General features: G+C 42.6%; 3 protein-coding genes, 1 non-coding gene and 1 pseudogene across 6 annotated transcripts in view; all 5 read left to right on the top strand.

Annotated features, from left to right (window-relative positions):
- LOC135548670 (branched-chain alpha-ketoacid dehydrogenase kinase-like) overlaps positions 1–6,583 on the top strand; it is a 20,787-nt gene extending 14,204 nt beyond the window's left edge. Inside the window, exons 9-11 of the mRNA XM_064978501.1 lie at positions 354–443; positions 4,420–4,575; positions 5,024–6,583. Coding sequence (XP_064834573.1) covers positions 354–443; positions 4,420–4,575; positions 5,024–5,168 — 391 coding nt within the window. The 3' untranslated portion in view covers positions 5,169–6,583. The remainder of the gene's footprint in view (positions 1–353; positions 444–4,419; positions 4,576–5,023) is intronic.
- A 9,501-nt stretch (positions 6,584–16,084) lies between these two features.
- On the top strand, positions 16,085–20,351 carry LOC135548668 (protein orai-2-like). Of its 2 annotated transcripts, none has more exons than XM_064978500.1 (3): positions 16,085–16,231; positions 17,541–17,776; positions 18,056–20,351. In XM_064978500.1, the coding sequence occupies exons 2-3, from the start codon at positions 17,546–17,548 to the stop codon at positions 18,653–18,655; spliced, it is 831 nt and encodes a 276-aa protein (XP_064834572.1). In that variant the 5' UTR covers positions 16,085–16,231; positions 17,541–17,545; the 3' UTR covers positions 18,656–20,351. The 2 variants fall into 2 exon arrangements, with proteins under 2 accessions (XP_064834572.1, XP_064834571.1); XM_064978499.1 differs by having other exon boundaries at positions 16,090–16,275.
- A 1,049-nt stretch (positions 20,352–21,400) lies between these two features.
- On the top strand, positions 21,401–21,495 carry LOC135548965 (Z30 small nucleolar RNA). Its single transcript, XR_010456916.1, has one exon. It is a non-coding gene; the product is annotated as a Z30 small nucleolar RNA (small nucleolar RNA).
- Positions 21,496–33,912: 12,417 nt separating this feature from the next.
- On the top strand, positions 33,913–103,214 carry LOC135548667 (AP-2 complex subunit beta). Of its 2 annotated transcripts, XM_064978497.1 has the most exons (22): positions 33,913–34,064; positions 34,631–34,682; positions 34,969–35,074; positions 35,570–35,705; positions 35,980–36,225; positions 37,951–38,141; positions 46,553–46,774; positions 49,659–49,779; positions 50,940–51,035; positions 51,241–51,356; positions 51,533–51,698; positions 52,273–52,371; positions 56,003–56,262; positions 56,933–57,128; positions 73,411–73,452; positions 74,006–74,152; positions 74,923–75,068; positions 77,847–77,976; positions 87,672–87,756; positions 87,934–88,020; positions 95,944–96,098; positions 101,219–103,214. In XM_064978497.1, exons 2-22 carry the CDS (start codon positions 34,646–34,648, stop codon positions 101,291–101,293), a joined length of 2,859 nt encoding a protein of 952 aa, XP_064834569.1. In that variant the 5' UTR covers positions 33,913–34,064; positions 34,631–34,645; the 3' UTR covers positions 101,294–103,214. The 2 variants fall into 2 exon arrangements, with proteins under 2 accessions (XP_064834569.1, XP_064834570.1); XM_064978498.1 differs by lacking the exon at positions 73,411–73,452.
- Positions 103,215–114,598: 11,384 nt separating this feature from the next.
- LOC135547976 (ras-like protein family member 10B) lies at positions 114,599–130,519 on the top strand (annotated as a pseudogene).
- The last annotated feature ends 13,660 nt before the right edge of the window (positions 130,520–144,179 follow it).

Genomic DNA, 144,179 nt, shown 5'->3' with positions numbered 1-144,179 from the left:
CACAATTAGCAGACAGACCATTCACTGACTCATGTTCCTCCTTCCTACACGGCAGTGTATTTAGGGTGTGTCATCTACCAGTGAGTCAAACTCATTCCATGAAAGGCTGAGTGTGTGTTTTCGCTCCACCCTTGCACTTGATTGATGAAATAAGGTCACTCATTGGTAAGGAACTCCCCTCACATGATTGTCTAGGTCTTAATTGAAAGGACAAACCTGCAGACACTCGCTCCTACGTGGAATGAGTTTGACACCCCTGCTCTAAACAATCCTGCGTCGGGTTACGTTGAAGGACTCCACAGGCTAATGTCCTCACTGCCTGCCCTTGATCTCTTCTCAACCTGTTCCCACAGGGCCACCATGGAAAGCCATCTCGACACGCCTTACAACTTGCCTGATGTCATAGTCACCATTGCTAACAACGACGTGGACTTTGTCATCAGGTGAGTGGGTTACCTTCGGCACCTTGATTATCTTTACCTCAATCTACTCAAGACTTCTTTAACAAGGTTAAAGAATTACGCAGTTGCTAGCTAATTTGTTCTGGGATATAAACGTGGAGTTATTTTACTTGAAATGCACAAGGTCCCCTACTCTGACAACTAATCCACACCTAAAACGGTCAACCGACGCGTTTCTAGTCATCTCTCGTCCCAGGCTTTTTCTTCTTTGGACTTTATGGCGATTGGCATCTAACTTTCATAGGTGTATTACCATGACTAACCGACCGACCTCAGTTAATATTTCAATCACCCATGTGGGTAATACCAAGGAGGAGATGGCACGTGGGTATCTGCTTCTATAAACCAATGAAGAGATGGGAGAGGCAGGACTTGCACCGTGTTCAGCATCACAAATAGAACTGACTCCTATTTTAGCGCTTGGCAACGCAGACGCTCGTTGGAACACACGTGTGGGTGCAATGATTGAATAACATGTATGTGTACATTTATTTTGCAGTGAACGCAACACGTTCAACATGTTAGGAGTCCCTGACTCTGGGTTTAGCTGTTTGAATGGGAAACCTGACGCCTCAGGGTGAGTTCCCTTTAAGCTGCAGGCTTATCATGCCCAGTGTGGTTGCCATGGAAACAGCAGTTCAGGACCACAAGGAACGCACCGTCAGCAGACTTGCTCACGTGCAGTATTTAAGAATAGTAAATCAATGTTGACACTGAACGAATGTACTGATACTAAATTGTTTTACCAGCACAGATTGCAGAACAGGTCGGTGTATTAAGTGCTTTTGTACTCCAGTCATTCCCAAATGCATTTACATAGTGCATTTGTAAAGTATTCAGACCCCTTGACTTTTTCCACATTCGTTTACATTACAGCTGACACACAATACCCCATAATGACAAAGCAAAAACAGTTTTTTAGAAATGTTTTCCAATGTATACAAAATAAGAAATTTAAACATCAAATTTACATAAGTGTTCAGACCATTTACTCAGTACTTTGTTGAAGCACCTTTGGCAGTGACTACAGCCTCAGGTCTTCTTGGATATGACGCTACAAGTTTGGCACACCTGTATTTGGGGAGTTTCTACCATTCTTCTCTGCAGATCCTCTAAAGCTCTGTCAGGTTGGATGGGGAGCGTCCGCTGCACAGCTGTTTTCAAGTCTCTCTAGAGATGTTCGATTGGGTTAAAGTCCGGGCTCTGGCTGGACCACTCCATACAGAGACTTGTCCAAAACCACTCCTGCATTGTATTGGCTGTGTGCTTAGGGCCATTGTCCTATTGGACGTTGAACCTTCGCCTCAGTTGAGTTTCAGTGCGCTCTGGAGCAGGTTTTCATCAAGGATCGCTCTGTACTTTGCTCCGTTCATCTTTCCCTCGATCCTTACTTGTCTTCCAGTCCCTGCCACTGAAAAACATCCCCACAGCATGATGCTGCCACCACCATGCTTCACTGTAGGGATGGTGCCAGCTTTCCTCCAGACATGCATCTTGGCATTCAGGCCAAAGGTTTCAATCTTGGTTTCATCAGACCAGAGAATTTTGTTTCTCAGTGTCAGTCCTTTAGCCCCAGACCATTATTTCTCCTCCACCAAACTTTACAGTTGGCACTATGCATTGGGGCATGTAGCGTTCTCCTGGCATCCGCCAAATCCAGATTCGTCCATGAAACTGCCAGATGGTGGCATTGCCTTAAATAAAGGTAAATTAAAAAAATGTTGAAGTGTGATTCATCCCTCTAGAAAACATGTTTCCACTGCTCCAGAATCAAATGGCGGGGAGCTTTACACCACTCCAGCCACTGCTTGGTATTGCAAATGGTGATCTTAGGCTTGTGTGTGGCTACTCAGCAATGGAAACCAATTTCATGAAGCCAATGAACAGTCCCTTTGTGCTGACATTGCTTCGAGGTAGTTTGGAACTCGGTAGTGAGTGTTGCAACCCGAAGACAGACGATAGTTACACGTTGCACGCTTCAGCACTCAGTGGTCTCGTTCTGTGGGCTTGTTTGGCCTACCACTTTGCGGCTAAGCCGTTGTTGCGCCTAGACGTTTCCACTTAACAATAACAGCAATTTGACGAACTGACTTGTTGTAAAGGTGGCATCCTATGACGGTGCCACATTGAAAGTCAATGAGCTCTGCAGTAAGGCTATTCTTCTGCCAATGTTTGGTTATGGCGATTGCATGGCTGTGTGCTCAATTTGATACACCTGTCAGCAGCGGTTGTGGCTGAAATAGCCATATCCACTAATTTGAAGGGGTGTCCACACACACACACATGAAAAAACAGATGAAGTCGAAGTTTACATGCACCTTAGCCACAAACCTTTAAACTCAGTTTTTCATCATTCCTGACATTTAATCCTAGTAAAAATGCCAGGTCTTAGGTCAGTTAGGATCACCACTTTATTTTAATGTAAAATGTCAGAATAATAGTGAAGGGAATGATTGATTTCAGCTTTTTCTTTTAATCGCATTCCCAGTGGGTCAGAAGTTTACATGCACTCAATGAATATTTGGTGGCATTGCCTTAAACAATTTAAACTTGGGTCAAGTGTTTTGGGTAGCCTTTCATAAGCTTCACACAATAAGTTGGGTGAATTTTGGCCCATTCCTCCTGACAGAGCTGGTGTAACTGTCTGGTTTGTCGGCCTCCTTGCTCGAACATGCTTTATCAGTTCTGCCCACAAATTTTCTATAGGATTGAGGTCAGGGCTTTGTGATTCCCACTGCAATACCTTGACTTTGTTGTCCTTAAGCCATTTTGCCACATCTTTGGAAGTATGCTTGGGGTCATTGTCCATTTGGAAGACCCATTTGCGACCAAGCTTTAACTTCGTGACTGTCTTGATGTTGCTTCAATATATGCACATAATTTTCTTTCCTCATGAAGCCATCTATTTTGTGAAGTGCACCAGTCCCTCCTGCAGCAAAGCACCCCCACAACATGATGCTGCCACCCCCATCCTTCACGTTTGGGATGATGTTCTTCAGCTCTCTTCTGCTTTTTTTTTTTTTTTGCAAGCCTCTCCCTTTTTCCTCCAAACATAACAATGGTCATTATGGCCAAACAGTTCTATTTTTGTTTCCTCAGACCAGAGAACAGTTCTCCAAAAGTACGTAGTAAGTATCTTTGTCCCCATTTGCAGTTGTTGAGGTTCGGGATCAGTTATTCTGGGCTCTGGCACACGGATCAGAGTGCTCTGGAATCGGAGCAGATAGCCAGAGTGATTTTTACGAACGTACCCTTAAACGGAAGCTACGAAACCGAAACAACTGGGATAAATTGATTTTGTCTAACTTGTTTGCAGGCAAAGTATACAAGGTGATATTGAATGTGTCACTGTCAACTTGATTACAATTTTTCTTTTTTATCCTGCACCTATTGTAAACTTTATTCATAGGCTTGGTTGTAGCAACCTCGTGATGGGAATAGGGAAAATTTTGAGTCATGTAGTAGCCAAAACATATCACTGTTACATTGAACTGGGTGAATGGAATATGAATGACAGTCATCCAGTGTGCTGTAATAGAAAATAAGGCCATGCTCATAAAAAGTCTTAAACGTCATTGACCGCCACTGGTGGCCATATAGGGGAATAAGAAACCAAAGGATGGTACCGGCATTTGACAAAGTAGTCTTGATGTGGGCTAGCGTTAGGTTTAAGTGACTTGAGTTTGCCAAGCACAGGGATGAAAATAATTGGAATCGCCAGAAATGTAATCTTACAGAATATACTGTAAACGTCTGCCTTCTCTTTCTTTGGTTTCAGTTGTCTTAATTCAAACAAATGTTCAGTTTTGTACTGTGGCAGGTATTTTTAATACCAGCCCCCGTCCTGGCAGGAGACCTTTTGGTAGGCTGTCATTGTAAATAAGAATTTGTTAACATGAATACTATACCTTTTTTAATTTCTCTGGTGTAACCCTTGGGTATCCTCCATGTTCGTCAGGATCTCAGACCGTGGTGGCGGCATCCCCCACAGCATCCTGGACAAGGTGACGGACTACCATTACAGCACAGCTGAAGAGAGCTACCAAGACCCTCGCATGAACAACCTTTTCAACACCTTGACCAACAGTGGGCCTCAGTCCGGCCCAATGCACGGGTGAGTTAGACGGGCCTTATACTTTCTACTACATCGGTTCTTAATCTCATAATGCTGGGTTGAATTGACTGCCAGTGTGCCATGGTGATGCCACTTAAAGTAGAAAAATATCACACGCTTCCATTTCACTGAGTCACATGGGTTTACTTTATCCTATGAATTATTGAGACTTGAAGGGTGATGGATATGGAAGTTAAAAAGGTTGTCTTAACTGTTCTTTTCCATTAAGTGGTCATGTAGATGAAACCTACGAAATACTTAATTTGTGCAAAAATCTTAACTGTGAGCATAATGTTTACCTCTGCATTTAGCAGCCCCAAATTATTTATACACATTTTCTTTCTCTGGAAGGTGGTCCTCGCATGTTGCAATGCAAAATCTATCAATTTGTTAATGAGTGCCAGTTTACAAACCATATTATTAACGAATGAGAAACTGTGCCCGTCAGGTTTGGCTTTGGGCTCCCCACCTCTCGGGCATACGCTGAGTACCTGGGCGGTTCCCTATCCATCCAGTCCATGCAGGGCATCGGCACCGACATCTACCTGCGCCTGCGTCACATCGACGGCAAGGGAGAAAGCTTCCGCGTCTGAGACCACTTGCAGGGAGCACAGATATAGTTCCACCAAGGGGCTCAACCATTTCAGTGTAAGCCAGGGCTAGGCTGATATAGTTGACCAGTTGTCTCCTCAAAAACTGGCCTCTTAAAGTGTCCTATTTTTTTCCTCAACTTTAAATGGCTGCCCAGTTGGCGCTTTCACCTCCTTTTTGTTTTGCGTTTCCCTCTGTCACCGCTCTTCAGCGTTGAGGGTTTTTGAACTCTTGAGCGTACAGGTCATAAGCAGAGCGTGTTTAGTGTTGTTAGTTTGGTAGAAAGGAAACAAATCTGCCTTAAAGTTAATTTGGTCTGCCTTTACGTTACTTGTTGCATAGCTTTTGCAAATATAAAAAGACTAAAGAACAGAAGGGAGAGGTCTCTTTACACACTCCAGTAGCAACTACCTGAGCTTGGATGACGCTGCCCTTAAATGACTTCTCTTGAATGGCCTGTGGAGGACACCTCGGAGGACATTGCCAAAACACCAGTCAAAACACACTGCCAAAACAATGCTTGCGATTAAATTTGAATAAAACGAGCAGAAGGAACTGAGTGAACTCTTGGCTCAGCGCCATTTTGTCAAGCTCTTAAGCAAGGCCACGAGCAGAGATGTTCAGTTGCCTTACTGTGTGCGATGCTGGTCCTTACAAAAACATGCTAATGTAACTTGTTCAATTTCATCTTTGTAATGCAATTTCACACATACCACGTTAGTAAATCTAATAAAACATTTGCATAATACATTTGGGGGGGGGGGGGTTGGAAATGCTCATTACTTGCTGTGTCATTATAATATCTGAACTATAGTTTGTTTTTTGCTTTCAATACACTGGAAGAAGTATTGTTTATTCAAGTTTTCAAAATGTCTATTTGAGGTTGCTAATTTCCTTTTGTTTTGACGTAGGCTTGGCGTCGAAAGCATTTTTTACTGAACACATTCCGAGGAAGGTCAAGTTTTCATACTTTTGAAACTGTATTTTCAGTATGGCGGACGTTTAAGGTGCATGATGAATTATCAGAATATAGAACTGTAGGTATGTGGGTCTGGCTTGCTGGGAATTTGCATGCAAATCCTTCAGTGTATTCAAATCAGTGAGGAGCATTTGCAAGGTTTCACCTCAATGAATATACCTCTGGTTATTAATAATGTTCCCTGTGATTTAAACATTTTGGGATGGGGCTAGGTAGAGAAGAATTAGTATCTTTCTAGCATGAGAATTCCTGTCGGCTAGACTGCAGTGACTTCATGAAGTATGTGCCCTGTCTAAATCTTCCCCCTGCTGGCAAGTGATGAAGCCTGACACAAAAAACAGCATAATAGTTTGAGTTATGACTTGTATACAGAACAAAAATATGAATGCAACATGTGAAGTGTTGATTTCATGAGCTGAAATAAAATATTCCAAAGATTTTCCAAAAGCTTCTTTCAAATGTTGTCGACAGATTTGTTTACATTCCTGTTGGTGAGCATTTCTCCTTTCCCAAAATAATCCATCCAGTGTGGCATATTGAAAAGCATGATCATAACACAGGTGTGCCTTGTGCTATGCACAATAAAAGGCCACTCTAAAATGTGTAGTTTTGTCACAACACAATGCCACATATGTCTCAAATTTTGAGGGAGTGTGCAATTGGCAAGCTGACTGCAGCAATGTCCACCAGAGCTGGTGCCAGAGAATTGAATGTTACTTTCGCTACCATAAAATGCCTCCAATGTCATTGTAGATTATTTGGCAGTACATCCAACTGGCCTCATAACCACAGACCATGTGTTACCACACCAGTCAAGGACCTCCATCTGCCTCTTCACCTGCAGGATCGTCTGAGACCAGCCACACGGACAGCTGATGAAACTGGAGTATTTCTGTCTGTAATTAAAGGCCTTTTGTGGTGAAAAAACATTCTGATTCTATTTCAATTGACTGACTTTTGAACTGTAATTTTGTAAAAGCATTGAAATAGTTTTTTTTCAGTATAACAATTACATTTTATTGTGAGTTTATTTTTGGTATTATGACATACCTAAAACTCAAGTTGTCTACCCCCATCTAGTTTTAAGTTTTATGAAAACATGGTTTTATTGTCATGAAAATATTTGTTTAATTTCCTTCTCCTTTAACACATGTCCAAAAGGAGTGGTGGTGGTGTCTTTAGCACTGGCATGGATTACTCTTGGGCATGAAACATTTTAATGGGTGGAATTGAATGTTACTTAATTTTTTATAATGCATACATGTGTGTGAGAAAGAGATGATTGGATTGAAAGTGTGACTGACAGGTTGAGTTATTTTTTTACAGTGTCATTTAGGTTGCGAAGGCAGCCAAATTCTGTTATTTTCCAGTAATTGTTCTTTTGTGACCAATCAGACCAACTATGAAAAAAATCGCATTGGTCCAAAGACTAATTAGGAGAAAGAAATATCAGATTTGGGTTGACTAGGAGGATGTTTCCCAACCCTGGTCCTCAAGTACCTCCAACAGTAGACATTTTTATTGTAACCCTGGACAAGCACACCTGATTAAACTAAACTAATCATCAAGCCCTCAATGAGTTGAATGGGGTGTGTTTGTCCAGGGTTACAATAAAAAAGTATACTGTTGGAGGTACTCAATGACCAGGGTTAGGAAACACGGGCCTCGTCAGCCTCCTGTCAGAGAACTATTTGAATATAATCAAATTGGCGACTGCTTCCAAACTGAAGGACAGAGAACCAGAGCCAAGCCACACACTGAAGGTTGAGGCACATATCAGAAACTTTAATCCAGAGCAATTTACATATGTATTTGTCATTCATACATAGGTGTAGAAAGGACATATGTAAATGTGGATTATTATTGTCGATTGTGTGAGATCGCAATTTAGGTTATTGAGGTGATACAAATTATTTGTATCAAGGTGAATTTCCCAACTCCTTTAAGTAATTCATTGTGTTCATATGGCTCACTTTTGTGTTAGCCATCTCCTTTTGGAATGCAGTTTGATTAAATGTTTGCTACGTCGAGTTACTCCATGTGGTTTAACCTACGTCTCCTTTGTCTTGAGCTGACTTCGCTGTCAGACAAAACGGGGCACATGGCTCATGCGCGGGACTTGGCCTGGTTACAAAACTAATGCAATCAACACTAACCCTCTTCACCTGGAGCATTGATGCTGCGATTGTAACCAATTGGGAGGTGGAAATGTACAAGTTGTGAATTTGTTAATAGCAGTTGGATGCGTTCATGTGCTTTGAACTCATTGAGAAACGCTGATGGGCTAATGGCCAACAAGCTGAAAACCCATAAACTAAGCTTACAGCTATCATTCTTGTAAACAAATGATTGAGTTCAAAAACAATATTAATAGACTGCTTTCTATAAATGTTTTGTTACATTTAACTGCCTAAAATACTCTTATCGAGGTAATCTCCTTGGTGACATCCGAGGTCCATATGTGGGATAAGTTGGAGCTCAGGATGAAAGACAACTTTCCCACTAGTAATTACCAGTTGGAGAGCCATTCAAGTGGATTTTCATGTGGTAAATTCCCACTTGGTTACGGACACAGCATAATAGCACTTCCTTACAGTAATTGCACTATAACGGTGACAAACGGTGCCCACAAACTGTTATAGCCTACATAAAGCTGTCCCAACAGCAGTCCTAACACCTTACCACTGCTACACCTGGCCGTCAGCGGAGCCTCGTCTGGCAGCAAAACAGTCAATTCAGCTTAATTTACTGCCTTTAAAACAGCTGATGTGGCTAACTTGCTTAAACAAAGGTGGTTTCTACTAACAATTGAGATGTACAATTATGGCATAAGGGGACAACGAGCGGATAAGACATTAATGAGTGAGCTAGGACGGACATAGTCAACCATTTGTTCAGCACTTTGAAATGTATAGTGACAGAATTCAGAACAAGGGTCGCTCTTACAGTATTCTCCCTGTACACCAATTCAGAATCATAGGCTAATTAAAGGGGATATATAAGACAATGAAAGCTCTTACAATATTCGATGACTACATTTCTCTAAAACAGGCAATAGGCTACATGTGCACCACCAAGTCAGAACAGTAGGCTCAGTTATGAGGGGGAAAGGGACCAAATTATTAGGGTGAGTCACATTGGCTACTAACAGCTTACTACACAACATACACTTAGATTTACTACCCAAGGGGCTTGGATTTTTTATCTCTCCCTGTAGATTTTGCTTTGATGTAATGTCCCCATGAGTGACAGAATGCTGAGCCAATCACAGAGCAACTAGAGAACATTACCAACCCCTACGCTCCATATTGTCCGCTGGCTGCCCCACCACCACAGAAAGCACTAAACTAGGCTGAAACACCTGCATTTTGGAGCTGCCATACTCAAGAAAGCAAAAAAGAGACCTGTTTGAATGTGGCTTTATTAATTAACTCAATGATAAAAAAATATATATATATTTGCAAACTGATATGTGTCATGTTATTCATGTCAAAATAACATGCAAAACAGACAGCAAAAAAAGACGGGTCATCACTGGTGAAATTTAAGGATGAGGGTGGAGTCACTGCAGTGAATACGATAGTATTGACTAGAGATTTGGAGAGTAAAGTAGGAGAGGTTTTCTGCTGAAGTTCTTTGTGATGGAAGTTTGGTTGTGTATCAATGCTAAACAGTATGAGAAAGCGCTCAAACTCAAGCAGTTATGTAAACGTGTGGTTGATGGTAGCATGCCAGATCAAACTGGATAGCAGTGGATGAAGGGAGTTATTACATGAGTTCCGGAAATTGTTAACATGAAAGAAATAAAGGACCATTTGAAGGGAGGCTCTCTTATTGAGGCAAAGTGCCTCCAGATAACACAAGATGGGAAGGTGGATAGCTTGTCAGCACTACTAAAGTTTGAGGATCTGGTACTGCCAGAAAAGGTTAGGATTGGGTATATGAGTTACTATGTGTGAGCATATGTTCCAAAACCATTGTATTGCTATAACTGTTAAAGGTTTGGGCAAAGGCAAAAAGAGATGTGCGAAATGTAAGGGAGAACATGCATATGCCCAGCTGGGCCCTGGACACCATATGTGAATTGATTGCCCCCCCCCCCCCCCCCATCTATCTTCAGAGTTCGTACTGTTAGGTGACCTAAACTGGGACATGCTTAACACCCCGGCCGTACTACAATCTAAGCTAGATACCCTCAATCTCACACAAATTATCAAGGAACCTACCAGGTACAACCCTAAATCCGTAACCATGGGCACCCTCTTAGATATCATCCGGACCAACTTGCCCTCTAAATACACCTCTGCTGTCTTCAACCTCATTCCTTACGTGTGTAATGGGTCCGCGGTCAAACGACCACCCCTCATCACTGTTGAACGCTCCCTAAAACACTTCAGCGAGCAGGCCTTTCTAATCGACCTGGCCCGGGTATCCTGGAAGGATATTGACCTCATTCCGTCAGTAGAGGATGCCTGGTTTCTCATTTAAAGTACTTTTCTCATATCTTAAATAAGCATGCCCCATTCAAAAAATGTGGAACTAAGAACAGATATAGCCCTTGGTTCACCACAGACTTGACCTGCCCTTGACCAGCACAAAAGCATCCTGTGGCGTTCTGCATTAGCATCGAATAACCCCCGTGATATGCAACATTTCAGGGAAGTAAGGAATGAATATACTCAGTCAGTTAGGAAAGCTAAGGCTAGCTTTTTCAAACAGAAATTTGCATCCTATAGCACTATTTCCAAAAGGTTTTGGGACACTATAATTACCATAGAGAATAAGAGCACCTCCTCCCTGACACTGCACTGAGGATAGGAAACATTGTCACCACCGATAAATCTACGATAATCGATCATTTCAATAAGCATTTTTCTACGGCTGGCCATGCTTTCCACCTGGCTACCTCTACCCCGACCAACATGTCAGCACACCCTGCAGCAACTTGCCCAGCTCTCCCCCTGCCTCTCCTTCACCCAAATCCAGACAGCTGATGTTCTGAAAGAGCGGCAAAATCTGGATCCCTACAAATCAGCTGGGCTAGACAATCTGGACCCTCTCTTTCTAAAATTATCTCCCGAAATTGTTGCAACCTCTATTACTAGCCTATTCAATCTCTCTTTCGTATCGTCTGAGATCCTCAAAGATTGGAAAGCTGCTATGGTCATCCCCCTCTGCAAAGGGGGAGACACTCTAGACCCAAACTGTTATAGACCTATATCCATCCTGCCCTGCCTTTCTAAAATCTTCGAAAGCCAAGTTAATAAACAGATCACCGACCATTTCGAATCCCACCAATCTGGTTTCCAAGTTGGTCATGGGTGCACCTCAATCTAGGTCCTAAACGATATCATAACCGCCATCGATAAAAGACCTGGCCAAGGCTTTCGACTCTGTCAATCAGCGCATTCTTATCGGCAGACTCAATAGCCTTGGCTTCTCAAATGACTGCCTCACCTGGTTCACCAACTACTTCTCAGATATAGTTCAGTGTGTCAAATCGGAGGGCCTGTTGTCCAGACCTCTGACAGTCTCTATGGGGGTGCCACAAGGTTCAATTCTCGGGCAGACTCTTTTCTCTGTATATATCAATGATGTCGATCTTGCTGCTGGTGATCCACCTCTACATAGACGACACCATTCTGTTTACATCTGGCCCTTCTTTGGACACTGTGCTAACAAACCTCCAAACGAGCTTCAACGCCATACAACACTCCTTCCGTGACCTCCAACTGCTTTTAAATGCAAGTAAAACTAAATGCATGCTCTTCAACCGATTGCTGCCCGCACCCTCCCGCCCGACTAGCATCACTGCTCTGGATGTGGTCTATCACAGTGCCATCCGTTTTGTCACCAAAGCCCCATATACTACCCACCACTGCGACCTGTATGCTCTCGTTGGCTAGTCCTCACTAGATATTCGTCGCCAAACCCACTGGCTCCAGGTCATCTATAAGTCTATGCTAGGTAAAGCCTTGCCTTATCTCAGCTCACTGGGCACCATAGCACCGTAGCACGTGCTCCAGCAGGTATAAGCCAACACTTCCTTTGGCCGCCTTTCCTTCCAGTTCTCTGCTGGCAATGACTGGAACAAATTGCAAAAATCTTTGAAGCTGGAGTCTTATATCTCTCTCTCTAACTTTAAGCATCAGCTGTCAGAGCAGCTTACCGATCACTGTTCCTTTTACACAGCCAATCTGTAAATAGCCCACCCGACTACCTCATCCCCATATTGTTACTTATCCTCTTGCACCCCAGTATCGCTACTTGCACATCATCATCTGCACATCTATCACTCCAGTGTTAATGCTAAATTTGTATTATTTCGCCACAATTATTTCGCCTCTATTTATTGCCTTACCTCCCTACTCTTCTACATTTGCACACAATGTAGATCAATTTTTTATTGTGTTATTGACTGTACGTTTGTTTATGTGTAACTCTGTGTTGTTGTTTTTGTCGCACTTGTTTTGCTTTATCTTGTCCAGGTGGCAGTTCTAAATGAGAACTTGTTCTCAACTGGCCTACCTGTTTAAATAAAGGTGGAATTGTAAAAAATTATAAAAATATGGGGAATGTGGAGACAGGGTTCAGTTAAACTGCTGTAACGTTGGGGGTGCCCATAGTGTGGCATATGGGGGTTGTGCCATGATGAGAAGACAGGTGGAAGTGCAGCAGGTGCGGAGTGGGTGTAAAATCTCGTATGCAGAAGCAGTGAAGGTAGTTCACGCAGAAATGAGGGGGGCACCTAGAAAAGCATGTATTCTAGGGCCGGTCGGGATTCAGGTTGGGGGAGAACACAAGATTGGTAGTAGACATAAGGAAGGTTATTACATTTGTGACAGCAGCAATCATTTGCACAGAAAAAGAGAGTTCAAACAGTTTCTTGATGTGATATGTCTCCAGGAGACATGGTTTAACTCTACATTTTTTAATAGAAGGGTATGTTGCATTCTGTAGAGATAGAGGGGGGACTCGAGAGGCTAGAATTGATGGCCCTTGGGAATTTAGTAGGTCAAGATAGGAGATGGGTAATGTGGTGTGGGGATTTTGAATGCTCATAGTACGCTCTGGGGAGGGTTACAGACTGATGTAAAATTACATGTGTTGGAAGAACTACTGGATGAGAAAGGGCTTGTGAGTCTTAATGACGGCCGGGGAACCAAGATTGACCCAATAACTGGAAATGAATCTGCTCTGGATCTTACTCTGATCTCAAGTTAAATGCCCGGCGGATGTAGTTGGGAGGTATTGAAGGAATCTACAGAGGGTAGTGATCACTATCATATCATTTGTACTGTAGGAATGAGGGTGGAAGTTTCAGTAGGAAATGGATTGTGGAGATGGATATTTGGGAAAGCAGAGTGGGGTCAGTTTCGAGAGTTGAGTGAACAGGAGCTGTCTCAGGTCGATCGCAATTCAGATATAGAAACAGTGAATGATGGAGTAGAGGAGCATTAGTAGGGGCCACAAGGCAGGGGAGAAAGAGTAAACGCAGTTCCCTGGTGAACTGAGGAGTGTAGAGAAGCTGTGAAGTGTAGGAACAGGGCTTTCAGAATGTTGAAAAGGTCCAATAATTACCAGCACCTGATTCAGTATAAACAAGCACAAGCAGTATTAAGGAGGATCATTAGGACAGCTAAGAGGGAGTATTGGCACCGGTTCTGTGGAAACACAGGCAGGATCACTCCTGTGGTATGGGGGATTATTAAGAGGATGTGTGGGGTCAGAAGAGATTGGGATCTCCCTGTGCTGAAAAGTGGGGAGATAGTTGCAGTGAGAGATTCTGAGAAGGCAGCGATGTTAACCCAGGTATTTGTGAAGGTGCACAGCTCAACTAATCTGACAGAAGAGGGGCAGCGTGGGAGAGAGGGTCAGAGGAGATCCACCGGGGGTCGTGGATCAGAGAAAGATGGTCGGGGATACATTGAATGGCCCTTTTACTTTGGCTGAGATGAAGAGAGCATTAGCTAAAGCTGGGGTAGCATCTCCTCGGGAAGGATGAGATGTGTTACATCATGATGGCTCATCTCAGTGACACTGCAATGGGGAAAGTATTGGGCCTTTACAATAAGGTGTGGCAGGAACTGCCTGGAAGTTGGAAGCAGGCTGTCGTTGTGCCAATACGGAAACTAGGGAAAGACCCTAATAGTCCTTCAAGCTATAGTCTGATAGCGTTGACATCTCATGTATGTAAATTTATGGAAAGGATGATAACGGAAAGGCTGACTTACTTTCTGGAGAGGAGAGGACTAATTAAAATGGAGGACTCATTGCACTATCAACGCTGCAGGAGATGTAATACTTCCGGGGTGAACAGGGTGAAGTACAGGTTGTTCTGAAATCTCAAATGATCTGACTTGTACCGAAACTCTGTGTGATTTTAAATGCAGAAAAGGTTTGACATTTTTACATCTTAACGTTCGTAGTTTACTACTTAAAATGGATCATGTCAAGATCTTGGCCACAAATAATCTTCTTAGTGTCTCTGTTAAAGGTTACCTCCAGTCATAAACAATTAAACATTTTGGGAGAGATGCTGTTAAAGTTAAGACAAAAGCTAACCATGACATATTGGGTCAACCTACAAGGACATAAGGTTACACATCCTACGAAAAAGGTGCCTCTGTGGTTCTTTAGTCCCTCTGTGGTTCTTCCTGCTATCCCACCTTGGTTGCTCCCTTAGCCAGCGATAGATCTAGGGTTGCTAGAGAGGGTAAGAACTGTTGAGGAAGGAGTAGATTCAGTTGTAAGTGAACATTTAAGAACCCAATATAATGCTTTCTTGACAATGTCTGCGGTCCAAACACTTAAGACACACCCTATACCCTCAGCCCTCAAATTAAGTGGACACTTCTGATGATGTATCATGATGTCTTACAAGTATACACTTGCAAGGCAAGGGGCGAGAGAGGAAGGAATTATTTTTTCAATTGACCACCCTTGGCTGGAAATTCATCACCCGTTCATCCCGCAATGATTGTGTTTTCAGCCACTAGAAACTTGTGGGTGCTTTATGTGCGCTACAGTTAATTATGAGTGCATGTCTACTTATTAAATATCTCATGATTAATATTTATGGTGGCAGTGACAAAAATAGCAATGGATCATTTATGTTTACACAATGGAGTTGATGGCCATACTCTTGGCTGCAGAGTGGGTGGAGGTGGTGAGCCAGACAAGGTAGTCATCTGCTCTGACTACTGTGCAGCACTGATGAGCTGAAATTAATGTCTCAGAGCAGACAGAATGTATTTATTGTTTGAGGTTTTACAGTGCTTTTATAGGGTGAGACAGATGGGGGTATTTGTGATGTTCCTCTGTGCACCAGCTCATGTGGGAGTAGAGGGGAACAAGGAGGTGGATGTTATCGCCAAGCAGGCTCTTAAAAATCCTAAGGTTGAGATGGAATTGTCAATCAGTAAAGTAGAAGCCTTACCAGTTGATTAAAAAGGGGCTAGAAACAAATTAGATGAGTTGTGGAAGAGGAGGGAAAGGGAAGACGCCTGTAGAAAATTCAGGAAAAGGTGGGGGCAGGGAGGTCATCAGCCCGAGAGAAGGGATGAAAGCGTAATCACGAGGCTGAGACACACAAGACTCAATCGTATATTGAAATTGGTGGGGAAACATCAACTGGGAGGTGTGATCATTGTCAGCAGGAAATGGAGACAGAACGTGTTCCACTATTTCAGTGCCAGAAATATGAAAGGGAGAGATTGTTATTAGATTTGAGGAGTAATGGGGTTGAAGAGCCCAGATTAAGTGAACCACGGGGGAAATCTTCAAAGGGATGTACGATTTAATGATGTATTTCGTTTCCGTAGGGTGACGAGAATATTGTGTAGATTTTTTTTTAGACCTCCCCTGTCTCTGGTCCACCCTCCAATACAGCTGGTGTCAGTAATGCACCTTAGTTGGTTGCCAACCGCCAAAAAACATCCACGGAGGAAGTTTTTGTACTCTGCCCTGGATCACGTGACCAGAATGCTCCGGACTAAAATAACAGTGAGTGCGAAGGAAAGATTGTAGTCAACTCACTCACAGCAAGTATTTTAACCATCCTCTCATTCATCGAAGTTCGCTAAGGTTTGTGGATGAATTAATAGGTCAAAGGACGTCTTGGCAAAAAGGTAAAACTATATCAAGAATCGTGTAGCAGCCTACCGAGCTTGTTAATAACTTAGCCAACGCGATGCTAGCCAGAGTGCTAGGAAGTCACATCGTCAACATTTTATGAGTAACGTTAACGTTAGCCGTACTAGCAACACCGCGGAGCAGTTGGACGCGGGAATGACTGAAATAAACATTTTATGACATGGCTAGCTAGGTTGCACCTGTTATTTTTCCTGGTGGTTTATTTGCTACTTAGTTGATATTCCACGCACTGCTGATTCTAGCCAGAGCAAGGTTGAAGCTGTCTAGAAAGAAATAAAACAGTTGGCTAGCGTGAGCGCGATATATTAATTTGGTGGGTACTTAGCTTATAGATATTAACCCACTGGTTCTCAGCTATAAGCACCTCTTACCGGTGGAACCATGTGAACTACAATCCCGACGCTCTGCTGTAACGTTTAGAAAAGTCAATCATCGCGTTTGATATGGTTTTCAAAACATAACTTCCATATCGGCGAGAAAGCATCTTTCAAATAAAATATATATACTTACTGTAGCAGTTTTGCACAGATCCATACATCTGTGTGCCTCCAGCCAACGAACTACACTTCCTCCACAGTTACGTTTACACACAGGTGTTCGAGCAAGCTAACTGGCACAGGTGGTCGTCTGTCTTCGTGAACAAGTGCAGTAACATGGAACTATGTCTGTGTGGGAACAATACCCGTAATACAGGCTTCAGGAATGTCATGCACAAAATTAATTGTTCAGCTACAAATAATTTTACCAAGTTGTAAATGATTTACCTATCTACTAGACATCATGGTCGTATCAGGTTGAACTTTCCTGACAAGGATGTAGCCATATGACTAAAAAGAGAAGACGTTTTACTATGAGTTGTCTTAATCTCTAGTATATGTGTCAAACACAAGTTAAATTCTTAGCCAACATTGACAAGGATGTAAACCTGGTACTTTTTTTGTTGCTGCAGCTGGCATTAAGGCACAACCCATACTTTCAAGCACTCGCTGCTCAAGATTTTGTGTAGCTGGCAATAGCCATGTTTTTTTGGGCTTAACTATAGACGAGTGATGCAAACCAGTCATAAAACAATGGAATCCCAGCAAAGTGAGCAGTCTAGTTTTGGATATGTCTCAAGAATTCAGCCATAGTGTCTCAAGTGTATTGGACCATACTGTAAAATTGTCACACTGACAAACATGAACTCTAAATGTATTTTATTTTATTTCCTTTTATTAATGTTGCCATTCTTGTCTGCTAGTTGCCATGAGCAGTGAGCTGAATGTGCCCATGGGCTCCCCGGCCCCAGGGGGCTCAGAGCAGATGCCGGAGGGTGGAGGGATGGACTACAGGGACTGGGTGCGCCGCAGCTACCTGGAGCTGGTCACCTCCAATCACCACTCTGTACAGGCCCTGTCTTGGAGGAAGCTCTACCTGAGCCGGGCCAAGCTGAAAGCCTCCAGCCGCACCTCTGCCCTGCTCTCAGGCTTTGCTATGGTGAGTTACCCCACTATTTTCCAGGGATAATAATCCCTCAAGTTGTTTTCAAGATCAATTTCCCTGTCAGCCTGTACGTTGTATCACTAGAGACTGAGACATTTTTCAGATAAACCTCTTGAGAGAAAAAAAGCACACTCACTCCCAGGCTGCTATTAATAGCATGTGAACCAATCTGAAAAGTAGGCCGTTTTGACATTTATGCTAGTAGCTATCCCGCTCACTGTGGTGGTGAACTGTGATAATGATAATGGTGATGTTGTTGTTGTGCCATGCTAGGTGGCCATGGTGGAGGTCCAGCTGGAGATGCAGTACAACTACCCGCGTATGCTCCTCATCGCCTTTAGTGTGTGCACCACGGTGCTGGTGGCTGTACACTTATTTGCGTTGCTCATCAGCACCTGCATCCTTCCGCACGTGGAGGCGGTCAGCAACATCCACAACCTCAACTCGGTCAGTGAGTCACCTCACGAGCGCATGCACCACTACATTGAGTTGGCCTGGGGCTTCTCCACCGCCCTGGGCATCCTGCTCTTCCTGGCTGAGGTGGTGCTGCTCTGCTGGATCAAGTTCCTGCCCGTGGACTCTGGTGCTGCCAACCAGGTGGCTGTGGCGGCCGCCGAACTGGCACTATCTAAGGTGAACTGTAGTGGCCCCGCTGTGCCGTCCGCCGCTCCGCCAGGGCACAGCGGCTGGCAGGCGGCCTTGGCCTCCACCATCATCATGGTGCCGGTGGGGGTGATCTTTGTGGTATTCACCATCCACTTCTACCGCTCTCTGGTGAGCCACAAGACAGAGCGCCACCACCAGGAGATTGAGGAACTGCACAAGATTAAGGTGCAGCTGGATGGGTGCGAGAGAGGCCTACAGGCAGTGTGAGCTCTTTAGCTCCTCTTTCTTTCTTTCTCTTCTGTCCACTCTCAATGGTATTGAGAAGCACCACAATTCCACTGAAGTAAGTGGGAGGATTAAGGATTTTGCCCACGCTACTAATTTATTGAGGTCAAAGGTTAGAGTATGTTTGTTTTGGAAAATAGTATCTTGTCTCTGAGAGAAGTAAGATCTGATGTATTGAGGCAAATTAAAAGATGACTTATATTCTAATGTCTTGAGGGCAATTTTGTTAGTTGTTCATTTGTGCCATCTCTCCACAATTCATAAAGGAAGTGGTGAAAATCAAAATAAGATGTCAAACTTCACTGCGTGCTTGTTCTCAGAAGGCAATGTTATTGTGGTCATACCAGGCTATGATTTACATAGATCATGGCAGTAAGCAGACACAGAAGCTGGTGGAAAAAAACACTCCATTGACTTTTTGAAGTTGTTCATGTTGCACCAAACAGTGTAATGTTTTTCAGTAGGTGACAGGAATAGGAGCACACACATGCTGTGTGTAGACATGCTTTGGGGGGTATGTTCATTTAATCTGCATTATAATCCATATTTTATATAGAACTCCCTCCCAAGCCTATAAACTGTCCTTTGGTTCATAGGCTACTCTGGTGTCAAAGATAGTGAATAGCTACGGTGCCTCGACGTTAAGACTTGTAATCTCCTCATATTAGTGAAGGACTGCTTATTTATTTTAAGTTACTGTTAATTATTGTTAAAATAAGAGATACTACCTGCTCACACAGCAAATTAATATTGAAGTTACAATGTATATGCTCACCAAAGTATAGTTTAGTGAACTTCCATTGGCTTATATAACAAAACAGTATTAACATTGACAAATAATAGAATGACTACATGAAATTCATATCCACTGTTATGCATTATATTTCTTTATGACAAAACATGTTTTATGTGCCAAAAATGGTGAGGTAATTCCTCCTGTTCTATTCAAAACAACATTGCCATGTTAATACTTGTCTGAACATGTTTACAATAGTATTATTGCAGCAGAGAGGATGCTTACTGTATGATAAGTAACCAGTGTCAAATGTCATTGGCACCATTACTTTTTATGGAAGTGTGTCGGCTATGATTTAAAATGAAGAGGGTTACTGAATATATCACTGATGCAATGAACCAGGCACGATGATCATAACTCAATGCTTATTGAATACTTTAATTCTTAACGCTTTATTGTTGTGTTTGAGTGGTGAGCTATGAATGAGGAATGTAAATACAGTCAATGGTGCCAGTTCTCTTGAATAAATATTTTTTTCTATGCTTAAAAAAGTAAACATTCCAAACAAAGATTGTTCTGACCAAGAATCTCCTTTCTTTCAATGTGGTGGAAAAAGACGAAAGTGCACTTGTAGTTTAGTTCGAAAGTTAGTGTTAATACTAGAATGTCACATTGTTTTCTTCTTCAGGTCATAATTAATTGTTGTAAATGTCCCCTCTGCAAAAAGTTTATTTGACCAAACAAAATGATTATATGTTGATGGGAAAACAATGCTGTCAATTTGTTAAAACCTGACTTATTTTGCATTTAACAACAAATGGGGTATTGTGGTACATTTACTGCTTTATGTGCACTATGTAGTCTATTAAAGGTTCTGTGGAATAGCATGTCTTTTCATATCTTGTTAATGAATGTTAAATAAAGACTCGTCTTATTTTGTTATTTCCATGCCTTACTCTGCGTACTCGTGTCTATCTTGTGAAGACCGAGGTCGTGTTACCCTGCTAAGACGTTGCATGCATCAACCAATGGTTCCGTGCCACGTCATCGACAGTGCCATTGGGCGCCAGGTTGCTGTAACATTTGGTTAGTTTATACGTAAAATACTTATCCGGCATTGTAAGAGCTGACACACGCCAGCAACGTTTGAGCAGAGGAACACAACCAAAGTATACCAAAGATATTCAGATGATCCCATTCCCATATCCTTCAAGTTAAGGCAGGCCGTGCCCCATCTAATTTGGCAATCTTCCCTTTCATAAAATAAATGTTTCTGATTAGCTGCGAACATTCCACCTTGTTAATTCCAGAATTACTGATAATGCTCCAGACGGCTTGGATGTATTAATGAGAATCAGACTATTTTATTGTCTGGCTTCTCTCTGTAATGTGCATCAATTGAAAAGCCTATCGTTCCACGTCTCAGGAGGGCCAGATGCTACACACCTGCGATATATAGAAACAGCCAAATTGCTATTCTGATGATGCGCTACACCAAAGATGCGACCATAGTGATTCTGGTTGTCCAATCCTGTCCCTGGTTCGTTCAATTACACAACATTTACAGCTGTGTAATCATTACACTAATTTGACATGTAATTATTGTCCCAAGTGATAGCCAATAGAACACCCCAAGCACACACTATCCAATCAAGTTAGTTTACTTAAAAGGATGGCTCACACAACTTCACTTTATGCATTCTCTTATTATAGAAGGGAAAAAGCACCAAACCACTACATCTTCGAGTTGATTACAATGCCTCTAAGTCTTTGATAAATTGAAGAGGATGAGCCTAAACCGGTATGTGTGTTAATATAAAAAAAAAAAACTTTTGTTCACTACCAGTAGTTCTTACTTCAATGGTTAGATCTTGTAAAACGCGTTTAGAAACTGGCTTGATTTCTTTTGGAGTGATGTTTAAGTTCCTTGTTTTTAACCTAATGAGTACCAACCAAATGGTGTATATAGTATGGTCTTCTGACATTTTTGCAGCTATGATGAAATTAAGAATTTCCTGACTTGGTATTGACACTCAAGGGTGTTGTTGACCAAGGAGTGATTGATTTTAATCTTCTCTCTGAGCTGTTGTATCCAAATGAGCTGTTTTGACTTTCTGCAAATACCCAAATGTTTAATGGCTAGTTTAATCACATCCTATTGAGTTATTCACTTGTTTTCTATTTATTAAAATCACAGGGGGCTTTTCAGGACTTAACCAGTTCACCAGTAACTTGGCAACTGACGGTATGTAGCCCACAAACTGGGTCCTTAGGCTGTGTTCACACTGGTAGGCCTATTTTTCTCAGTTATTGGTCTCTGAAAAACGTATTGGTCAAAAGGCCAGTACGTCAAGAAATATCCATGATTGTGCTACCTGTGTAAACGCAGCCTAATTTTCCTGACGTCACTCTGGCCAAGGGCCATGTATGCCCCATTTCAATCTGAAAATATTTCATTAGGTTTGTGGCAAGCTGAGGTGCAGCATTTCCTGACTGTATTGTCACTGACCAAGGTGTGATCGGTTGGAATCTTCTCTCTGAGCTATTAAGTCTAAATGCCCTCTGAACGCATCCTCTCCACTAATGTGGGCTGATACTGGTGGTCCAGCTTATAATTGAATTTCTACAATGTGGCTTTGATGGGTTGAACCCCCAACAATGTAATGTACTTAGAGCTTTTGAAAAACAGTTTATGCTCTGCAAGGTTTCCTTGGTTGATGCAAATCTTTCTTTTTTTGTCATTGGTGGCTCCTATTTGCGTAGATATTAATAACTTGCAGGAAATGGGTAACTTAACCATTCAAACTGCTTTAAAATGTGGTTGTTTCAGAAGTGGTTGACGTGCTTGATCATCTGTCAAGGTGCACCATTCTTAAGGACATGGCATTTGACTCTAAACAGTGGGCTGGACTCCAGCAAGATGAGTGAACTTTTTAGCTGATGTCATTTTAATCATGGGGCTGGATGGGAGGCACCCTAATCATATTAGCTGAACTCTCCAGCCAGACCGCAATAGATCACATTGACATAAATCTGCTTGAGGTTCTGACCTGTTTCTAAATACAATACATTGCAGAGACTTAAATGGAAAGTACTTGTTTGTCCACTTATTAGATTTGTGTACTAATATATCATGAATTAGCATTTTATTCATCAACTGGTTCATGTAATCAGGATGAGCTTGATGGGGTTAACTGTCCAGTTTTAACATCTTCCTGGGCTAACAGTGGATGTCTTTATTAATGATTCCAGCTAGATGTATAACTATAGCGGTATTAAATACTAACTCTTAACAGCTTTCTTCTTTTGACAATTTTCAGATGCCTTTGCTGGTTACTGAAGCAATCCACTAGGACCTTGCAAGCTTCAAATTGCTTTTGGCCTTTGGAGAAGATCATGTTAAAGAAGCTCTGACCAAGGCTTTGAGGCAGTGATACTAACGCGAGCGGTGTTATTGTTATTCAATTGGTAACATGCAACAAAGATGGCTCAAATGGGGAAGTGCCTTTCTGAATTTGGGAAAGATAATGTTCAAATTCATTGGATTGATCACATCTCACAATCTAAATTAAGGGAGTATATTGCGTTGGAAGCTTAATTTGAAGATTTCTTGTCATGTAGTAAACTGGACTTGTTCAAAACCGACATTACTGCATTGAAGAGGAACTGCCCCCTAAAAATCCAAATTCTTTTGAAAAATGGCCTGTGGCATCAAACATTTTATTCTAGTGTCAAAATTGACTTAAGTGGGATTACTTTGGTTATCGTAAACTGAGCTTGACAACCTCTGTCACAAGGAGTGAAGTTGGGGCTGGGTTTGTATTACATTTGTCAAATCATGCCCCCCCTTAGCCTCGCTGTGCAAATTGCCCATGTTACTTAGCTATGAGAAACTAGCCACAAAGATTACCGATGGTGGACTACCGTTTGGTAATGTAAAGTACTTAATTGAAAGTACAAATGGGAATGTGCCATATTTGAACTAGATGCAAAATAAGTTTGGACTGTTACACATTCAAGAGAACATTTGACAAAGTAAAAATCTTATCTCAGTGGGTATAGTTGACTTCAGAATTGCATTGGGGCATACTTTTCACTGTACAGCCTTACTAATGGATTGTGGATCAATAAAATGGGCGATCAGTCTACTCCGTGACACCCACAACTGTAGAATTTAAACAAGTTTCAGTGGAGGCTCATCAGGAAGGGGATGACCATCCTCTGTGAAATTCACGTTTGAAGTTACACTTAACTTTTTTTGGGATAAGTGGGACGGTAGCGTCCCATGTCGAACACAGCCAGTGAAATTGCAGAGCGCCAAATTCAGAAATAGTTATAATAAAACGTCCTTAAACATACAAGTGTTATACATCAGCTTAAAGAAACGTCTTGTAAATCCAACCGCTGTGTAAGATTTCAAAAAGGCTTTACGGCGAAAGCAAACCATGCGACTATCTGAGAACACCCAGCAGACAAATCATTACAAACAGTAACCAGCCAAGCAGATGAGTAACAAGTCAGAAATAGCAATAAAATGTATCACTTGCCTTTGATCTTATGGTTCCAGTCAAGACTCCATGTTAGTTTTGTTCGATTAAAGTCCCTGTTTATGTCCAAAAACCTGTTTTGTTCAGTAATCCATTGGCACAAAGCGCGGTCACAGCAGGCAGACGACAAATCAAAAGTACTGTAAGTTCGTAGATATGTCAAAAGATGTTCATAATCAATCCTCAGGTCTTTGTCGTAATTCGTTCATACTTCAACCGGACAATAGCTTCGTCAAAAGGAAAAACAAACATCTCTGGAAATTTCCACCTGGCCTCATTGAAAGTGATGTTTCTCCCTAATTTTTCAGAGTAAGCCTGAAACAATGCCACGTAGTGGAAGCGATAGGGATCGCGAACTGCGTCATAAGTCTTTGTATGGTGGTTAGGCTTTCAATGGAAAAGTGCTATTATTTTGAAATTACTTCCTGGATGGACTTTCCTCAGGTGTTTGCACTGCCATATCAGTTCTGTTATACTCACATTATTTTAACAGTTTTGCAAACTTTAGTTTCTTTCCAAATCTATTAATTATATGCATATCCTAGCTTCTAGGCCTGAGTAGCAGGCAGTTTACTTTAGGCACCTCAGTCATCCAATCTTCTGAATACTGCCCCCTTCCCCAAAAAGTTGCACTATAATCACGTGTCACCAAGTAATTGTCAAACACTTTTGCAAAAGTCTACAGTAGCCTCAACAGCACTCTGTAGGTTAGCACCATGGTATAGCCGGAGGACAGCTAGCTTCCATCCTCCTCTGGGTATGATTACTTCAATACAAACCGTAGAAGGCTGATGTTCTCACCCCTTTCCATGGACACACAGTAATTATGACTACTTCCGGAGGACATCCTCCAACCAGAGCGCTTGCAGCATGAGCTGACATGTCCACCCAGTCAAAGGAGCAAATGTTAATTCTCTGATCAAGTCTGAGTTCCTGAGCGCTCTGGAGCAGATCTTCAAGGATTGCTCTGTTAATCTTTCCCTTGATCCTCAGTAGTCTCCCAGTCCCTGCCCCTGAAACATCCCACAGCATGATGCTGCCACCACCATGCCTCACTGTAGGGATGATGCCAGGTTTCCTCCAGACATGATGCTTGGTATTCAGGCCAAAGAGTTCAATTTTGGTTTCATCAGACCAGAGAATCTGGGTGGTCGGAGTTCTTTAGGTGAGTGTGAAACTCCAAGCGGGTTGTCATGTGCCTTTTGCTGAGGAGTGGCTTCTGTCTGGCCACTCTACCGCAACGGCCTAATTTTTGGAGTGCTGCAGAGATGGTTGTCCTTCTGGAAGGTTCTCCCAGCTCCACAGAGGAACTCTGGAGCTCTGTCAGTGACCATCGGTACTTGGTCACCTCCCTAAGGCCCTTCTCCCCCGATTATTCAGTTTGGCTGGGCAGCCAGCTCTAGGAGGAGTCTTTGTGGTTCCAATTTAACAATGATGGAGGCCACTCACTGTTCTTGTGGACCTTCAATGCAGCAGAATTTATTTTGGTACCCTTCCCCAGATCTGTGCCTTGACACGATCCTGTCTTGGAGCTCCACGGACAATTCCTTCGACCTCATGGCTTGGTTTTTGCTCTGACATGCACTGTCAATTGTGGGACCTTATAGACGGGTGTGTGCTTTTCCAAATCATGCCCAATTTAATTTACCACCGGTGGACTCCAAGTTGTAGAAACATCTTCAGGATGATCAAAGGAGACAGAATACATCGGCGCTCAATTTTGAGTCTCATAGAAAAGGGTCTGAATACTTAGGTGTTTCTGTTTTTTAATATTTGCATGTGCTTTTGCTTTCATTATTTGGTGTGTGTAGATTACTGGGAAAAAATAATTTAATCAATTTTAGTATAAGGCTGTAACGTAACAAAAAGGGAAAGAGTCTGAATTATTTACGAATACACTAAATACTCTGCACCAGTATCTCTTGGCTAGAAGTTGATTTACTGCATCACTTTTTATTTGATTTTTGCAAGTTCTAAAAATTTTTTTTATAGTGAACTTACACACAGCTGACACACTTACCACACCAGAGGTCTTTTCACAGTCTCACAAATTCAAGAAAGAGTACAGTATTATATAGAGCCATTATTGCATGGAACTCCATATCATATTCCTCCAATGAACAGCAAACCTGGTTTATAAACAGATCATACAACATCCATGGCACAACACCTCTCCCTTATTTGACCTAGACGTTTTTAAGTGTATGTAGATCTGTGCTTGAGCAGTTGTCTATTAATGCTCTGTATTGTTTCGTATGAACCCCAGAAAGAGAAGCTGCTCCTTTCGCAACAGCTAATGGGGAGCCTAATAAAATGTCTCTTGCCTGCTCACCAATGGTCGTTGATGGGCAGAACAAAATTGGGTAGGTTCACACCCCTTGACTTTCTCTACATTTTGCTACAGCCTGAATTAAAAAAATAAATACATGTCTCTGGCCTATACACAATACCCCATGCCAAAGTGGAATTATGTTTTAGAAATGTAAAATAGACAATACATTGCTTTTAAGCATTCAACCCCTTTTACAGCAAGCCTAAACAAGTTCAGAAGTAAGAATGTGCTTAAGTCACATGTTGAATGGACTGTGTGCAATAATAGTGGTTAACATGATCGTTGAGGGTAGTCAATTTCATGTCTTTTTTTTAAATGATAACCTCATCTCTGTACTTCACACATGCAACTATCTGAATGGTTTCTCAGTCAAGGCAGTACATTTCAAACACAAAGACCAGGGAGTTATTCCAATGCCTTGCTTAAGGGCACCTTGCTTAAGGGTAAAAAAAGGAAGCAGACTTTGAATATCCCTTTGAGCATTGTCAAGTTAATTACACTTTGAATGGTGTATCAATAAACCCAATCACTGTAAAGTTACAGGCGTGCTTCCTAACTCGGTTGCCAGAGAGGAAGGAAACCACACAGGGATTTCACCCTGAGGCCAATGGTGACTTTGAAACAGTTAGAGTTGAATGGCTGTGATATGAAAACTGAAGATGGATCAACATCGTATACGGAACAAATATAAACGCAACATCAAGTTTTTTTTTAAAGGTTTTACTGCTAACCTACAAAGCATTACATGGGCTTACTCCTACCTATCTCTCTGATTTGGTCCTGCCGTACATAACTACACGTACGCTACGGTCACAAGACGCAGGCCTCCTAATTGTCCCTAGAATTTCTAAGCAAACAGCTGGAGGCAGGGCTTTCTCCAATAGAGCTCCATTTTTATGGAACGGTCTGCCTACCCATGTCAGAGACGCAAACTCGGTCTCAACCTTTAAGTCTTTACTGAAGACTCATCTCTTCAGTGGGTCATATGATTGAGTGTAGTCTGGCCCAGGAGTGGGAAGGTGAACGGAAAGGCTCTGGAGCAACGAACCACCCTTGCTGTCTCTGCCTGGCCGGTTCCCCTCTTTCCACTGGGATTCTCTGCCTCTAACCCTATTACAGGGGCTGAGTCACTGGCTTACTGGGGCTCTCTCATGCCGTCCCTGGAGGGGGTGCGTCACCTGAGTGGGTTGATTCACTGATGTGGTCATCATGTCTGGGTTGGCACCCCCCTTGGGTTGTGCCGTGGCGGAGATCTTTGCGGGCTATACTCAGCTTTGTCTCAGGATGGTAAGTTGGTGGTTGAAGATATCCCTCTAGTGGTGTGGGGGCTGTGCTTTGGCAAAGTGGGTGGGGTTATATCCTTCCTGTTTGGCCCTGTCCGGGGGTGTCCTCGGATGGGGCCACAGTGTCTCCTGACCCCTCCTGTCTCAGCCTCCAGTATTTATTCTGCAGTTGTTTGTGTCAGGGGGCTGGGGTCAGTTTGTTATATCTGGAGTACTTCTCCTGTCCAATTCGGTGTCCTGTGTGAATCTAAGTGTGCGTTCTCTAATTCTCTCTTCCTCTCTCTCGGAGGACCTGAGCCCTAGGACCATGCCCCAGGACTACCTGACATGATGACTCCTTGCTGTCCCCAGTCCACCTGGCCGTGCTGCTGCTCCAGTTTCAACTGTTCTGCCTTATTATTATTCGACCATGCTGGTCATTTATGAACATTTGAACATCTTGGCCATGTTCTGTTATAATCTCTACCCGGCACAGCCAGAAGAGGACTGGCCACCCCACATAGCCTGGTTCCTCTCTAGGTTTTTTCCTGACCACCGTGCTTCTACACCTGCATTGCTTGCTGTTTGGGGTTTTAAGCTGGGCTTCTGTACAGCACTTTGAGATATCAGCTCATGTACGAAGGGCTATATAAATACATTTGATTTGAACATGTAGTGTTGGTCCCATGTTTCATGAGCTAAAATATATTTTCCATACGGAGAAAAAGCTTTTCTCACATTGTGCACAAATTTGTTTCCATCCCTGTTAGTGAGCATTTCTCCTTTGCCAAGATAATTCATGCTCAGTTTTGGCACACAACACAATGCCACAAATGTCTCAGGTTTTGTGTGCAATTGGCATGCTGACTGCAGGAATGTCCACCAGAGTTGTTGCCTGAGAATTTTATGTTAATTTCGTGAATTTCGCTACCATAAGCCGGTATACTGCAAAATATGTGGCAAAGCAATTAACTTTGTGGTCGACTTAGTTTTGACTTAAATCTACTTGAAAATCTATGGCAAAACCTTAATGGTTGTCTAGCGATGATCAACAACCAATTTGATTGAGCTTGAATATAGAAAATAATAAATGGGCAAATTTTGCACAATCCAGGTGTGGAAAGCTCTTAAAGACTCTCAGCTGTAATCACTGCCAAACGTCCTCTCACTGTCAACTGTATTTCTTTTCAGAGAACTTAACATGTATGAACATAAGATTCAACAACTGAGACAAACTGAACAAGTTCCACAGACATGTGACTATGAGAAATGGAATAATGTGTCCGTGAACAAAGGGGGGTCAAAACCTTCGTAGGTGGTTGAAATCGGATACAAATCTGATCCCTGGCCATTCAACTTGTCTGAACGGTCAAGTCTGATTTATTGCCCTCGTGGTTTTTAGACTTATTTGGCATTTCTTGATGCTTGCTCTTGACAGTTTTGGCAAAAACATGTGGTAACAAAATATATATTTTTAAAACTTATTTAATTAGGCAGGTCAGTTAAGAAGAAATTGTTATTTACAATGACAGCCTAGGAACAGTGGGTTACCTGCCTTGTTCAGGGGCAGAACAACAGATTTTGACCTTGTCAGCGCAGGGATTCCATCTAGCAACTTTCGGTTAATGGCCCAACGCTCTAACCACTAGGCTACCTGCTTGTTAATTGTTTACAAACAAATTAGTGAACGTGCTAGAAAGCTAAACGGCTAGCTAGTTGGCTGCTGTGGCTTAAATCATTCTTACTCTATGATTTTGAACATTTGAAGCAACTGGGAAACATCCATGGCAGGAAATGTCACCTTAGCTTGCTACATAACTTCTGAGTGATAGGAAGCATCAACACCAATTGTCGTTACTACAACTGCTCAAAAGAATACGGGGAACACTAAAATAACACATCCTAGATCTGAATGAATGAAATATTCTTATTAAATTATTTTTTCTTAGTTGAATGTGCTGACAACAAAATCACACAAAAATGATCAATGGATATCAAATTTATCAACCCATGGAGGTCTGGATTTGGAGTCACACTCAACATTTCAAGTGGAAAACCACACTACAGGCTGATCCAACTTTGATGTCCTTTAAACAAGTCAAAATGAGGCTCAGTAGTGTGTGTGGCCTCCACGTGCCTGTATGACCTCCCTACAACGCCTGGGCATGCTCCTGATGAGGTGGCGGATGGTCTCCTGAGGGGTCTCGTCCCAGACCTGGACTAAAGCATCCGCCAACTCCTGGACAGTCTGTGGTGCAATGTGGCGTTGGTGGATGGAGCGAGACATGATGTCCCAGATGTGCTCAATTGGATTCAGGTCTGGGGAACGGGCGGGCCAGTCCATAGCATCAATGCCTTCCTATTGCAGGAACTGCTGACACACTCCAGCCACGTGAGGTCAAGCATTGTCTTGCATTAGCAGGAACCCAGGGCAAACCGCACCAGCATATGGTCTCACAAGGGGTCTAAGGATCTCATCTTGGTACCTAATGGCTGTCAGGCTACCTCTGGCGAGCACATGGAGGGCTGTGCGGCCCCCCAAAGAAATGCCACCCCACACCATGACTGACCCACCGCCAAACCGGTCATGCTGGAGGATGTTGCAGGCAGCAGAATGTTCTTCATGGCGTCTCCAGACTGTCACGTCTGTCACGTGCTCAGTGTGAACCTGCTTTCATATGTGAAGAGCACAGGGCGCCACTGGCGAATTTGCCAATCTTGGTGTTCTCTGGCAAATGAAAAACGTCCTGCATGGTGTTGGGCTGTAAGCACAACCCCCACCTGTGGATGTCGGGCCCTCATACCACCCTCATGGAGTCTGTTCCTGACCGATTGAGCAGACACGTGTACATTTGTGGCCTGCTGGAGGTCATTTTGCAGGGCTCTGGCAGTGCTCCTCCTGCTTCTCCTTGCACAGTGGCGGAGGTAGCGGTCCTGCTGCTGGGTTGTTGCTCTCCTACGGCCTCCACCACGTCTCCTGATGTACTGGCCTGTCTCCTGGTAGCGCCTCCATGCTCTGGACACTACGCCGACAGACACAGCAAACCTTATTGCCACATCTTGCATTGATGTGCCATCCTGGAAGAGCTGCACTACCTGAGCCACTTGTGTGGGTTGTAGACTCCGTCTCATGCTACCACTAGAGTGAAAGCACCGCCAGCATTCAAAAGTGACCAAAACATCAGCCAGGAAGCATAGGAACTGAGAAGTGGTCTGTGGTCCCCACCTGCAGAACCACTCCTTTATTGGGGGTGTCTTGCTAATTGCCTATAATTTCCACCTGTTTATTCCATTTGTACAACAGCATGTGAAATGTATTGTCAATCAGTGTTGCTTCCGAAGTGGACAGTTTGATTTCACAGAAGTGTGATTGACTTGGAGTTACATTGTGTTGTTTAAGTGTTCCCTTTATTTTTTTGAGCAGTGTATGACAACTAACATAGTCATGTCAGTAAATGACTGCTGTCTGAACATGCACAAATCTGATTTGGACACATGTAACTTGCTGTTTGGACAGTCAGTTTTCCAGAACAGATTTGAAAAACAAAACTGATTTAATCATTAAGGCCTGCAGTGTGAACATGGCTTCATTGTTCCTCCATGTACTGCAAAACAAGGATAGGCCCTAATTTTACATTTACTATTGATCGAAATGAGATCAATTACTAAGGTATGGTTTTGAGGAAGGTCAATGAATGTTCAAAACCGAACATGAGACGGACCTACTTCTGACCTTGCGTAATTAAATGTAGAGTTAATTACTAATGAATAAACCACCCGTGTTAAAGTATCATAAGTGCGAGAGATATGTTAGTTCTCCGAGGAGTACCATTACACGAGGACCTGCAGGAAGAACACGCCCAGGAGAGACTAGTGGAAATGGACAGAGCCACACCTCCACTGTCAGCCTACGCAGCCTCGCACCAACACTGGGAAGAAAGAACGACTCATTTGAGGGAAGTATACTTATGGGCTTAAATGATTTAAAAAGTGATTAAGCTCCTTGAACTCAAGAGTCCCTTGAGACCGGATGTCCCTAGGGCTGTTGCGTGACCATATTTCCGCCACACTGGCAGTCATTACCGCAGTAAAATTTCATGTGACCGAGTCACGGTAATCTCCTTTTATGCAATCTGAACACGCATTGGTAGTACGCAACTCACTAACGATCATCAGGTTGCTAATGCCCTGGTACTCAGGGCTCTATTTCTCCTCTAACCACTCTGCAAATGCAATTGAAAATCACATCAGACACTTATCATCAAAACTGTATTGTGATTTTTAAAACACCTCACTGTGATTGATCAATTTGAAGAAAGAAGTTCAACAACAGGTTGAAACAGTGTAAAACATGGTCGTTGTGGGTGTTGTTTCAAAGCCTAACGCAACAAAATTGTGTTTTCAAATCACCCTTACACATTAGAGCTTATGCATACACACAGGCCTACAGTGCCTTCAGAAAGTATTCATCCCTTGTCTTTTTCCACAATTTGCTGTTTTATAGTCTGAATTTTAAAATGGATTCCATTCAGATTTTTTGTCACTGGCCTACACACAATACCCCATAATGTCGAAGTGGAATTTTGTTCAGGAGTAAGAAAGTCACATCAAAAGTTGCATGAATGTTTTGTTCAATAAGTGTTTAACATGATTTTTTTTAATGACGACCTCATCTCTGTATCCCACACATACAATTATCTGTAAAGTCCCTCAGTCGAGCAGTGAATTTCAAACGCACATTCAACCACAAAGACTAGGGAGGTTTTCAAATGACTCACAAAGAAGGGACCCTATTGGTAGATGAGTAATAAAAAATATAAAAGCAGACATTGAATATCCCTTTAAGCATGGTGAAATTATTAATTCCACTTTGGATGGTGTATCAATACACCCAGTCACTACAAAGATACAGGCCTCCTTCATAACTCAGTTGCCGGAGAAGAATAAAACCGCCCAAGGATTTCACTGAGGCCAATGGTGACCTGAAAACAGTTACAGAGTTTATTGGCTGTAATAGGAGAGAACTGGGCATTGTAGTTACTCCACAATAATAACCTAATTGACAGAGTGAAAAGAAGTAAGCTTGTAAAAAATACAAATATTCCAAAACATGCATCCTGTTTGCAACAAGGCACTAAAGTAATACTCCAAAAAATGTGGTAAACCAATTATCTTTTTGTACTGAATACAAAGTGTTATGTTTGGGGCAAATCCAACACAACACATTATGGAGAACCACTCTCTATATTTTCAAGCTTAGTGGTGGCTGCATCATGTTATGGGTATGCTAGTAATCGTTAAGGACAGGGGAGTTATTCCAGATTTAAAAAATTACGGAATGGAGCTAAACACAGGCAAAATCCTAGAGGAAAACCCGGTTCAGTCTGCTTTCCACCAGACACTGGGAGATGAATTCACCTCTCAGCAGGACAATAACCTAACACACAAGGACAAATCTACACTGGCGTTGCTTACCAAGAAGACAGTGAATGATAATCTGTTGGAAAAATGTTTGGATGTTGCCACACACATACCTACTTGTTAACAAAATTAAGTTTCCTTTAAAATTATTCATAAATATTATCCTGCCATCCACTATATGAAGAAGTTTAAGGAAAACATCAACTCAAATTGCTCCTTTTGTAATGACCACCCAGAAACAGTTTTGCATTTTTTTTGGCATTGTATTCATGTAGGAACACTGTGGCAAGACATCAGTAGATTTATAATTGAACACATTTATGAAGATTTTACACTATTGTGGAGAGATGTACTGCTTGGATTCTTTACATACAATAGAAATAAGCTGAAACATTTTTATGTAATTAATATCATTATTCTTTTGGCCAAATTTCATATACACAAATGTAAATTTACAAAAAAACAAACAAACATGTTCTTACCCTACAAAAGGAAATGTAACTGTATTTTAAGACAGTTAAATACTCTACTAACAAAAAAGCTGTTAGAATTGTATGTCCCTTAAGGTCCTTGTGATATTGTACCCCCTAGCTCGATTGTCCATTGTATATAATCTATATATACTTGTGTACCCTCATGTACATTCTGTATTGATTTGTTGTTAATAAAATAAAACAATAACAAATATTTAAACATTAAATAAAAAAATAAAAAACCTGCCTCTCTCGCACTGGACAGTTCCGGTCCCCAGCAACGTGGGCATCCCTACAGTTGACACACAACTTTATCCACCGAAACTACACAGGCATAGCCAGCTTTCGCCAAGTATTTAATTAAAATATCTTTGTGAACTACTCCATGTCCCTCTGTAAACATAGTCCGGCTATTTCCGGTCGAAATTAACTGTTTTCCGGTGTTACGCCTTTCTGGCTCCGATACCCTTCACTCATTTTGTTTTTCCGGGAGTGCTCCATCTTTCTACGGCAAGCTATCTCTCTGCGGCAATCAAGGAGCAAAAACATCTTTCCATATCTGGAATAGCTTCACTCACCCTAGCGACGCAGTTTCTTATTGAAATTACCTCTCAAAACAAGTTTGTACCTTTCAATTTGTAATGATGATTTGTTGTGGTTTTAACGTTAATGTTATCTAGCTAGCGCTAGTTTGCTGGAAGTACAGAGGCCTTACAATCATCCCTAGCCAGCTAACGTTAGCTAGCTTAGTAGGACAGATATTTTCCACTACTCCACGGGCCTGGGGTCACACCCAAGACAATAATTGCCCTGTAATTGGAAACACTTGACTCTGTTGTGAGCTTTTAGCTAGCTAACTACATATATAATAATAACTAGTCTGTTTACAAACATGTTTTCCATATGTAATGTTATTATAAAGGGAAGTAAACTGCCTTACAGACTCGCAAACTAGCTAACGTTAACTACCGACATTAGCCAGTGAAAGTGCTGCTGTTGTGACGTACAACTGATGTCTCGTAGTGGATTGGGATGCTGTTATAGTTCTGCTTTGCGTGTTCCCTTGCATTCAACTATATAAAACATATTTAGAAGCCAAGAGTAAAGATATAGCTATAATTTTTTGTATCATAGGCAAATTATGTGTCTTTTCTATCCTCTAATGCTGGATGTTTCTCTGTAACAGATTTGAAGACCAACAATGACTGACTCAAAATATTTTACAACAAATAAAAAAGGTGAGTCTTAAAACGATTATTGGTATTGTCTTCTTCAATGACACATTGTCCCCTTGATCGTGAGTGCATGCCTACCATTAGGAAAGTGCAACATAACTCTTAATGGAAATAGATTGGCTCGTACTCTCCTCACAGAAACAGGATGCATGAAATTACCACTAAAGGCTGAACTGTTCATACCAAAGCTGACAACTGAGCTGACTGTTCAACCACTGTTGCTGAATGAGAGCATCATTCTGTTGTCACACTGGACTCTTGCTAATGCTGCATCTGTATCCTGTTACAGGGGAGATATTTGAGCTGAAGGCAGAACTTAACAATGAGAAGAAAGAGAAGAGGAAGGAGGCGGTGAAGAAGGTCATTGCGGCTATGACTGTGGGCAAGGATGTCAGGTACAGTACAGCTGATTGCTTCCTGTGACACTTCTGTGTGTTGACCATTCATCCCTCTGACATTATCTAATGACCTTGGAATTGTTAGATTACTTGTTAGATATTGCTGCACTGTTGGAACTAGAAGCACAAACATTCCGCTTCACTTGCAATAACATCTGCTAACCATCTGTATGTGACCAAACTATTTGATTTGACCTGCATGCAGCTTCTGCTCTCAACACTTCTCAGCAATAATTTTTACTTTAATGTAAACGGGATTTCCTACTTGTCTATTATTAGCAAGTTATGTATTATAATTTCTATTATTAACGGTATACTCCCTGATATGTCCTTAATGCACAACGTAAACAGCATTATGGGTCAATTTCTGCAATCATTGAAGCACAAAGCTAAACTTCTCCTCTGTTTTGGTCCCGTTGCTACCACATTGTAACTGCGTGAAGTGAACCCGTGCACATGCGCAGGTATGACCTAAAATTGTCTGTCCTATAGCTCCCTCTTCCCAGACGTGGTGAACTGCATGCAGACAGACAACCTGGAGCTGAAAAAGCTGGTCTACCTGTACCTGATGAACTATGCTAAGAGCCAGCCTGACATGGCCATCATGGCTGTCAACAGCTTTGTCAAGGCAAGGCCTTTTCTTTTTTAGATATGTTTTTAAAGGTATGAGAGAGAGATATCAAAGGGCAGTAGGTTGGACTCAAACCTACGCCGGCACTAGACGTGTGCCAGAGGCTGCAGCATTACCTACATACCAGCCGGGAGGCATGACCTTTTATTTGACATAAAAATACACATTTACATGGTTTTCCACTTACTTTTGCTGTTAACATATTACACAGCCTAGCCATTGCAATACTGCACTTCCCCATCCATAGATATCTCACCTCTCTCTCCCTCAGGACTGTGAGGACCCTAACCCCCTGATCCGGGCCCTGGCCGTGCGCACCATGGGCTGCATCCGCGTGGACAAGATCACAGAGTACCTGTGTGAGCCACTGAGGAAGTGTCTAAAGGACGAGGACCCATACGTGAGGAAGACTGCAGCGGTGTGTGTGGCAAAGCTCCATGACATCAATGCCCAGATGGTGGAGGACCAGGGTTTCCTGGATTCCCTCAGGGACCTCATCGCCGACTCCAACCCCATGGTAGGATAGGCTGGCAGTAGGCCCCTAGGCACAGCCCAGAATATGTACACTACTGGTCAAAAGTTTGAGAACACCTACTCATTCAAGGGTTTTTCTTTATTTGTACTATTTTCTTCGTTGTAGAATAATAGTGAAGATGTCAAAACTATGAAATCACACATGGAATCATGTAGTAACCAAAAACGTGTTAAACAAATCAAAATATATTTTATATTTGAGATTCTTCAAATAGTCACCCTTTGCCTTGATGACAACTTTGCACACTCTTGGCATTCTCTCAACCAGCTTCACCTGGAATGCTTTTCCAACAGTCTTGAAGTAGTTCCAACATATGCTAAGCATTTAGCTGCTTTTCCTTCGCTCTGCGGTCCGACTCATCCCAAACCATCTCAATTTGGTTGAGGTCGGGGGATTGTGGAGGCCAGATCATCTAAAGCAGAACTCCATCACTCTCATTCTTGGTAAAATAGCCCTTACACAGCCTGGCGGGGGGTGTTTGGTCATTGTCCTGTTGAAAAACAAATGATGGGATTGCGTATCACTGCAGAATGCTGTGGATGCTCTAAGTGTGCCTTGAATTCTAAATATCACACAGTGTCACCAGCAAAGCACCCCCACACCATAACACCACCACCTCCATGCTTTACGGTGGGAAATACAATTGCAGAGATCATCCGTTCACCCACACCGCATCTCACAAAGGGACGGCGGTTGGAACCAAACATCTCCGATTTGGATATCAGACCAAAAGACAAATTTCCTCCGACCGGTCGGATGTCCATTGCTTTTGTTTCTTGGCCCAAGCAAGTCTTTTCTTATTAGTGTCTTTTTTAGTAGTGGTTTCTTTGCCGCAACTTGACCATGACGGCCTGATTCACACAGTCTCTTCTCAACATCAACTGTTCAGCGGAGTCTGTTACTTGAACTCTGTGAAGCATTTATTTGGGCTGCTATTTCTGAGGCTGGTAACTCCAATGAACTTAACTCTCTGCAGCAGAGGTAACTCTGGGTCTTCCATTCATGTGAGCCAGTTTCATCATAGCGCTTGATGGTTTCTGTGACTGCACTTGAAGAAACGTTCAAAGTTCTTGAAATGTTCCGTATTGACCGACCTTCATGTCTTAAAGTAATGACGGACTGTCGGTTCTCTTTGCTTATTTGAGCTGTTCTTGTCATAATATGGACTTGTCATAGCCCTATTTGGTAAAAGACCAGTTATCTTCTGTATACTCCCCCTACCTTGTCACAGCACAACTGATTGGCTGAAACGCATTAAGAAAAAAAACATTTCCACAAATTAACTTATATGAAGGCACACCTGTTAATTAAAATGCATTCCAGGTGACTACCTCACAAAGCTGGCTGAGAGAATGCCAAGAGTGTGCAAAGCTGTTTTCAAGGCAAATGGTGGCTATTTGAAGGATCTCAAATATAAAATATATATTGATTTGTTTAACACTTTGGAAAATAGTCAAACATAAAGAAAAACCCTTGAATGAGTAGGTGTTCTATAACTTTTTACCGGTAGTGTAGATGTCAGGCGACATTCTCAGACTTTGTTTACTTTTCTTGTCTACTACTGGAGCCTGGGGTAATTTAAAAACAGCCTGTAAGGGTGTTGTTCCAGGACCTGTTTTAACAGTTTCTCTTGATTGACCCTATTTCACTGATGAAAGTACATTGGCATACAAGACAGACCACTGATCACTGTATCTGAACCTCCAGGTGGTGGCCAACGCAGTGGCAGCTCTGTCTGAGATCAGTGAGTCCCACCCCAACAGCAACCTGCTGGACCTCAACCCCCAGAACATCAACAAACTTCTGACGGCCCTCAATGAGTGCACTGAGTGGGGCCAGATATTCATCTTGGACTGCCTGTCCAACTACAACCCCAAAGACGAGCGCGAGGCCCAGAGGTACGCACACATCTTTAGTTGTCACCTCAAACAAAGTAGATTCATTCGAGTTCTGTTATCATTCTGAACTTTTTCCCCCAGGTTTATATAAAAACTGAACTAAAACCTGATTTAGTTGTCAGAGTGACATATAATACTCATCCAAGTTTTTTCTTGTGGGCCAGCTTTTGTATGTTAGTTTGCAAACTTCTCAATCCTGCTGCATGGTACTATGCTGCCCAAAAAGCTGTCTTGTGATATTTATATTTTCTTCTACTTTATACTTGCCAGCCAAGAAATGTCCCGTCTTGGACACACGAGTGACACTTACATACAAGGGAAACAAACAGACATTGCTCCACTGTTTATTTACCCTCGATGTGTATTTACATGTGGTTACAGAGTATCACATCAATCATTCCAAATAGGTTATAGAAATGCACCAAATTTCATATATTCATCCCGGTATGTTTATATGCATGCATACATACACCATATGACCAAATGTACAGTGGCTTGCGAAAGTATTCACCCCCTTGGCATTTTTCCTATTTTGTTGCCTTACAACCTGGAATTAAAATACATTATTGGGGGGTTTGTATCGTTTGATTTACCCAACATGCCTACCATTTTGAAGATGCTAAGTATTTTTTATTGTGAAACAAACAAGAAATGAGACAAAAAAAACAGAACTTGAACGTGCATAACTATTCACCCCAACAATGTCAATATGTTGAAGAGACACTTTTTGCAGCAATTACAGCTGCAAGTCTCTTGGGGTATGTCTCTATAAGCTTGGCACTTCTGGACATTTTCGCCCATTCTTCAAGGAAAAACTGCTCCAGCGCCTTCAAGTTGGATGGGTTCTGCTGGTGTACAGCAATCTTCAAGTCATACCACAGATTCTCAATTGGATTGAGGTCTGGGCATTGACAAGGCCATTCAAAGACATTTAAATGTTTCACCTTAAAGCACTCATGTTGCTTTAGCAGTATGCTTAGGGTCATTGTCCTGCTGGAAGGTGAACCTCCTTCCCAGTCTCAAATCTCTGGAAGACAAACAGGTTTCCCTCAAGAATGTCCCTGTATTTAGCACCATCCATCATTCCTTATGTTCTGACCAGTTTCAAAGTCCCTGCCGATGGGAAAAAATATCCCCACAGCATGATGTTTTTTGTTGTTGTTTAGAATTGTTTAGAAAAAATACTTTTTAATTTCGCTTCACCAATTTGGACTATTTTGTGTATGTCCATTACATGAAATCAAAATAAAAATCCATTTAAATTACAGGTTGTAATGCAACAAAAAAGGGAAAACGCCAAGGGGGGTGAATACTTTTGCAAGGCACTGTATGTGGACACCTGCTCGTCGAACATCTCATTCCAAAATCATGGGCATTAATTTGGAGTTGGTCCTGCCTTTGCTGTTATAACAGCCTCCACTCTTCTGGGAAGGCTTTCCACTAAATGTTGGAACATTGCTGCGGAGACTTGCTTCCATTCAGCAACGAGCATTAGTGATGTTGGGCGATTAGGCCAGGCTCGCAGTTGGCGTTCAATTCATCCCACAGGTGTTCGATGGGTTTGAGGTCAATGCTCTGTGCAGGCCAGTCAAGTTCTTCCATACCGATCTCGACAAACCATGTCTGTATGGACCTCACTTTGCGCACGGGTGTATTGTCATGCTGAAACAGGAAAGGGCCTTCCCCAAACTGTTGCCACAAATTTGGAAGCACAGAATCTTCTAGAATGTCACTGTATGCTGTAGCATTAAGATTTCCCTTCATTGGAACTAAGGGTCCTAGCCTGAACCATGAAAAACAGACCCAGGCCATTATTCCTCCTCCACCAAACTTTACAGTTGGCACTATGCATTCAGGCAGTTAGCGTTTTCTTGGCATCCACCAAACCTAGATTCGTCCGTCGGACTGCCAGATGGTGAAGAGTGATTCTTCACTCCAGAGAACGCATTTCCACTGCTCTAGAGTCCAATGGCATCGAGCTTAACACCACTCCAGCCGACACTTGGCATTGCGCACAGTGATCTTAGGCTTGTGTGGGGCTGCTCGGCCATGGAAACCCATTTCATGAACCTCCCGACAAACAGTTCTTGTGCTGACGTTGCTTCCAGAGGCAGTTTGGAACTCGGTAGTAAGTGTTGCAACCACGGACAGATTCTTTTTTTTACACGCTTCAGCACTTGACTGTCCCGTTCTGTGAGTTTATCAAATCAAATTTTATTGGTCACATACACATGGTTAGCAGATGTTAATGCAAGTGTAGTGAAATGCTTGTGCTATGCTTGTGCTTCTAGATCCGATCATGCAGTAATATCTAACAAATAATCTCACAACAACTACCTTATACACACAAGTGTGAAGGAATGAATATGTACATATAAATATATGGATGAGCGATGGCCGAACGGCATAGGCAAGATGCAGTAGATGGTATAGAGTACAGTATATACATATTAGATGAGTAATGTAGGGTATGGAAACATTATATAAAGTGGCATCGTTTAAAGTGACTAATGATACATTTATTACATACATTTTTTTATTATTAAAGTGGCTAGAGATTTGAGTCAGTATGTTGGCAGCAGCCACTCAATGTTAGTAATGACTGTTTAACAGTCTGATGGCCTTGAGATAGAAGCTGTTTTTCAGTCTCTCGGTCCCAGCTTTGCACCTGTACTGACCTCGCCTTCTGTATGATAGCGGGGTGAACAGGCAGTGGCTCGGGTGGTTGTTGTCCTTGATGATCTTTTTGGCCCTCCTGTGACATTGGGTGCTGTAGGTGTCCTGGAGGGAAGGTAGTTTGCCTCTCTGGAGAGCCTTGCGGTTGTGGGCGGAGCAGTTACAGCCCGACAGGATGCTCTTAATTGTGCATCTGTAAAATTTTGAGTGTTTTTGGTGACAAGCCAACTTTCTTCAGCCTCCTGAGGTTGAAGAGGCGCTGTTGCGCCTTCTTCACCACGCTGTCTGTGTTGGTGGACCATTTCAGTTTGTCCACGATGTGTACGCCGAGGAACTTAACTTTCCACCTTCTCCACTACTGTCCCATCGATGTGGTTCGGGGGGTGCTCCCTCTGCTGTTTCCTGAAGTCCACTATCATCACCTTTGTTTTGTTGACGTTGAGTGTGAGGTTATTTTCTGACACCACACTCCGAGGGCCCTCACCTCCTCCCTGTAGGCCGTCTCACCGTTGTTGGTAATCAAGCCTACCACTGTAGTGTCGTCTGCAAACTTGATGATTGAGTTGGAGGCGTGCATGGCCACACAGTCATGGGTGAACAGGGAGTACAGGAGAGGGCTGAGAACACACCCTTGAGGATCAGCAGGTGCAGATGTTGTTTCCTACCCTCACCACCTGGGGTCATCCTATCAGAAAGTCCAGGACCTAGTTGTACAGGGTGGGGTCGACACCCAGGGTCTCGAGCTTAATGACGAGTTTGGAGGGTACTATGGTGTTAAATGCTGAGCTGTAGTTGATGAATAGCATTCTTTTGTGGCCTACCACTTCGCAGCTGAGCTGTTGTTGCTACTAGACATTTCCACTTCATAATAACAGCACTTACAGTAGCTCTAGCAGGGCAGAAATTTGATGAACTGACTTGTTGGAAAGGTAATATCCTATGATGGGGCTGCAATTAAAAGTCACTGAGCTGTTCAGTAAGGCCATTCTACTGCTAATGTTTGTCCATGGAGATTGCATGGCTGTATGCTCGATTTTAATACACCTGTCAGCAACGGATGTGGCTGAAATAGACAAATCCACTAATTTGAATGGTTGTCCACATACTTTTGTTTATATATAGTGTACTACTACTGCAACAACACAATCCAAAACATAGCTTTGATTTTTGTTTGTGTTCTATGGTGTCGCAGATCCGGAGGCCATGAGAACAGAATTAGCAGAGGTCCTGCTTTGCTGAACAATGTGGTCTTGAGTTGTGCCTTAGCGGAGGGCAGAGACTTTGCAGCCCTAACAGTGTCTGGAAATGTGTTCCAGAGCCGCGCAACTGAAAGCCCTGTCGCGATAGATTTTAGTCTGAACCTGAAGGAACGAAGGGTGCGTGTGGGGCAGGAGAGTAAAATGAGGTCAGACAGGTTTCTTGGGTCCAGAGTTGTGGATAGCTTTGTAGGGTTGAACCAGGATTTTGTAGTCGATACGTGGGCATATTCGGAGCCAGTGGAGGTTGAACAGCACTGGAGTGAGGTGTTTGTCGGAGGTGGTGTGGGTGAGGACACGTGCATCACAGTTCTGGAAATATTGTCGCCTGATTAGGCACTTGGCATATTTACCAACAAAAAGGGCATTACAATAGTCGAGACGGGATGAAATAAAAGTGCTCCAGTTTGTGATGGCATAGGTCATAACCTGCCAATGTTCTGTTGATGGAAAAATGTGACTTTGATCATACTGTTGATGTGGGCCTCAAACGAGAGGTGACTGTTAAATATCACACCCAGGTTGTGAACCTCACTGGAGGAGGTGACCTTGACACCAACAATATTGAGGCTGTTAATGTTGTTTTTATTGTGCCAGTGCCAATCAGGACGTCCTCTGTGTTTTTGCAGTTTAACTGAAGGAAACTTCACTGCATCCACGCTTTGTTGTCCTGCAGGCAGCTGACCAGGAGTGCAGTGGCATTGTCAGTGATATTCTGCAAAAGGTACAGGGATTGGACTGCTGAGGACTGGGGTAAAGTCATTTTCTCTGATGAATCCCCTTTCCGATTGTTTGGGGCATCCGGAAAAACCTTGTCAGTAGAAGACAAGGTGAACGCTACCATCAGTTCTGTGTCATGCCAACAGTAAAGCATCCTGAGACCATTCATGTGTGGGGTTGCTTCTCAGCCAAGAGAGTGGGCTCACTCACAATTTTGCCTAAGAACACAGCCATGAATAAAGAATGGTACCAACACATCCTCTGAGAGCAACTTCTCCCAACCATCCAGGAACCGTTTGGTGACGAATAATGCCTTTTCCAGCACCTTGCCATAAGGCAAAAGTGCTAACGAAGTGGCTCGGGGAACAAAACATCAATATTTTGGGTCCATGGCCAGGAAACTCCCCAGACCTTAATCCCATTAAGAACTTGTGGTCAATCCTCAAGAGGCGGGCCCAGGAGCTTCTCCATGCGGTCCAGTAGGTTGGCATGGCTGACTGTGTAATGCTGCACAGAGGTCCAGCAGAATGAGGATGCTGGCAGCCCCAGAGTCGTTATTGGTGACTCTTATCAGGGCAGTCTTGGCACTGTGTCTAGCTCTGAAACCCGTCTGGAAGGGCTCAAGTAGGTTGTGAGTGGCCGGATGGTTTTGGAGTTAGAAACAGTACGTTCAAGGAGCTTGGAAATAGGCCTGTATTTCTTGAGGTTGTCAGGGTCAGATCCAGACTTTTTAGGTTCTGGTCTGACTGTGACCAGTTTGAGCTGAGTATGGACACATCCAGTGAGGAGGTACTTGTTGATCATTTCGGTGAAGAAAGGCTCCAGAGCAAGTAAGCATGGCATAGGGAGGTGGGCCTCATTGTCCTAACTGGCTTGGTTACATCAGCTGCAGTGACTGTGGTGAAGGTGGAGAACCTTGTCTCAGGGAGCGTAGGACTGGGTAGCTCAACTACCGGGGCTGGAGAGGACCGGATGGTATTATTGATGTTTTCAATTTTGCTTTGGAAGAAGCACAGGTGTTGATTGCACCTTCGGGAGGCTGAGGTAGCAGAATTGATTATAGGTTGGAGGAGCTTGTCCACAGTAGAGAACAGGGAGTTACCATTGGCGTTGCTGATCAGTTAGGACCAGTAGGATGTCCGAGGTGCATTTAAGGCTTGTTTGTATTCTTGCTGATGTTGCTCATACATCTGCGCATATACAGTTAGACCAAGTTTTCTTAAACTGTTGTTCTAGACGACGGCCAGTTGCTTTCAGAGAGCGTTGCTCTGCTCCTCTGTGTACCAGGGAGAAGATTTGGAGAAAGACACCATTCGGGTTTCCAAAGGAGCAACTTTATCCAGTATGGAGGCAAATGCAGTGTTGTGTTGAGCCACGAGTCAGTAACTTGCAGGTAGGAGATGGATTCAGTAAGCTGGCCAGTGTTTGTTTTTAGACTCCTAAACTGAATGGAGTGTTTGTTTGGCCGAGTGGGTAGAGGAATAGCTAGGGTGAAGGTGATGACTTTATGGTCGGACATCCCTGACACGTTTCCTTCCAATTTGGAGAATTCCACGTCTGAAGTACAGACCAGGTCTAGTGTATGGCCTTTGTTGTGGCAGGCAAAGTCCACGTGCTGTTGGAGTCCAAAGATGTCCAGGAAATCAGGCAGGCCGGTAGAGAGACTGCAGTCGACACGTATGTTGAAATGACCAAGCACTAGCATAGAAGGGCACAAAGGGCTCAGGAGTGTTAGTAGCTCAGATAGTTGCGCAAGAAAGTCAGAGTTGAGCTTTCGGGGGTCGATAAATCTGCACAGCCAGTACTGATTCAGAGCCATTTATTCAAAACATGAGATTGCTGGTACTGGAGTAGACTTCACAGTGCCGTCCGTCCTGCAGATTACATTCAATCCACCACCATGTCCAGATGTGCGAGAACAGTCCAGGTAGGTGTAACCAGATGGAGTGCATTGTTTGAGGGATATGTACTCATTGGGCTGAGGCAGAGAAAGTCTAGACCTCTATCAGTGTCATTAAGTAGTAACCCGTTGTTGTTTATGGATCCTGAATTTAAAAGGCCCAGTTGAATAACTTTGGAAGTTGCAAAAGGGGCAGCCTGCAGAACAGGCCAGTGTCCTTTATTATCCACCTCTGGTGTGCGTGATGTACTGCTCGCAGTGTGACTGCACACAATAGACATGCATTTTTCCCGCATTTTTTTCCTGAGTATTGTCGTGGAATATTTCTGAGAGACTTTTAGATTTCTTCAAAACAATCAAGCTTCATGATTAATTATTGCAATAACGGAGTGGTCAACGACCACCCTGAAGTGATTCCTGAGAGCCCAACGAAAAAGATTTGGGTTACAGATCTTTATAGCAAAGTACATCCTCCTGAATGTTCATGACAAACAACAGATGTGTTGAATTATACGAACGTACATTGTGATATCAAGCAGCAGACAGCAAGATTTACGTGGTGCCAAATGTCTGTCTCTAGGTCTTTTACTACTTGTTTATACAGAAATACTAATGCAACATAGGACACTCGGTCCTTCCCTCAAATTATGAAGTCGAGTGTTCATCTGCAATGTGGGAGAAATAAACTGGAAGGAGGGTTTGCCTGGCACTGGCAGACAGGCCAGCATTTCACAGACACTAATCATGGAATGGAATGCAATCTTTAGGTTTTATCACCAAGGCATTGTAAATCAACTGTCAGCGTTAAGCTTCAGAGGCTCCTCTCAGAACAACAGACAAAGTGTGAAAGTACTAATACAAGAATACATTCTAATATAAAGTCATGTGAATAACATAATGTTGTAATTTCCACCACAGGATTCTGTATTGCATAAAGCTGTTTTTCATCTCCCTGCACTTCTGAGGAATCTTTGGGTGTAGTGAGTGATAGTTGCTGCCATTTCTGTATCTTTTGGTCCAGCCTTTGATCCAATAAATTGGAGATGAGATAAGAAGAGATGAGGATCTCGGAGGATCGGAGCTGGTATTTGAATCTAAACAATTAGTTATTTGGTTGGAGAAGTAGTCAAATATGTTAACTAATTTAATGTTGTTGAGGGGGAAAAAATACACTACTTGATTAGCTATATAAAAAGTTAAGTTGAGAAAAACAATGCACATAAACACCCAAAACAAATAATTAAGGATACGTTTGCAGGAGTGAACTACCAAGGCAACCATGGAATTCAGTATAGCATTGAGATCGATACAGGAACTGCCAAAATAAAGGAAACACCTACATAAAGTGTCTTTATAGGGCATTGGGCCACCACAGCATCAATGTGCCTTGGCATAGATTCTACAAGTGCCTGGAACTCTATTGAAGGGTTGCGACACCATTCTTCCATGTGAAATTCCATAATTTGGTGTTTTGTTGATGGTGGTAGAAAACACTGTCTCAGGCTCCGCTCCAGAATCTCCCATAAATGTTCAATTGGGTTGAGATCTGGTGACACGCACATGCTTTAAACCCCCCATTCTCCTTTGAGACCCCTCTTTCAAAGTCACTGAGATCTCTTCTAGCCATGCTAGCCAAAATAAAAAATATCTGAGCTATTTGTTATGTACCAATTAGTTATGTCCTGTAAAGGGAGATTAATCTCCACAATAAGTCCTGTGTACTAAATCTCCACCAGACGTTTATTGCATCTAAAGTAAACTGCTGAGTTTGTGCACGAAAATCACTTATGGTGTTGTCAACTTTTAAATCCTTTGTAATATATATTGCACTAATAAACCCACCTGTCATTTTTTTCCAGCATCTGCGAGCGTGTCACTCCCCGTCTCTCCCATGCCAACTCGGCGGTGGTGCTGTCGGCCGTTAAGGTGCTGATGAAGTTCCTGGAGCTTCTGCCCAAGGAGTCGGACTACTACAACACCCTGCTGAAGAAGCTGTCCCCACCGCTGGTCACCCTGCTCTCTGGGGAGCCAGAGGTCCAGTATGTGGCCCTCAGGAACATCAACCTCATCGTCCAGAAAAGGTCAGTGGGAAATTTACACTCAACATTAATGCTAAGTTATTGCTAGCCTCCAAGGGATCAGGGCTGGAACAGAGCAATCCATTAAAATGTGTTTAGTTTATCACTTTCTAAATTAATCCTCAGTGATGTGGAATGTTTGGTGTTGGATAAGGCCCAGTGAAGTAAAAAATATGATTTTTCTGTGTTTTATATATACAGTGCAAGTATTCAGACCCCATGGACTTTTTCCACATTTTGTTAGGTGTCAGCCTTATTGTAAAATGAATTTACATTTTTTTTTCTCTCAATCTAATTTTTATTCCAACCTCATAGTGTGGAAATATTTGTATTTATTTATTTATTTAACCTTTATTTAAGTAGGCAAGTCAGTTAAGAACAAATTGGCCCAGCGTCATCCGGGTTAGGTTTTGGCTGGGGTAGGCCGTCATTGTAAATAAGAATTTGTACTTAACTGATTAGTTAAATAAATGTTAAATAAATAATTACAATATATATATATATATACACTACACAACAAACATGAGGGGAAAAAAATACGAACAATAAAAATTGAAAGATTAAAATGCACCCTAAAGAAAAGCAAAGCTTAAAAGATGTGTTTAAGATCTCTTTTAAATACAGTACCAGTCAAATGTTTGTTTTGGTTACTACATGATTCCATATGTGTTATTTCATAGTTTTCATGTCTTCACTATTATTCTACAATGTGGATAATAGTGCAAATGAAAGAAAACCGCAGGAATGAGTAGATGTGTCTAAACTTTTGACTGGTACTGTTTGTCCACAGTTTCTGGCCCCCCTCCGGTTCTCTGGCAGGCTGTTCCAGAGGCTGGGGGCATAATAACTAAATGCTGCCTCTCCATGCTTCTTGGTCCTAGACTTTGGGAAAGTTAAAAGACCAGTGCCAGAGGACCAGAGAGACCTACTGGGTGCATAACTTAAAAGCACGTCTGACATGTATCGGGGTGCACAATCGTAGATTGATTTAAAAACCAATAAAATACTTTTTAAAATTAATTATAAAAGTCACAGGCAGCCAGTGCAGAGACCTTTAAAAACCCGGTGTAAATGTGTGCTTTCCGTCTGGTCTTGGACAGTACCCGTGCTGCAGCATTCTGTATGTTTTGCAGAGAGAGAGTATTACAGTATCAGCCTGTGATCAGAAATTGCTTTGGCAGTGTTCCTCAGCTGGTAAAAAGCTATTTTGGTCACATTCCTAATGAATGATCCGAAGTTGAATTCAGATTCTAAAATGACACCCAGGTGTTTTATCTTTATTGCCAGTGAATTAAAATGTGCGACCAGATCCTCTCTGTGCTTTGGCTCCAACAGTAAGTACCTTGGTCTTGTATTGATTAATCTGGAGAAAGTTGTGAGCCATCCAAGTATTTAAGTTAGGAATACAGTCTAATAATTTATCAGTGGAGCTAAAAAATCCTCTGGTGACACAGAAATGTAAAGTTGTGTATCGTCTGCCGAGCAGTGAAAATCAATACTGTGCTTTCTGAAAAATGCTGCTAAGGGGTAACATGCTGTATATAAACTGAACAGTTCCGGACCTAAAATCTAACCTTGTGGAACGCCATGTGATATGTATTTTCTCTTGAGTTAATTTTTACCACGGGTGACAAACTCTCCACCAGTTAAATAGGTGTTAAACCAATTTTGAACTGGACCGGAGAGGCTAACCCACCTCTCCAGTCTGTCCAGAAGGACATCATGGTCACCAGTGTCAAATGCTGCACTTAAATCCAAGAGTACAAGGACAGAGAGTTGTTTGGCATATGTGTTGGCACAAAGATAATTTACCACTTTAACTGAAGCGGTCTCTGTGCTGTGGTGGGCACGAAAACCAGATTGGAATTTTTCCAAAATACAGTTTGCACTTAAAAAGAATTTTGCTTAAGAATGGAAGGTTGGAGATTGGTTGAACATTTCTAAGAGCTGAAGAAACTAGATTTATTTTCTTCAGAAGGGGTTTCACCATAGCAGTTTTCAGTGCAGTGGGGAAAGTGCCTGTGATCAGGGAGTGGTTAACAATAGCTTGCCCTTCTTCAGATATGCAATTAAAAACCGTTTTGAAGAAGGTGGTGGAGATGGGATCTACAAGGCTTGTGTTATCACTTTCCTGAGGATGTCGGTGTTAACCATGGAAAATAAATCCATAGTGCCTTTGTGTGGTAGGCTAAGGCACATATCAACAAACTTCTCATCAGGTCTTGCTTGACTGATACCCAGCCTGATGTTTGTTATCTTGTCTCTGAAATATGCTGCAAACTCATCACGTTTGGAAAGTTCACAGTTTGCGGGAGTAAGATTTATCAGGCCATCAATGGTCGAGAAGAGCACTTTTGAATTAATATGATTATTAGTGATCAATTTAGAAAAATGAGCCCGTCTGGCATTTCTAATTAACTTGTTATATATGCTAAGTTGCTCTCTCAGAACATCTTAATGGACCTGCAACTTTGACTTAATAGACCAATAACCAAGTTAGTTCCAAACTTCTCTGCCAATAACCGCTAGTTTTTGGTTTTCCCCTCCCACTCAGACCACTCCCAGACAGTTCTAGCAAAATTCTTGCTTGCTCTATGCTAAGAAGCATTTTGTATACCTTTTTTACCATTTTATTTAAGTCAGTCACAGTAAGTTCATTTTGACAGAGAAATGATTTGATGTTGAGATTAAAACGGCTGCATTGGACCATTTTATGTCTTGGCACTATGTTTTCGTTTTGTGTCCTCCTCACTTCCTAGCCACTAGATGACAGCATTTCTCTCCCTATGTACCTTTCCCATCTCTCAGCTCTGTGGGTTCAGATCAGGACCACATAGACACACAGAGTTGTTCTGTTCCCATTATAAATGTTATCTCTACTATTTAGGCCAGAGATTCTGAAGCAGGAGATCAAGGTGTTCTTTGTCAAGTACAACGACCCCATCTACGTCAAATTGGAGAAGCTGGATATCATGATTCGCCTGGCCTCCCAGGCCAACATAGCCCAGGTACTGCTCATGGAACCCCCATGCCTCACTGAATGGAAGTCTGTATTAGGGTGTTCATTTCTCATGATTTGCTGTTCATCATTTTATACTGAGTCACTCTATACAGAAAACCATCTTTGGGGATGATAGCTCCATACTGTATATGTTTTGTTTGTTTTTCATACGGTATCTGTTTGACTTAGAATAATGTTATTGGCCCACAAATATACACTTTTGTTAACATAAGAACATTGCCCTTAAAAAACAACAGGAGCTAGCCCAGATTTGCATTAATCTGTTCAGCTGCACCAAAACACTGCGTATACCAAACATTAGGTACACCTTCCTAATATTGAGTTCCCCCCGTTGGGGCATGGACTCCACAAGGTGTCAAAAGCGCTCCACAGGGATGCTGGACCATGTTGACTACAATGCTTCCCACAGTTGTGTCAAGTTGGCTGGATGTCCTTTGGGTGGTGGACAATTCTTGATACACCCAGGAAACCGTTAAGCGCGTAAAACCCAGCAGAGCTGCAGTTGTTGACACAAACCGGTGCGCCTGGCACCTACTACCATACCCTGTTTAAAGGCACTTGTATTTTTTTGTCTTGCCCATTCACCCTCTGAATGGCACACACATACAGTCCATGTCTCACTTGTCTCAAGGCTTAAAAATCCTTCTTTAACCTGTCTCCTCCATTTACACTGAAGTGGATTTAACAAGTGACATCAATAAGGGATCATAGCTTTCACCTCGATTCACCTGGTCAGTCTGTCATGGATAGAGCAGGTGTTCTTAATGTTTTGTATACTTAGTTTATATTGAAGACTTATTTCGACAGACATGTTCACCTCCCAATGCGTCACTCCTAATCTGTTTTAGCTGGTACTCTGACAGGCATGCTGTCAGATGATGCCTTAATGAACACATGTTTTGGACAGTGGATGTACTTGCTTCCTTTGCTGTTAAAAGACAAGCCTTGGCTTGGGTAGTTTAGCCTGGGATGCATACATAATTCACCAACCTTAACCATGTCTCCTCAAATCATTCTCTTACAATGTCAATACTTGCTTGTCCTCCCACTGCACCTGTGTGTGTAAATGTGTGTGTGTAAATGTGTGTGTGTAAATGTGTGTGTGTGTGTCAAGCTTTTCACTCATATGCCCTGCTCTCTCCCCAGGTGTTGGCTGAGCTGAAGGAGTACGCCACCGAGGTGGATGTTGACTTTGTGCGTAAGGCAGTGAGAGCCATCGGACGCTGTGCCATCAAAGTAGAGGTAGGAATCTGAGACCCCATCACAGATGGATGCAGAGAGGGTCTCTAATCAGATTTTATAGCTCTTCCATAAAAGTGCCATCCAATCCTATGAAGTTGTTTGAAGGAGTTTAAACGAGGTACTTTGGCCACTGATTACATTTATTTATTTATTGTTTATCTGTGTTGGGTCAGTGTTGACTTTGTTCATGTTGTCTCTCTGTTAGCAATCTGCTGAGCGCTGTGTGAGCACCCTGCTGGACCTCATCCAGACCAAAGTCAACTATGTGGTGCAGGAGGCCATCGTGGTCATCAGGGACATCTTCCGCAAATACCCCAACAAGTAGGTGTCCTTTTTCCTCCATCCCCGATAATTATCAATGACGATGGAGATTTATTTTCCTCAATAGGACCTATACCGCCCCTGTCTGTGTATATATAATACCTGTGTATATTCCAAGGCCCAGACAGACACTAGTATATACCCTGACCCTTTGTGTTCTCTCTCTATCTCTTCAGGTATGAGAGCATCATCGCCACGCTGTGTGAGAACCTGGACTCTCTGGACGAGCCGGATGCTCGCGCCGCCATGATCTGGATCGTGGGCGAGTACGCTGAGAGGATCGACAACGCTGACGAGTTGCTGGAGAGCTTCCTGGAGGGCTTCCACGACGAGAGCACCCAGGTCAGTTGTCCCAGAGCAGAGCACCCAGGTCAGTTGTCCCAGAGCAGACCACCCAGGTCAGTTGTCCCAGAGCAGAGCACCCAGGTCAGTTGTCCCAGAGCAGAGCACCCAGGTCAGTTGTCCCAGAGCAGAGCACCCAGGTCAGTTGTCCCAGAGCAGAGCACCCAGGTCAGTTGTCCCAGAGCAGAGCACCCAGGTCAGTTGAGGTCTGCAATTTATAATCTAATTCTACCCCGCAAGACCATTAATATAAATTTGAAAAGATTGGATCAATGTTTCACCTTGTTGGTTTCATTTGACTATCTTAATGCCAGATGGCCTCGTTGTTGCCTTTGGGACTATTGCGCCCTGCTTGGAAATTAATCTAGGGCAAAGACTGGATTGAATATGGTAAGAGCTCCACCTTGCCCTTGTCTTTAATTTCTGCTATATTGCTTTCATTAAAGCCATCCTTTCAGATCTACATGTGCCTTGTGGCTTGGAGTTGATTTGGCCCCGCCCTAACAATAATTACCTTTTATTATCTGGGTTGTGGGGTCAGACCATTCAGTCTTGGGGGTGTGTTGTGTTTCAGGTCCAGCTCACTCTTCTGACGGCCATCGTCAAACTATTCCTCAAGAAACCCTCTGAGACTCAGGAGCTGGTGCAGCAGGTCCTTAGTCTGGCCACACAGGTGACATATACACACAAATCAAATCAAATCAAATTTTATTTGTCACATACACATGTTTAGCAGATGTTAATGCGAGTGTAGCGAAATGCTTGTGCTTCTAGTTCCGACAATGCAGTAATAACCAACAAGTAATCTAACTAACAATTCCTAATCTACTGTCTTATACACAGTGTAAGGGGATAAAGAATATGTACATAAGGATATATGAATGAGTGATGGTACAGAGCAGCATAGGCAAGATACAGTAGATGGTATCGAGTACAGTATATACATGTGAGATGAGTATGTAAACAAAGTGGCATAGTTAAAGTGGCTAGTGATACATGTATTACATAAGGATGCAGTCGATGATATAGAGTACAGTATATACGTATGCATATGAGATGAATAATGTAGGGTAAGTAACATTATATAAGGTAGCATTGTTTAAAGTGGCTAGTGATATATTTACAACATTTCCCATCAATTTCCATTATTAAAGTGGCTGGAGTTGAGTCAGTGTCATTGTGTAGGCAGCAGCCACTCAATGTTAGTGGTGGCTGTTTAACAGTCTGATGGCCTTGAGATAGAAGCTGTTTTTCAGTCTCTCGGTCCCAGCTTTGATGCACCTGTACTGACCTCGCCTTCTGGATGATAGCGGGGTGAATAGGCAGTGGCTCGGGTGGTAGATGTCCTTGATGATCTTTATGGCCTTCCTGTAACATCGGGTGGTGTAGGTGTCCTGTAGGGCAGGTAGTTTGCCCCCGATGATGCGTTGTGCAGACCTCACTACCCTCTGGAGAGCCTTACGGTTGAGGGCGGAGCAGTTGCCGTACCAGGCGGTGATACAGCCCGCCAGGATGCTCTCGATTGTGCCTCTGTAGAAGTTTGTGAGTGCTTTTGGTGACAAGCCGAATTTCTTCAGCCTCCTGAGGTTGAAGAGGCGCTGCTGCGCCTTCTTCACGATGCTGTCTGTGTGAGTGGACCAATTCAGTTTGTCTGTGATGTGTATGCCGAGGAACTTAAAACTTGCTACTCTCTCCACTACTGTTCCATCGATGTGGATAGGGGGTGTTCCCTCTGCTGTTTCCTGAAGTCCACAATCATCTCCTTAGTTTTGTTGACGTTGAGTGTGAGGTTATTTTCTCTGACACCACACTCCGAGGGCCCTCACCTCCTCCCTGTAGGCCGTCTCGTCGTTGTTGGTAATCAAGCCTACCACTGTTGTGTCGTCCGCAAACTTGATGATTGAGTTGGAGGCGTGCGTGGCCACGCAGTCGTGGGTGAACAGGGAGTACAGGAGAGGGCTCAGAACGCACCCTTGTGGGGCCCCAGTGTTGAGGATCAGCGGGGAGGAGATGTTGTTACCTACCCTCACCACCTGGGGCGGCCCGTCAGGAAGTCCAGTACCCAGTTGCACAGGGCGGGGTCGAGACCCAGGGTCTCGAGCTTGATGACGAGCTTGGAGGGTACTATGGTGTTGAATGCCGAGCTGTAGTCGATGAACAGCATTCTCACATAGGTATTCCTCTTGTCCAGATGGGTTAGGGCAGTGTGCAGTGTGGTTGAGATTGCATCGTCTGTGGACCTATTTGAGCGGTAAGCAAATTGGAGTGGGTCTAGGGAGTCAGGTAGGGTGGAGGTGATATGGTCCTTGACTAGTCTCTCAAAGCACTTCATGATGACGGAAGTGAGTGCTACGGGGCGGTAGTCGTTTAGCTCAGTTACCTTAGCTTTCTTGGGAACAGGAACGATGGTGGCCCTCTTGAAGCATGTGGGAACAGCAGACTGGTATAGGGATTGATTGAATATGTCCGTAAACACACCAGCCAGCTGGTCTGCGCATGCTCTGAGGGCGCGGCTGGGGATGCCGTCTGGGCCTGCAGCCTTGCGAGGGTTAACACGTTTAAACGTTTTACTCACCTCGGCTGCAGTGAAGGAGAGACCGCATTTTTCCGTTGCAGGCAGTGTCAGTGGCACTGTATTGTCCTCAAAGCGGGCAAAAAAGTTATTTAGTCTGCCTGGGAGCAAGACATCCTGGTCCGTGACTGGCCTGGATTTCTTCCTGTAGTCCGTGATTGACTGTAGACCCTGCCACATGCCTCTTGTGTCTGAGCCGTTGAATTGGGATTCTACTTTGTCTCTGTACTGACGCTTAGCTTGTTTGATAGCCTTACGAAGGGAATAGCTGCATTGTTTGTATTCAGTCATGTTACCAGACACCTTGCCCTGATTGAAAGCAGTGGTTCGCGCTTTCAGTTTCACACGAATGCTGCCATCAATCCAAGGTTTCTGGTTAGGGAATGTTTTAATCGTTGCTATGGGAACGACATCTTCAACGCACGTTCTAATGAACTCGCACACCGAATCAGCGTATTCGTCAATGTTGTTATTTGACGCAATACGAAACATGTCCCAGTCCACGTGATGGAAGCAGTCTTGGAGTGTGGAGTCAGCTTGGTCGGACCAGCGTTGGACAAACCTCAGCGTGGGAGCTTCTTTTTTTAGCTTTTGTCTGTAGGCAGGTATCAGCAAAATGGAGTTGTGGTCAGCTTTTCCGAAAGGGGGGCGGGGCAGGGCCTTATATGCGTTGCGGAAGTTAGAGTAACAGTGATCCAAGGTTTTTCCACCCCTGGTTGCGCAATTGATATGCTGATAAAATTTAGGGAGTCTTGTTTTCAGATTAGCCTTGTTAAAATCCCCAACAACGATGAATGCAGCCTCCGGATAAATGGTTTCCAGTTTGCAAAGAGTTAAATAAAGTTCGTTCAGAGCCATCGATGTGTCTGCTTGGGGGGGGATATATACGGCTGTGATTATAATCGAAGAGAATTCTCTTGGTAGGTAAAGCGGTCTACATTTGATTGTGAGGAATTCTAAATCAGGTGAACAGAAGGATTTGAGTTCCTGTATGTTTCTTTCATCGCACCATGCCTCGTTAGCCATAAGGCATACACCCCCACCCCTCTTCTTACCAGAAAGGTGTTTGTTTCTGTCGGCGCGATGCGTGGAGAAACCCGTTGGCTGCACCGCATCGGATAGCGTCTCTCCAGTGAGCCATGTTTCCGTGAAGCACAGAACGTTACAGTCTCTGATGTCCCTCTGGAATGCTACCCTTGCTCGGATTTCATCAACCTTGTTGTCAAGAGACTGGACATTGGCAAGAAGAATGCTAGGAAGTGGGGCACGATGTGCCCGTCTCCGTAGTCTGACCAGAAGACCGCTACGTTTCCCTCTTTTTCGGAGTCGTTTTTTTGGGGTCGCTGCATGCGATCCATTCCGTTGTCCTGTTTGTAAGGCAGAACACAGGATCCGCGTCACGAAAAACATATTCTTGGTCATACTGATGGTGAGTTGACGCTGATCTTATATACAGTAGTTCTTCTCGGCTGTATGTAATGAAACCTAAGATGACCTGAGGTACTAATGTAAGAAATAACACGTAAAAAAACAAAAAACTGCATAGTTTCCTAGGAACGCGAAGCGAGGCGGCCATCTCTGTCGGCGCCGGAAGTAGATCACACACACACACAAACACACAGAGAGAGAGACACACACCAATATATCTCCATCTTTTGCCTCAAACTGTTTCAAACTTCAACCCAACACTGTCTATTCACCACTGTGATTCCTTCCCCTTGTGTCATCCTAGGACTCCGACAACCCTGACCTACGTGACAGGGGTTACATCTACTGGCGCCTGCTGTCCACCGACCCGGTGACTGCCAAGGAGGTGGTCTTGTCCGAGAAGCCCCTGATCTCGGAGGAGACGGACCTGATTGAGCCCACCCTGCTGGATGAACTCATCTGCCACATTGGCTCCCTGGCCTCCGTCTACCACAAGCCCCCAAACGCCTTTGTGGAGGGTAGCCATGGCATCCACCGCAAGCACCTGCCCATCCAGCACGGCAGGTAAGACACAGTTATGAGAAAGTTACTCAGTTACCAAGTCCCAGGAAGACAGACACTCACCTAACCCCCCAAATAAAGCTTTCCTCCCCCTCTAGCACAACACAAAGGCTATCATTGCTTACACACAAATACCAACATCTGTTTTCCCATAGTGGGCGTGGCAATAGCGCTGACTCCGACCTAAATTTAGAGGCCCTCTTCTTGGATGCAGATACAAAATGTTGCTTTTTTAAATCCAATTTCCTACAATTCTACACATTTTGCCATGGGGCAGAGAGAAGATTAGTTGTAAAGCTAGTTTCCTGCAATTCTACACATTTTGACGTAGGGCTGAAAGAATGCCGTCTTATGCTATCTGAGTGACTCAAACATTATAACAAAATCAATGGGGGGCCCATGCCATGACATTTTTTACATTTTAGATTCTCCCTGAAGGTCTAGTTTTTATTTTGGTGATTGTTAGTTCGAAAAAAATCTTATTTAAGCATGTATATCTCCAGTATATTTTCTCCTATACTTTATATCTGGTTTGAGTCGTTCCCCGGGGGGGTGGGGGGGTTGATCATATTTCTAGGAGTGGTGGCAACTATTTAGAAGTGTTGCTAAATGAATATAGGGGAAACACTGACATATTAGCATCTCTGTGTCCTCCTCTCTTTCCACCTCTCAGCATTGATACAGGCGAGAGCCCGGTGAGCGCAGGGCCAGCGCCCCCCATTGAACAGGCCCAGTCAGTCATCCCCTCCCAGGGTGACCTGCTGGGAGACCTGCTCAACCTGGACCTGGGTCCCCCCGTCAACGTGCCCCAGCAGTCCTCTATGCAGATGGGTGCTGTCGACCTGCTGGGCGGAGGCCTCGACAGCCTGGTGAGTGACGGACACTCACACGCAATTGCAAACAACTGAGTTTATTTATTTGGGTTGGAATGGTGGGGATTGTCAATGTATTCCATGAGGGATCAGTAGGACCGCACTCTCCAGATTGTTTCATTGTGCCATGAACAATAAAACATAGCATGATGTTGTGTGGAGATTGTGGTCTCATTGATGGTTTCCTAAGCAGGGTAGGCTTTTCTCGGGCTTTTCACCGGAGATGTTGTAGGGACGCAGAAGAATTCTAGAGGGCGTTTTCATTACATCTGCGTATTACTAGGATAACTGCAGCTTTTGGAATGCATCAGTGACAGTGGTACATGGTGTTCCTGTCAAATATTATGAAGTTGTAGGCCTAAGCTTTACTATATAGTGAAAAGGCATAGTTTTTTGCTGTGGTGGGGCAGTGTTGTCAGATGTCAATGCATTAGTCAGACTGTTGGAAGTTTCCTTGGCAACATCAAACTCATCGATGTACAGTGCCATGAAAGTGTTTCTCCTATTTTTGATTTTCTCTATTTTGCATATTTTTGATACTGAATGTTATCAGATCTTCAACCAAAACCTAATATTAGATTAAGGGAACCTGAGTTTACTAATAACGAAAACATTTATACTTATTTTATTAACAATATTATGCAACACATAATTCACCTGTGTGAAGAAGTAATTGCCCCCTTTACGCTCAATAACTGGTTGTGCCACCTTTTAGCTGCAATGACTGCAACCAACACATCCTGTAGTTGTTGATCAGTCTCTCACATCACCGTGGACTAATTTTGGCCCACTTTTGTATGCAGAACTGCTTCAACTCGGCGACATTTGTGGGTTTTCAAGCAGGAACTGCTCTTTTCACATCCTGCCACAACATCTCAATTTGGATTAGGTCTGGACTTTGACTCGGCCATTCCAAAACTTCAAATGTATATGTAAACTAGAGGTTGACCGATTATGATTTTTCAACGCCAATACCAATTATTGAAGGACCAAAAAAAGGCAATACCGATTAAATGGACGGTTTTAAATTTTTATTTGTAATAATGACAATTACAACAATACTGAATGAACACTTATTTTAACTTAATATAATACATCAATAAAATCAATTTAGCCTCAAATAAATAATGAAACATGTTCAAGTGCAATATGTGCCATGTAAGAAAGCTAACGTTTAAAGTTCCTTGCTCAGAACATGAGAACATATGAAAGCTGGTGGTTCCTTTTAACATGAGTCTTCAATATTCCCAGGTAAGAAGTTTTAGGTTGTAGTTATTATAGGAATTATAGGACTATTTCTCTCTATACGATTTGTGTTTCATATACCTTTGACTATTGGATGTTCTTATAGGCACTTTAGTATTGCCAGTGTAACAGTATAGCTTCCGTCCCTCTCCTCGCTCCTACCTGGGATCAAACCAGGAACACATCGACAACAGCCACCCTCGAGGCATCGTTACCCATCGCTCCACAAAAGCTGTGGCCCTTGCACAGCACGGGGAACAACTACTCCAAGTCTCAGAGCGAGTGACATTTGAAACGCTATTAGTGCGCACCCTGCTAACTAGCTAGCCATTTCACATCGGTTACAGCAGCCTTATCTCGGGAGTTCATAGGCTTGAAGTCATGAACAGCGCAATGCTTGAAGCATTGCAAAGAGCTGCTGGCAAAATGCACGAAAGTGCTGGTTGAATGAATACTTACGAGCCAGCTGGTGCCTACCATCGCTCAGTCAGACTGCTCTATCAAATCATAGACTTAATTATAACATAACACACAGAAATACGAGCCTTAGGTCATTAATATGGTCGAATCCGGAAACTATAATCTCGAAAACAAAACGTTTATTCTTTCAGTGAAATATGGAACCGTTCCGTATTTTATCGAACAGGTGGCATTTTTAAGTCTAAATATTTCTGTTACATTGCACAACCTTAAATGTTATGTTATAATTATGTAAAATTCTAGCAAATTAGTTCGCAACGAGCCAGGCGGCCCAAACTGTTGCATATACCTTGACTCTGCGTGCAATGAACACAAGAGAAGTGACACAATTTCACCTGGTTAATATTGCCTGCTAACCTAAATTAATTTTAGCTAAATATACAGGTTTAAAAATATCTACTTCTGTGTATTGATTTTAAGAAAGGCATTGATGTTTATGGTTAGGTACAGTCGTGCAACAATTGTGCTTTTTACGCAAATGCGCTTTTGTTTAATCATCTCCCGTTTGGCGAAGTTGGCTGTCTTTTTTAGGAAGAAATAGTCTTCACACAGTTAGTAACGAGCCAGGTGTCCCAAACTGCTGCATATACCCTGACTCTGTTGCAAGAGAAGTGACACATTTTCCTTAAATAAAAGAAATTCATGTTAGCAGGCAATATTAACTAAATATGCAGGTTTAAAAATATATACTTGTGTATTGATTTTAAGAAAGGCATTGATGTTTAGGGTTAGATACACGTTGGAGCAACAACATTCCTTTTTCGCGAATGCGCACCTCATCGATTATATGCAACGAAGGACACGCTAGATAAACTAGTAATATCATAAACCATGTGTAGTTATAACTAGTGATTATGATTGATTAATTGTTTTTATAAGATAAGTTTAATGCTAGCTAGCAACTTACCTTGTCTTCTTACTGCATTCGCGTAACAGGCGGGCTCCTCGTGAGGCAGGTGGGTAGAGCATTGGACTAGTTAACCGTAAGGTTGCAAGATTGAATCCCCGAGCTGACAAGGTAAAAATCTGTTGTTCTTCCCCTGAACAAGGCAGTTAACCCACCGTTCCTAGGCTGTCATTGAAAATAAGAATGTGTTCTTAACTGACTTGCCTAGTTAAATAAAGGTGTAAAACAATAAATAAATATAATCGGCCAAATCGGTGTCCAATAATACCGATTTCCAATTGTTGTGAGAACTTGAAATTGGCCCTAATTAATCGGCCAATCCGATTCGGTCGACCTCTAATATAAACTTGATTGTGTGTTTTGGATCATTGTCTTGCTGCATGACCCAGCTGCGCTTCAGCTCACAGACGGATGGCCTGACATTCCCCTGTAGAATTCTACAGAAGTGTAAGCGGGTGGACCTTTTCACACAGGGGCATTGGGTGTTGCATAACTTTGTTTATGAAATAAGTATGTAGTTGTTGTGTTACAGTTGAAGTCGGAAATTTACATACACCTTAGCCAAATACATTTAAACTCAGTTTTTCACAAATTCCCTGTCAGTTAGGATCACCACAGAATAATAGTGGAGAGAATTATTTATTTCATCACATTCCCAGTGCATCAGAAGTTTACATACACTCAATTAATATTTGTTAGCATAGCCTTTAAATGGTTTAACTTGGGTCAAATGTTTCAGGTAGCCTTCCACAACCTTCCCACAATTAGTTGGGTGAATTTAGGCCCATTCCTCCTGACAGAGCTGGTGTAACTGAGTTAGGTTTTTCGGCCTCCTTTCTCGCACAAGCTTTTTCAGTTCTGCCCACACATTTTCCATAGGATTGAGGTCAGGGCTTTGTAATGACCACTTCAATACCTTAACTTTATTGTCCTTAAGCCATTTTGTTTGGGGTCATGTTCCATTTGGAAGACCCATTTGTGACCAAGCTGTAACTTCCTGACTGATGTTGCTTCAAAATATCCACAGAATTTTCCTTCCTCATGATGCAATCTCTTTTGTGAAGTTCACCAGTCCCTCCTGCAGCAAAGCACCCCCACAACATGATGCTGCCACCCCCGTGCTTCATGGTTGGGATGATGTTCTTCAGCTTGCAAGCCTCCCCCTTTTCCCTCCAAACATATTGATGGTCATTCTGGCCAAACGGTTCTATTTTTGTTTCTTCAGACCAGAGGACATTTTTCCAAAAAGTACGATCTTTGTCCCCATGTGCAGTTGCAAACCGTAGTCTGGCTTTCTTTGGTGGTTTTGGAGCAGTGTCTTCTTCCTTGTTGAGCGGCCTTTCAGGTTATATCGATATAGGACTCGTATTACTGTGGATATAGATACTTTTGTACCTGTTTCCTCCAGCGTCTTCACAAGGTCCTTTGCTGTTGTTCTGGGATTGATTTGCACTTTTCGCGCCAAAGTATGTTCATCTCTCGGAGACAGAACGCGTCTCATTCATGAGCGGTGTGACGGCTCTGTGGTCCCATGGTATTTATACTTGCGTAGTATTGTTTGTACAGATGAACGTGGTACCTTCAGGTATTTGGAAATTGCTCCCAAGGATGAACCAGACTTGTGGAGGTCTACAAATTATTTTCTGAGGTCTTGGCTGACTTCCTTTGATTTTCCCGTTATGTCAAGCAAAGAGGCACTGAGTTTGAATGTAGGCCTTGAAATACATCCACAGGTACACCTCCAATTGACTCAAAGGATGTCAATGAGCCTATCAGAAGATTTAAGGAATTTTCTGGAATTTTCCAAGCTGTTTAAAGGCACAGTCAACTTAGTGTATGTAATCTTCTGACCCACTGGAATTGTGATACAGTGAATTATAATGATAAGTGAAATAATCTGTCTGTAAACAATTGTTGAAAAATGACTTGTCATGACACAAAGCAGATGTCCTAACCGACATGCCAAAACTATAGTTTGTTCACAAAAAATTTGTGGAGTGGTTGAAAAATTAGTGTAATGACTCCAACCTAAGTGTATGTAAACTTCCGACTTCAACTGTATGTTTACTCCGGTTACCTTGATCTAATATTAGGTTTTAGTTGAAGATCTGATTACATTCAGTATAAAAAATATGCAAAAGTAGAAGAAATTAGAAAGAGGGTAAATATGTTTTCACAGCACTGTATGACTGATTTAGTATCTTCATGTATGGTGCAAGGGAACTCTGATTAGCTTTTTGACAAAGTATCTGCTAAATTTGGAAGTTGAGTTTATTACATTATCAGGATAGCTATGTTATCATCATCCACATTAAACATAGTGAGGGAAACAATTATTTGATCCCTTGTTGATTTTGTACGTTTCCCCACTGGCAAAGAAATGATCAGTCTATCATTTTAATGGTAGGTTTATTTGAACAGTGAGGGACAGAATAACAACAACAAAATCCAGAAAAACACATGTCAAAAATGTTATAAATTGATTTGCATTTTAATGAGGGAAATACGTATTTGACCTCCTCTCAATCAGAAAGATTTCTGGCTCCCAGGTGTCTTTTTATAAAGGTAACAAGCTGAAATTAGGAGCACACTTAAAGGAAGTGCTCCTAATCTCAGCTTGTTACCTGTATAAAAGACACCTGTCCACAGAAGCAATCAATCAATCAGATTCCAAACTCTCCACCATGGCCAAGACCAAAGAGTTATCCACGGATGTCAGGGACAAGATTGTAGACCTACACAAGGCTGGAATGGGCTACAAGACCATCACCAAGCAGCTTGGTTAGAAGGTGACAACAGTTGGTGTGATTATTCGCAAATGGAAGAAACACAAAAAAACTGTCAATCTCCCTCTGCCTGGGGCTCCATGCAAGATCTCACCTCGTGGAGTTGCAATGATCATGAGAACGGTGAGGAATCAGCCCAGAACTACAAGGATCTTGTCAATGATCTCAAGGCAGCTGGGACCATAGTCACCAAGAAAACAATTGGGAACACACTACACCGTGAAGGACTGACATCCTGCAGCGTCCGCAAGGTCCCCCTGCTCAAGAAAGCACATATAAATGCCCGTCTGAAGTTTGCCAATGAACATCTGAATGATTCAGAGGACAACTGGGTGAAAGTGTTGTGGTCAGTTGAGACCAAAATGGAGCTCTTTGGCATCAACTCAACTCACCGTGTTTGGAGGAGGAGGAATGCTGCCTATAACCCCAAGAATCCCATCCCCGCCGTCAAACAAGGTGGAAACATTATGCTTTGGGGGTGTTTTTCTGCTAAGGGGACAGGACAACTTCACTGCATCAAAGGGACGATGGACGGGGCCATGTACTGTCAAATCTTGGGTAAGAACCTCCTTCCCTCAGCCAGAGCATTGAAAATGGTTCGTGGATGGGTATTCCAGCATGAGAACGACCCAAAACACACGGCCAAGGCAACAAAGAAGTGGCTCAAGAAGAAGCACATTAAGGTCCTGGAGTGGCCTAGCCAGTCTCCAAACCTTAATCCCATATAAAATCTTTAGAGGGAGCTGAAGGTTCGAGTTGCCAAACGTCAGCCTCGAAACCTTAAAGACTTGGAGAAGATCTGCAAAGAGGAGTGGGACCAAATCCCTCCTGAGATGTGTGCAAACCTGGTGGCCAACTTCAAGAAACGTCTGACCTCTGTGATTGCCAACAAGGGTTTTGCCACCAAGTACTAAGTCATGTTTTGCAGAGGGGTCAAATACTTATTTCCCTCATTAAAATGCAAATCAATTTATACAATTTTTGACATGTGTTTTTCTGGATTTTTTTGTTGTTATTCAATCTCTCACTGTTCAAATAAACCTACCATTACAATTATAGACTGATAATTTCTTTGTCAGCGGTCAAACGTACAAAATCAGCAGGGGATCAAATACTTTTTTTCCTTGTATGCATCAACAGTTCAAATAGTGTACGCACATTCTGGCTGACACGTCAAGGGTGATGTATGCTGGGCTGCAGCAACAGAGAGACACTCTGTCTGTCAGAAGCCTGCCTCGCTGTCCCTGATTGATCTGCCAGACACTAGTACAGAGAGGCATGCAGGCCAGGGATGTCACGGTGTGGCTTCACTCTGACATCTCAATACAGAAGAGATACGAGGCGGAGGCTTGGCACGACATGGTGGCTCTGGCACACACACAGGACCCCGAAGTTTGGTCCTAATGGTGGACGGTGGTTAGTGATAGCGTCTTATCAGGTTGTATGCTGCGAATATTATTGCACTGTCAAGATTGTTTTGGTCTTCATGCAGATGAGTTGTTTTGTTTGACAAGGCGGTGCATACTAATTAACATTTCAGTTTTGCATCTAATACGTTCTAACTAGCTAGCTATGCAGAGCACATTTGAATCTCTATTGTAACAATGTGATAATGAAGGCTCATTTGCTCATAGGTCATGTTGTTTTGTGGCTGCTCATCTGGATAACCATTATAGCCCGTGCTTAGCACGTGAAATGAGCAGCAGCTTTTTGGGAAGCTCTATTTATATATCTTATGTTTTAGGGAGACTTTCTCCTCTTGACAGACAGTAATAACAACTTTTTAATGATACAGTGCATTTGGAAAGTATTCAGACCCCTTGACTTTTTCCACATTTTGTTACATTACAGCCCTATTCTAAAATGGATTAAATAATTCCCCCCCCACCCAGTAATAGCAAGGTAAAAACAGGTTTAGACATTTTTGCAAATTTCTTACAATGAAAAATGGAAACACCGCATTTCCATAAGTATGCAGACCCTTTATTTAGTACTTTGTTGAAGTACCTTTGGCAGTGATTACATTCTTCTTGGGTATGACGCTACAAGCTTGGCACACCTGTATTTGGGAAGGTTCTCCCATTCTCTGCAGATAATTTTAAGCTCTGTCAGGTTGGATGGGGAGCGTGTCTGCACAGCTATTTTCAGGTCTTTCCAGAGATTTCCTATCAGGTTCAAGTCTGGGCCCTGGCTGGGCCACTCAAGGACATTCAGATACTTGTCCCGAAGCCGCTCCTGAGTTGTCTTGGCTGTGTGCTTAGGGTTGTTGTCCTGTTGGAAGGTGAACCTTCGCCCCAGTCTGATCGCTCTGGAGCAGGTTTTCATTATCAATCCTGACTAGTCTCCCAGTCCCTGCTGTTGAAAAACATCCCCACAGCTTGATGCTGCCACCACCGTGCTTCACCGTAAGGATGGTGCCATGTTTCCTCCAGTTGTGACGCTTGGCATTCAGGCCAAAGTGTTCAATCTTGGTTTCATCACACCAGAGAATCTTGTTTCTCATGTTCTGAAATTCCTTTAAGTGCCTTTTGGCAAACTCCAAGCAGGCTGTCATGTGCCTTTTACTGAGGAGTGGCTTCCGTCTGGCCACTCTACCATAAAGGCCTGATTAGTGGCGTGTTGTAGAGATGGTTGTCTTGGAACGTTCTCACATCTTCACAAAGTAACTCTGGAGCTCTGTCAGGGTGACCATTGGGTTCTTGGTCACCTCCCTGACCAAGGCCCTTCTCCCCCGATTGATCAGTTTGGCCTGGCGGCCAGCACTAGGAAGTCTTGGTAGTTCCAAACTTCTTTCATTTAAGAATGATGGAGGCCACTGTGTTCTTGGGGACCTTCAATGCTGCAGACATTTTTTGGTATCCTTCCCCAGATCTGTGCCTCGACACAATCCTGTCTTGGAGCTCTACGGACAATTCCTTAGACCTCTTGGCTTGGTTTTTGCTCTGACATGCACTGTCAGCAGTTGGACCTTATATAGACAGGTGTGTGCCTTTCCAAGTCATGTCCAATCAATGGAATTTACCACAGGTGGACTCCAATCAAGTTGTAGAAACATCTCAACGATGATCAATGGAAACAGGATGCACCTGAGCTCAATTGAGTCTCATAGCAAAGGGTCTGAATACTTGTGTAAATAAGGTATTTCTGTTTTTTATTTTTAACGCATTTGCAAACACAAAACCCTATTTCCACTTTGTCATTATGGGTTATTGTGTGTAGATTGATGAGGAAAAAATTTAATTCAATCCATTTTAGAATAAGGCTGTACTGTAACAAAATGTGGAACAAGGGAAGTGGTCTGAAGACTTTCCGAATGCGCTGTATTAGCTGGGGATTGTGTTCTGAACTCTAGCCTGAAGGGACAGCCACAGCTGTTGTTCTACTCTACTGAGAGTGTTGTAGCTTGTAGCGTTTTAACCACCATATGTGGTTAATAATATTAAGTAAATGGACTACATCTTCAAGTAAATGGAGAGCTTGTATAGAAGCACTTCATCTATTAGCTCATCCAACCCACCTTAGCCTATAATTAAATGTTCTGCTCTGCTTTAGTGAAGTGAAGACTTGGGAGGCAGACTATCGTATAGTTATCAACCAATAATAATAATCATTGATTCTTACCACTATATCCTTTCTGCTTAGCCAGTGAGATGGGAGAGGAGAGCACCAGGGGCTAACTGGGTCCAGTCCATGCCTGCTGCTGTTTACCGTTCCACTACCCTACTAGTCCAGACACTATGCCACAGGAGAGGGAGGGTTCAGAAAGGAGTGATTGGCACTGAGTTGGGAAGTCCCTGCCCCAGATGTTAATTTGATTTCATTTGTTAGTTGACATTATCAAGAGACTACACGTTCAACTGAGTTCAAATTAAGTGTAAGCTCAACCATGAGAAATCATATTGTCCTAGATACACCACCTCATTCCCTAGCTTTTTTCAATGAACAGCACATTTGTCAATTGGTATTCTCCAGGCCAGGGCAACTGTAGTTGGGGCGGGTAGTTCAGCGTAGCGAATTGGCGGTCGTGTCTTGTCGGCCGTGTAGAGCGTGACCTCGTTGTGATAAGTGTTATTACGATTATCTCTGTGCTCCTCGTCCCTTTTGGTTGGCCCTCCCAGATTATAAAATGCTTTAATCAAATCTTAATTGGGCGATCATTAAAACTACAGTGACTCCAATCCAAGTCGGAGAGTCCAATCGAGGACATCTTACCGTTGTGCTGCTACACAGAATGTTTAAACAGATCTGCTGAGTAATTAGTGGGGAGTGAAAGCTACTTTCTTACCAATTATGATCAGCCATTCTGCAAGCCTACTTACTCTAAGCACATTCGACCAATTAATGGAATCGATATGGGTTTTAATGAAAGGCAAAGAGCCGTGAGCTGAAACAGCCCTCAGTCGGAAGTTACAATTTAGCACTGATAAATTCTAAGGGTACCCTGACCTTATCGCAGTCTGGGTTCAAATACTGCTGATATTGTGGCTCCTCCAGATTGAACAAAGAGAGCAATGCTAGTTTTATTTGTTATATATTAGTCAAATTAAAATTAAAAGCAGGCCTAAGCTTAATGTTGGGCAATCAAGATTTAATGTTGTTATAGCCTTTGATGATAATTGAATATGACATTTGAGTGCAGAGTCTGTTTACAGTCTGCACTGAATTCTCCTCTGGGCTTGTTCCTCAAAATATACCATTTTTAAATCTACAGCAAGAGATTATGTGGAAATACTCCTCCAGAAATTATATTGCAATGTAAAATTAATCTTTCATTTCAACTCAGTTTCATCACACCAGAGAATCTTGTTTCTCATGGTCTGAAATTCCTTTAAGTGCCTTTTACTGAGGAGTGGCTTCCGTCTGGCAACTCTACCATAAAGGCCTGATTAGTGGCGTGTTGTGGAGATGGTTGTCTTGGAACGTTCTCACATCTTCACAGAGGAACTCTAGAGCTCTGTCAGTGACCATCGGGTTCTTGGTCACCTCCCTGACCTTGGTAGTTCCAAACTTCTTCCATTTAAGAATGATGGAGGCCACTGTGTTCTTGGGGACCTTCTATGCTGCAGACATTTTTTGGTATCCTTCCCCAGATCTGTGCCTAGACACAATCCTGTCTTGGAGCTCTACGGACAATTCCTTAGCCCTCATGGGTTGGTTTTTGCTCTGACATGCACTGTCAGCAGTGGGATCTTATATAGACGGGTGTGTGCCTTTCCAAGTCATGTCCAATCAATTGAATTTACCACAGGTGGACTCCAATCAAGTTGTAGAAACATCTCAACGATGATCAATGGAAACAGGATGCACCTGAGCTCAATTGAGTCTCATAGCAAAGGGTCTGAATACTTGTGTAAATAAGGTATTTCTGTTTTTTTATTTTTAACGCATTTGCAAACATATAAACCTATTTCCGCTTTTCATTATGGGGTATTGTGTGTAGATTGCTGAGGAAGCTACTTTTTAGTCTTTCATTTCGACTCTAATCGTTTCCCCTGTGTATTTACTACCCGGTTGTCATCCCACCTTTAGAAACTGGGAGAGTGAGTAAGATTCCGATATTCTGAAGTAATTGGATTTAGGATCCCACTGCTGGGCCCTTCTGGGGAATGGAAGGCTGCCCTCGTTGGGGAAGTAGAATGGTATCAGAGAACTGCCTCGGCTCCTGTTCACACCTGAACCCAGGAGGACTTCGTTAGTGAGAGACTCGAGAGTCATCATGGCTTTAGATATTTCTACTTGGACCCTTGAAGGGCTCTAAAAGTGTGACCAATTTGGTATTTATTTTGCGACCAGGAGTTTTGTGTTGGGAGCAGATAATTGTTCTAATGAAACGGCTTCTGATTGCCCCAGAGAAAAAGGTGAGTCAATAGTGGCTTGCTTCTAGCGCAACCAAGTCAACAGATCTCACCCATATTACCGCCGCAACATTTGTATCTTCCTATAGGGGATCACCTGACCACATTTTACATTCATAAATCATGTCGTGGGCAGTTTTAAAACTGCTCAGTGGTGTAAAGTACTTAAGTAAAAGTACTTGAAAGTACTACTTAAGTAGTTTTTTGGGGTATCTGGACCTTTCTATTTATATTTTTCACAACTTTTACTTATACTCCACTACATTCCTTAACAAAATAATGTACTTTTTACTCCTTACATTTTCCCTGACACCCAAAAGTACTACTTACATTTCCAATGCTTCGCTGTCTAATTCACACACTTATCAAGAGAACATCCCCGGTCTTCCCTACTGCCTCTGATCTGGCAGACTCACTGAACACAAATGCTTCGTATGTAATTGACGTCCGAGTGTTGAAGTGTGCCCCTGGCTATCCGTTAATTTAACAATCTAGAAAATTGTGCCATCTGGTTTGCTTAATTGTAAGGAATTTGAAATTATTTATACTTTTACTTTTACTTTTGATACTTAAGTATATATTAGCGATTACATTTACTTTTGAAACTTAAGTACATTTAAAACCAAATACTTTAAAACTTTTACTCAAGTAGTATTTTACTGAGTGACTTTTACTTTAGTAATTTTCTTTTAAATTATCTTTACTTTTACTCAAGTATGACAATTGGGTACTTTTTCCACCACAGAAACTGCTTGCGCGTGTCGTGGAAATTTCCTCTATTTCCCAAATCATGGGAGCAAACCACACACACAAGTCAGAGTTAGTTATCAAAGTCCATCTTTAATTATATGAGCTCTATCACAACCCTGTGACTCTCAGATCAATTCAGTGTCCATCAATGAATTCTCTGAGAGTCCCTTACACATTGCAATAGCATTTTGACTTTCAACAGTTCAGTATCTCTTATGAAAAGTTGAGAGTCCCAACATAATGGCAAATGGGATCCTTTATAGCGAAGATCCTCCCCCCCTAGACTACATGACAATCCACAGGTCCCAGGAACTTACACAAAGAAAGACTTTACTTCAGAGAGGAGTATCCCCTAGCCAGACAGAGTTGGCTATAAATTATCGTTCAGTTTGGTCTCCTAAACAAAGCTCTTATTTCGTCCTTGGTACAAAATGGTACCAAGACATTACCCCCACCCTATGATATATAACAAATTGTCATTTAGATACAACCAATTCTAAATACAACCAATCCTGGACAAGCTCACGGAGAGGTGAGTGAGGCTATAGGTTAAGATAGAGGGAGCATAGAATGATTCCAGACACTGCCATCCTCCTCTCCCCGATGGGAAAAGCAGGGAGTGACTGGCACACAGACACTGTGGCGCAAAAGATATGTTTACACATGATGACACCTTGACCTCTCCCCTCTCTGCGGCCCAAGCAACTTAGTCCTGACAGAGAACAGATAACTGCCAATGGCCACCACTAAAGTACAACAAAATACATTCTTATGAGAAATAACTCATAAGCATATCATGAAAATAAAACATCCTATCTATGTTACCCAACTAATTCTGACTATTCCCCAACACGCGTCATTAACCATTTGTTTACATTTGTTTGGTCATGTTACCTCATTGACTAGCTAGCTAACTTTACCAGTATATCCAAACATTTGAGGGCAGATAAATGAAATAATAGCTTCTTCGGGAGATCAATGATCATAGCATAGCAATGAATGACAGCTCGCTTGCACGTCATCATCATAAACTTCACATTTTTAAAGAGATGGTGTACAATTTTCAGTGTAATGCACCAGATAACTAGCCTGCTCATCCTCATGTCATTCCGAATTACAGCTTTCTGGGCCACTGTAAAAGGAGCTCTGCCAGTTGATTTAACATATAAGCCACTTCACAGGACATTGCCTTTGTCCACTGTCTTAACAGTGGACAAATGAAGTGAAGTGTAAACTTCTCAATTCACACTATCCAAGCAAGGGTTGGGATTATGCCAGGTAAAGGACCCTGCCTTTTAAGTGTACTTGCCCAATGCCCATAGAAATAGAATCGTATAGAACTAGAATCAATGTCCCATACCTTGGAACATGCTCCCAGACACCCTGCAGAGAGACAGTGTTGCTAGAGGTTTGAGGCTGCATCGCCAGACCAGATAGACAATGACCTGCTGTCATCAGAAGGGCAAAATCTGGGAATGATTAATGCAATATAAAGGGCTGAGTCAGCGCCCCAAAACTGAATATTAAAGCTGACCTTCTAGATGAGGAGGCCGAGCCAAGTTAACCTGACAAGCTGTCAAAGCTCCGTGCACTAGCCATTTTTCAATGCAAATAGACTGGGTTCTTCTCTTAAACCTGCCAATAGCAGACCCCTCTAAAACTGAATGACTTATTGGGTCAGGCTTTTCATGGACTTCATTGGTCATAGTCATTCACTCGTCTATATGGATGGATTTTTGAACACCCGCTGAAATTGCAAAGAACTCTACGTCTGTCTCCCAATAAAAATATAATGTGACCGTTAACTGCCCCATTAAGGTTTTATTATTGACGAGCCTGAAACTTCCCTCTCCAGCAGTATGTAAATGAGCTGTCCTGTTTATATTTTGCATTCCTAAAAGGCCCTTGTATCGTCAGTACAAAACTTTGGCAGTATTTCCAGACACTTCCCTCCCACTTTAAGACTTCTCCAACTTTGTGACTTGCATCTCTTGCCGCTGGTCAAAAGCTGGTACTTCAACCCTGTGTAAATGTCAAGAATATTCATATGCTAGAAGAAGAAAGAATTCAGTGTGAGGGTGAAGTGAGACAATATTGACTAGTCTGCCAGTTCCCCTTCGCATGTGTGGAAGTAAGGGTTAATTCGGCGTAGTTGGCAAAGACTCCCAGCGGTCTCTTAACATAATACTGCCACAGCATTCAGCCATTTTGTTCTGAGTGGTTCACCTTTACAATAAACCACTTCGTCAAGGGAGGGCTGAACACAATGCACTTTTGTGCAAGCTCGCAAAACTAGGTATATCTTGTGGTAAACACTTTCAAACAGTTCAATCAAAGTTTGTAAAACCTAAGCATTATCGACCTGTGGTACACGAGTGGCATAGCGGTCTAAGGCACTGCTTCTACAAGATGCGTCACGACAGTCCCTTGTTCGAATCCAGGCTGAATCACATCCGGCCGTGATTGGAGGTCCCATAGGGCAGCGCACAATTGGCCCAGGGTCGTCCGGGGTAGGCCGTCATTGTAAATAAGAATTTGTTCTTAAATGACTTGCCTAGTTTTAAATAAAGATAAAATAAAAAAATACATGTTGGGTACTAACATTAAAAGACAGCTAATTGATTACACTTCATTACAATGATGGATATACAGTGCCTTCAGAAAGTATTCAAACCTCTTGACCTTTTCCACATTTTGTTGTTTTAGATCGCAAATAAAAATGTATTAAATGTATATATTTTTTGTCACCGTCCTACACACAATAGCCCATAATCTCAAAGTTGTATTATGTTTTAATTTGTTTTATTACAAATTCATTTCAAATGAAAGGCTGACATGTCTTGAGTCAGTAAGTATTCAACCCCTTTGTTATGACAAACCTAAATACGTTCAGGAGTAAAAATGTGTTTAACAAGCCACATAATTAGTTGCATGGACTCTGTGTGCAATAATAGTGTATAATAATGTAACATTATTTTTAAATGAGTACCTTATCTATCTACCCTGTGCGATACATTCACCTTTCAGCAGGACCTTAACCTAAAACACAAGGCCAAATATACACTGGAGTTGCTTACCAAGATGACATTGAAAGTTTCTGAGTGGCCTAGTTACAGTTTTGACTAAAATCGTCTTGAAAATCTATGGCAAGATTTGAAAATGACGGTCTCGTAATGATCAACAACCAACTTCACAGAACTTGAAGAATTTAAAAAAGAATAATGGGCAAATATTGTACAATCCAAGTGTGCAAAGCTCTTAGACTTATCCAGAAAGACTCACAGCTGTAATCGCTGCCAAAGGTGATTCTAACATGTATTGACTCAGGGGTGTAAATACTTACGTAAATGAGATATTTCTGTTTTAAATTTTCAATAGATTAGCAAAAAAGTCTTAACATGTTTTCACTTTGTTATTGTGGGGTATTGTGTGTAGATGGTTGAGAGAACACAATGTGGAATACGGGTATGAATACCTTCTGAAGGCACCGTATGTTTGAAAGTAAAAGAATTTCGTACATTTAAATTCCCCAAGGTCAAATATCCTCAAGATGTCTTGAACATTGCTTCTAACGTTGCTTCTGCCAATGCTTTTCTATCTGCCTTTTAACAGCCAAATGCGAGCATGTGATTTGTGCCTTGCTGGATCTTAGGCTATAAAATAGTTTTATGTTGTTCCAGTCTCAAGTGTCTGTCAAGGTGACGTCACACTTCTCACAGTCACAATGCATTTAACTAAGAGTGCCAGGTCTCAAAGGAAGTTTTGTCCTGAATATCACAATGGTTTTCGTTACATACATAATTACATTTTTTCATCCAGCCTCTGAGATTAATATTTTGTGTAGACCTAGACTTGATTTCTTTAATTTATCTTCCCCTTACACCCCTGTAAAAATTAAACTGGAGAGATGAAAGGAGCCCAATACATATAAAGCTATTATAGTATCATTTTTTGTGAATTCTCAAATAGGTGTATCGAATGATTTTCGCAATCAGCTATTCTTCCAGCTTAATGTTCATGTTTTGGCAAGGTTTTCTGGTCTCCTGACTGACTGACGCTTCTTCCTGGTAACCATTTCACTGTGTCAAATTGACTATCTAGATAATAACCATTGCCATTTTCTAGGCAGTATATGGGTTCTATTGCTTTTGGGCGGGTTGGGGATGGGTTGCTATTGCTAAGTATCTCTCTTTCTCTGTCTATCTGTTGTTCGGATGCGGGTGCTGGATATGGGTCCTCTCTTCTCTCACCTGTAGTTGGGGGGAGACCTGGGAGGAGGTGTTGGGGGAAGTCCAGCAGTAAGTGAGCCTTTCCGTTTCTCCATTTGACTGCCCCCATCTGCATGCTGCATGCTCTTAGAGGTTCTAGCTGGGGTCAAAACTTAACTGCCACACAGTTCAAAGCTGAACAAGCTATTTTTTTCCCCGCACACTCACGCCTAACCTTTTGACCTTGCTTGCCACTGATGGGGAAAAAAGATCACGTATTCCAGTGGACGATTGCTCAAATTGCGAAATCATAGGCCGAAATTCTGACTGAAGATATACAAACTAGTTTCGACCTCTGCAAATCAGAGCATTGGAGAATGCATTTCTCGTGGCAGGATTTCAGCTTTAGTGAATGTACAAAATCACATTTGTCGATCATGACATTGTCTTTAAAAATAAATCATTAGAAGATGCCACCATTGTTATTTGAAACCCACTCTGAGCACTTGACAACAAAAATGAGTTTGGAACCTGTCTCTTCATTGAAGGTTGCTAGAGAACCGTTGAGGAGGTACGTTCTGGATTCATAGTTGTGCTGATGTCCTGTATGTTTTTTGTGTGTGTGCGTGTGTGTGTGACTCAGGTGGGACAGAACTTTATCCCCTCGTCAGTTCCCAACACATTCGCCCCATCGCCCACTCCTGCAGTGCTCAGCAGTGGCCTCAACGACCTGTTTGAGCTCTCCACAGGCATGGCCATCACCACAGGAGGCTATGTTACCCCAAAGTCTGTGAGTACCCACAGCTCGATACTTATGTTGATGTTCAATACTAATGCTATCCAGAGCTTAATGTTAATGTTAGCACTATGTTGGGATAAAGATTTTCATTGCTGAGTTAGCACACCAGCAATGGCAGAGAATAAAGCTCATCAGAATGCTAATGCTAACTCATTAGGACCTAGCAAGCAGAGGAATACATACAGAAAGGGGAAAGGGGGATACCTAGTCAGTTGTACAACTGAATGCCTTCAACTGAAATGTGTCTTCCGTATTTAACCCAAACCCCTCTGAATCAGAACCTTGAGCCCTGCCTCAGTCACTCTTCATGTAGGCCAGTATATAAATATAGTTATGACATTGTTTGGCAGGGGTGGAAGGAGGGGTGTGTTATAAGTCCATGTTGGCATCAACAGGCTCCACCCTAGATTCCTGTTCAAAATGGTTAATTTAGATATATCATACAGTTGAGTCATGCAGAAGAGGCTCACAAAGTCCTCGCTGTGTTATGTGCGCTGTTGCTTGGTACGTGTTGCAGCAGGACATAGCATCCTGTCCAAGGTATCCATCTTAATTTACAGGTTCCATTCTCCAGCTCCCTTCGTGTCTGACTCAATACAATGAGTGGGCTACACAGCACAGACACGTAGTTCAGCACTTGTTGTGCAAATCCTGTATGACTCCATTTTCAAATGACCTTGTGTGCTCTCTCTGCTCCCAGGTATTGCTGAAGCAGTTTGCATGTTCATATTTCTTTAATTATTGTCTATCCCTTCCCCCAGATATGGCTGCCTGCAGTGAAAGCTAAAGGGCTAGAGATCTCAGGCACATTCTCCCGCCGACAGGGCCAAATGTACATGGACATGACCTTCACCAACAAGGCCCTGCAGCACATGACTGACTTTGCTATCCAGTTCAACAAGAACAGGTGAGAGAGGGTGCGACTGGTATCAAAAAACTGAACACATTGTTCATAGATAATAGGTTAGTTCTCAAACTCTCCACTTTGTGAAAGGGATATGGCTATTTATTGTCATGTACTTCACAGAAATAGTACAATGAGTGTAAATGTGAGTCTTAGTCCCAGGGCATACATGGAAAGGTATGTACAGTTGAAGCCTGAAGTTTACATACACTTAGGTTGGAGTCATTAAAATGTGTTTTTCAACCACTCCACAAATGTCTTGTTAACAAACTATAGTTTTGGCAAGTCGGTTAGGACATCTACATTGTGCATGACACAAGTCATTTTTACGACAATTGTTCACAAACAGAATATTTCACTTATAATTCACTGTATCACAATTCTACTGGGTCAGAAGTTTACATACACTAAGTTGACTGTGCCGTTAAACAGCTTGGAACATTCCAGAAATGATGTCATGGCTTTAGAAGCTTCTGATAGGTTCATTGACATCATTTGAGTCAATTGGAGGTGTACCTGTGCCTACCTTCAAACTTTGCTTGACATCATGGGAAAATCAAAAGAAATCAGCCAAGACCTCAGAAAATGTTGTTGTAGACCTCCACAAGTCTTGTTCATCCTTGGGAGCAATTTCCAAACGCCCGAAGGTACCACGTTCATCTGTACAAACAATACTACGCAAGTATAAACACCATGGGACCACGCAGCCATTTACCGCTCAGGAATGAGATGCGTTCTGTCTCCTAGAGATGAACATACTTTGGTGCGAAAAGTGCAAATCAATCCCAGAACAACAGCAAAGGACCTTGTGAAAATGCTGGAGGAAACGGGTACAAAAGTATCTATATCCACAGTAAAACGAGTCCTATATCAACATAACCTGAAAGGCCGCTCAGCAAGGAACTTCATCCCAACCATTAAGCACGGGAGTGGCAGCATCATGTTGTGGGGGGGCTTTGCTGCAGAAGGGACTGGTGCACTTCACAAAATAGATTGCTCTTTGAGGAAGGAAAATTACGTGGATATATTGAAGCAACATCTCAAGACCTCCGTCAGGAAGTTACAGCTTGTTCGCAAATGGGTCTTCCAAATGGACAATGACCCCAAGCATACTTCCAAAGTTGTGGAAAATTTGCTTAAGGACAACAAGTCAAGGTATTGGAGTGGCCATCACAAAGCCCTGACCGCCATCCTATAGAAAATTTGTGGGCAGAACTGAAAAGTGTGTGCGAGCAAGGAGTCCTACAAACCTTACTCAGTTACACCAGCTCTGTCAGGAGGAATGGGCCAGAATTCACCCAACTTATTGTGGGAAGCTTGTGGAAGGCTACCCTAAACGTTTGACCCAAGTTAAACCATTTAAAAGCAATGCTACCAAATACTAATTGAGTCTATGTAAACTTTTGACCCACTGGGAATGTGATGAAAGAAATAAAAGCTCAAATAAATCATTCTCTCTACTATTATTCTGACATTTCACATTCTTAAAATTAAGTGGTGACCTGAGTTTAAATGTATTTGGCTAAGGTGTATGTGAACTTCCCACTTCAACTGTATATTATGTGCACTCTGCTCCTTATGTTGGTACAGTATGGGAGCATACTGTATGATAACTAAACACGACCACTACTCTGGAATACAAGGAATTGTGAAGAGCAGACCTATACACTGCATATACAAAAGTATGTGGACACCCCTTCAAATTAGTCAATTCTGCTATTTCAGCCAAACCCATTGTTGACAGGGCCATGCAATCTCCATAGACTAACGTTGGCAGTAGAATGGCCTTACTGAAGAGCTCAAACTTTCAACGTGGCACCGTCATAGAATGCTACCATTCCAACAAGTCAGTTCATCAAATTTCTGCCCTGCTAGCGCTGCTCCGGTCAAGTGCAAGTGCTGTTATTGTGAAATCGAAAACTGAAAGTTGGTAGGCCACACAAGCTCACAGAATGGGACCGCTGAAGCACTTAGCACGTTGTAAATCGTCTGTCCTCTGTTGTAACACTTACTACCGAGTTTCTAACTTCCTCTGGAAGCAACATCAGCACAAGGAACTGTTCGTCGGGAGCAAGATGAAATGGGTTTCCATGGCCAAGCGTCGGCTGGAGTTGTGTGTGTAAAGCTCGCCACCTTTGGACTCTAGAGCAGTGGAAACGCGTTCTCTGGAGTGATGAATCACGCTTAACCATCTGGCAGTCCCACGGATGAATCTGGGTTTTGCTGATGCTAGGAGAACGTTACCTGCCCCAATGCATAGTGCCAACTGTAAAGTTTGGTGGAGGAGGAATAATGGTCTGGGGCTGTTTATCATGGTTCGGGCTAGGCCCCTTAGTTCCAGTGAAGGGAAATCTTAATTTTGCTGCATACAATGACATTCTAGACCATTCTGTGCTTCCAACTTTGTGGCAACCGTTTGGGGAAGGCCCTTTCCCGTTTCAACATGGCAATACTCTTGTGCACAAAGTGAGGTCCATACAGAAATGGTTTGTTAAGATCGGTGTGGAGGAACTTGACTGGCCTGCACAGTGCCCTGACCACAACCCCATTGTGGCTGAAAGGAATCAAGTCCTTGCAGCAATATAACATCTTGTGGAAAGCATTCCCAGAAGAGTGGAGGCTGTTATAGCAGCAAACTCCATATACCAGCTTCATATTAATGCCCATGATTTTGGAATGAGATGTTTGATGAGCAGGTGTCCATACTTTTTCTCATGTAGTGTATTTACCTAAAGTCACCTGAAGCACTTAAGACCCTGTTATGCAATTTATGTTGTCTAGTTTCGGAGTGATCCCCACCACCCCTCTGCCCATCCACACTCCACTGATGCCCAGCCAGAGTATTGAAGTTTCCCTGCCTCTCAACACCATTGGGCCAGTCATGAAGATGGACCCACTGAACAACCTACAGGTAAACTCCTACATGTATTTTCTGGTTATGTAAAGCATGCTCGGCAAGAGCAGCCTACCTCTCAGGGATTTTTCTGCCATTTTTAATCCTTGGGCAGGCCGCCAAAGCATTTTTTTCGGATTACCGAAGTCTAAACAGTGTACATTTAATTTTTTTTTAAATGTGGGATTGGAAAAACGCTTTCAGTGTCAACTTAAACCAGATGTAAAGTAAGTAGAAAAGATAATGGGCCTACAGTGCCTTCAGAAAGTATTCATACCCCTTGACTTATTCCATATTTTGTTGTGTTCAGCCTGAATTCAAAATGGATTACATTTTTTTTCACCCATCTACTCACACTACCCCATAATGACAAAGTGAAAACATGTTTCTAGATTTTTTTTGCAAATGTATTTATATAAGGATTTACACCCGAGTCAATACTTTGTAGAAGTACCCCAGGTCATCTTAGGTTTCATTACATACAGTCGAGAAGAACTACTGAATATAAGATCAGCGTCAACTCACCATCAGTATGACCAAGAATATGACTTTCGCGAAGCGGATCCTGTGTTCTGCCATTCAACCTGGACAACAGAATGGATCCCAGCCGGCGACCCCAAAAAACGACTTTGTAAAAGAGGGAAACGAGGCGGTCTTCTGGTCAGACTACGTAGACGGGCACATCGTGCCCCACTTCCTAGCATTCTTCTCGCCAATGTCCAGTCTCTTGTCAACAAGGTTGAAATTCGAGCAAGGGTAGCATTCCAGAGGGACATCAGAGACTGTAACGTTCTTTGCTTCACGGAAACATGGCTCACTGGAGAGACGCTCTCGGTGGCGGTGCAGCCAGCGGGTTTCTCCACGCATCGCGCCGACAGAAACAAACATCTTTCTGGTAAGAAGAGGGGCGGTGGCGTATGCCTTATGGCTAACGAGACGTGGTGTGATTACAGGAACTCAAATCCTTCTGTTCACCTGATTTAGAATTCCTCACAATCAAATGCAGAACGCATTATCTACCAAGAGAATTCTCTTCGATTATAATCACAGCCGTATATTTTCCCCCCCAAGCAGACACATCGATGGCTCTGAACGAACTTTATTTGAGTCTTTGCAAACTGGAATCAATACATCCTGAGGCTGCATTCATTGTAGCTGGGGATTTTAACAAGGCTAATCTGAAAACAAAACTCCCTAAAATGTATCAGCATATCGATTGCGCCACCAGGGCTGGCAAAACCTTGGATCATTGCTATTCTAACTTCCGCGACGCAGATAAGGCCCTGCCCCGCCCCCCTTTCGGAAAAGCTGACCACGACTCCATTTTGCTGATCCCTGCCTACAGACAGAAACTGAAACAAGAAGCTCCCACGCTGAGGTCTGTCCAACGCTGGTCCGACCAAGCTGACTCCACACTCCAAGACTGCTTCCATCACGTGGACTGGGACATGTTTCGTATTGCGTCAGGCAACAACATTGACGAATACGCTGATTCGGTGTGCGAGTTCATTAGAACGTATGTTGGTGTCGTTCCAATAGCAACGATTAAAACATTCCCTAACCAGAAACCGTGGATTGATGGCAGCATTCGCGTGAAACTGAAAGCGCGAACCACTGCTTTTAATCAGGGCAAGGTGTCTGGTAATATGACTGAATACAAACAGTGCAGCTATTCCCTCCGTAAGGCTATCAAACAAGCTAAGCGTCAGTATAGGGACAAAGTAGAATCTCAATTCAACGGCTCAGACACGAGGTATGTGGCAGGGTCTACAGTCAATCACGGACTATAAGAATAAATCCAGCTCAGTCAGCTCATCCAGCTCAGTCACGGACCATGATGTCTTGCTCCCAGGCAGACTAAATAACTTTTTTTGCCCGCTTTGAGGACAATACAGTGCCACTGACACGGCCTGCAACGGAAACATGCGGTCTCTCCTTCACTGCAGCCGAGGTGAGAAAAACATTTAAACGTGTTAACCCTCGCAAGACCGCAGGCCCAGACGGCATCCCCAGCCGCGCCCTCAGAGCATGCGCAGACCAGCTGGCTGGTGTGTTTACGGACATATTCAATCAATCCCTATCCCAGTCTGCTGTTCCCACATGCTTCAAGAGGGCCACCATTGTTCCTGTTCCCAAGAAAGCTAAGGTAACTGAGCTAAACGACTACCGCCCCGTAGCACTCACTTCCGTCATCATGAAGTGCTTTGAGAGACTAGTCAAGGACCATATCACCTCCACCCTACCTGACACCCTAGACCCACTCCAATTTGCTTACCGCCCAAATAGGTCCACAGATGACGCAATCTCAACCACACTGCACACTGCCCTAACCCATCTGGACAAGAGGAATACCTATGTGAGAATGCTGTTCATCGACTACAGCTCGGCATTTAACACCATAGTACCCTCCAAGCTCGTCATCAAGCTCGAGACCCTGGGTCTCGACCCCGACCTGTGCAACTGGGTACTGGACTTCCTGACGGGCCGCCCCCAGGTGGTGAGGGTAGGCAACAACATCTCCACCCCGCTGATCCTCAACACTGGGGCCCCACAAGGGTGCGTTCTGAGCCCTCTCCTGTACTCCCTGTTCACCCACGACTGCGCGGCAATGCATGCCTCCAACTCAATCATCAAGTTTGCGGACGACACAACAGTGGTAGGCTTGATTACCAACAACGACGAGACGGCCTACAGGGAGGAGGTGATGGCCCTCGGAGTGTGGTGTCAGGACAATAACCTCACACTCAACGTCAACAAAACTAAGGAGATGATTGTGGACTTCAGGAAACAGCAGAGGGAACAACCCCTATCCACATCAATGGAACAGTAGTGGAGAGGGTAGTAAAACTCCACTACTGTTCCAAGTTCCTCGGCATACACATCACAGACAAACTGAATTGGTCCACTCACACAGACAGCATCGTGAAGAAGGCGCAGCAGCGTCTCTTCAACCTCAGGGGGCTGAAAAAATTTGGCTTGTCACCAAAAGCACTCACAAACTTCTACAGATGCACAATCGAAAGCATCCTGGCGGGCTGTATCATCGCCTGGTACGGCAACTGCTCCGCCCACAACCGTAAGGCTCTCCAGAGCGTAGTGAGGTCTGCATAACGTATCACCGGGGGCAAACTACCTGCCCTCCAGGACACCTACACCACCCGATGTTACAGGAAGGCCACAAAGATCATCAAGGACAACACCCACCCGAGCCACTGCCTGTTCACCCCGCTATCATCCAGAAGGCGAGGTCAGTACAGGTGCATCAAAGCTGGGACCGAGAGACTGAAAAACAGCTTCTATCTCAAGGCCATCAGACTGTTAAACAGCAACCACTAACATTGAGTGGCTGCTGCCAACACACTGACTCAACTCCAGCCACTTCAATAATGGGAATTGATGGGAAAGGATGTAAAATATATCACTAGCCACTTTAAACAATGCTACCTAATATAATGTTTACATACCCTACATTATTCATCTCATATGTATACGTATATACTGTACTCTATCATCTACTGCATCCTTATGTAATACATGTATCACTAGCCACTTTAACTATGCCACTTTGTTTACATACTCATCTCATATGTATATACTGTACTCGATACCATCTACTGTATCTTGCCTATGCTGCTCTGCACCATCACTCATTCATATCTTTATGTACATATTCTTTATCCCCTTACACTGTGTATAAGAAATTAGATTTGGAATTGTTAGTTAGATTACTTGTTGGTTATTACTGCATTGTCGGAACTGGAAGCACGAGCATTTGGCTACACTCGCATTAACATCTGCTAACCATGTGTATGTGACAAATAAAATTTGATTTGATTTGGCAGCGATACCAGCTGTGAGTTTTTCTGTGTAAGTCTCTAAGAGATTTCCACACCTGGATTGTGCACCATTTGCCAATTATTCTTTTCAAAATGCTTCAAGCTCTGTCAAGTTGATAATTGCTAGACAACCATTTTCAAGTCTTTCCGTAGATTAAAGTTAAAACTGTAACTCTGCCACTCAGGAACATTCACTGTTTTCTTGGGAACTCTTGGGAACTCCAGTGTTTTAGGTTATTGTCCTGTTGAAAAGTGAATTCGTCTCCCAGTGTCTGGTGGAAAGCAGACTGAACCAAATTTTCCTCTAGGATTTTGCCTGTGCTTAGCTCTATTCCGTACATGTTTTTTTTTATCCTGAAAAACTCCTTAACGATTACAGCCCTTAACGATTACACGCATACCCAAAACATGATGCAGCCACCACTATGCTTGAAAATATGGAGAGTGGTACTCCATAATGTGTTGTGTTGGATTTGCCCAAACATAACACTTTGTACTCAGGACAAAAAGTGAATTGCTTTGCCACATTTTCTTGCAGTATTATATTAGTGCCTTGTTGCAAGCAGGATGAATGTTTTGGAATATTTTTTTCCTTTTTGCTTATTTCCTTATACAGCTGACTGAGTGCGGTCTTAGTGCCAGCATCTGTTTGTGGTGGTAAATAAACAGCCACGAAAAGTATAGCTGAGAACTGTCTAGGCAAGTAGTGTGGCCTGCAATTTATCACAATATACTCTACTTCAGGCAAGCAAAATCTAGTGACTTCAATAGATTTCGTGCACCAGATGTTTACAAATATGCATAGACCGCCGCCCCTCGTCTTACCAGAGTGTGCTATTCTATCCTGCCGGTCCAGCGTATATCCCGCTAGTTGAATATCCATGTTGTCATTCAGCCACGATTCCGTGAAACATAGGATATTACAGTTTTTGATGTCCCGTTGGTAGGATATTCGTGATCGTACCTCGTCTAATTTATTGTCCAATGATTGCACGTTGGCGAGTAATATTGACCATAACGGCAGATTTTCCAATCTCCAACTGCGGGTCCTGACGGCTCTTCGTCCTCTACCTGCGTCGCTTCCTCTTGCGAATAACTGGGATGTCGGCGTTTTGGAGAATATCATGTGAGTCTTGCTTGTTGTTGAAAAAATCTTTATCTAATCCGAGTGATCGCTGTCCTGATATCCAGAAGCTCTTTTCTGCTGTAAGATACGGTTGCAGAAACATTATGTACAAAATAAGTTACAATTACAGCGAAAAACCCCTACATAATAGCACAATTGGTTGGGCGCCCGTAAAACTGCTGCCATTTCTTCCGGCGCCTTCCATGCCCGATTTCCCGATAACGATGGAGTTTAGGCTTAAGAGTGTTTTTAACGATGCATCTTTCCTACCACGTTACTAACGAAGGTTCTGGGAAACACCTCGGCTTCTAAAGATAGATTGTAGAAAGGTTATAATGATGATCTTAGCGCTACGAAGGTTCTGGGAAACGAGGCCCATCATCTTCGGTCTTTCTCTTGTATTTTAATGTTCCTGTTGACTCTGTAATCACCCTACTTTTTGCCTGAAGCTTGTTTAATAAAGAAGAAACTCCAGCAACGCCAGTGTGCCTGATTCTTTTTTTCTTTTTCTTTTTCTCAACTATAGTACCAGTCAAAAGTTTGGACACACTTACTCATTCAAGGGTTTTTCTTTATTTGACTATTTTCTACATTGTAGAATAGTAGTGAAGATATCACAACTATGACATCACACACGGAATCATGCAGTAACCAAAAAAGGGTTAAACAAATCAAAATATATTTTATATTTGAGATTCTTCAAAGTAGCCACCCTTTGTCTTGATGGCAGGTTTGGATACTCTTGGCATTCTCAGCCAGCTTCATGAGGTAGTCGCCTGTAATACATGTAATTTAACAGGTGTGTTTTGTTAAAAGTTAATTTGTGGAATTTCTTTCCTTTGTGAGTTTGAGCCAATCAGTTGTGTTGTGACAAGGTAGGGGTAGTATACAGAAGATATCCCTATTTGGTAAAAGACCAAGTCCATATTATGGCAAGAACAGCTCAAATAAGCAAAGGGAAACACAGTCCATCATTACTTTAAGTCATGAAGGTCAGTCAATTCGGAAAATTTCAAGAACTTTGAAAGTTTCTTCAAGCGCAAAAACCATCAATCATTATGATGAAGCTGGCTCTTGAGGACCGCGAGAGGAAAGGAAGACCCAGAGTTACTTCTGCTGCAGAGGATAAGTTCATTAGAGTTAACAGCCTCAGAAATTGCATCCCAAATAAATGCTTCACAGAGTTCAAGTAACAGACACATCTCAACATCAAATGTTCAGAGAAGACTGCGTGAATCAGGCCTTCATGTTCGAATTGCTGCAAAGAAACCACTACTAAAGGACACCAATAAAAATAAGAAACACGAGCAATGGACATTAGTCCGGTGGAAATCTGTCCTTTGGTCTGATGAGTCCAAATTAGAGATTTTTGGTTCCAACCACCGTGTCTTTGTGAGAAGCAGAGTAGGTGAACAGATGACCTCCACGTGTGGTTCTCATCGTGAAGAATAGAGGAGGTGTGATGGTGTGGGTCTGCTTTCTTGGTGACACTGTCTGTGATTTATTTAGAATTCAAGGTACACTTAACCAGCATGGCTACCACAGCATTCTGCAGGGATATGCCATCCCATCTGGTTTGCGCTTAGTGGGACTATCATTTGTTTTTCAACAGGACAATGACCTAAACACACCTCCAGGCTGTGTAAGGGCTATTTGACCAAGAAGGAGAATGATGGAGTGCTGCATCAGATGACCTGGCCTCCACAATCACCCAACGTCAACCCAATTGAGATGGTTTGGGATGAGTTGGACCGCAGAGTGAAGGAAAAGCAGCCAACAAGTGCTCAGCATATATGGGAACTCCGTCATGACTGTTGGAAAAGCATTGCAGGTAAAGCAGGTTGAGAGAATGCCAAGAGTGTGCAAAGCTGTCAAGGCATATGGTGGCTACTTTGAAGAATCTAAAATATATTTTGATTTGTTTAACTTTTTTTGGTTACTACATGATTCCATATGTGTCTCTTTCATTTATAGTTTTGATGTCTTTACTATTATTCTACAATGTAGAAAATAGTAAAAATAAAGAGTCTTGAATGAGTGGTACTGTAGTTTTTTCCCTCCTGGAACAACGTACGGTGTGCAAACTCCTCTTTCAAGCCCGAAACTTATTACAATGGACAACAAAAAATCAAGCTATGTGCATTTTATAATAGAAGTTAATTTCAAACTTCAAGATATCCTCAATGTATGGCATTTGTTTATATGCTTTTGATCCTGTCTTTTTTACAGCCTTGTTGAAGCATATGTAAAACTAGGTATTAAGTCCCCAGAGAGAGCAGGATTCTAAATGCTGTTTATCAAACTATAATCTACAGAATTAGGTGCTTCTGTCTTGCGTCCGAGAGATGAGCTGGAGGGTTCAGTTTTCAGCCCACACACATGGCCGTCAAGCTGAGGACAGTAAAGCCTGTTAGTAGTTTGAGCCCACAGTGTTGGCTCTAATGTGCTCCACCACCACAGGACAGCCACCAACTGGACAATGGACTCCAGCTTTCAGTGCCCCCGCACAAACTTTCATTTCATAAGCTCACATTTTTATGGAGGTAAGGCAATTCACTGGAATAGCTTTCTGTAAATCCAGTCTCAGAAATTGAATACATAGCCCTTTTTTAAAGCTCTGTAAATTCTTTGATAATATGCATAAGAGCACGTAGGCCGATATAAGGGCAATATTTAACAGCTACTCAGCTATCCTGGAAAGCAGCCCATCCATCAGCAGACTTTAGTAGTTCCAGTCATCTCATTTTCACTGTTCAGTGGCTGAGAGAGATGGCACTGGAAACCATTCAGCCAAAATAACACTACTTTACAGGGCTCTCCAGCTGAGACAGCTACTTTATTTGTTCTGATATCCCAGGCTAGCCTCCATCCTATAATGATTCCTCCTTTTCTGTTCTTGCCTTCCCGGCATGGGTATTGTGTGAGTGTGTGTGTGTGTGTGTGTGTGTGAAAATATCTGTCTCTCTGAAGGCCCGGTGGTAAGCAGACCACCCTTTAGAGTGTTTGAGCTCACCACACCACAGCTTTTCATCTGGGTTGGATCCACATACTGCTGAAATGAACACTGCTCATATAGTATCTACTTACTCATAAATGCAGAATGACATTCAATAGGGAATATTCAACCGCTTGTCCTTTTTTTCAGAAGACTTGCTCATGGAGCTCCCGAGTGGCGCAGCATCTCAGTGCTAGATGCGTCACTACAGACCCTGGTTCGCTTCCAGGCTGTATCACAACCGGCCGTGATTGGGAGTCCCGTAAGGCGGTGCAAAATTGGCACAGCGTCGTTAGGGTTTGGCCGGTAGGCCGTCATTGGAAATAAGAATTTGTTCTTAACTAACTTTCCTAGTTAAATTTAAAAAATGTTTGGCGCCTGTTGTGACACATTTTGCCAATCACACTTGTCCTTAGGCCATTCTACAAGAAAACAGCAGATTGAGTAATTGATAATAATGACCATAAATATCTACCAATCCCACCATTCAGCAGCTTCTATTCCTAGTTGCTGGAAGGGACACTACTGACCCTGATTCACCTCAGTGTTCATTCTAATAATTACCTCAGAGTCCCTAAGTTGTAATGAAGACTTCTAAGTACTAACAAAGATAATAGTTATTGTCAGCTTTGGTACTTAATCACAACACAGCCTAGGGATATTTACCATGTGATTCCGACACCTCAACCACACTCCCCATTGTGATGCGTCTTGTGTTTTGATATACTATATTAGTATGTCTATGACTCTGATCATGTGACACTAAACAAATCAAGGGCCTCTAATGAGCTTGGGTGTTTTTATCATGGGGATTTTTTGAAGCCCAGACAGGACATCAGTTTGGTTCAGATGTGTAGGTGGAGACGATTGTCCTTTTGTGGATTAATTTGATTTTCTGTCGGAGCTCTAATTCCACGTTGTGTCACGATGCGTGTTGCGTTGTGAGCTAATGTGGGAAGTTTTTTTCCATGGAATCGACAACTCCGTCATACTAGATGAGGTTTGTGTGTTTTGTATTTATGTCTCTTTCTCTTTGTGTGTGTGTCCTCGGTGCTTAGCAATGCACAACTTTCACACACTGTTCCTGTCAAGTACAGGTGAGGCCGGGCCAGGGTCTGGTCTTCTGATAATGTCTATTCATGAACAGAGTAAGGACTGCCTGCCGGAGGGTCACTCCATGAAGCCAGAAATATGAATCAAGTTCAGAGAGAGCTCAGAGTGCCCATGAGGGCTGTATACTGCATTAGTTGCAGAGCCCAACAGACCACACACTCAGCTTTAAGCCCTCGCCACCCACACTCACAAATAGACACCTCTCTAGTCTCCCAGTCTCACTCCTGTCTAGCCATGACAGACACTGCATGGACATTTCAAGAGCACTTTTTCTTATTTAGAGCAATTCTATATTTACAGTTGTCTGCCTCATCTTTCTCATGGGGCGGCAGTGTAGCCTAGTGGTTAGAGCGTTGTGCTAGTAACCAGAAGGTTGCAAGTTCCAATCCCTGAGCTGACAAGGTACAAATCTGTCGTTCTGCCCCTGAACAGGCAGTTAACCCACTGTTCCTAGGCCGTCATTGAAAATAAGAATTTGTTCTTAACTGACTTGCCTGGTTAAATAAAGGTAAAAAAAAAAAAAGTGCTCAGAAGTGTTTGAGGGCTTATTGGACTTCTATATGTCCAAATCAGCCACCTCTGGTGCATGGCACTAAGGCACTGACTGGTGTCATATTAATGTTGTGTTGTCTTCTGTTCACAGGTGGCAGTGAAGAACAACATTGATGTTTTCTACTTCAGCGGGCTTATCCCACTCAACATTTTCTTTGTGGAGGACGGTAAAATGGGTACGTGTGTCTGGAAGCAACACTCTCAAACACTCAATATCCAGCTCATTACCATAGCAGCAGAGCCATTATCACCAAAGAGTTTGAAGAGTTTTTTTTATACCAACACAAGGACCTTTTGTAGCTCCCCGCTCAGTTTAGGTGTCTTGTTTCCCCCCCCATCTTCATCTGCCTCAGAGCGACAGGTGTTCCTGGCAACCTGGAAAGACATCCCCAATGAGAACGAGCTGCAGTACCAGATCAAGGAGTGCCACTTAAACGCAGGTAGGCTTCTTTACCTCTGTGGATGAAAGCTATATGTACCTTTGAACACTAACTTAAGTTTTATGCACCATGTGAGGAAAAAATAAATTCTGACCATGATATGTACTCTAAGGGCTGTCACTATTTTATCTGTGGGGTTTTCCTCCTACTGCTCAATGGTATAAAAACACTAATACAGATCTAGAATGAAAATGTACACTGTGTTTGTGTTGGAGAGGGTCATCTTTCACCCTCCTAACTCTGACTGTTCAGAAACCCAGCCTATCGAGAAACACAAGGCTTTCAAGCAGTACGGCTCAAATGTCCATCATCGGAGCTGTTCACGCTATGCTTTAAAAATGTAACCTTGTGTGATTCAGTCTTAAAGCGTGAGGACATGAGTCGATCCACAATGCTGCTAATATTTGTGGATGACATACACACCACAGTCATCTACAGTAATCAGGCACAAACACAAATGATAAAAAGACAATTGAGTCTCATCAACAATCTAGCTTCCTGTATTCCTCTATCTTTTTTTATGTCAAAGGACATTTGTGAGGTGATGTTGAAATTGCAGCTTAGTGTGGTTTTGAACACTCCATTGTGTTTAAGGTACCAAGAGTACAATGGGATAAGATCTTTTGTCCTTTTTTTAACTGCTTCGAGCACAAGTGAAGGACAGTGTCGAGTTGGTGTTATTTCCTATCGATTGAGTGCTGGTGATTCAGTGGAAGGAGATGTCATTTGATGAGGAGAAAGCGTGCAGAGGAGGAAATGCATGAAGAGCGCTCTATGCATCTGCCTAGCTGTCAAAAGTTCAACTTATTTCAACTTTTGACGCATGTAAAATGGACAAATGACATCCATTAACCTATGAGGCCAATAGAAAAACCTTTTGCTCATCATATGCTCAGTCAGTTTTTGAAAGATATGACATCTCTGGGTGTGCTTGTGTTCGGTGACTTGTTGGTGTTTTTGTCATCCTAAAATATTATTTGGTAATATATCAGGCCTATTGTCCTCACGGAGCTCATGTCTGAATCACACTTCCTACTACTATCCTCTCCTTTCACAGATCTAACACGTTGAGCCAATTACCGGGCAGATAGAGGGCCGTCCTTGTTTTGGGAAAGTTATATTGGAGGGAAGTAGCTTTAGTTATTGTTTAGTCTATATGCAGGGTTTTATTTACCAACCTGGACAAATGGTACCGCGGGTGACCTTTTGGAACCATCAAACCACAAAGTCATCAAATCCTTTCCTCACTTGTGTTCACCAGACTGAAGCCAGTTAAGCACTGGGAGCTGAGGGCATTGGTTTTAAAGAGATGCTACAGATTGACTGGAGAACTAGATAACATGACTGGGGGTTTAAAGTGGTAACATTTAAATGGTGGAATTGGCCTTTTCCTCTAACCCTCTGGCTTTGTTGCAGTGACCACACCATCACAGCCTTAGGTTCCAGCGTTACACACCTGCCTGCAATTCATGTGCAGATGTCTTCCCACGCACACCTACAGGAACACACATGCACATACACAGTACAGATGCATACACACGAAGCTGTCATAGTCCATGTGGGGTCAAACGACATTAGGAGGGCTAGCTCGGGAACTGCTGAAAATGAGATTTTAAAGAACTCATTTTAGCTCTGGAAGATTCCAAAAAGCGGCCAATTATTTCAGGCACAGTACCTTCGCTGGGCCACGGCTGTGAAAGATTCATCAGGCTACTAGCATTACACACCTGGCTAAAAGACTACTGTAACTCTGTTGGCATACATTTTATAGATAACTTTTACACATTTTGGAAACCGAAGATGCTCTACCGGATTGACAAAGTCCATCCAAATCTTCTTTGCTCCTGATCCCTGTCCACGCATTTCGAGGCTGTGTTGAGACAATGATTTATCAGTGACTCAGAAAATCCCTACCATTGTCGCTGAGTTGTGATAGTGCTGTTGCAAATGTACAGTACCAGTCAAAAATTTGGACATACAGTTGAATTCGGAAATTCACATACACCTTAGCCAAATACATTTAAACACAGTTTTTCATAATTCCTGACATTTAATCCTAGTAAGAATTCCCTGTTTTAGGTCAGTTAGGATCACCATTTTATTTTTAGAATGTGAAATGTCAGAATAATAGTAGAGAGAAGGATTTATTTCATAATTTATTTTTTTCACATTCCCAGTGGGTCAGACGTTTACATACACTCAATTAGTATTTGGTAGAATTGCTTTTAAATTGTTTAACTTGGGTCAAATGTTTTGGGTAGCCATCCACAAGCTTCCCACAATAAGTTGGGAGAGTTTTGGCCCATTCCTCCTGACTGAGCTGGTGTAACTTAGTCAGGTTTGTAGGCCTCTTGCTCTCACACACTTTTTCAGTTCTGCCCACACATTTTCCATGGGATTGAGGTCAGGGCGTTGTGCCACGCCAATACCTTGACTTTGTTGTCCTTAATACATTTTGCCACAACTTTGGAAGTATGCTTGGGGTCATTGTCCATTTGGAAGACCCATTTGTTTCATCAGATCAGAGGACACAAAAAGTACGATCTTAGTCCCCATGTGCAGTTGCAAACCGTAGTCAGGCTTTTTTATGGTGGTTTTGGAGCAGTGGCTTCTTCCTAGCTGAGCGGCCTTTCAGGTTATGTCGGTATAGGACTCGTTTTACTGTGGCTATAGATACTTTTGTACCTGTTTCCCCCAGTCCCTTGCTGTTCTGGGATTGATTTGCACTTTTTAGTATGGACTTGGTCTTTTCCCAAATAGGGCTATCATATCGGCTCAAATGCATTAAGAAGGAAAGAAATTCCACAAGTTAACTTAAGAAGGAACACCTGTTAATTGAAATGCATTCCAAGATGACTACCTCATGAAGCTGGTTGAGAGAATGCCAAGAGTGTGCAAAGCTGTTTTCAAGGCAAAGGGTGGCTATTTTGAAGAATCTTAAATATTCTTTGATTTGTTTAACACTTTTTTGCTTACTACATGATTCCATATGTGTGATTTTATAGTTTTGATGTCTTCACTATTATTCTACAATGTAAAAAATAAAATAAAAACACCCCTGAATGAGTAGGTGTCCAAACCTTTAACTGGTACTCTATATATAGTGAGGGAAAAAAGTATTTGATCCCTTGCTGATTTTGTACGTTTGCCCACTGACAAAGAAATTATCCATCTATAATTTTAATTGTAGGTTTATTTGAACAGTGAGAGATTGAATAACAACAAAAAAATCCAGAAAAACACATGTCAAGAATGTTATAAATTGATTTGCATTTTAATGAGGGAAATAAGTATTTGACCCCTCTGCAAAACATGACTTAGGTGGCAAAACCCTTGTTGGCAATCAGAGGTCAGACGTTTCTTGTAGTTGGCCACCAGGTTTGCACACATCTCAGGAGGGATTTGATCCCACTCCTCTTTGCAGATCTTCTCCAAGTCATTAAGGTTTCGAGGCTGACTTTTGGCAGCTCGAACATTCAGCTCCCTCTAAAGATTTTATATGGGATTAAGGTTTGGAGACTGGCTAGGCCACTCCAGGACCTTAATGTGCTTCTTCTTGAGCCACTTCTTTGTTGCCTTGGCCGTGTGTTTTGGGTCGTTCTCATGCTGGAATACCCATCCACGAACCATTTTCAATGCTCTGGCTGAGGGAAGGAGGTTCTTACCCAAGATTTGACAGTACATGGCCCCGTCCATCGTCCCTTTGATGCAGTGAAGTTGTCCTGTCCCCTTAGCAGAAAAACACCCCCAAAGCATAATGTTTCCACCTCTATGTTTGACAGTGGGGATGGTGTTCTTGGGGTCGTAGGCACCATTCCTCCTCCTCCAAACACGGCGAGTTGAGTTGATGCCAAAGAACTCAATTTTGGTCTCATCTGACCACAACACTTTCACCCAGTTGTCCTCTGAATCATTCAGATGTTCATTGGCAAACTTCAGACGGGCATGTATATGTGCTTTCTTGAGCAGGGGACCTTGCGGGCGCTGCAGGATTTCAGTCCTTCACGGCTTAGTGTGTTACCAATTGTTTTCTTGGTGACTATGGTTCCAGCTGCCTTGAGATCATTGACAAGATCCTCCCGTGTAGTTCTGGGCTGATTCCTCACCGTTCTCATGATCATTGCAACTCCACGGGGTGAGATCTTGCATGGAGCACCTGGCAGAGGGAGATTAACAGTTCTTTTGTGTTTCTTCCATTTGCGAATAATCGCACAAACTGTTGTCACCTCACCAAGCTGCTTGGCGATTGTGTTGTAGCCCATTCCAGCCTTGTGTAGGTCTACAATCTTGTCCCTGACATATTCAGAGAGATCTTTGGTTATGTCCATGGTGGAGAGCTTGGAATCTGATTGATTGATTGCTTCTGTGGACAGGTGTCTTTTATACAGGTAGCAAACTGAGATTAGGAGCACTCCCTTTAAGAGTGTGCTCCTAATCTCAGCTCGTTACCTGTATAAAAGACACCTGGGAGCCAGAAATCTTTCTGATTGAGAGGGGGTCAAATACTTATTTCCCTCATTAAAATGCAAATCAATTTTATAACATTTTTGACATGCGTCTTTCTGTATTTTTTTGTTGTTATTCTGTCTCTCACTGTTCAAATAAACCTACCATTAAAATTATAGACTGATCATTTCTTTGTCAGTGGGCAAACGTACAAAATCAGCAGGAGATCAAATACTTTTTTCCCTCACTGTATATCTCTGGTTAAAGATTGACGTTTGACGTCTGTTTATGTACTCAATTACTCATGCCCATCCCTATGAAGCTCGCGGCCAAACTCCCACACTGTTTTGGGCTCTAGCAGCGTGAAGCAGATACTGTGTGGGAGTGAAGACTTGCATCGCGCACATCGCAATACCTGTAGTGCTGCTCAAGGCAACATAATTTCGCAGAGTCTACTTTTAATTGAAAATTATGACATTGTTGATTTTAGATGCTTTTTTCATTTATTAGACTATTTTCCTCTGTTCAGTGTCTGTTCTTTTGTCCATCTTAATCTTTTCTTTTTATTGGCCAGTCTGAGATTTGGCTTTTTCTTTGCAACTCTGCCTAGAAGACCAGCATCCCGGAGTCTCCTCTTCACTGTTAACGTTGAGACTGGTGTTTTGTGGGTACTATTTAATGAAGCTGCCAGTTGAGGACTTGTGAGGCGTCTGTTTCTCAAACTAGAGACACTAATGTACTTGTCCTCTTGCTCAGTTGTGCACCAGGGCCTCTCCCACTCCTCTTTCTTTTCAGGTTAGAGCCAGTTTGTGCTGTTCTGTGAAGGGAGTAGTTCACAGCGTTGTATGAGATCTTCAGTTTCTTGGCAATTTCTCACATGGAATAGCCTTCATTTTTCAGAACAAGAATAGACTGATGAGTTTCAGAAGAAAGTTCTTTGTTTCTGGCCATTTTGAGCCTGTAATTGAACCCACAAATGCTGATGCTCCAGATACTCAACTAGTAGAAAGAAGACTAGTTTTATTGCTTCTTTAATCAGCACAACTGTTTTCAGCTGTGCTAACATAATTACAAAAGGGTTTTCTAATGATCAATTAGCCTTTTCAAATTATAAACTTGAATAACTAACACAGGAGCAGGAACGCAGGAGTGATGGTTGCTGATAATGGGCCTCTGTACGCCTATATAGATATTCCATTAAAAATCAGCAGTTTCCAGCTACAATAGTCATTTACAACATTGACAACGACTACACTGTATTTCTGATCAAGTTATTTTAATGCACAAAAAATCAGCTTTTCTTTCAAAAACAAGGACATTTCTAAGTGACCCCAAACTTTTGAACGGTAGTGTACATTTTTTGGAAGATGATACCGCTGGAAGATGATTATGAAAATGTATTTTCTTTTGCTGCCTACATTTTTCCTCAGTCAAATATGGAGAGTCTTATTATGTTACCACCTCTGTTTTTAGATGCTTTCTGTGTAGCGTGACAAGCAATTCTCCAGTAGCCTAATTTAAAACAAGTCTCTTTCCACAGCCACAGTAGACCCATGAGTCATGCAAGTGAGAATAATAGCATAGCAAATACAAAATGTTTGCCACCAAGTAGGCAACATACTAGCTAGCTTTAAGGTAATTAAGGTAATCTTTCAACACATTAAATGGTATTGAATCATACTTTTCATTTTAATGGATATAACATTTTCCCAGTAATCAATGTTTATTTCCCTTGTTCATCTGAGGACATAGAATGTCATTGTGATAGTGGTTGGATGGTTTCAAAGGCTGTTATTAAAACACAACTGACATCCTTTCTGCCCTGAAAAAGACAAAAAGACATTTCACTTTTTGCCCTGAAAATTACAAGGCACTAATTGGCCACACAAAAAATACAAACACCACTTAAGTTGCATCTCACATTCAAACAAAGTAGGGTAACAAAAAGCAGCCATTTACCATCTATGACTGACAAGTGTTGCTCAAAGGTAAATGGATAAAGCAGTATGGAGTTGGGAGCCTTGACCACTAGAAGCTTCCCTGCCGACTGTAACATAATAGAGACTAGTCATACAGGAACCTTTTCCACTACGCTGTAGGAGAGATGAAATTCATTCCCCCACTGTCACTTGTCCTGCTTCTTTCTTTTTTGACACTTGTCTTTCTCCTTCTCTCCATCCACCACCTACCTCTCAGGACTCCTTTCAAGGCATTTCGCCTCACCCTTCCCCCCTTTCCCTGAAGGAGACTTCACACAAGCTCTTTAATGATAGCCCACACCATGCCTGGTTGCCCCAGACTACAGAGTGACTGAGGGCTGAGAGCAGTGGCACTGACGGTTGCTCAGGACAGGACCTACAATGGGACATGGGCCTCAGGGTCAGACTTTATGATAGTGGTAGTTTGTCCATTAACCTATGGTGTTAAGCCCATTAGACATAGTGTCTATAGTGACATCCCCACCTCTAGATGTGAGATCTGGAAGTTGTAGTAGCTACTCCCTATATTGACAGTCCACATAAGAGTACAGCTTACAGGCTAGGTTACATCCATGACATTCAATGTATTGCTTCAATGTTCACAGCACTGTTAAAAGTTACCCAAGCTCTGTTCCTCTTCCTCAAAGTCTGACTTGGATCAGGACACTTTGTTTCACTTAGAGGCACAAAGGAGGGACTAAGCTCCAGCAGTTGTTTCATGAAGCTAATGTAGATATAATAGTTGAGCTGCTCCCCACTGCCAGTCGTTAGCCAGGCTCACAGAGAAACCATTAGAGTTGCCTTAAGGGTACAGATTGACTGGGACAGAGGAATAGGCAGCTGATGTAGGTCATGGCAATGTGTGTAGTCTAATATGACTCAGAAAGCAGCTAATGGCCGAGTTGTTGGTTTTTCACATACTGTTATTATTATGAATTTTGTCTTACATGAAATCAATCACCTTCTCTCATTGTATTGAGTCCCTCAGTCCTTTTTTTAGATGACGCTGCAAAGCAACAATGGAAACTCTAGAAACCACTGCATATATAGCCCAATACCGAGTAATAAAGCAAAAACCTCATGTTCCTAGACTAGAGAATGCAGTTCCCAAAAATGATGCTACTACTGTACAATACAATGCCTTAGTCTATAGATAACTCTCCTCTCAGATGTGTATGTCTGAATGAGTACTGTCAGTAAAAAATATATTAATTACAACTGCTGAACTGCACTACAATGGAGAATGCACTTATCCAATGTGCACTTATCAGTAGTTGACTGTAGAATAGCCTACAGCCCATGAAGCTGAGCTTTGCCTGTGTGGCGCTGATCTCCACATAAAGTAGGGTTGGAAAATTCCTGCAATCTTCCCAAAATTCCCATTTTAAGTATTCCCCCGCAGCCTATTCCCTCATGACTCCAGAAATCCTGAAAAAACTGAGAATTTATATCCACACTTCTAGTATATACCTGACTCATGTGTAATGTGACCTTGCAGACACTGTGTCGGGGAAGCTGCAGAACGACAACATCTACACCATCGCCAAGAGGAACGTGGAGGGCCAGGACATGCTCTACCAGTCACTCAAGCTCACCAATGGCATCTGGATCCTGGCTGAGCTCCGCATCCAACCCGGCAACCCCAACTACACGGTAAAACACCCGCCTAACCTCAACTCTCCTAATTCTGAACTCAGAAGTCACTTACTGTTTTTGTCAGTAGAAGTCTGAAGTGCCAAGCAGAAGGCTCTTTATATTTCCATCCTTCCCTCACTAGAGTACCAGACAAATAAACACTTTTGTGTTTTGTAAATGCTGTAGTCATTGCGTGACCTTCATGAGTAGACTTAGTCTTTAATGGAATGTTTGAACCCAGGAAATAATTGATAGCCCTTCTCAATGAGACAGCACCTTCGCTACACTCCCCTGTAAAGAAGTGCATGTTACATCCAGGAAGTGGTACCTAGAGATGGTTTATGGAAGTAATACAAGTTATCAACCTTTGTTTTACACACACCCAGCTATATCCAGCTAGGTCCTGTTGAAGGAACCTGTTCATCATTGAGGACTCATTGGGAATGACATGTCCTCTGGCAGAGTAATGGATGACCTCGGCAGCAGACATGCTGCTTGGTTAACTTTTGCTCCTCTAGATTGGCTATGAACAAGGTCAAAAGACGCATATAGCACTGCAAAATAGCTCCTAAATACAGGCATGGTCAGGTCTAGGGCTGTTGCGTTGACCGTATTACCGCCACACTGGCGGTCACGAGTCATGAAGGCAGTAAAACTCAGAGTCACCATTTAGTCACGGTAAATGGTGACGGTGATGACCTCTAATAAAAATAGGAGAACCAGCTTTCTATTGCCTAGGCCTACTATATTTATTTCTCAACTTTCCTAATATTAAGCACATTGTTTATATTTACAACAAGAGTATATAGCCTACCTGGCTGGCATGAAAATAAACGGGGGAAAGCATCCTCCATTTGCTATTTAAGTGCATAGATGACGTGTTTTTTCCCGCTGGCCCTGTTTCGATACAGGTGCATGACAACGGTCCATTCAAAATCAAAACAAATTTCACCCAAGCTATTTAGGATATCTAAAGACAAGATTAAAGCAAGAATAGTCTGATGGGTGACAATATTAGCCTATATCTTGTGAATTATATATCACTTGTGATTATTTTTTTCTCACATTTATTTAACCAGGTAGGCTAGTTGAGAACAAGTTCTCATTTACAACTGCGACCTGGCCAAGATAAAGAATAGCAGTGTGAACAGACAACACAGAGTTACACATGGAGTAAACAATAAACAAGTCAATAACACAGTAGAAAGAAAAGAAGAGTCTAAATACATTGTGTGCAAAAGGCATGAGGAGGTAAGCAGATAATTACAATTTTGCAGATTAACACTGGAGTGATAAATGATCAGATGGTCATGTGCAGGTAGAGATACTGGTGTGCAAAAGAGCATGATGCCCAGCATAAGAAACAAATCATAGTTGTACTAGAGGTCGACCGATAATGATTTTTCAACACTGATACCGATTATTGGAGGACCAAAAAAAGCCAGTACCGATTAATTGGACACTTGTATTATTATTATTTATTTTTTAAATATATTTATTTGTAATAATGACAATTACAACAATACTGAATAAACTTTTATTTTAACTTAATATAATACATCAATTAAATCAATTTAGCCTCAAATAAATAATGAAACATTTTCAATTTGGTTTAAATAATGCAAAAACAAAGTGTTGGAGAAGAACGTGAAAGTACAATATGTGCCATGTAAAAAAGCTAACGTTTAAGTTCCTTGCTCAGAACATGAGAACATATGAAAGCTGGTGGTTCCTTTTAACATGAGTCTTCAATATTCCCAGGTAAGAAGTTTTAGGTTGAGGTTATTATAGGAATTATAGGACTTTTTCTCTCTATACCATTTGTATTTCATTAACCTTTGACTATTGGATGTTCTTATAGGCACTTTAGTATTGCCAGTGTAACAGTATAGCTTCCGTCCCTCTCCTCGCCCCTACCTGGGCTCGAACCAGGAACACATCGACAACAGCCACCCTCGAGGCATTGTTACCCATCGCTCCACAAAAGCCGCGGCCCTTGCAGAGCAAGGGGAACTACTCCAAGTCTCAGAGCGAGTGGCGTTTGAAACGCTATTAGCGCGCACCCCGCGAACTAGCTAGCCATTTCACATCGGTTACACCAGCCTAATCTCGGGACTTGAAGTCATAAACAGAGCAATGCTTGATGCTGTCCACATCACCGTCAAACTATCATGGTTCAAACACCCAAGACAGTTGTGAACAGGGCACAACCATGCCTATTCCCCCTCAGGAGATTGAAAAGATTGGGCATGGGTCCTCAGATCCTCAAAGGTTTGACAGCTGCACCACTGGTTGCATCACTGCCTGGTATGGCAACTGCACTGCCTCCGACCGCAAGGCATTACAGAGGGTAGTGCGTACGGCCCAGTACATCACTGGGGCCAACTTCCTGCCATCCATGACCTCTATACCAGGCAGTGTCAGAGGAAGGCTCTAAAAATTGCCAAAGACTCCAGCCACCCTAGTCACAGATTGTTCTCTCTGCTACTGCACGACAAGCGGTACCGGCGCGCCAAGTCTAGGTCAAAAAGACTTCTTAACAGCTTCTACCCCCAAGCCATAAGACTCCTGAACAGCTGATAAAATGGCTACCCAGACTATCTGCATTGCCCCCACCCCCATTTTTAAGCTGCTGCTACTCTGTTTATTATCCATGCCTAATCACTTTACCTCTACCTACATGTACATATTACCTCAATTACCTCGACTAACCGGTGCCCCCTCATATTGACTGTACAGGTAACCCTTGTATATAGTCTCACTACTGTTATTTTATTGTTGCTCCTTAATTATTTGTTATTTTTCTATTTGTTTTTATTTATTTATTAGTTGTCTTTTTTATTTATGTATTTTTTTTTTTGCTTCTGTTTATTTTATATGTTCCAGACGTTTGGTATATTTATTTCTCACAAAAATAGAATAGGTTGACCTTTGTACTCTGGGGGATAGTAGATTGACATAGGCTAATGCTTTTGCTGTTCGTTAGGTCTACTCATCTTGTTGGCTGACGAAAAGCAAATGTGAACATTTCTTCCAATATCTTTAATATACACCATGGAGTTGGGTAAAGATGCACGAAGTTGCGTCCCGAATGTGTCTATCTTCCCTTGTATCCTGTGAGAAAGACCCGATCACGTGATGGAGTGAGCAGCGCTCAGGGAGAATTGCACAACGGCCACGCAAAAGGCTTTTTTTAAGAGTGCATTACAGCCACACAGGGATTCCGGTGTGAAATTGCTTGTGCTTGTCAAATTGTGAATGAGTGACTGATGTAGTGTGTACAGCCTGAGCAAAAAAATAAGAATAATAATTCAAATCGGCATCATGCAGCCTTATCATGTATTACAAATCAAAACATATAGCCCAACGTTTGTAGAACTAAAGTTATATTATTAACTCTAGATTAAGCATATAGGAATACCTATTGCTTTGTTAACCGCTCAACACAGAATAATAATTTAAATTTTATTTAACTTTGTTCATTTTTATTCATCAAATCAAGGTTTATTTGTCACGTGTGCGGAATACAACAGGTGTAGACCTTACAGTGAAATGCTTACTTACAGGCTCTAATCAATAGTGCAAAAAAGGTATTAGGTGAACAATAGGTAAGTAAAGAAATAAAAACAACAGTAAAAAGACAGTGGAAAATCACAGTAGCGAGGCTATATACAGTAGCGAGGCTATATACAGTAGCGAGGCTACAGGTTAGTCAGGTTTATTGAGGTAGTATGTACATGTAGATATGGTTAAAGTGGCTATGCCTATATGATAAACAGAGAGTAGCAGAAGTGTAAAAGAGGGGTTGGCGGGGGGTTGATAATATAAAGTGAGCTATGGTGATGGCCATGGCTATTGTTTTTTTTGTGCTCCCCATACATAGATAATGCCCAGGGGTTATTTCATTTGACCCTTGCACAATAACTGCTGTCCAAGGTAGTAGAGTTCAGGTAACAGTTCATATCAACCTTTCAAAATGGTCAAGGGCAGCTGTGTCGGGGCCAATTTATTGGCAGAAGCATCTCAGGCAAATACCTTTTGGGCGACATCATGGAACAGGTTTAACATATGGACCAGGCCATAATAACAGGAGAGTGTACACAGTGGTCAGTTTATTAGGTACACCCATCTATTACCGGGTTGGAATCCCCTTTGACTCCAGAACAGCCTGAATTCATTGGGGCATGGAAACGTTGCTTAGTTGGTATCAAGGGACCTAACGTGTCAAGACAACATTCCCCACACCATTACACCATCTCCACCAGCCTGTACTGTTGACTCCAGGCAGGAAGTGGCCATGGTTTCATGCTGCTTTCGCCAAATCCTGACGCTACAGGAACAGCGATTCGTCGGACCAGACAATGTTTTTCCACTCCTCAATTGTCCAATGTTGGTGATTGCGTGCCACTGGAACCACTTCTTGTTGTTTTTAGCTAATAGGAGTGGAACTCGGTGTGGTCGTCTGCTGCAATTTCCCATTCATGACAAGAACCGACAAGATGTGCGTTCCGAGATGCTGTTCTGCACACCAATGTTGTACTGCGCCGTTATTGGCTATTTCTGGCCCACCTGATAGCTCGCATGATTAATGCCATTCTCCTTCGATCTCTCATCAACAAACTCATTTCACCCACAGGACTGCCCCCTACTGCATGTTTTTTGTTTGTCGCACCCATTCTCCGTAAACCCTAGATACTGTTGTCCATGAAAAGCCCAGGAGGCCGGCCATTTCTGAGGTACTGGAACCGGCACGCCTGGTACCGACGATCATACTACGCTCAAATTCGCTTAGGTCACTCGTTTTGCCCATTCCTAACGTTCAATTGAACAGTACCTGAATGCCTGTCTGCCTGCTTTATATAGCAAGCCACGTCCACATGACCACTGTCTGTGGGCGTGAACCCTTTTCATGAGAAAGGGTGGTCTGTCTAATAAACTGGTCACTGAGTGTACGTCTACATGCTAGTATGCATTAATGTTCTAGAGTTTTTAAAGCGGTAGTATGGATGTACCCCCGCACATTGACTCGGTACCGGTACCCCCTGTGGTGTAAACTGTTGTGCATTAGAGAAGGTGAAATGTACTCAGACTTATTGAGCTGAAATGTAACCTATAGTTTTTCCTATCCTCTCTTCCAGCTGTCCTTGAAGTGCCGGGCTCCTGAGGTGACCCAGTATGTCTACCAGGTGTACGACTCAGTCCTGAAGAACTGAACCTTCCGTCCGTCCACTCACCACCCTCCACTCCACACCTCGCCCCATGAACAAACAGCAGCTGTTAGCGTTTTAGTCATGTTTTATTCCTCTCCACCATCTTTACCTCCATGGGAGAATGTGACATCCCCACTCCATCCTAAACTAAATGTCTTAATGTCGTAAAACGTGGTTGATGGTGAAGCTCTCCAAAAAGAAGAAGAAATCTTTCATATTCACTAAGCCATCGGTCCCACCTCTTTGTACTGTATTGCCAATATTGGAAAGTGTAATATCATATATGTTTTGTGTCTATTTTTTATGCTTGTTCTGCTTCCATGGTACTTTTCCTACTTTTCAACCGTTCCACAAGAGATACTTGATTTGGTGCCAACTTCCAGGCCTTACTGGGGCGGACGTTTCCAGTTGAACCAGTTGCTACAGTATGTCTCCATGATGCAACAAGTACCATTCTGGGCCATGATGGCAGTAGTGAGAGGCAAGAGCAGGAACAGGGAACATGAAATTGTCAGGCTGCCATAATTTGAATGCATTAGTGGATGTCATTCTCTACTCATTTTAGTAACCACTATGCTGACCACTATTTATGATGGCTATTATTACTTGTTTGCTCCAGTCTGTGGACAGACTGTCTGCAGTCTGTGCCATTGTTCTTTTTTATTGATACTTGCAGGTAGCTGATAATTTCAAGCTTCTCAATGCTTTTCTGATTGCTCGACCTGCAGCAGCCATCAAACACAGTTATAGTCATTCCGAGATTTCCAATAATCCATGTCCCTGTGCTGATTTTGTGTTGCAGTATTAATTATTATGCCAATTGTGAGTGTGGCATGAGTTGTCCATTCTGTTATACTGTAATCATTTTATGTTGATTCCAATGAGATGATTTGTTATTCTTTATATGTAAGATAGTTATTGATATTCCATTTTCAGCTGTTCTTCCAAACAAAACTAAACCCTAAACCTTGGGTCAAACCCAAAGCCAGGGTCAATATCAGTTGCTATTTTCATAGTAGATAACAACCCCATACTGTCATCAATTACATACCTACTGTACGTGTTTGTGGTGTTCTGCAGTTAAAATCACCTCCCTGGCATTGCTTTATCCTAAACATGGAGGCTATGTAGTGCTTGCAGGCCACCTAATGACCAGGGTCCCCGTTCTATGATTATACTGTGCAGTGACGTGGTGTAGTTTGTAGACCTAAAGTTCTGTACGACTAATGAAATATGATTATTATATTACTACCTTGTAACCCAGAATTAGTGTGCTTGTATTCCATAACAGAAAAACGTTGGCGCTATATTCCAGTTATGTACCAAGTCCTTGTGGAAGTTGTATTAATAAATGTATACAAACTGATGTGATTTTAATATGCCATATCTCTATGACTAACCATGCTTGCTAGACCTCTGGTAGTTGAGCTCAAACATTGTTGATCATTTTATTAATTATTTTTATTGAAGTCAATGTAAAGTGCAGTCTGAAGGATACCAATTGTGTTTGTGACTTCAGCTTTCATATTTTATTGTTGCCACATGCTGATGTGCCTGTAAACCTGCATGGAAGCGGTGTCCATTGCTCCCCCAAAAAATCTTTGCTGTCTGTTTTTCTCATTCTCAAAACAACATTTGGCTACTGGGGATGGTCTTATCTTTGCCCAGAATTTGACTGCATGTATCCCAAGCAAGATGTTATACAGGTGTATTTGGGTGTAGCTTTCCCATTCAGAACTTGTTTGAGAAAAAATATTTAATGTACTTATAAGCCCAGCAACCAGGAATAAGCCTAAAGAACGGCTGTAGTAAGAAGTAATATGATTATTCTCCTCAAGCTAACCTATTGATACTGCATCACTCCTCATCGTCAAGGTGGCACTGTATCCTCTATTATTTCAATAAAATGTCCAGTATAAACGTATGCAGTGCCTGATTTTTCACTCATTTGTTCACAATCCATAATCACACCAGAGGTAATATGACCAGTGTATGACACACAGCCAAAGGCCAGCCATAGCAGTGTGTAGTCCACAGATGCTCAGAATACAGAGTGACTCGCTCAGAATCTAGGCTTATTTCCCTTGAGATGCTACTGATGTTTTAGGTGGGGGTTTTTTCCTTTGGAGGGTAGGCATTTGCACACTGACAATGTCAGTCTGAATCAGCATGTTGATTTTGTTACAGTTGTGTGTCTGGGAGAAATACAAGCACAATGGAAGTTACAGTCTAGAGACCAGCGATATCAGTGTTGGGAAAAGTGTTTCACACTGGATTTCCAACTCTTTACATCATCTGCATTGTGGGGATTGGGAAGAAGTCTGGCTTGAACTAAAGAAATTAGCAGAGCTATAGGCCTAGAGAATAGGGCTCTGGTAATTAGTTGCTCTAATTATCTTCAAAATAGACAATATAACTCCGTCAATAAGACCCCCCCCCCCCCACCCTCCTAGTTCTCTATTGACACGGCAAGCGGTCCTGCTGCATCAAGTCTGGAACCAACAGGAGCCTGAACAGTTTCTACCCCCAAGCCTCTATGTAGTACTTTGGGCCTCTCATAGGCTGTTCTGGACTTGGGGACTGTGGATAGACCTCTGGTGGCATGTCTTGTGGGGTATGCGTGCATTGGTGTCCGAGCTGTGTGCTAGTAGTTTAAACAGACAGCTAGGTGCAGTCAACATGTCAATACATGCGCTGCTGCTACTTTTTACCATGACACTTTATTCCTAGCTATATGTACATATCTACCTCAATTACCTCATACCCCTGCACATCGACTCAGTATTGGTACCCCCTGTATATAGCCAAGTTATCGTTACGCATTGTGTATTTATTACTTTTATTACGTGTTTTACTTTTAGATGATTTATCTTTTCTTTCACTCTGCATTGTTGGGTAGAGCAAGTACATAAGCATTTCACTGTTAGTCTACTCCTGTTGTTTATAAAGCATGTGACATAACATTTGATTTTATTAGAGGAAGAGGCGAAGCGAAAGGTTTAACTTCTTATGGCTGAGGGGCAGTATTGAGTAGCTAGGATGAATAAGGTGCCCAGAGTAATTCCACTAGATGTCAACCGTCTTTACAACCTGGTTTCAGGCTTTTAATGTGAAGGGGGAGTGAATAAGAGCTGTTTGACTAAGGGTCTGGCAGAATGCCATGAGCTCAGTCATGCACACGGCCGTGAGAGCGAGCTGCGTTCCTTTTCATTTCTAAAGATAGGAATTGTCCAGTTGAAACATTATTGAAGATTTATGTTAAAAACATCCTAAATATTGATTCTATACATCAATTGACATGTTTCTATGAACTGTAATATAACGTTTTTGACTTTTCGTCTGAACGCGCACTGCATTTGGATTACTGGGCTAAATGCGCAAACAAAAAGGAGGTATTTGGACATAAATGATGGACTTTATCGAACAAAACAAACATTTATTGTGGAACTGGGATTCCTGGGAGTGCATTTCGGGGAAGATCATCAAAGGTTAGTGAATATTTATAATGCTATTTCTGACTTCTGTTGACTCCACAACATGTCGGGTATCTGTATGGCTTGTTTTTGTGCCTTGAGCGCTGTACTCAGATTATTGCATTGTGTGCTTTTTCTGTAAAGCTTTTTTGAAATCTGACACAGCGGTTGCATTAAGAAGAAGTATATCTTTAATTCCATGTATAACACTTGTATTTTCATCAACATTTATGATGAGCATTTCTGTAAATTGATGTGGCTCTCTGCAAAATCACCGGATGTTTTGGAAGCAAAATATTACTGAACATAACACACCAATGTAAACTGAGATTTTTGGATATAAATATGAACTTTACCGAAAAAAACATGCATATATTGTGAAGTCCTATGAGTGTCATCTGATGAAGATCATCAAAGTTTAGTGATTAATTTTATCTCTATTTCTGCTTTTTGTGACTCCTCTCTTTGGCTGGAAAAATGGCTGTGTTTTCTGTGTCTAGACACTGACCTAACATAATCGCATGATATGCTTTCGTCGTAAAGCCTTTTTGAAATTGGACACTGTGGTGGGATTAACAACAAGTGTATCTTTAAAATGGTGTATAATACTTGTATGTTTGGGGAATTTTAATGATGAGATTTCTGTTGTTTGAATTTGGCGCCCTGCACCTTCACTGGCTGTTGTCAAATCGATCCCGTTAACGGGAATTCACACGTAAGAAGTTAACTCCGCCCAAAATCTGTCCAGGAAAATAAGCACACTAAGTGAGGAATTTTTGTATGGAGGTCGTTTGCTAAGTTTCTATCCAATTGGCGAAGGATTTTAATGTGAATATTCTAAAATCTTCATAACAACAATATGCACACTTTCCCACCAGAGATTTGTTTCCATCAAATGTACTTGTTGCGGATAAATGGCTATGCGTGATGAGGTAGTGCACACATACAAACAAATTGCTGTAAATTCCCATGTACAGGATAAAACAATGCAAGTTAAATGGGTTTCCATCGCATTTTCAACTCTACTGATGGTTTTGTCACAAAAAATATATAATTATATAGCGAATCTGCCCACTCTTGTACTGGCATATGCGCCTTAGCCAACAGCTTACAGATACAGTATAGAGTATAGGCATAACTGCGGAAAGTAAGTGTGTTAGCACCCACAGAAATTTTTGAAAAAGTATTAATATACAGTACCAGTCAAAGGTTTGGACACACCTACTCATTCAAAGTTTTTTTCTTTATTTTTACTATTTTCTACATTGTAGAATAATGTGAAAACATCAAACAAATTATATAACACATACAGAAGCATGTAGTAACAAAAAAAGTGTTAAACAAATCAAGTTGAGTCACAAAAACCATCAAGCGCTATGATGAAACTGGCTCTCACAAGGACCGCCACAGGAAAGGAAGACCCAAAGTTACCTCTGCTGCATAGATTACTGCACCTCAGATTGCATCCCAAATAAATGCTTCACAGAGTTAAAGTAACAGACACATCTCAACATCAACTGTTCAGAGGAGACTGCATGAATCAGGCTTTCATGGTCGAATTGCTGCAAAGAAACCATAACTAAAGGACACCAATAAGAAGAACAGACTTGCTTGTGTCAAGAAACACGAGCAATGGACATTAGACATGTGGAAGTCTGTCCTTTGGTCTCATGAGTCCAAATTTGAGATAGATTTTTGGTTCCAGCCAACGTGTCATTGTGAGACTCAGAGTAGGTGAACGGATGACCTCCGCATGTGTGGTTCCCAACATGAAGCATGGCGGAGGAGGTGTGATGGTGCTTTGCTGGTGACACTGTCTGTGCTTTATTTAGAATTTAAGGCACACTTAACCAGCATGGCTACCACAGCATTCTGCAGTCATATGCCATCCCATCTGGTTTGCTCTTACTGGTACTATGATTTGTTTTTCAACAGGACAACAACCCAAAACACACCTCCAGGCCATGTAAGGGCTATTTGACCAAGAAGGAGAGTGAAGAAGTGCTGCATCAGATGACCTGGCCTCCACAATCACCCAACCTCAACCCAATTGAGATGGTTTGGGATGAGTTGGACAGCAGAATGAAGGAAAAGCAGCCAACAAGTGCTCAGCATACGTGGGAACTCCAAGACTGCCGGAAAAACATTTCTCATGAAGCTGGTTGACAGAATGCCAAGAGTGTGCAAAGCTGTCATCAAGGCAAAGGGTGGCTACTTTGAAGAATCTAAAATCTAAAATATCTTTCAATTTGTTTAACCTTTTTTTGATTACTACATATTTAATAGTATTAAAGACCCAGTGCACTACTTTTGTTTAAAAAATGTATTTAAAAAAAAAATTAAAAAATATATATATAAATATATATATAAATATATATATATATATAAATATATATATTTTTAAAATATTTTCTACATTGTAGAATAATAGTGAAAACATCAAAATTATGAAATAACACATATGGAATCATGTAGTATATTAGCAGACCGATATAGCCGTCTGCAACACGGGCGAAAACGTTTTTTTGCAGGCACTCGGAGCTCCCGGGTGGCGCAGCGGTCTAAGCCACTGCATCTCAGTGCGAGAGACGTCACTACAGACCCTGGTTCGATTCCAAGCTGTATCACAACCGGCCGTGATAGGGAATCCCATAGGGCGGCGCACAATTGGCCCAGTGTTGTTAGGGTTTGGCCGGGGTAGGCCATCATTGTAAATAAGAATTTGTTCTTAACTGACTTTCCTAGTTAAATACACTTTCATAAAAAGTTTGGATGAAAACCTGATTTATAGCTAGGTTTCCATCGAATTGGTGACAGATTTTCATGCGAATATACAAAAATCTGCACAAAGATAATATATAAATTTTCCCACCAGTGGTGTGTTTCCATCCAATGGACTTGCTGCGGATAAAAATCAGTGTGTGATGAAAAGCACACAAAATGTACTTTTTCACATGTTTTCATGTACCGAATTAAAATCTAAAGTTCAACTCTACCGATAGTTTTGTCACAAAAACTGTTGCGTTGAATAACATATGTGCCTACTCTGGTCTTGGCACATGCACTCTAGCCTAGGGTTTCCCAAACGAGGTCCTGGTAGGCTGTGCTTGTAGGCTAGTTTACATTATGAGACAATTATGGATAAGCAAGATTATTTGTTTTGTCAAACGACAGTCAAGCATCGATCATCATGCCACCAGAATAAGACTCTTGATATTTACTGTGAAGATCATAATTTATTTCCTCTGTAGCCTAATAAACTGCATGGTTTGAAGAGTCATAGTGGGAGGACCACACTGTCAGGGGTGTGTATGGGAGGCGAAGTCAGATGCAGGAGAGCAGAGTGTAATAAACAGGCACTCTTTAATTCCGGTCCAAAAATGACAGCACATAAGAACAATAACGTGCCAAAAACACGGAACATAGCAAAAGTATAGTGCCTGACAAAATACACATAAAAATAAACAATTACACACAAAGACGTGGTGGGGAACAGAGGACTAAATACATGCAGTAATTATGGAATGAAAACCAGGTGTGTAATGGAACAAGACAAAACAAATGGATATATGAGAAATGGAGCGGCGATGGCTAGAAAGCCGGTGACGTCGACCGCTGAACGCCGCCCGAACAAGGAGAGGAGCCGACTTTGGTGGAAGTCGTGACACACACACCATATCAAGTCGAGTGAAAATTGACCTTTCAATGCACCAGAGATTTCTCATCACATCTCGACACGGTTTTATGGTCACACAAACTGAAACTGTTCAATGGAGTAGAGACTTAAAAAAACAATTATAACTAGTTTGACTTACTTGTTTACAGAAATGTAATATTGTTTTGAAGTCAACAGATTAATTTAAGGTTACTTGCGTAACCCCGGTTCTCTAATATTATCAGTGAGATATCTCACTGTGGTATTCACCAGAATCTCTCAGTAACTCGAAGAACCAATAATAGTGGCGAATGAGGGAGCCCTTCCCCTCATACTAAAGAGCCAATCTCCCACCCTCTGATCTTTCTCGAGCATGCCGAACTTCCTCATACTCTTGCGAGTAGAGGAATGATGTGAAATATCTCACTCATAATATCAGAGAACAGGGGTTACGCATGTAACCTTAAGTTCTCTTTCAATTATTAGTTTGATATCTCACAGTGTGATGTGGCCAACTCCCATATCGCACATGCTCTCCGAAGCCAGGCAGTCCCACATATCAATTCTCAGATGCCCCAACACTGAGGACAGTATGCGCTAATGAATGTGCAGTGACATCTAGTCGGTAGAACCTCATAAAAGTATGAGGACCACACCATATCACCCTCCTTCCTTGCTCCTGGCCTGCCCTGCCTCTTCCACCAATCCAATTGTTTCTTATGGACAGAAAAGAGCAGAGGCCCTGAGCTGTCCGATCAGGTCCATTGTCTACTACTTGAGTACATATCATTGTGTGACTCCAAGGTTACTTTGATATGATGGTTATTAATATCAATATTTGCACATTAAGGCATTTCCACCACCATCTCTTGCATAATTAATTTTGCTGACACAAAGATCCCACCATGTCGAAACAAACAAATGATATGTCTGCATTTCTAAAATTTTACTGAAACTACCTGTTTCCATCACAGCTGTCATGATTTATTTTAATAAGGTATGACCTTTTACTCGCATAAAAACTGTGGCTGGAAACGTGGTTAGTGAGTCGAATTTGATCAACATAAATGCTTATTAGCCCATCGTGGAACACACCCTCCACATCGTTCATTATTTTCCATATGAACGCATAGCCCCTTGTTGATTATCCGTTAGGGCCTACCTATGGTCTGTTACAAGTATATCTCCGCTCTCAGTAGCTAGAATGGTCCCATTTGATCTCGCCTCCTTCAGCCTGCTTTCCATCTTTGAGGACATGTAATTCAATTGTTACAGCGGCCACTTGACTATCTTGTCAATATAATAGACGATCTTTGGTTCACATTAACTGGCTGGCTACATCGCATGATGCGTTGTGTGGTGGAGAGTCGACTCCAAAATAATCGATTCCTTGAGTCCTTACCCGTGGACTCCAATTTCTGGGTGTCAAGCTTCGATTCCGCCAGGAATCGACTCCTACGGTTCAGTATTTCTGCAATTGAGGAAACTATTTTCCGTAGTCTACTTGGAGAACACAAACTGTCGCATTTTTCACAGCAAAGAAAGAGCGAGCTAGCGAGGGAGATAGATGGGAGGGGCACAGCAAGGCATGTCGGACACTCAGAACTGTGCATCGGTAATCAAAATATATAGGCTATAGGCTATCGCAATTTATTGGCTTGCAATGTCTAGTGCCAGTTCACTAAAGTAGGGGCTATCAGTGAGTAGGCTGAGCTATTCAACACAACAGACCGAAGACCAAACACACACAAGCGTTTTTCATAGCGAAGAGAAAGAGGAGCAGGCGAAGGAGAGAGGATCGGGGCAGGCAGAGAGACAGTCAACCGTGCATAGGTTATATATTGGTCATCTGTATCTAGCAATGCCTCGTACATTCACCAAAAGTATATTCAAGTATATATTAGGTTATCAATGAGTATAGCTAAGCTATTCTTCATAGTGCCAGTGAATTGAAGTTGAACATCGCAAAATGAATCAGTTTAATTAGGCCTAAATGTGCATTTACAAAGTATTGCCTATAGCATATTTAATGGGTGGCTGTTGATGTCCTAGGTCAGAACTCTCTTACCCTGTTCCTAGAGAGCTACCTTCCTGTAGGTTCTCTCTCCAACCCCAGTTGTAACTAACCTGATTCAGTTTATCAACCGGCTAATTGTTGAATCAGATACACTGGAGTGAAAACCTACATGATGGTTGATCTCCGCAAACAGGGTTGGAGAGACCTGTCCTAGGCAATAGATAATCCCCACTAAACGTTTTGGAAACGGCAAATCCACTTTCTCATCCATAAACACAGTCAAGTTCAGCAGGATGAGGGGCATTGTTATTAGGAATGACATCTAACATGGATGGATCGCTAAAATAATGATTAAGATCACTCTTCATCCATTGAACTAATATGGGGAGACCTAAGCTTTTGGCAGCCAAGCACAAGTTATCAGTGTAGCCTATTATTCTGTATACCTCTGGCCCTTCTTTGGACACTGTGTTAACTAACCTCCAGATGAGCTTCAATGCCATACAACTCTCCTTCATTCATTTGCACATGCTGTATTTAGATTTTTCTACTGTATTATTGATTGTATGTTTGTTTATTCCGTGTGTAACTCTGTGTTGTTGTATGTGTCGAACTGCTTTGCTTTTTCTTGGCCTGGTCGCAGTTGCAAATGAGAACTTGTTCTCAACTATCCTACCTGGTTAAATAAAGTTGAAATAAAAAATATACACTGCTCAAAAAAAAGGGAACACTTAAACAACACAATGTAACTCCAAGTCAATCACACTTCTGTGAAATCAAACTGTCCACTTAGGAAACAACACTGATTGACAATACATTTCGCATGCTGTTGTGCAAATGGAATAGACAACAGGTGGAAATTATAGGCATTTAGCAAGACACCCCCAATAAAGGAGTGGTTCTGCAGGTGGGGACCACAGACCACTTCTCAGTTCCTATGCTTCCTGGCTGATGTTTTGGTCACTTTTGAATGCTGGCGGTGCTTTCACTCTAGTGGTAGCATGAGACGGAGTCTACAACCCACACAAGAGGCTCAGGTAGTGCAGCTCATCCAGTGATTTTGTTGTCAGCACATTCAACTATGTAAAGACAAAAGTATTTAATAAGAATATTTCATTCATTCAGATCTAGGATGTGTTATTTTAGTGTTCCCTTTATTTTTTTGAGCAGTGTATAATCTAGATTTCACGTTGAAATATCTTCAGGCTTCAGTAATAAGAGTACATTTAATAAAACATTTTTTTTTAATAATTACAGGGGGCAGTTTGGAAAATCTAATCCTGTTTGAATCATCCTCTGGAATAATGAACATGCTTGATAATAGTTAGGCTACAAGACCCTAATACCCGTCGGAATAGGGCTAAAACATGGAAAAGAATAGGGTTATCAGCGTAGAGTGCTCGGCATCATCCCATGGAATCCGTCAAGGCTGCACACAGCAGAAATATCACTGAAATATTATAGTACCTACACATCATCTTCTATATTCAAACAAAGTAGACATTTTATAGACAAATGGGCAGCATCATGCGCATGTCAGTCCTCTAGAACGTAAATGTAGTCTTCCTAGTAGGACTGCAATAATGAGGTCGAGCAAGAGTCGACTCATATGACTCCAACCACAGGAGTCTGAGTCGAGCAAGAGTCGACTTTTTTCGACTCCAAAATCCAGGAGATGTGCACCACAAAGTAAAAGATTGTGAAAGGTGACTTGGGCCAGACAGGTATGTGGCACGTGGTTACTTAGCAACAGTGTCAAAATATACTGTTGCTAAGAAACAGCCTCCTTACTTCCCATCGGGTTCACATGTTTCTCAACACATTTGAGTTAATACTAAGGTAGCCTAGTGGTTAGAGCGTTGGGCCAGTAACCGAAAAGGTTGATAGATCGAATTCCGAGCTGACAAGGTAAAAATCTGTCGTTCTGCCCCCGAACAAGGCAGTTAAACCACTAGGCGGTCATTGTAAATAAGAATTTGTTCTTAACTGACTTGCCTAGTTAAATAAATAAAAATACTTTAGAAGAAAGTCGACGACCTAGGCTATTCAGATGGACAATCAATGCATGTCGGCTACTTCTGATGTAAGAACCCCAGGCACTGTGTAGAAACCACATGGATATTTTCAGTATTATTTGTAATAGTCAAAAAGCAAAGCACGCTGGTTTATGTGTCGCACACACAGGGTCACTAAAAATTCCTCAAAACTCCCAAGTGTTATGGAAATGTTAAAAATAGATAGGACTATAACTCACATTTCAGTTAACCTACCTTTATCTGACACATCTCTGACAGTGGCAAACCTTTTTATTCTCGTGCGACCGACCTTTCCCTAAAAGGCTAGATTATTCACAACATATCGGCTGTCGGTTGTTAACCTCTCATCTGACAATGAATCTACAGCAGGCGTGATGTGATAGCCCTACATTAGCCTACACACTTTAAGGTCTCACCCCTTTTTTCTGCCTGTAATATCTGACAGAGGTTTAGAATGCGTGCCGCCTCTCCACTATCGAGAGAGGATGTTTTATCTTTAGGACTCTTCACTGTATCCACCTGAGCCACTTATCTTTCAGTGGGGAGCCAACGAATGAGGTTATACACACATCAGCATCACCGCAGGTGTATCCGCAGCAGCACTTTGGAATCTACACATTTCACCGCATCGACACCATACTTGTGCGCACGGTAAGATTGTAGTAGCCTATTATTTCTAATCATGTTTACTGATATGGAGTTGTTTAGAGATGCAGCTAAGGTGGTCTATTTAGATTAATTTTATCCTTATTTTTTACAGATCTACCTGCTTTTATTCTCACAAAGTTGGGATGTAATTCTGATGCCTAAGTTTATTTTTGCATTTCATGAAAACCCATTAGCTAACCATAAAGCCTATCAAAAGATGGTGTCAACATTTTTTTGTTTTTTAAATATGTGATTGTGCTATTTTGCTTGATCAAATAGCATACTAGGCTACTGGAATTCTTTCACCCAATATTGATTCATTTTGTGCATTTAGTTTCTACGTTGGTGAGTATGTCTTTGCGCAGTTACTCATGTCGGTTCCGTGTAGTTTTTGGATGATATTAGATATTAGTCTACTAATTCGGGTAGGCCTATATATTTGGGTTCTGATGGTGTAAGACAGTTGAACTGAGCTCGTGAGGCATACAGTATACTAAGTGTTATTCTTCAAGAATCAATGGTTATATATCATCAATAAAAAAATCTAAGAATGGATGTAGCAACTGCAGATTTTCCATTTAATTTGTTGGAATGACAACTTGTTTGGATGGTGATTGTTGTCTTCTTAAAAAAATAAATGAATGATGATTATGCAGCTTCAGATATAGTATTGGTGGGAATTTTATGAAACATAGAGAGATTATTGTAGTTGTGCTCATTTCGAAGATTAGTCACTCAACATTTTTTCAAGTCATTAATGGGATCAGTGCATGTAGCTGTTCAAAAATAAATCTTAGTCTAGTCTCTTAATGCTCTACTGGCTCTAAAACGGCAAGGGAGAGTTGTAGCATCTCCAATAAACCATCTGGAAGACAATACACTGATTTAAGTGACTAAATAAATATTTTGTTACATTTCATTCGAGCTTACAATTTTGTCAATCTCATTCAGAGTGCACAGTGATGTCTTTGGTTTTCACAGAATATCTTATTTAATCTTCTCAGTGTCCTTGTGTATAGGATTTCTATTTTTAGTTGGTTGCTTAGCAGCATAGTGCTTTTGTTTCCCTTTTGTAGATGAATGAAAGGCATGCAGTGGTAAAAATAATGCACTTTCCAAAAGAACCTCTACTTTCATGTACAAGTACAGAGTGATCCAGGAATTGGTGGAGCGATTTCTGCATAGTGCATCTTTAAGCTCCAAATGAACTAAATAACCCATACCTGTTTGGTGTGTTCCCCTTTTCTTGTCTTCCTTCTACTCTCTTTCTCAAATCTCGCTCTTCCAATCTCTTCAATCCCGCTACCTCCCCCTCGCTCTCTTTACCTCTCACTCCCCAATTCCCTTTTCTACCCTCTCTCCTCCCCCAATCCTCTAGTGTGATGGGGGGTGTTGGTGGCCTATGAATGGGGCTGAGCTTGCACCCCACCACCACACCTGCCTCTGCACCCGTGGGGACTATGCGTTGCACAACCCTGAATGAACTAGCCGGTGGTTTGCGAGAACAGGGAAGGGGGCGGAACGTCGGCAGGGGGTCAAGGGGGGCTCAGCATGCCCCCTCCCTTCCGCATCGCTGTGCTGGGGGCGCAGGGTGTGGGCAAGACTGCCATCGTGCAGCGCTTCCTCCACGATGACTACAGCGAGGCGCCTGTCCCGGCAACCAGCCGTGCCCGCCAGGTCCACCTGTCGGCTGCCGTGCTCAATGGCCACGTGCACAACTTGCAGATCACCGACTATCCTGCAATCACCAGCTTCCCCTGCAGCTCACTGCAGGTACTGTCCCACTGAAGCACAATAGTGATGGGAACTGATGTGTGTGGCAGGTTAGACATTGTAGCAAGGTGAAAGGTCCAGTTTAATGTCAGGAGATGAGGAGAGGAAGCCACTGTCAGTGGGTTCATCTTAATAGAGTGGTTTCCTTCTGCTTTGATGCTATTTGTTCCCTGCTATCTAAATGTATCTACATTAGCATAACATACACACACACACATAGATCTGACAGGAGTAGATAAGAGGACAACCTGCTCTCTGTATTCAACTGGAATGTAATTTCTCCTCAAGTTCAAATACACTGTATATACAACAGTATGTGGACACTTTTAAATGAGTGGATTCGGCTATTTCAGCCACACCCGTTGCTGACATGTGTATAAAATCAACCACACAGCCATGAAATCTCCATAGACAAACATTGGCAGTAGAATGGCCTTACTGAAGAGCTCAGTGACTTTCAACGTGGCACTGTCATAGGATGCCACCTTTCCAACAAGTCAGTTCCTCAAATTTCTGCCCTGCTAGAGCTGCCCCGGTCAACTGTAAGTGCTGTTATTGGGAAGCGGAAATGTCTAGGAGCAACAACAGCTCAGCCACAAAGTGGTAGGCCACACAAGCTCACAGAATGGGATGGCCAAGTGCTGAAGAGCGTAGCGCATAAAAATCGTCTGTCCTTGGTTGCAACACTCACTACCGAGTTCCAAACTGCCTCTGGATGCAACTTCAGCACAATAACTGTTTGTTGGGAGCTTCATAAAATTAGTTTCCATGGCAAAACAGCCTTACATAAGCCTAAAATCACCATGCACAATGCCAAGCGTCGGCTGGAGTGGTATAATGGACATTGGACTTTGGAGCAGTGGAAATGCGTTCTCTGGAGTGATGAATCACGCTTCACCATCTGGCAGTCCCACGGATGAATCTGGTAGTTTGGTGACACACTGTACACAGAGGTTGGGCTAAAATCCAGCCCTGGAAGTTTCTCGTCCTCAGTAGGCCAAGAGGTACTGCTGAGATAGTGGATGCCATCAACCCCAGCACTCAGAGGCATGTCTTGAATGTGACCAAGCGCCTCCTGTTGAACAAGTAGAGGCACTATCAGAACGGCATGATGCAGTTCTCCGAGGGTGTCCGAGAGAGAATCTAGCATTACGCCTTGGTACTATCTGAGTTGGCACCAAATAGATCCTTTTCTGATTGATCTTGAACCATATGTGTTGTGTTTGGTACCACTTGCAAAGCAGGTAATCATCTGTATAGGACACCTCAGCCCCTTGATTCTCAGTGGTGTGAATGTTTCCTCTACACACTTTCTGAAAGTTCAGGGAGCTAACGCAATCCCAAATGGTATTCATAGACTGTGCCTTCAAAAGAAAACCTTAAAAACCTCCTGTCCTGCAGGTCGACTGAGGTGAACCAGTCACCTTGATGAAAAGACAGAGACAGCATGTTGAATGTAAGCATATGCAACTTTGTCAGATAGCTGTTTATCACCCATCGCCCCAGAACTGGGGAGAACTACTCCCATTTTTTTGTGAACAAGGAAGTACCGGGTGTAGAAGCCAAGGTGGCTCTCTGCCGCATGTATAGCCCGATCGTTTCTTTGCATAATCAAGAGGAGATTTTCTGCTTTAGTATGTGTGCCGAGTCGCCAGTCGCTGCTGAGTCCAAAATTCTGCTTGAACTTGAGCCGGGGGGAGAGCCGTGGCATAACGGGCACTCGGGGGTAGAGTAGATTCCCTCCATCTTCCTTGAGAGTGAACGCATTAGAATGGGTCGCAGCACAAAGTGAAGGGTTCTACCCAAGAGTCTGTGCTCCACTGGAGAGGTGGCAGTCCAGAACTTGGAGTGAACTGTTGGCTGCCCTTCTCTGCACCAGGGGGCGTACCCCTAGGTCGGGCACCCCTTCTTCCCTGCAGGGGAATCAAATGGGTGGGACCTCGATGCGGCTGCAGAAAATTACAGTTTTCCCTATTGGCGGTGCCTGTTTGGGAATCCGAACTGTGGGGTCAATGCATGCTGTGTCACTGGAAGCCTCCTGCGGAAAGCCCTGGTGCCAGCGAATTGGTCTGGGTTAGGCTTTTTGATAGCTAGGAGATTATGCACCTCTAGCATCAAATCGGTTTGATAAACCAGCAGTATGGTTGTAACATTCAACTGCCATATAGGACGTGCGGTAGACATGTAAACCTTCTGGTAGATGGACATGAAGAAGTGTTCCCTCTTACCAGGGAGAGAAGTGCCTGTTCGTGACGAGAAACTGTGTTTGAGGTGGTTGGCCAGTGATGGCTTGCCGAGGCCCAGCTCCAGCATGAAATTCATGCTGGCAAAAAGTCTGGTTTGGACCTTGTCGGTCGAGGGTTTGTCCCAATTGCGTTTGGCTTCCGCTATGCAAGCTGAGATACAGTGCCTTGCGAAAGTATTCGGCCCCCTTGAACTTTGCGACCTTTTGCCACATTTCAGGCTTCAAACATAAAGATATAAAACTGTATTTTTTGTGAAGAATCAACAACAAGTGGGACACAATCATGAAGTGGAACGACATTTATTGGATATTTCAAACTTTTTTAACAAATCAAAATCTGAAAAATTGGTCGTGCAAAATTATTCAGCCCCTTTACTTTCAGTGCAGCAAACTCTCTCCAGAAGTTCAGTGAGGATCTCTGAATGATCCAATGTTGACCTAAATGACTAATGATGATAAATGCAATCCACCTGTGTGTAATCAAGTCTCTGTATAAATGCACCTGCACTGTGATAGTCTCAGAGGTCCGTTAAAAGCGCAGAGAGCATCATGAAGAACAAGGAACACACCAGGCAGGTCCGAGATACTGCTGTGAAGAAGTTTAAAGCTGGATTTGGATACAAAAAGATTTCCCAAGCTTTAAACATCCCAAGGAGCACTGTGCAAGCGATAATATTGAAATGGAAGGAGTATCAGACCACTGCAAATCTACCAAGACCTGGCCTTCCCTCTAAACTTTCAGCTCATACAAGGAGAAGACTGATCAGAGATGCAGCCAAGAGGCCCATGATCACTCTGGATGAACTGCAGATATCTAAAGCTGAGGTGGGAGACTCTTTCCATAGGACAACAATCAATCTTATATTGCACAAATCTGGCCTTTATGGAAGAGTGGCAAGAAGAAAGCCATTTCTTAAAGATATCCATAAAAAGTGTCGTTTAAAGTTTGCCACAAGCCACCTGGGAAACACACCAAACATGTGGAAGAAGGTGCTCTGGTCAGATGAAACCAAAATTGAACTTTTTGGCAACAATGCAAAACATTATGTTTGGCGTAAAAGCAACACAGCTCATCACCCTGAACACACCATACCCACTGTCAAACATGGTGGTGGCAGCATCATGGTTTGGGCCTGCTTTTCTTCAGCAGGGACAGGGAAGATGGTTAAAATTGATGGGAAGATGGATGGAGCCAAATACAGGACCATTCTGGAAGAAAACCTGATGGAGTCTGCAAAAGACCTGAGACTGGGTTGGAGATTTGTCTCCCAACAAGACAATGATCCAAAACATAAAGCAAAATCTACAATGGAATGGTTCAAAAATAAACATATCCAGGTGTTAGAATGGCCAAGTCAAAGTCCAGACCTGAATCCAATCGAGAATCTGTGGAAAGAACTGAAAACTGCTGTTCACAAATGCTCTCCATCCAACCTCACTGAGCTCGAGCTGTTTTGCAAGGAGGAATGGGAAAAAATTTCAGTCTCTCAATGTGCAAAACTGATAGAGACATACCCCAAGCGACTTACAGCTGTAATCGCAGCAAAAGGTGGCGCTACAAAGTATTAACTTAAGGGGGCTGAATAATTTTGCACGCCCAATTTTTCAGTTTTTGATTTGTTAAAAAAGTTTGAAATATCCAATAAATGTCATTCCACTTCATGATTGTGTCCCACTTGTTGTTGATTCTTCACAAAAAAATACAGTTTTATATCTTTATGTTTGAAGCCTGAAATGTGGCAAAAGGTCGCAAAGTTCAAGGGGGCCGAATACTTTCGCAAGGCACTGTAGCTGGGAGGAGTTGCTTGCTTGGGGCGGTGCGAGAGGGGAGTTTCCGTCCATCGTACCAGTCCATCTCTGCGCTGCCACTCCCCATGAGTTTGGGGCACTCAATATTGAGTCTGGTTGCTGCCCGTTTGCAGACATCAAGGAGCGAATATCTATCATCCGCCAACGATGCTCTGCTAAGGGTGAAATAGGGACTAGAGGTAACAGCTTGCAACTCTTCGTGCTCTTCTTCCTCTGCTGTTTGGAGGAGGTTGGTCTCGCCATCGCCATGGGTCTGTGAAGTAGTCTCCCTACCCGAAGGCAGTGTGTGAGATGAGCCACATAGGGCTGCTCAGCACACTCTCTGGCAGCAAAAAAACTGCCGGAGAGTGTTAGTGGTAAAAAAACCACAATGGATGCATGACTGGGGATTATTGAACACTGCTTCTGCGTGTTCGAGACCTAGGCAGACTTCCTTGCCAGCTATGGTTGCTCCGTATGGGCACGGTTGTGCTGGGACAGGGGCCGGGGTCTTGCTCGGTACCCATTGGGCTGAGCTAGCAGGCTCCATGGCTCCAAAAAACGGCTATCAAAGGGAAATGTAGAACAAAGGGAAACTTAACTCACGTTCGCCACTTGGGCTAGTAGCATAGCTAATTACCATAGTGCTAACCAGATAACCTAATTATTTAAAGGGATACTTCAGGATTTTATCACTAAAGCCCTTGATCTACTTCCCCAGACAGATTAACTCGTGGATTCCATGTTTATGTCTCTGCATCCAGTATAAAGGAAGTTAGCGATAGTTTCACATGCCAATGCCAACTAGCATTAGCGTAATGATTGGAAGTCTACAGGAACAGCTAGTATTCCCACAAGCTTCCAGTTATTGTGCTAATGATAGTTAGCAACTTGCTCTAAACTGCACACAGACATACATTTTTTGATCCACGAGTTCATCTCACTCTGTGGAAGTAGATAAAATCATTGCCAAAATCACAAATTATTCCTTTTACAATGTGAATGTAGCTAGCTTTCGCCTCGTGTTAGCCAAAGAAAGCTAGCTCTATGTTGATCTTGAGATGAACAAAAGTGTGGCTCTCATTCGGTAAGCAGAGAGCGAGCTAGTAATCCTACCCTTCCAGGTAAAAAAGCTAGTCGGTAGACTAGCTATCCAGGTTAGCTAAGCCCTGCAGCTAAGTTAGCTAAGTCTCTGCAACTAGCTGTGTGATGCTACAGTAGCTACCTAAGGAGACAAAGGAATAAAAATCAACGAAGCTAATTGTTACCCGAAGTGAAAACTTTCCTTTATGTAAAGTCACCCAACACAGAAGAGGAGAGCTAGCTAGAGTATAACTCTTTTGTGAGAAGAGAATGATCAGAGGGCGGCCGAGTGGCTCTTTAGTATTAAGGGAGGAGCTACCTCATTTGCCACTCGACCTGTCTGGGTCAGACAGATGTGTATGATTGGTTCTTCGAACTACTTAGAGTTTCTGGTGAATCCCACTGTGAGATATTGAAACAAATAATTCAAAGAGAACCCCTGTTTGGGGTAAAACTTCAATCACTTCACATTTCACACTCTACTGATAATTTATACAACCTGGTCTCAGAGCATTTTGCATGATTCTGTACGTAAATCTGATACACTCCATTTACAGTGAACAAAAATATAAACGTAGTACATTCAACAAGCCTCACAAGCGCAGACCACGTGTAACTACGCCAGCCAGGTCCTCCACGTCCGGCTTCTTCACTTGCAGGAACGTCTGAGACAAGCCACCCAGACAGATGATGAAACTGCGGATTTGCACAACCAAAGAATATCTGCACAAACTGACTGCAGTTTGGCATCGTAACCGACTTCAGTGGGCAAATTCTCACCTTCGATGGCCACTGATATGCTGGCGAAGTATGCTCTTCACCGATGAATCCCGGTTTCAACTGTAACCGGGCAGATGGCAGACAGCGTGTATGGAGTTGTGTGGGCGAGCAAACAGAGTGCCCTCTGTTGGCGGTGGGGTTATGGTATGGGCAGACATAAGCTAGAACACAATTGCATTTTATCAATGGCAATTTGAATGCCCAGATATACCGTGATGAGATCATGAGGCCCACTGTCGTGCCATTCATCCACAACCACCACCTTTCAACATGATAATGCACGGCCGCATGAAAATAAAAGAAAACCGCACACTCTAGGAGCTCAGATGCAAAAATGTAATACCAATGTTTCGACAGCCAAGCTGTCTTCATCTGGGTATAATCACAAACGCTGCGGGATAACTCGTTTTTATAGTGTCAAAAGACACAGGTGTCTGTAATCATGGCCAAGAGTGGCCTAATATCATTGGTTAATAATCAAATATTAAAATGTCATACAAAGAACAGCATACAGACAAATGGATAGCATACGATCATAGATTAATTTAGCTACACAAGTTTACAAACAATTACAATGGCAAAATCACAATAATCACAAGAATGGCTTCAGATCAAAGTCTACGTTGAGACCGAAGGGCGCAAGGGTATTTAAATTAAAGATCCAGGCAGCCTCTCATTTTAACAATAAATTATCAAGGTCACCCCCTCTCCTAGGGAGGGTGACATGTTCGATGCCAATATAACACAGAGGTGAAATTGAGTGGCCTGCCTCCAAGAAGTGGGCCGCAACTGGATATGCAAAGTTTTTACACCTAATGGTGCTACGATGCTCTGAGATACGTACTTTTAATTTGCGCTTTGTTTTTCCTACATAATTTTTACCACTAGGACAAGGACAATGCACGGCCCCATGTCACAATGATCTATACACAATTCCTGAAAGCGGAAAATGTCTCAGTTCTTCCATGGCCTGCATACTCAGTAGACATGTCACCCATTGTGCATGTTTGGGATGCTCTGGATTGACATGTATGATGGCGTGTTCCAGTTCTTGCCAACATCCAGCATTTTTGCACAGCCATTGATGAGGTGTGGGACAACATTCCACAGGCCACAATCAACAGCCTGATCAACACGCACATACAGCTAACATTAGCAAGCTAGCTAACGTTAGTCACATAGCTATAATTTGTAACATAACATACGTTTAGCACATTTGTTACAGATTGTATGTTTCGCAAATTCGTCAAATTCGTAACTTATAACACATTTTGAAAATGTGTAACTTATTGTATGTTTTTCAGTTTCGTATCATATAATATGAATTGTAATTCGTAAACATATCATGTGAAATGGAATGTCTCGGATTTGCGTACAGAATAATTATACGAAATGCTCTGAGACCAGGCTGATTTATAAAGTAATCAGTGTTTCATTTGCACTGTGGAGGTGCTTGAGGTGTTTTTGAAAAGCTATCCAAGGCAAGCGCTAGCTTGCAAACAATATTTCTCACAGCGAGGAGCCAATTATAAAGCAGAAATTAAATTACAAAAAGTTTGATTTCAATAAGAGAGCAGATTGTGTTGTGGTCATATTGATCAGACAGTAAGCTATGTTGCAAGTCATTTAAACAAATTAACTAGACTAAAATCATTCTCAAAAGCTGTGTGTGTGTGTGTGCGTACATGAGTGTGTACAGAATATGTGACAACTATTGGTCTCCATGCATCTATTTAAAATAACATTCCCAGACAAATTAAACATTTTTAAAACAGTGCCATCAGATTTTACTAGACATAGGAAAGGTTCATTTGTGTTGCTTCGTAATGAGAGATCTCCCTATGTCTTCTCTCCTCCCTCCTGTCTCCTTTCCTCCCCTTTCTATTCTTGCTAAAATGTTATTCTAGCCATTTTTATTCTCCTTTCTTCACTTTTCTATCTTCTTCCCTCACTCCTCCAGGAGTGGACAGACACCTGCTGCAGAGGAATCCGCAGCGCTCACGTCTACATCCTGGTCTATGACATCTGCTGCTTCGACAGCTTCGAATACGTCAAGACTATGCGCCAGCAGATCCTAGAGACCAGGTGAGGACACGGCCTGCATGACAAATAGGGACCAGCTCCAGCTGGCACCGGTTCTTTGAACAGATGTAATTACGGCTCGCTATGCAATCAGGAGCCCCCACCGCCACACGCACAGAGAACATTTGTTTAACATTTGGACTGAAATCAACATGAGTGGCTCAGAGTGCCATGGTCAAGTGTCTTCATAATCACTTTGGCTTTTCTTCACAATTCCTCTATTGTATTTTTTTCTCTATTGTACAAAAGTTCTTTTGAATTCGGTATCCAATGGATGTTGCTGGAAGTGAAAGGCAGTGTGGAGTGGTGTGATGACACCCACTCTACAGAAACTCACTATATACACTAGACACTCAGCAGACATTCACTCACTTGTTACAACAATAGTCTTTCACAGTGGTTATCTTATCATAATAAAATAAGTTGAGTCACAGTCTGAAAGAACCATTTTATTTCACCTTTATTTAACCAGGTAGGCTAGTTGAGAACAAGTTCTCATTTACAACTGTGACCTAAAGCAAATTACAATATAGCAATTAAACACTGGAGTGATAGATGTGCAGAAGATGAGTGTGCAAGTAGAGATACTGAGGTGCAAAGGAGAAAAGTAAATCAAATAAATAACAATATGGGGATGAGGTAGTTGGATGGACAATTTACAGATGGGCTATGTACAGGTGCAGTGATCTGTGAGCTGCCCTGACAGCTGGTGCTTAAATCTAGTGAGGGAGATTTTTGCAGTTCGTTTCAGTCATTGGCAGCAGCGAACTGGAAGGAACGGCGGCCAAAGTAGGAATTGGCTTTGGGGGTGACCAGTGAAATATACCTGCTGGAGCGCTTGCTGCTGGTGGGTGCTGCTATGGTGACCAGTGAGCTGAGATAAGGCGGGGCTTTAACTAGCAAAGACTTATAGATGACCTGGAGCCAGTGGGTTTGGCAACGAATATGAAGCCAGGGCCAGCCAACGAAAGCATACAGGTCGCAGTGGTGCGTAGTATATGTGGCTTTGATGACAAAACGGATGGCACTGTGATAGACTGCATCCAATTTGTTGAGTAGGGTGTTGGAGGCTATTTTGTAAATGACATCGCCGAAGTCAAGGATCAGTAGGATAGCCAGTTTTACGAGGGTATGTTTGGCAGCATGAGTGAAGGATGCTTTGTTGCAAAATAAGAAGCCAATTCTAGATTTAATTTTGGATTGGAGATGCTTAATGTGAGTCTGGAAGGAGAGTTTACAGTCTAACCAGACCCCTAGGTATTTGTAGATGTTCTGGATAGCGTCGAACAACAACATTGATGTATACGCTGATTCGGTGAGCGAGTTTATTAGCAAGTGCATTGGTGATGTTGTGCCCACGGCAACAATTAAAACCTTCCCCAACCAGAAACTGTGGATTGATGGAAGCATTTGTGCAAAACTGAAAGCTCGAACCACTGCTTTTAATCAGGGCAAGGCGACCAGAAACATGACGGAATACAAACAGTGTAGCTATTCCCTCCGCAAGGCAATCAAACAAGTTAAGTGTCAGTATAGAGACAAAGTAGAGTCGCAATTCAACGGCTCAGACACGAGAGGTATGTGGCAGGGTCTACAGTCAATCATGGACTACAAAAAGAAAACCAGCCTCATTGCAAACCCCGATGTCTTGCTCCCAGACAAACTAAACAACTTCTTTGCTTGCTTTGAGGACAATACAGTGCAACCGACACGACCCGCTACCAAAACCTGCAATCTCTCCTTCACCGCAGCCAACGTGAGTAAAACATTTAAACGTGTTAACCCTCGTAAGGCTGCCGGCCCAGATGGCATCCCTAGCTACGTCCTCAGAGCATGCGCAGACCAGCTGGCTGGTGTGTTTACGGACATATTCAACCAATCCCTATCCCAGTCTGCTGTTCCCACATGCTTCAAGAGGGCCACCATTGTTCCTGTTCCCAAGAAAGCTAAGGTAACTGAGCTAAACGACTATCGCCCTGTAGCACTCACTTCTGTCATCATGAAGTGCTTTGAGAGACTAGTCAAGAATCATATCACCTCCATCCTATCTGACACCCTAGACCCGCTTCAATTTACGTACCGCACCAATAGGTCAACAGACGACGCAATCACATTGCACACTGCCCTAACCCATCTGGACAAGAGGAATACCTATATAAGAATGTTGTTCATTGACTACAGCTCAGCATTTAACACCATAGTACCCTCCAAACTCGTCATTAAGCTCGAGACCCTGGGTCTCGAACCCCGTCCAGTGCAACTGGGTCCTGGATTTTCTGATGGGCAGCCCCCAGGTGGTGAGGGTAGACAACAAGTATCAGATATTACTACATGGTCAGAACTAGAATCACAACCATTTCATTATTAACATCTGCTAACCATGTGTATGTAACTAATAAAATGTGATTTGATGTCCACATATTCTAAGTCAGAACCGTCCAGAGTAGTGATGCTGGATTGGCGGGCAGGTGCTGGTAGTGATCGGTTGAAGAGCATGCATTTAGTTTTACTTGCATTTAAGAGCAGTTGGAGGCCACGGAAGGAGAGTTGTATGGCATTGAAGCTCGCCTGGAGGTTAGTTAACACAGTGTCCAAAGAAGGGCCAGAAGTATACAGAATGGCATCGTCTGCTTAGAGGTAGATCAGAGAATCACCAGCAGCAAGAGCGACATCATTGATGTATACAGAGAAAAGAGTCAGCGCAAGAATTGAACCTTGTGGCACCCCCATAGAGACTGCCAGAGGACCAGACAACAGGCCCTCCAATTTGACACACTGACCTCTATCTGAGAAGTAGTTGGTGAACCAGGCGATGCAGCCAATTGAGAAACCAAGCCTGTTGAAACTGCCGATAAGAATGTGGTGATTGACAGATTCGAATGCCTTGGCCCGGTCTATGAATACAGCTGCACAGTATTGTCTCTTTATCGATGGAGGTTATGATATCATTTAGGACCTTGAGCATGGCTGAGGTGCACCCATGACCAGCTCGGAAACCAGATTGCATAGCGGAAAAGGTACGGTGGGATTTGAAATGGTTGGTGATCTGTTTGTTAACTTGGCTTTCGAAGACCTTAGAAAGGCAGGGTAGGATAGATATAGGTCTGTAGCAGTTTGGGTCTAGAGTGTCTCCCCCTTTGAAGAGGGGGATGACCGTGGCAGCTTTCCAATCTTTGGGCATCTCGAACGATATGAAAGAGAGGTTGAACAGGCTAGTAATAGGGGTTGCAACAATTTCGGCTGATAATTTTAGAAAGAGAGGGTCCAGATTGTCTTGCCCTGCTGATTTGTAGGGATCCAGATTTTGCAGCTCTTTCAAAACATCAGCTATTTGGATTTGGGTGATGGAAAAATGGTGGAGGCTTGGGCAAGTTGCTGTGGGGGTGTGCAGGGCTGTTGACCAGGGTAGGGGTGGACAGGTGAGAAGCTTGGGCAGCTGTAGAAAAATGCTTATTGACATTCTCAATTATAGTGGATTTAATCGGTGGTGACAGTGTTTCCTAGCCTCAGTGCAGTGGGCAGCTGGGAGGAGCTAATCTTATTCTCCATGGACTTTACAGTGTCCCAGAACTTTTGGAGTTTGTGCTGCGGGATGCAAATTTCTGTTTGAAAAAGCTAGCCTTTGCTTTCCTAACAGCCTGTGTACATTGGTTCCTAACTTCCCCGAAAAGTTGCATATCGTGGGGGCTATTTGATGCTAATGCAGTAAGCTACAGGATGTTTTATGCTGGTCAAGGGCAGTCAGATCTGGAGTGAACCACGGGCAATATCTATTCCTGGTTATACATTTTTTGAACAGGGCATGCTTATTTAAGATTGTGAGGAAAGCACTTTTAAAGAATAACCAGGCATCTTCTACTGACTGAATGAGGTAAATATCCTTCCAGGTTAACCGGGCCAGGTCTATTAGAAAGGCTTGCTCGCTGAAGTGTTTTAGGGAGCATTTGACAGTGATGATGGGTGGTCGTTTGACCGCAGACCAATTACGGACGCAAGCAATTAGGCAGTGATCACTGAGATCCTGGTTGAAGACAGAGGTGTATTTGGAGGGCAGGTTGGGTAGGATTATATCTATGAGGTTAGCTGTGTTTATGGATTTGGGGTTGTACTTGGTAGGTTCATTGATCATTTGTGTGAGATCGAGGGCATAAAGCTTAGATTGTTGGATGGCCGGGCTGTTAAGCATGTCCCAGTTTAGGTCACCTAACAGCACAAACTTTGAAGGTAGATGGGCGGCAATCAAGTCACATATGGTGTTGAGGGCACAGCTGGGGGCAGAAGGTGGTCTATAGCAAGCGGCAATGGTGAGAGACTTGTTTCTGGAAAGGTGGATTTTTAAAAGTAGAAGCTCAAATTGTTTGGGCACAGACCTGGATAATAAGACAGAACTCTGCAGGCTCGCTCTGCAGTAGATTGCAACTCCACCCACTTTGGCAGTTCTATCTTGTCGGAAAATGTTATAGTTAGGAATGGAAATTTCAGGGGTTTTGGTAGCCTTCCTAAACCAGGATTCAGACACGGCTAGGACACCAGGGTTGGCAGAGTGTGCTAAAGCAGTGAATAAAACAAACTTAGGGAGGAGGCTTGAAATGTTAACATGCATGAAACCAAGGATTTTACAATTACAGAAGTCAACAAATGAGAGCGCCTCGGGAATGGGAGTGGAGCTAGGCACTGCAGGGCCTGGATTAACCTCCACATCACCAGAGGAGCAGAGTAGGAGTAGGATAAGGGTACGGCTAAACGCTATAAGAACTGGTCGTCTAGTATGTTCGGAACAGAGAATAAAAAGAGCAGGTTTCTGGGCGCGGTAGAACAGATTCAATGCATAATATACAGACAAAGGTATGGTAGGATGTGAATACAGTGGAGGTTAACCTAGGCATTGAGTAACGATGAGAGGTATTGTCTCTAGAGACATCAATTAAACCAGGTGAGGTCACCGCATGTGCGGGAGGTGGGACAAGAGGGTTAGCTGAGGCATATTGAGCAGGGCTGGAGACTCTACAGTGAAATAAGACAATAATCACTGACCAAAACAGCAATGGACAAGGCATATTGACACTAGGGAAAGGCAAAGGTTGCTGATTGATCATAGGGTCCAGTGAGTAGCTGGGCGGGCTGGAGACATGGCGATTCAGACAGCTGGCGCACCGGGGCTAGCAGATGGGCATTCAGGGGACGTCGCAACGGAGGAGCCTGTTGAAAAAAAAAACTCAGGCGGATTACGTCGGTAGTCCAGTCGTGATGGATCGGCGGGGCTCTGTATCGGCAATAAAAGGGGTCCTGGCCAATTGGCAAAATAGGTATTGTAGCCTCATGAGTGGCTGATGGACCGCTTCAGCTAGCCGGGAGATGGGCCAAGCATAGGCTAGCTCCAGGCTAATTGGTGCTTGCTTCAGGACAGAGATGTTAGCCAGGAGAAGCCAATCGGATAGCAGCTAGCTAGCTGCGATGATCCAGGTGAAGAGGTTCAGAGCTTGCGGTAGGAATCTGGAGATATGGAGAAAAAGAAGTCCGATAAGCTCTGGGTTGAATCATGCTGTGCAGACTGGCAGGAGTTGGCCGGGCTAAAGGTTAGCTGAGGATTGCTAGCAGTGGCTAGCTGACTACTAGCTAGTAGCTAGTTAGCTGCTGTTGGGGGTTCTGGTTCTAAAGTAAAGAAAATTGCAGAACCATACCACATTGGGTCAGGCGGGTTGCAGGCGAGTGTGTTGAATTTGGGGTTAAGAAAAACATAAAAAAATGTATGCGAAGAAAAAAGATATATAAAGATGTATACACGGGACACGACAAGTCGAAAACAAAGAAGCCTGACTGCTACGCCATCTTGGATTTCAAACTGCTATTGTAATAAAGACCTTGTAATATCTAACGTAGAATAAATTAGTTGTAATTTTTCATAACACACCATGGTGAAAATGTATCAAGGCATATGAGTTATTGTAGATTTGGCCTAAACAATCCTCTCGGCCTCAGTTATTGGAAAGTCAATAACGCTTCCTTTTGAATTTGCAAATCGTATCACCTTCGTGGCACGGGGATGTCAAAGTGGACGTCACAGCTGTTCCAGAGGTGACCGTAGGGTCAGGGTGACGGTTACCTGTCATTGGCAGCAGTGATGGATGTGAGGTGTAGTTGGCCTTGTTGGCTGCCGTCACATGGTGTGTGAGCATGAGGCCTTCAGTTAGCGCCCACTCTGACAGCGCCACGTGGCCAAGGCTACACAGAGGCTAATGGTGTCAGTGACAGCTCCTTTCACAGCCATTCATCTCCCAGTCATCCATCTATGGCGTGGGCTCACCCAGTTATTATTATTATTATTATTATTACACACAAATTATTTAATTTGTTTGATTTCCATGCTAAAGGTTTTAGCAGTAAATTCTTGTAAAATCAATGTTTGGAGCAGTGGTCTACATTTAAAAAAAATCAATACGAGAAGCAGAGTGGACAATCTCCCTCCATTGTCCTTTGCACATATTGTTGTCCCACACCATCATGTTGTTCATACTGTTAAAATTGAGCCTTTTGCTTTTAAAGGAACTGACAGCTTAGGAAAAGGTATTTATTTCCTAGAAAAGAGGGAACTATCATCATATGGAAGAGACAAAAGCTGAATGCAGAGGCTTGAGGATGGGGAGAGGAGAGGAGAGTGACATCCTGGGTTTTACTCACGTTTATCTGACGAGGAGTCCCGGGATAGCAGGGAGAGCCCAGTGACAGCTTGTCAGTAAGATTCCAGACAAAGCCAGGCGCTGTAGACAGAACAAATGCATTAACCAAGCCTAGTGGAGCAGTGAAGGAGAGACGGGGAATTACAGTCAGCCACAACAGAGAATAGAGAAAAACACACAATGAACACTCACCTCAGAAACCCAAGGTTTCAAACTTCCTCTGTAGGAGCTACCAGCATATTACTTTGACAAGATGTGGATCTGTGGAATTTTAAAATTTCCCTCGACAATAACTCAAGGTTTCTGTCAAGGTGTACTTTCGTTCGTAAATTTGTTGAAAATGTCTGGGTTTTTGGTCATGAATATATCCAGAAACAGCCCTTTATTCTCTCCTTACGAAGAGTCAATTTTGGCCAGGGTTAACAGGGCAGGGGATGTGATAACCCTGCTTTAATAGCATCAACTATAACATCATAAAAACCCCTCAGGATATCTTTTTCAGATTTCTCTTGACTGGGAGTCAAGGTTCAAATCTTGGGGTACAAACCTGTCAGTCAAAGCTAAGCCTTGCTTTTATGTTATGCTGTGTTTCTGTTTAAATGGCTACAGAAAAGGAACCACTGTGTGTGCCTGGCTTTAGCTGACCACAGGTGTTTAACCTCTCATACTCACTGTTTTTGTCTCTCTTCTCCTTTTTCCAGGGTGGTGGGCACAGGCGACACGCCCATCCTGATTGTGGGAAACAAACGGGACCTGCAGTGGGGGCGTGTCTTCCCCCGCCATAACGTGTCCGACCTGGTTAGGAAGAACTGGAAGTGCGGCTACGTGGAGTGTTCAGCTAAGTACAACTGGCACGTGCTGCTGCTGTTCTGGGAGGCTATGCGCAGTGTGGTCTGTGCCCGCTGCAAACACATCCATGCCACCATTCGCTTTCAACGGGCACTGAGGAACGAACGCTGCGCCCTCATGTGATTTACTCAGTGACGAGGGACGGGCACCGGAGTGGCATTGAGGGCCATTGGTACAGAAAACCTCATTCGGAACAGCTGAGAATTATTGATGATCACTGTGACTGACTACCATGAGTGACCACATTTCTGCCCAATGTGAAACTACAGTATTAAACACCCCTCTGTTTTGCTGCTGATACATGACGACATACAGTGGGGCAAAAAAAGTATTTAGTCAGCCATCAATTGTGCAAGTTCTCACACTTAAAAATATGAGAGAGGCCTGTAATTTTCATCATAGGTACACTTCAACAATGACAGACAAAATGAGAAAAAAAAAAATCCAGAAGATCACATTGTAGGATTTTTTATGAATTTATTTGCAAATTATGGTGGGAAATAAGTATTTGGTCACCTACAAACAAGCAAGATTTCTGGCTCTCACAGACCTGTAACTTCTTCTTTAAGAGGCTCCTCTGTCCTCCACTCGTTACCTGTATTAATGGCACCTATTTGAACTTGAAATACTTTTTTTGCCCCACTGTACATGATCAGATGGAGAGTACTACCCTATCCATCTTTGTAAAGTGTCTTTGATCTTTTCTTGACTTGGAGGCAGTTAAACCAACCAAAATCCGTGGCTGTACAATTTTGAACTCATCCAAGTGCACTAAAAAAACTTTCCAGCATCTGTTGTTTGATTAACCCGGGCGTTGATCAATGTATGACATTGCTAATGTCAAAGCCCCCTTTGGAGTGGGACTGAGGCTGGCATCTGCTGATGCGGGGACAGACAGACGGATCCTTCCGTTCCTGGGGCTCAGTGCATTCTCTTTCTCTGCACTGATATGTCTTGAAGGTGCACACTTGAGTGTAAAATCCTTAAAAGGCAGCATTACGAATTCAATACCCAACCACTCAAACACTACAAGCATAAACAAAGAACCCAACTGTCATTCAATTTAAGCCAATCGCAAAGGACCCTCTCCTTCACGCCTTCAGAAACCAAAACAAACAACCGTAGGGACACAGTGTTTAATCTTCTAATAGCTTTCAAAACACCGACCGTCCTTACCAGAGAACTGTCTCTTTCATTTACTGAGGACACATCACTTTTTACATCAGGGTTTCCTTGGCGGAGGTTTAAACAAGCGTAGTGAACCTCAAAGAGGATGGTGATATGTTATTTGGAGTAATATCACCAAATCCAATCCAACTTTTACGCTCCAACTGCAAACACAACCTTGTACATCATAAATCTACAATTGTAGATGCACATGATAAGGGTTTTTAACACAATATAATGCGACAAAATACTTTTGCAAGGCACTGGATGTATTGTATATTAAAGTTGTGTTAATTGTTTTGTCAACAATCTACACAACATACTCTATTGTCAAAGTGGAAGAAGATAAAGATAAATACAAATTTAGAACAAAAATATAGTCATTGCATAAGTATTCAGCCCCTTTGTTTAGGCAAGCCTAAATTAGTTCAGGAGTAACATTTGGCTTAACAAATCACATAAGAAGTTACATGGACTCACTCTGTGTGAAATATTAGGGGTTGATGTGATTTTTTAATGACTAACCCTTCATCTGTCCTCCATATATACAACATCTGTAAGGTCCCTCAGTCAAATGGGTAACAATAACAAATCAGACATTGAATATCTCTTTAAGCATGGTCAAGTTAATAATTATACTGTGGATTATGTATTAAACCACCCAGACTCAAATACACAGTTATCCTTCTGAACTGAGCCACAGGACAGGAATGAAACTGCTCAGGGATGTCACCATAAGGCCATTGAGTATTTTAAAACAGCTACAGAGTTCAATGGCTGTCATGAGAGAACGCTGAGGATGGATCAACAACAATATGACAGTGAAATGACAGTGAAAAGAAGAATTCAAGTATACAGAATAAAATACTGGGGAGTTTTTCAGGATAAAAAGAAACAGGATGGAGTGTGTTTGCCCAGGCAAAATCCTAGACAAAAACCTGCTTCAGGGCCTCACGAGTGGCGCAACGGTCTAAGGCACTGCATTGCAGTGTTGCGGCATCACTACAGCCTGGGGTTCGATCCCAGGCTGTGTCACAACTGGCCGCGACCGGGAGTCCCATAGGGCGGCGCACAATTGGCCTAGTGCCGTTCGGGTTAGGGGAGGGTTTGGCTAGGAGGACTTTACTTGGCTCATCGTGCTCTAGCGACTCCTTGTTGGCGGCCCGGGCAGCTGCAGGCTGACTTCGTTTGGCTAGGAGGACTACTACTTGGCTCATCGTGCTCTAGCGACTCCTTGTTGGCGGCCCGGGCAGCTGCAGGCTGACTTCGGTCGTCAGTTGAACAGTGTTTCCTCCGACACATTGTTGCAGCTGGCATCCGGGTTAAGTGAGTGGGTGTTAAGTGTGGCTTGGCAGATCATGTTCCGGAGGACGCATGACTCGACCTTCGCCTCTCTTGACGCATTGAGACAAGATCGCAATCACGAAATTGGGGAGAAAAAGGTAGTAAAAATTACAACAACAAGAAAGTGATAACAAAAATTCTACCTGCTTCAGTCTGCTTTACACCAGACATTAGGAGAGGAATTCCCCTTCCAGTGGGACAATAACCTACAACACAGGGCCAAATCTACAATGGAGTTGCATACCAAGAAGACAGTGAATATTCCTGAGTGGCCAAGTTCCAGTTAACTTAGGGCCTAGATTCAATCAGATCAAGTGTTAACCGGTGATAGCAGACACCTGCATAGCGGATGTTTTGGCAATGTCAGAGGTGGAACTACTTTGGATCATTCAAATCTGAGTAGCTACTCTTGCAATCATTGTCACTGAAGTCACATCCTCCGAGAAAGTGTAGGCTATATAGACATTTTTATGCTCAAATTGAAAAATGGATTAAACAATTATCCTAATCTATTATCCTAATTGAGGTGGTGTAGATTACAGCTCACATACCAGTGTTCCAACTTGTAAACAAGGCTGCATGGGATTTCTGTTAATGCCACTCCATGCAGCCAATGACAATGTCCGCTTTAGGTACAATGCAGAGAGCCACTTGTGGATCTGACATCTCTAACGCAGTTCCACCACCAACACCGTCAAAACAACCGCTATGTGGATGTCGGCTAAAGCGGATCTGAATAGAGCCCTAAATAAGCTTGAAAATCTATGGCAAAACTTGAAAATTGTGGTCTAGACAGAATTTTGAAAAGAATAATGAGCAAATATTGCACAATCCAGGTGTGCAAAGCTCTTGTAGACTTACTCAAGTAGACTCACAGCTGTAATCGATGCCAAACGTGTTTCTAACATGTAATGCATTAGGGAGTTGAATACTTATGCAACGACAATATTTTTATAAATAATTTTTAATGCCACTTTGTAACACAATAAAATGTGAAGGAATCCAGTCTGAAACTTTTGCAAGGCACTTTGTACCTACAAACACAAGTCAAACCAAACCCCTGATACCAGCCTGTTAATAATGAGATATTATAAAAAGAGGTCTTGTCACGGCCGTTAGAAAAAGAGGACCAAGGTGCAGCGTTGTGAGCGTACATACTTTTAATAGTAGATGTCGCCGACTAAACAATAGCGACACAAACCGGGATGCTTACGGCTATGTGCCATCAAACAAAGTTAACTTCCCACAAACACAGGTGGGAAAAAGGGTACCTAAGTATGGTTCCCAATCAGAGACAACGATAGACAGCTGTCCCTGATTGAGAACCATACCCGGCCAAAACCTAGAAATAGAAAATCATAGAAACACAAAACATGGAATGCCCACCCCAACTCACACCCTGACCAAACCAAAATAGAGAACCTGATCTCTAAGGTCAGGGCGTGACAGGTCTAAATGTAATTAAATACTTTAGACAGTTGTTGCCAACATATCAGCCTGTTCAGGTTCTCTAAACTGCTAAATACAGCAATAAATACACATTCCCTGCTTGAATCCTGGCAACCTTTGATACAACAGTAAGCTCGGATTTGTTTTAGAATAAGGGGGAAATATAGGATACACTTGTTCCTAGAAGGTTGCATTCAATGAAAGGACAATACTATTATGAAGAATACAATGCAGATACTAGCCTACCTGACTAGAACCACTTGTGTATAAGACAGAGTGTGTTTGAGTGGAACAAGATTTGTGTAATACCATAAGAAGATTGCTTCATGATATTGACAAACTGCCAGGTGGCATAAGTATTTGATCTGTGTCTGGGCAATCACATTGCTTAAGGAGAGCCTCAAATGTCTGTAACAGCCCTCGAAATCAGAACAGCACTGAATTACTGTCATGTCCTGTAATTTTAACGATTCTCTTCCTAAATATAAAAATACTTTATATACTGTATGATGATGAGCTACCTGACTGTGTATGATTACAAAGATGAATGAGAAATAGCACTGTGTTGATGTGAAGCTAAAATTACGAAGGGCACAGACATCCTATTCGCTGGTCTGTTTCATGATTATGTCATAATAATTTGATACTCCACAGGTAGGTCTGTCTGGTTTATAATACATGCTAGAGAAACTCAACCGACTCTATAAATCTCATAAAGACCACTGCCTTGAATTTACCCCACAGGTCATATTGACTTAGATACTTTTCCCTCCTCCACTGCCTGTATCATATCTTACCATTCCAATAAAATCATTTATTTTCAGGATACCTGTTGAATTTCCCAAGGTATGAATGAATGCCTCTTCCCATGAGAACCATTATGCTGGTATTGCGAGGTGGTGTCTAAAATATCAGTATTTTTATTTAACCTTTTATTTAATTAACTAGGTCAGTAAATTCTTATTTAGAATGACAGCCTATGGGACTCCTAATCATGTGATACAACCTGGAATCGAACCAGGGTCTGTAGTGACGCCTCTAAAACTGAGATGCAGTGTCTTAGAACGCTGTGCCACTAGGAAGCCCTGGAGTATTGTGATCTACTGGAGGGGTATATTGAACCTGGGGGCGTCACACGGAAATAACCATCAGTTGTGAATTAGAAGATGTTTAAATGCTGTATTCAAACCAATCAATTGTTCAACAAACTCAACACATGCCTGTTTTGAGAAATTAAGTTGCTGAAAAAAACGACTGAATTTGAGTTCAAGGCTACTGGATGCTGATCCCTGGTATGTCCCCGTATGTATTGTTCTTCCTTAGTACAGTTCATCCCAGTGTGTGTGTGTCTCGCTGGCCGGCCCCACAGACAGTGGCGGTAATTGAAGGAGAATTCCTAGTCAACTCAGAGGCGAGGAGCGTGACGCGAGAGCGAGCGGATGAGGAACAAGCACAGCTGCTTTAGTGCTACGGGCTGCAACTTTGACAGGGATATTAATAGCTCCAGACTTGATCTTCCAAGCAGCATTTCACCAGAGGGTTATTTCTAAGTCTGTAGCCACAAAACTCAATACACACAAGGTGACGAGGACAGCATCTGAGGTGAAGTGGAGCAATCAGAGGATGCTAAAGTAGCAACCCGCAGAACTGTTTAATGAGAGAGTCACTCCTGGGAGGCAGAGGTCAATTAAAAAAGAATGCCTTGCACAATTGCATTTTCAAAAATCTATTCAAAGTTAATTATCTGTGATTCAGCTCTTAAGACACACATACATCATGAATCTAAAACTTTCAAATCTTACATAAAAAATACATTAGCAAAAGAGTTTGTGGCTTCAGCCACCAAAGGTGTCCAATCTCATGCTGCGTGACTGTGTGCGAGGGTGTTAATGTCTGTGTCTTTGAGAATGTGTGTGGATGTGTGTTTTCAGCCTTGTATCAATACTGGGTCTGTGGGCCTTGGTGAGATTCTCTGCTTATCTTCTGTGCTCTGATAGAACGGATCCTGGTGTAATGTGGGCAGCAGCTGTGAGACGTCCGACTGTGTCTGCCCGCTGCCTCTGTTTGTGTTCCTTTGTGAGTGGAGAGCTACTGGGACTCAACATTGAAGTGGAAATCTGACCTCCAAATTTCCCTTACATATAAAATCACAGGGAATGTAATACATTCAGCTTTCGGAGAATAGAGGAGAATGGTGGGGGAAAATTGCTATTTTCTTTTGGAATAAAGGCAAATATGATTACCAGAGCATTGAAATAGTGTTGTGTTTTGGGTTAAAATATTTTTATCTGTGCAGTGCACACAGGATAAGTGAAACATTTTTAACTGAAACTGAGCATTATAATTGAAAACATTTATATTTGTTGAGGTAAATGCTCCACTGAATGCTGATAATCTTTCACCACCACTCTGTGTGGTCGGATGCATCAAAAATGATGTAGTATACTATAGTACCTGTATAGTCTTGGCCAAAAGTTTTGAGAATGACACAAATATTAATTTCCACAAAGTTTGCTGCTTCAGTGACTTCAGATATTTTTGTCAGATGTTACTATGGAATACTGAAGTATAACTGCAAGCATTTCATAAGTGTCAAAGGCTTTAATTGACAATTACATGAAGTTGATGCAAATAATCAATATTTGCAGTGATATGACCCTTCTTTTTCTAGACCTCTGCAATCCGCCCTAGCATGCTGTCAATTAACTTCTGGGCCACATCCTGACTGATGGCAGCCCATTCTTGCATAATCAATGCTTGGAGTTTGTCAGAATTTGTGGGTTTTTGTTTGTCCACCCGCCTCTTGAGGATTGACGACAAGTTCTCAATGGGATTAAGGTCTGGGGAGTTTCCTGGCCATGGACCCAAAATATCAATGTTTTGTTCCCCGAGCCACTTAGTTATCACTTTTGCCTTATGGAAAGGTGCTCCATCATGCTGGAAAAGGCATTGTTCGTCACCAAACTGTTCCTGGATGGTTGGGAGAAGTTGCTCTCGGAGAATGTGTTGGTAGTATTCTTTATTCATGGCTGTGTTCTCAGGCAAAATTGTTAGTGCGCCCACTTCCTTGGCTGAGAAGCAACCCCACACATGAATGGTTCTCAGGATGCTTTACTGTTGGCATGACACAGGACTGATGGTAGCGCTCACCTTGTCTTCTCCAGACAAGCTTTTTTCCAAAGGCCCCAAACAATCAGAAAGGAGATTCATCAGAGAAAATGACTTTACCCCAGTCCTCAGCAGTCCAAATCCCTGTACCTTTTGCAGAATATCAGTCTGTCCCTGATGTTTTCCTGGAGAGAAGTGGCTTCTTTGCTGCCCTTCTTGACACCAGGCCATCCTCCAAAAGTCTTTGCCTCACTGTGTGTGCAGATGCACTAACACCTGCCTGCTGCTATTCCTGAGTAAGCTCTGTACTGGTGGTGCAATGATGACGACACATGTTTCCTTGCAGGTAACCATGGCTGACAGAGGAAGAACAATGATTCCAAGCACCTCCCTCCTTTTGAAGCTTCCAGTCTGTTATTCGAACTCAATCAGCATGACAGAGTGATTTCCAGCCTTGTCCTCGTCAACACTCACACCTGTGTTAACGAGAGAATCACTGACATGTCAGCTGGTCCTTTTGTGGCAGGGCTGAAATGCAGTGGAAATGTTTTTGGGGGATTCAGTTCATTTGCATGGAAAAGAGGGACTTTGCAATTAATTGCAATTCAGGGTATCTGAGCCTGTTGTGATAGTGTCTCTGGAGTTCCTTGCATGTGAAGTGGCTTCTGTCATCCTGCGCCTGCGCCTGCTGCTAATGCTAACTCCATTCCCAAAGTCAGGAGAGGTTGTAGAATCAGTGGACAACTCTTCCAACTCTACACTGTAGTCCAGAGAGGACCAGGAGCTGGACACAAGCTTTTGCCACATTGAGGTTTAAGTTTGAGTCCAGGAAAGCCAAATGCATTTGGTCTCATCGGGTTCTGTATTCTCTTGTGGTTGGAGTTGCTGTTTATAGAGCTGTGCGGAAGGGTTGGTTGTGATGTCATAAGGGGTGGGTTTCTTATTTTGATCCCTCCTCAAGAAGATTGTTCACAGCATGTTTTGACTGGACAGAACGTGCAAATTATATCTGAACTCTTTTGAGGAGTATTACATTTACATTTACATTTAAGTCATTTAGCAGACGCTCTTATCCAGAGCGACTTACAAATTGGTGAATTCACCTTCTGACATCCAGTGGAACAGCCACTTTACAATAGTGCATCTAAATCATTTAAGGGGGGGGGGGTGAGAAGGATTACTTATCCTATCCTAGGTATTCCTTGAAGAGGTGGGGTTTCAGGTGTCTCCGGAAGGTGGTGATTGACTCCGCTGTCCTGGCGTCGTGAGGGAGTTTGTTCCACCACTTTCTTCAGGCTACTGGATAGTGATGGGTTGTTTGGGGCCGACAGGGGTAAATCTGGCGGGCTGTAGCCTCTGACGGGTGTAGCGACCCTTGCCGTGTTGGATTCTCTATGCATCTGGGGGGCCAAACTGCATTTTTCTACCTCTGCATTTTGCAGTATAACGCTTTTACTAATGGGTTTGACAATCGTCAGTAGCTAAATACATTACATGGACTTTCTCTTAATTGCGATGGTTGTTTAATTTGGAGGATTTCTCACCAAGGACCTTTTGATTTAAATCATGGTTCATTTTTTCTAATATTTTAGATTCCCAAGAGGAACAAAAGGAAGAAGCTCACCCAGCAACCCAGCCAAGGCAATGCTGCCAATAGCAGTGATCATCAGGGCTCCCGAGTGGGCTCCCAAGTGAGTTCCTGAGTGGCGCAGCGGTCTAAGGCACTGCATCTCAGTGCTTGAGGCGTCACTACAGACACCTTGGTTTGATTCCAGGCTGTATCACAACTGGCCGTGATTGGGAGTCCCATAGGGCGGTGCACAATTGGCCCAGTGTTGTCCAGGTTTGGCTGGTGTAGGCCGTCATTGTAAATAAGAATTTGTTCTTAACTGACTTGCCTGGTTAAATAAAACATAAAATGAAATTAATCTACATCTACAAACTTTATTGTACTGTAGTGGTTATAGTTCATGTAGATAATATATATGGATCACATAATTTTTGGGAGGTATTTCAGATTTTTCTGGCAATTCTCACATAGTAACTTCATTGACAGGAAAGATGTCTAACAAGCTTTTAAAATTTGTATTACTAAACGTTTTTATGAAAATCATGATGAAAGTGACCATTTTAGGCCCCTTTTATACCTATACATGCCTCCTGTAAGACCCTATGATCTGTTAACAGTACATAATACAGACGACATCTTGGTGTCATTATACTCATTATAGTGTGCTCTCAAATTTGGAGTATGTCTAGATTCTGAAATACACATTACTACATAAACGTACTCAACATTTTAAAAAAAATGATATGAATATCTCAAACTACTCTTTGATTTAGCTTATTTTTTCAACATTTTGTATTGAACAATATAGTCTTCAAACACGTCAAATTTCCAGAGTGGGCTTGAGGCGTCACTACAAAGCCGGGTAAAAATAGAAAAGAGTAGAGGGCCTAGAGAGCTGCCCTGCAGTACAGCACACCCTACATGTTGGACATTAGAGAAGCTTCCATTAAAGAAAACCCTCTCTTCCCTCTCTTCTCTTAGATAGCTCTGAATCCATGATATGACACAGGTTGAAAAGCCATAACACATACGTTAACACATACGTTTGATCAAACACAATTTTTTTCAACAGTTTACTTAGATCTGGCAGCAAGCTGATAAATCTGCTGTTAGAACCAGTAAAGACCACTTTACCACTTGGGTAGAGGAATGACTTTGGCTTCCCTCCAGGCCTGAGGACAAAGACTTTCCACTAGACTCAGATTACAGATTTGACAAATAGGAGTGACTATAGAGTAAGCTTCCATCTTAGGTAGCTTTCCATCTAAGTTGTCAATGCCAGGTTTGTCATTATTGATTTATAAAAAACTAAAACAATTCTACCTCTCCCACACTACCTTTACAAAATTCAAACGTACAATGCTGTTCTTCCATTATTTGTTTTTTTTTAATGAATGAGTACGATGGCTCACCGTTCGTTGTTCGCATTTCCTGCCTAAGTTTGCCCACTTTGCCAATTAAGTAATCGTTAAAATAAGCCATCTGATTCAATGACGGAAGGAGCTGAATTTGTCTTTCTGCCCATAATTTCATTTAGAGTACTCCAAAGTTTTTTTTCCATCATTCTTTATATCATTGATCTTGGCTTCATAATACAGTTTCTTCCTCATTTTGTTGAGTTTAGACACATCCTTTCTCAATGTGCAGATGTGCAGCCAGACTTATTAGCCACTCCTTCTGCCCCATCTCTTTTAACCATACGTTTTATCAGTTCCTCATCAATCCATGGAGCCTTAACAGTTCTAACAGTCAGTTTCATAACTTCTTGAAACTCCCCATCCCGGATCCGGGTTTGTGACTAAAGCCTCAGGCTCATTAGCATAACGCAACGTTAACGATTTCTGAAAATCGCAAATAAAATGAAAATAATGCATCTGCTCTCAAGCTTAGCCTTTTCTTAACAACACTGTCATCTCAGATTTTCAAAATATGCAAAGTTTTTTTCCATCATTCTTTATATCATTGATCTTGGCTTCATAATACAGTTTCTTCCTCATTTTGTTGAGTTTAGACACATCCTTTCTCAATGTGCAGATGTGCAGCCAGACTTATTAGCCACTCCTTCTGCCCCATCTCTTTTAACCATACGTTTTATCAGTTCCTCATCAATCCATGGAGCCTTAACAGTTCTAACAGTCAGTTTCATAACAGGTGCATATTTATCAATAATTGGAATAAGCAATTTCATAAATGCATCAAGTGCAGTGTCTGGATGCAGTAAGAAGCTTCCTCTTGAGCGGACAGCTTGATCAAATCACATCAAATTGTATTGGTCACATACACATGTTTAGCAGATATTATTGTGGGTGTAGCAAAATGCTTGTGTTTCTAGCGCCAACAGTGCAGTAATATCTAACAATAACATCTAACAATGTCACAACAATACACACACATCTAAAGTAAAGGAATGGAATTAAGAATATATAAATATTTAGATGAGCAATGTCAGTGCGGCATAGATTAAGATACAGTAGAATAGAATACAGTATATACATATGAGATTACTATTGCAAAATATGTAAACATTATTAAAGTGACTAATGTTCCATTATTAAAGTGGCCAGTGATTTCAAGTCTATGTATATAGGGCAGCAGCCTATAATGTGCTAGTGATGGCTATTTAACAGTCTGATGGCCTTGAGAAAGAAGCAGTTTTTCAGTCTCTCGGTCCCAGCTTTGGTTGTCCTTGATTATCTTTTTGGCCTTCCTGTGATATCGGGTGCCGTAGGTGTCCTGGAGGGCAGGTAGTTTGCCCCCGGTGATGTGTTGGGCAGACCGCACCACCCTCTGCAGAGCCTTGCGGTTGCAGGCGGTGCAGTTGCCGTACCATGCAGTGATACAGCCCGACAGGATGCTCTCAATTGTGCATCTGTAAAAGTTTGAGGGTTTTAGGTGCCAAGCGATCAACTGTTGATGTTGAGTGAAGTTATTTTCCTGGCACCACACTCCCAGGGCCCTCACCTCCTCCCTGTAGGCTGTCTCGTCATTGTTGGTAATCCGGCCTACTACTGTTGTGTCGTCAGCAAACTTGATGATTGAGTTGGAGGCATGCGTGGCCATGCAGTCATGGGTGAACAGGGTGTACAGGAGGGGGCTAAGCACACACCCTAGTGGGGCCTTAGTGTTGAGGATCAGCAAAGTGGAAGTTTTGTTTCCTACCTTCACCACCTGTGGGTGGCCCGTCGGGAAATCCAGGACCCAGTTGCACAGGGTCGGGGTTCAGACCCAAGGCCTCGAGCTTAATGATGAGCTTGGGGGGTACTATGGTGTTTAATGCTGAGCTATGAACAGCATTCTTACATAGGTATTCCTCTTGGCCAGATGGGATAGGGCAGTGTGCAGTGCGATGGCATTTCCATCGTCTGTGGATCTATTGGGGTGGTAAGCAAACTGAAGTGAATCTAGGGTGTCAGGTAAGGTAGAGGTGATATGATCCTTGACTAGTCTCTCAAAGCACTTTATGATGACAGAAGTGAGTGCTACGGGGCGATATTAATTTAGTTCAGTTACCTTTGCTTCCTTTGATACAGGAACAACGGTGGACATCTTGAAGCATGTGGGGACAGCAGACTGGGAAATGGAGAGATTGAATATGTCCGTAAACACTCCAACCAGCTGGTCTGCTCATGCTCTGACGATGGAAGCAAGACATTGGTGTCTGTGACGTGACTGGTTTTCCCTTTGTAATCCGTGATTGTCTGTATACCCTGCCACATACGTCTTGTGTCTGAGCCGTTAAATTGCGACTCCACTTTGTCTCTATTTTGACGTTTTGCATGTTTGATTACCTTACGGAGGGAATAACTACACTGTTTGTATTTGGCCATATTCTCAGTGACCTTGCCATGGTTAAATGCGGTGGTTCGTGCTTTCAGTTTTGCGCGAATGCTGCCATCTATTCACAGTTTCTGGTTAATGTAGGTATTAATAGTCACAGTGGGTACAGCATCTCCTATACACTTCCTGATAAACTCAGTCACCATATCAGTGTATTCGTCAATGTTATTCTCAGAGACTACCCGGAACATATTTCCCAATCCGAGTGATCAAAACAATCTTGAAGCGTGGATTCCGATTGGTCAGACCAGCGTTGAATAGTCCTTAGCACGGGTACTTCCTGTTTGAGTTTCTGCCTATAGGAAGGGAGGAGCAAAATGGAGTCATGATCAGATTTGGACCAGGGAGGGCGAGGAAGGGCCTTGCAGGCCTCCCGGAGGTTGGAGTAACAGTGTTTTAGCAGCGCGAGTAATACAGTCAATGTGTTGATAGAACTTTGATAGCGTTTTCCTAAAATTTGCTGTTACAGTTACAATAAATGCGGCCGCAGGATATGTGGTTTCCAGTTTGCATAAAGTTCAGTGAAGTTCTTTGAAGGCCGTTGTGGTATTGGCTTAAGGGGGAATATACACAACTGTGACTGTAACCAAAGAAAATTCTCTTGGGAGGTAATACAGTCGGCATTTGATTGTATGTTTGAGGTGTTCTGGGTTGGGTGAACAAAAGGACTTGAGTTCCTGTATGTTATCACAATCACACCCTGAGTAGTTTATGATGAAACATACACCCCTGCCCTTCTTCCCAGAGAGATGTTTATTCCTGTCTGCACGATGCCTATACGGCTATAAGGACTTAGACAGTATATCCAGAGAGAGCCATATTTCTGTAAAATAGAGTTTGTTACATTCCCTAATATCTCATTCCCTAATCAGTTCAATTGCCTTGGGGGTACGAACAAACAAAGGATCCGATTCGGGAAAGTCGTATTCCTGGTCGTAATGCTGGTGAGATACCGCCGCGCTGATATCCAAAAGTTCTTCCCGGCACTATGTATTAACACAAAAAAACGTACTGGGCTAATAATGTTAAAAAAAAGATATAAAGATATAAAACTGTATTTTTTTGTGAAGAATCAGCAACAAGTGGGACACAATCATGAAGTGGAACGACATTTATTGGATATTTCAAACTTTTTTAACAAATCAAAAACTGAAAAATTGGGCGTGCAAAATTATTCAGCCCCCTTAAGTTAGAATCTGTGGAAAGAACTGAAAACTGCTGTTCACAAATGCTCTCCATCCAACCTCACTGAGCTCGAGTTGTTTTGCAAGGAGGAATGGGAAAAAAATTCAGTCTCTTGATGTGCAA

This window comes from Oncorhynchus masou, chromosome 11 (genome assembly GCF_036934945.1).
Source record: "Oncorhynchus masou masou isolate Uvic2021 chromosome 11, UVic_Omas_1.1, whole genome shotgun sequence".
Lineage (NCBI taxonomy): Eukaryota > Metazoa > Chordata > Actinopteri > Salmoniformes > Salmonidae > Oncorhynchus > Oncorhynchus masou.
This window is presented reverse-complemented; position numbering and strand designations above follow the sequence as displayed.

Coding starts and splice junctions, on each gene's coding strand:
- LOC135548668 (XM_064978500.1), top strand. CDS start 17,546: ATGAGCAGTGAGCTGAATGTGCCCATGGGCTCCCCGGCCCCAGGGGGC. Junction 17,777..18,055: donor TGCTCTCAGGCTTTGCTATG/GTGAGTTACCCC, acceptor GTGCCATGCTAG/GTGGCCATGGTGGAGGTCCA.
- LOC135548667 (XM_064978497.1), top strand. CDS start 34,646: ATGACTGACTCAAAATATTTTACAACAAATAAAAAAG. Junction 35,706..35,979: donor CTGTCAACAGCTTTGTCAAG/GCAAGGCCTTTT, acceptor TCTCTCCCTCAG/GACTGTGAGGACCCTAACCC. Junction 49,780..50,939: donor CCCAGGCCAACATAGCCCAG/GTACTGCTCATG, acceptor CTCTCTCCCCAG/GTGTTGGCTGAGCTGAAGGA.